The following is a 144,179-nucleotide window of genomic DNA, read 5'->3' on the forward strand; positions in this document are numbered from 1 at the left end:
CGCAGCAGAGGCAGCACGAGCCGGCACATCGAATACCTTCCGAAGAGAAGCAACAAAACCGGAAAACTCGGCAACCACCGGATTGTTGTTCTCCCATAAAGGGCTGGCCCAGGCCAAGGCCTTGTCCGAGAGCAGCGAGATCAAGAAGCCCACCTTTGATCTCTCAGTAGGAAAGGCATGTGGCAGCAACTCGAAATAAATGCCCACCTGGTTAAGGAAACCTCGGCACTGAGTTGGCTCTCCCCCAAAGCGCTGTGGAAGAGGGGCAGAACCGGTCATACCCCGAAACACCGCAGGCGCAACAACAGGTGTCGGGGTAGACTCTGGCGCAACAACCGGAGCGGCAGTAGGAGCGACAACCGACCCATCGGCAACGGGAGCGAAATGAGCCGTGCGTTCAAGCAGGGTTTGCAACGCCACAGCGAACCGACCCAACAGGTGATCCTGCTGATCAAGTCTGGCAACCAGCATGGGTAGCGAGGATGGCCCTGTACCGTCAGAACTCATGGCTTGGTCCTAATGTCACGGAACCATGAACCAGACGTACAACAAGAGATAAGTGAAAATAAGAAGGCTTTATTGAACATAAAGCTGTAAAGCAAAAGTCCAAACGAATGGTGAAACCGAAGCAGAGTCTTTGAGAGGCCAGAGATCAGGAACCAGAAGGGTAGTCAGACGAAGCCAGGATCAGGAACCAGCAGGGTAGTCAGACGAAGCCAGGATCAGGAACCAGAAGCAGCAGCAGTCTTAGAAGCATGTGAACACAGGAGGACCAAGCAAGGAACTGAAGCCACAGACCTCCTATATATATGAGCTAGGCATCCAGCTCCTCCCAGTGGGAAGGAGGAGCCGCAGGGTGGAAGGCTACAAGAAACCCAGAAACCAAGATGGCCACCAGCACATGTCAAACGAAGGAGAACAGCAAGAAGGTAAGACCATGACAGAGTAAAAGGAGTAGTCAAGGGTATTGGGGTGAAGGGAGCGCCACGAGTCGACCAGGTGGAGGTCCCATAGGTTTTTCCTGATGAATTTAAGGGATTTGCCTGAATGGGATGATCTGTGTGTTGATATATCTAGTTGAGGGAATAGGGCCACATTTAAGTCTCCTCCCATTATCACGATCCCTTCTTTGAAAGGGTTGACAATTGGGACAAGATTAGCTATCCACTAAGGTTGGTTGGTGTTAGGACCATATATGTTGATGAAGGTATATATTTGTTGGCCAATGAAGCCCTTAATCAGCACATATCTTCCTTCTGGGTCCAGAACTTGATCTGTGAGTTTAAATGGGATCTTTCTGTGGAAGCCTATGCTAACCCCACATGAAGCAGAGGAATTGCCCCCGCAATGATACCAATCTGAGTAGTAGGAGAACTGCATGTTGGGGTAACGATTGAACCGATAGTGCGTCTCCTGGAGGAACACCACTTCAGCCTTGGCTTTCCTTAAAATGGCAAAAACTTGACTCCTTTTAGAAGGGGAGTGAAAGCCCTTGACATTATAAGAAGCAATGTGTAAGTCAGCCATACTGTGAAATGTAGGTGTGAGTACCTCTATGCTGATGATGTCTCCTCCAAGAGAGCAAAAGGGTGTCAAGCGTTCTCGTCTCTAGATATGCGGCAAGAATACAGCAATGATCGCGTGTAGTGGATAGGAGTGTCTCATACCTTGGGGAAGAAACAGGGTGAGAATATGGAACAGAACAAGAAATAACAAACAATAAGGAACTAAGCATACATATATATGCGACACTCATGGGGGGGAAATGTGGTCTTGTGACCGAGAAAGAGGTCGTATAACACCTCAGCTAGGGCCATTAATTTATCAGAGAAGGAGAGTCTTCCTAAACAGTTAGACAGGAATAAACATTTAGGCAGCTTTGCCTATACTAACAGCTCAGTAGACAAACATTCCGGGACCTACTCAGGGGAGAGAAAAACAAAGGTAGAGTAAAATAAAGTCCCATTCATACTGAGATGGATTCCTGCGTCTTGAGCTAATGATCTTGGGAGACTCTTCTTGGTGTAAACTGTAATCCTCTTTTCCTGGATCTGGAGTTCTTCGGGGTACGTGGGACCTCAAAAGGAACTATTTTGGGCAGTTCTGGAAGATCTCTCAGGTCTTGATAGAGCTCCCAGTTCTCAATTGGTAATAGGTCGATATTTAAGATGTCGTAGGTAGCAAACAGGTCAGTGAAGGAAGTGATGAAAACTTTTTTCCCAGAGAAGGAGAATGAAAGTCCAAATGGATAGGACCAGCGGTAAAGGACTCTATTAGACCGGAGCCAATCTGTCAAGGGCTTTAATGCTCGACGTTTCTTCAAGGTAGAGGGGGCCAAATCTTGGTATATTTCAAGTTTAGAGTCTTCATAAGATAAATCTGTAGCGTTGCGAGCTGCCTCCAAGATGGCGGATTTGACCGGAAAATTCAGAAACTTACAAATGATGTCTCTGGGTGGGTCAGAGGGCTTGGGTTTCGGGCGGAGAGCTCTGTGCGCCCGTTCTATGATCACATCTTGTGGGAAGTCAGGCCTCAGTAGAGAGCTGCATATATTAAGGACAGTTGCCGGGATGTCTCCTGGTAATATCGCTTCTGGTATCCCGCGTATCCTTAAGTTGTTGCGGCGCCCTCTGTTTTCTTGATCTTCGATCATGTTGTGAAGCCCGTTCAGGTAAGTTGAGCACCGGTTTAGGGCATCTGTCGTTGCGGCTTGGTGGTTTAGTGACGCCGATTGGAGTGACTCCACAACTTCAACCCGATCGCCGATGTGCTTTACCTCCTGCCTGAACGCAGAGATTTCCGTGAGGATGGGTTCCATGACCCTGCTCAGGGCTCGATCCAGGTATTTTGTGGTGAGGGGAAGATCGTTACTGGCCTGCGGTTCCTCCGCTTCACTTTCTCCCTCCGAGAGAGCCGGAGCACGCTTCTGGGCTTTTGCTTGTGGTGTCGGCGCCATCTTGGCTTCTCTCTGTGCGACCATTGCGGCAGCTTTTTTAAGGAATTTCTCCATATCTCCAGGAGGAATTTGGTTTTTAGAGGTGGTGGAATGTTCACCTTGCTTTGGGTTACCAATTTTAACCATTCTCGCCCAAAAATGCTGCTGGTAGCTGGTGTTATGAGCAAACCTCTTAGGAGAGCTGTGAACTATGCAGCCATCTCCGTCCGGCGCTAGCTCCGCCCCCAGAAAGTCAATCTTGACACATAGCTTAAATCAAATCTTGACTCGGAGATTCTTTTCTTTGGGAGCTGGCTCAGGAGGTGGTGTTTCGCGCTGGTTGCCGGCTGGTTTGGAATCCTCTGCATCTGGTCCATGGTTTGGTCTTCAGGGCATCTTGTCTGTTCGGGCTTCGGTAACTCGGTCGATTAGACATCAAGAACATCTCACTCCAGCGTATAGAAGGATTGGAAACAAAAAAAAACATAAGTACATGTCCTATTTCCTTTTGCCCGGATCCAATGGAAAACCAGTGAGCCCCAAGACCTCCCAAAGCTTTAAAAAGGATTCCAACCCTCACTAGTCAAAGCTCTGCCTCTGCCCTGCTCCTGTCAGTATGGACCTGACCCTTGTCAATGGTGTCTGCTAGCCAGGCATAACTGTCATCTAATTCACAGAAACCCTTCTTTGGATGTTCTACTGTCGTTTCTCAGTGATCTTTCTCACTGCCTCAACAGTTTCATTGAACATCTCATCCACTATGGACGAGAAATTGTTCAATCGCTTCATAAGTCCAACTCCCCATCCCGTCCAGTCAGAAAACAAATCCCTTCCAGCTCTCCCTGCCCTCTTACCTCCTTCCACACCATCAGTTTCTCCCAATCGGCTGCAACGTAAGTTACAGGGACAAGCTTCACCAGGACACATGAACCTCTGGCATTAGGGGGAATTACCTTATAAGCGGCTAACCCGCATAGGAAATAGTACGGACCCGTCAACTCCACACAAGAACTTCTGACGGTCATGGGCTTCCAGTATTAACTGAATAGACTGAGGGATTGCTCCCTGAGTCTGAACGTCACACCCTTCTTTCCAGCAGATATCATCTGGTCTATGGGTGTTATTAAAGAGATCGGGGGTTTCATTAGTAAGGTTGACTGTTATACCTTCCTCACAACTGGAGGATCCCACAAACTTATGCCCTTTACCACATCTACGGGCCGCCTAGCTGCCTGGATACCCATACAGGATTAACAAACGAGGAGCAGGAGCCAGAGCTATTATTAAACCTATAGCTGATATTACCCTCTAGGAATGTAAAACCAGTGCTATCAACAAATGTCTCCTTGTGGCCCTTGCTAGTTTGATGTGCGTTTCCCTCCCTAAACATTAAACTAAACAAATAAACAAAAGTGATACACTTCATTCTTTGACAGTTGAGCATCTTCTTGCAGTGACCTGTGTGGATCCAGTTGTCTCGTCCCTCGAACTTCACAGAGGTTGGCGTCATCAGCAGCACCTGGAATGGCCCAAGATATCTCGGCTCTAGTCCCATCCTCGGATGTTTCTTTAGCACGACCCAATCACCTGGTTGACTAGAATGAACACTGGTTATTGAGTCTGGGTCCGGGAGAGACTCCCGAACCCGGTGGTGGACATCGGGTGATAACCCGATGGAATAAAGGGTTACAGCGGAACAGCGGAACATTCGGGCCATGGACCGGCCATGATTTTTACCTTCTTTGCAAAAATCTGACCCAAGTACCGTCAAAGAAAAGGCAGTCGTGATGGTTCTCAATGTAATTCATTACTAGGTTAGAAAATTGATTGATAGTTGAGAGGTTAGAATGGTTAGTAAAAAGTTTGAAGATCATTGTTTTCTGCACCACTTTCCCCCTTTCTCATCGTCCTTAAAACCAGGACGAAGAGAAGCTGGATTCAACATGGTGCGTCGTCTCAAGGTTAGATGGAGAGATGAGGGAGGGATGAGAGAGAGAGAGAGAAAGAGAAAGAAAAGCGACCCTGTCAGTAGTGGAGGTGGAAGTGACAGTTGGGGACTCACTTACCTCAGGTACTGGTTGTTTCAGTAGGCCCGGGTTTAGTGGATCCGGCCTGTTTCAACAAAGTCAGCCCAGATAGAGCCTCCTCTGCTTCCTGCATCGGATCCCTAAACTCAGTTTACCCCTCAGGCCAGGCGTACATCACTCGGTTCTTCCGAATTGAAACTGGGTTCTGTACGTCCTGCTTACTTACCATGCAGCTTTTGCAGCCACCATTGCGCTACCTACCTTCCAGAGGGATACTCCAATTAGTTCCCTTGGATCACCTACTCCGTTCTTTAAAGGGGCTTCATGGCCTTCGCCCCAAAAACTAGATTTCATGTACCTTGCAACCATCTGACTGTGGGAAGCCTCGCTTTCCTTCCCTTGCATGGATGGCCCATTGCCCATGGCGATTAATCGACTCTAGTCTTACTCCCGCGCCCAGAGAAAACTCTGCACCAATTTAGGAGAGCACCGCCCGGTGCCTTCTTCTGCGGTGGATTGACGGACTACAACCACTATACCACTATAGTCCCCCCAACTAGAAACCCTAACCGAGGTGATGTGTAACTCTATGGCTTGTTGTTCCAACATTTTTGTTACAGAACTATGCCAAACGATTAGTCAACAACCACAGATCACACCCTCGCGTAATGTCTCTACCCCTCACAGTGTATGCACACAACCCTTACACTGCGTCGCCAGACTAAATTGCACAGCACAATGAATATCCTCTTTCTCTACAGAACAATGTGGCTCCTCCAGTCAATCTCCTGCTGATAAAGTAAAAATAAATACGGGGTTAACATAAAACAAAAATAGACAAAAATAACTGAAAATAAAACCGAAAAGGATGCCAAAATATGAAAAAGGAAAAACTTGATTACAACAATAAAACCTAAAAATAAAAATGGAGTAGTAAAAGAAGACTTGTAAAAAGGAGAGAAAAAAACAACATAGAAAACTTCAGTTACAGAAAGTCTTGCTATATACATTGAGATTCAGTAAAAAGTAAATTTTAACTTAAAAACTGCAACTCAAATACAAAAACAAAAACCTTAGGAACACATACAATTGTATAGGACTGAATTAACAAATCAATGTCTTGGAGGGTTCACCTGAAACCGTAAACACTGGCAGGAGAATTTCTACCCACCGAGTCATTGAAATGTTAATTTGCCCAGCCCCAAACCAAGAAGCAGGATTTAACATTACAAGGTCCCAAAACCGTTTTTTTTTTTTTTTTTTTTTTTTAGGGGAAGGGTTAAAATCTATTTAAATTAGTTAACAGAGTTCCTCCATTTTCTTTAAATACAAACAGTAAGATGGTTTATAAAGACCTTTATTTACCCATCTCTGGCACACAAAAATTAGAAACTCTACTGAATTCCAGGAACCGATCTCTTTCCTCTCTGAGCTTCCCATTTTCCCATTTTAACTGTTCATATTTGGATTTAAAATCTGCTTCATTGATCAATGACCTTGGCTGTCCCTGGGTTCTCTGCCTTTGCAAAGAACCATGTCTGGGACCATTTCCCCACCTTGCTGAATAAACCACTTCACTTCTAGCTGTGGTTCTGGGGTACTTAACATACCTTGCCATTAGCAACGTTACAATATCGTGCAATGTGCCTGTATTCCCTGCATGCAAAACAACGAATAGCTTGCCTCCCTGCACAATACCTTGTCTGGGCACATGGTGATTTGACTTGGTGCACAACATTAATCATCCTAGCATGACTAGATCCCACACTACTATCTGTATTGATACCACTTACCACGGACTCATCTGAGGAATCTTCTGGCATTGTGTTAACACTATAACAAAATAACAAAGATAGGTGCACTCTGCAGTCTCACTAAACCCTCAAACTGATTTTAAAATTGAGAGATTAGTCAACATGTCCTACGGTGTAGAACATGTCTAAGCCCGGGCACCACGCCAAGGTTTCTCAAGTAGCCCGGGACCTAACACTCTCCTACCTGAGCCGTTTGGGCAATACCAGGAGCCAGTGGGCAAATTACAGGAGCATCAGGCCGACTCACAAACAGCTCACCTAGTTACCTCCAGCATGTGGCCATGCTTGCAATGGGAGGAGGGAGGAGTCTGCAAGTCCCACTCAAGACTGGCTGATATGTCCCAGGCTTTACAGGTGCACCTAGATGTGGCCTGTAAATGGAAAACATGCACATTTAAATTGGAGTTTATACACCTCCAGGATTCTATATATACAAACTAAGAAAACAGGTTGGCATTCGCAGGAGGTGCTCAAACCCACATGCAGTCGTGCATATATATAGGGGAGCAAATCCTGCACTTGTGGCCCGTTGCTAATGGCAATCCCCAGCAAAATGCATACAGTGGAGGATGCCCGCGGCGAACCACAAGTACCACAATAGACATCCTACACAAGGTAACAAGTGCGGATGTGATAATTAATATAACAATATAACAAAATAACAAAGATAGGTGCACTCTGCAGTCTCACTAAACCCTCAAACTGATTTTAAAATTAAGAGATTAGTCAACATGTCCTACGGTGTAGAACATGTCTAAGCCCGGGCACCACGCCAAGGTTTCTCAAGTAGCCCGGGACCTAACACTCTCCTACCTGAGCCGTTTGGGCAATACCAGGAGCCTGTGCATGCGTCCGGCTTTCAGATAACCATTCATTCTTGTTTTGGAGCTCAGTATTACACCTCACAGTACATTCATAATTAGCGCTAGCTTCAGCTGCCTGCTGGACAAGAGTTCTCAATTTAACAATTTCCACTTTTAAATTTTCCACTTCTCCTTCCAAACTCAGCTTCAGCCTACAAGACTCCTGATATTTATCCGCTATCCACCCAGCAGCAAAAATCAGAGCATACTTGCCTTTCCATTTGCGCCATTTTTTGGTACCGATCAGGTTTGCTACACAATTCTGAGCCTGCAGCCATGGATCAGTAGATCCCTGCATAGCTTGAAGAATTGCCGCCGTGTCCTTCAACTTTGCAACTTCTTTAAAAATACTTTCCATTGCACAGCAAAACAAACACCAAATGGTTGCTACAAAAAATACACTGCTATCGAGCTCTAGGAGTTGTCCCAATACTTTTGGCACAGAACTACAAGCACCTCCTTTCTACACTGTAGTACCCGTATTAATTATGCCAAACAAGTCTACAATTCAGTGTAACAGCCACAGATATACAAATATTAAGCAGAATCATCAACTATAGGACGATTTCACTGGCATTAAACTGCCACTAATGCTCACACAATGATTCCTGTATCAGACTGGTCACTGCGCTATACCATAACCGAACACTCCACTGATATCCAGCACAAAACTTATCAAAACAAAATCAAACTGTACATAGAAAGGTTACAAAAAGACAAGATAACTATTCTGGACAAAACTGACATTTGAGGCAAAAACAAACAAATTGCTTTCCATAGACACCAAAACTAAAAGTGAACCAGCTCAAACTTAAATTAATTCCTTGTTAAAACCTGCAGCACCAACTCACCAAGATGTCTGCCAAAGCCACATGTTCTTCACACCACACAATGGAAATTAAAGATGGCCGACAAAAGCACATGGCTTGACACACACGAATGAAAAATAAAATGGCCGACAAACCACATGGCCTTCGCAAAGGAAATCAAGATAGTGTCTACAAAATCCAGCAATAGAAAATCCAAATTAAACAAAACAGTTTCTATATTCCCTGTTCCCCACCCCCGAAACCAGAGCAAAACCTCCACTCTGCGGGTGATTTACAGCCTAACAATATAAAAATACTCTTTAAATGGTGTCTCTAATGTACAAACACTAAAACAAATTGCTGCCTCTATAAACCCCTATAAAATTGTCTTTTACAAAATCACAGTAATATAAAAGTTAAGAAGTTACAACAAAAAACACAATACCCTGTACTGCTCAGCACACACATTACAATCTGTATAATTAACTCAGATACACCAAAAACTATACAACGGAAAAGCACTTACCTAATCCTTACACAAATAGAGTGAAAAACTTTCTTTTAACAAGCAGAGATTTTCTCTGACGCAGCAGACAAAACTACAGTTTACTATTCTCTCCCATTTTATCTGCTGTGCAGAGAAAAAAAATCTGTTGAATCCTTCCAAGCTCGCCATCTGTTATAGAAATATTAATAGTTGTAGTGCAAGAAAATTTAGACCAAAACCTTCAGAATCACAGGTGCATATCCATGAAGCAAACATAATTACAAAAAACAAAATGGCTGCACACCATTATATATATAAACAATAGAGCTAAGAAATGGGGGTCATTCTAGATAAAAGTGGTACAAAACCGACTATAAATGAGTATAAATGAGTAATGGAAGCTCTTAGCGAACATACGTGTCGAGCCCATCTACCAGGCGTCAAGGTGGCTTCCGCAGAGGGGTCCCTATCACTAAAGATACTGCCTCAATTTGGACTTTCTTAAGCCTACAATATTCAGGGCAGTGTAGGAACCAGCTACAAGCATACTCTGCACAGAAGTCCCAGGTAGATGGGCGTGTACATAGGCAGTATCTTTAGTGATAGGGACCCATCTGCGGAAGCCTCCTTGACTCATTTATAGAATTCACAGTAATGGTTTGATTAGAAAATGTTGTAGGAGTATATATACTGTTTCACTGATTTATTATCCTACTAAAACTTAGCTTTTATAATTTTCAATTAAAAATAAGTCCCACATATACAATATTGGTAGACTGCGTATGATGCATCAGGCTGTAATAGACTGTATATACAGATATGTATGCAAGGTACTAAATGCTGGATGAGGATACAGTTTGATTACATCTTATATTTGTAACTCACGGTTTGTTGCATAAGAAATAGACGGTCCTTCTTTCCGGATATCCAGGCGAAATAGATGGCTCTATGCGGTCTCCAGAGGCGGCTTGATGTGCTGGAAGGTAACGTCAATTGTTGTTATGTTATTACTCTGGGTCCTGGGACACTAGGACAGGAGGACTATCCCTATACAGCTAGTGTGGCCCTGCCTGAAAGCGGAGAGGTCTCCCGCCTAGATGCGGGAGAATCACCCCAGAAGGAGCGACCCCACTTATCGGTGGCTATCCCTATTTTTCTCACCCTATAGAAGAGTCCTCCAAATATCAGCAGCCAGATGTCGTTTTATCTTTTTAGATCCCGACGCGTTTCCTCTGACAGTAGATACTGTCAGATTCATCAGGGGTATGTAATCTGTTAAGGTAACGGTTAGATAGCCGTCAAGCACAATCGCTTTTCTTTTTCTTTTTGATAAACCCACTGGATAGATGCAGTCCAGGACGAGTGTCTAGGACTGTCCCCTTAAATACCCTTTATATTAACCTTAATTAGATAGCGGTGAGTCGCTTACCGCATGTTGTGGCGTGCGTTCCAGCTGATGTGTCCGGAAGCGGAAATGCCTTAAGCGCGTATGCGCGGCGGCCCGGGAAGTCCGCTGTGGAACGCACGAGATGAAATCGTGCGCTCCACCCGGCGCATTCTCAATGCTGCGTCCGGAGACGGAAGTGTTCAGTTCACGCAGGCGCATATACCAGGAGGGTCCACTGTGGACCGCATAAGGTAAGGTCCTGCGTTTCAGCCAGCGCATGACCGGAAGTACCATAGTAATATCAGATGTAGTAAAGAGCTCCAGCCCGGTATTCAAAGTGGCTTAAGAGGAGCATGCGCAGAATATATGGTACTTTTTAGCCCCAAGGGCGATCAGTCCCCCAGGGTCAAAGTTTGCTGCATACAGTATATTACGAAATACCAATAGGTTTTCTTGGGTATTTATTCAATTGATTAGAGAATACATCCCTTTTGGATTGCTGGTTCTTCCTATTTTAATGGTGCTATCTACAGTGGGATGCGAAAGTTTGGGCAACCTTGTTAATCGTCATGATTTTCCTGTATAAATCGTTGGTTGTTACATAGAAACATAGAATGTGTCGGCAGATAAGAACCATTTGGCCCATCTAGTCTGCCCAATATATCTGAATCCTATGAATAGTCCCTGGCCCTATCTTATATGAAGGATAGCCTTATGCCTATCCCATGCATGCTTAAACCTCTTCACTGTATTTGCAGCTACCACTTCTGCAGGAAGGCTATTCCATGGATCCACTACTCTCTCAGTAAAGTAATACTTCCTTATATTACTTTTAAACCTTTGCCCCTCTAATTTAAAACTGTGTCCTCTTGTGGTACTTTTTCTTCTTTTAAATATGCTCTCCTCCTTTACCGAGTTGATTCCCTTTATGTATTTAAAAGTTTCTATCATATCCCCTCTGTCTCTTCTTTCTTCCAAGCTATACATGTTAAGGTCCTTTAACCTTTCCTGGTAAGTTTTATCCTGCAATCCATGTACTAGTTTAGTAGCTCTTCTCTGAACTCTCTCTAGAGTATCTATATCCTTCTGGAGATATGGCCTCCAGTACTGCGCACAATACTCCAAGTGAGGTCTCACCAGTGTTCTGTACAGCGGCATAAGCACTTCACTCTTTCTACTGCTTATACCTCTCCCTATACATCCAAGCATTCTGCTGGCATTTCGTGCTGCTCTATTACATTGTCTTCCCACCTTTAAGTCTTCTGAAATAATTACTCCTAAATCCCTTTCCTCAGATACTGAGGTCAGGACTGTGTCAAATATTCTATATTCTGCCCTTGGGTTTTTACGCCCCAGGTGCATTATCTTGCACTTATCCACATTAAATTTCAGTTGCCAGAGTTCTGACCATTCTTCTAGTTTTCCTAAATCCTTTTCCATTTGGCGTTTCCCTCCAGGAACATCAACCCTGTTACATATCTTTGTGTCATCAGCAAAAAGACAAACCTTACCATCGAGGCCTTTTGCAATATCACTTATGAAGATATTAAACAAAATTGGTCCCAGTACAGATCCCTGTGGAACCCCACTGGTAACATGACCTTGTTTTGAATGTTCTCCATTGACTACAACCCTCTGCTGTCTGTCACTCAGCCACTGCCTAATCCACTCAACAATATGGGAGTCCATGCTCAATGACTGCAGTTTATTGATAAGTCTTCTATGTGGGACAGTGTCAAAAGCCTTACTAAAATCTAGATATGCGATGTCTACTGCACCTCCACCGTCTATTATTTTAGTCACCCAGTCAAAAAAATCTATAAGATTTGTTTGACATGATCTCCCTGAAGTAAACCCATGTTGTTTTTCATCTTGCAATCCATGGGATTTTAGATGTTCCACAATCCTATCCTTTAATAGGGTTTCCATTAATTTGCCTACTATTGATGTCAGACTCACTGGTCTATAGTTGCTCGATTCCTCCCTACTACCTTTCTTGTGAATGGGCACGACATTTGCCAATTTCCAATCTTCCGGGACGACTCCTGTTACTACTGATTGGTTAAATAAATCTGTTAGCGGTTTTGCCAGCTCACCACTAAGCTCTTTTAATAATTTTGGGTGTATCTCATCAGGCCCCTGTGACTTATTTGTCTTCACCTTAGACAGCAAACTTAGAACATCTTCCTCTGTAAAGATACATGCATCAAATGATTTATTAGTCATTCTTTCTAGTGGAGGTCCTTCTCCTTTTTCTTTTGTAAAAACTGAACAGAAGTATTCATTAAGGCAGTCGGCTAGCCCTTTATTCTCTTGTACATACCTTCCGTCCTTTGTTTTTAATTTAGTTATTCCTTGTTTTAATTTCCTTTTTTCATTTATATATCTGAAGAATGTCTTATCCCCTTTTTTCATAGACTGAGCTAGTTTTTCTTCTGCCTGCGCTTTAGAAGTTCTTATAACTTGCTTGGCCTCTCTCTGCCTAATCTTGTAGATTTCCTTATCTTCATTGCTCTGTTTTTTTTTATAATTACAAAATGCTAGCTTTTTATTTTTAATGATTTGGGCCACTTCTGCTGAGTACCACAGTGGTCTCTTCCTTTTTTTTGCTTTTACTGACAAGTCTAATGCAATTTTCTGTTGCCTTCAATAATGCACCTTTTAAGTAGTCCCATTTCTCCTGGACTCCATGTAATCCGTTCCGGTCTGATAAGAACTCATTTATGACTAATTTCATTTTTGAAAAGTCTGTTTTTCTAAAATCTAAAACTTTTGTTTTTGTGTGGTGGGACTCTTTCACAGTTCTTATATTAAACCACACTGACTGGTGATCACTAGATCCCAAGGTTTCGCCTACAATGACATCATATACCGAATCCCCATTTGTGAATACCAAATCCAAAATGGCCTCCCTCCGGGTTGGCTCCTTAACCACTTGTTGTAGAGATAACCCCAGTAGGGAATTTAGAATATCTGTACTCCTGGTACAACTTGCTATTTTGGTTTTCCAGTTTATATCTGGAAGATTGAAATCTCCCATAATGATAACTTCTCCTTTCATTGTCATTTTAGTTATTTCTTCAACTAGTAGATCATCTAGTTCTTTAACTTGACCAGGTGGTCTATATATCACACCTACACGAGTTACTGCATGGTTAGCAAACTGCAACGTAACCCAAACTGACTCTATGTTGGCCTCACCAACTTGTATTAGGTTAGATTTAATGCTATCTTTCACATACAGGGCCACTCCTCCTCCTTTCTTGCCTTCTCTGTCTCTTCTGTATAAAGAGTACCCTGGTATGGTTATGTCCCAGTCATTTCTTTCATTAAACCATGTCTCCGTAACAGCCACTAAATCTACATTCTCAGATGCCATTATTGACCCAAGTTCATTGATTTTTTTACCTAAACTGCGAGCATTTGTAGACAGGACTCTGAGCTTATCATTTCTTAACCTCTGTGCTTCTGACCTGTTCTGGCATTGTTTCGGGGGGCAATTGGACTCTTTTATTTTCACTCTTTTGCCCCCCTTTCCTAGTTTAAATACTCTTTCGCAAATTCTTGGAGTTGTTCACTAAGTACATTTGTTCCTTTGAGAGAAAGATGCAAACCATCTTTTTTGTACAGTTCCTTTCTATTCCAAGTAGAGCTATCATGAGAAACAAAGCCAAATCCTTGCTCTTGACACCATTTACCAAGCCATATGTTGAACTCCTTTATGCGCCTCTGCCTATCATTCTGAACATTATGCACAGGCAGAACTTCAGAAAATGAAATGGTGGATGCAAAATCCTGTACGTCATTACCAAGTGTGATAAAAAAATTTTTTTCACCTCTGACACTTCATTGCAAGCCAGGTCATTTGTCCCTAGATGGACAAGAACATCCACTTCCCCTTCCTGCTTTGCTTGCTTAACAATATTAATAATACGTCTTCTATCTCTTCTAGCTGCTTCCATTGAGACTTCACTTTATCTTTTTTGTTGCATACATTAGACATAGGAGTCGATGGTTTCTCAGTTAAATATATCATATAGGAGACACACAGTGATATTTGAGAAGTGAAATAAAGTTTATTGGATTTACAGAAAGTGTGCTATAATTGTTTAAACAAAATTAGGCAGGTGCATAAATTTGGGCACCACAAAAAAGAAATGAAATCAATATTTAGTAGATCCTCCTTTTGCAGAAATTACAGCCTCTAAACGCTTCCTGTAGGTTCCAATGAGAGTCTGGATTCTGGTTGAAGGTATTTTGGACCATTCCTCTTTACAAAACATCTTTAGTTCATTCAGGTTTGATGGCTTCCGAGCATGGACAGCTCTCTTTAAGTCACACCACAGATTTTCAATTATATTCAGGTCTGGGGACTGAGATGGCCATTCCAGAACGTTGTACTTGTTCCTCTGCATAAATGCCTTAGTGGATTTTGAGCAGTGTTTAGGGTCGTTGTCTTGTTGAAAGATCCAGCCCCTGCGCAGCTTCAGCTTTGTCACTGATTCCTGGACATTGGTCTCCAGAATCTGCTGATACTGAGTGGAATCCATGCGTCCCTCAACTTTGACAAGATTCCCAGTCCCTGCACTGGCCACACAGTCCCACAGCATGATGGAACCACCACCATATTTTACTGTAGGTAGCAGGTGTTTTTCTTGGAATGCTGTGTTCTTTTTCCTCCATGCATAACGCCCCTTGTTATGGCCAAATAACTCAATTTTAGTTTCATCAGTCCACAGCACCTTATTCCAAAATGAAGCTGGCTTGTCCAAATGTGCTTTAGCCCACCTCAAGCGCCACTTTTTGTGCTGTGGGCGGAGAAAAGGCTTCCTCTGCATCACTCTCGCATACAGCATCTCCTTGTGTAAAGTGCGCCGAATGGTTGAACGATGCACAGTGACTCCATCAGCAGCAAGATGATGTTGTAGGTCTTTGGTGCTGTTCTGTGGGTTGACTCTGACTGTTCTCACCATTCGTCGCTTCTGTCTATCCGAGATTTTTCTTGGTCTGCCACTTCGAGCCTTAACTTGAACTGAGCCTGTGGTCTTCCATTTCCTCAATATGTTCCTAACTGTGGAAACAGACAGCTGAAATCTCTGAGACAGCTTTCTGTATCCTTCCCCTAAACCATGATGGTGAACAATCTTTGTCTTCAGGTCATTTGAGAGTTGTTTTGAGACCCCCATGTTGCTACTCTTCAGAGAAAATTAAAAGAGGAGGGAAACTTACAATTGACCCCTTAAATACTCTTTCTCATAATTGGATTCACCTGTGTATGTAGGTCAGGGGTCACTGAGCTTACCAAGTCAATTTGAGTTCCAATAATTAGTTCTAAAGGTTTTGGAATCAATAAAATGACAACAGTGCCCAAATGTATGCACCTGCCTAATTTTGTTTAAACAATTATAGCACACTTTCTGTAAATCCAATAAACTTCATTTCACTTCTCAAATATCACTGTGTGTGTCTCCTATATGATATATTTAACTGACATTTTTTATCGTCACAACCAACGATTTATACAGGAAAATCATGACGATTAACAAGGTTGCCCAAACTTTCGCATCCCACTGTATAATACGAGCTGATTGGTACCTATATGGAGAAGTTAGGGTACATTATATTTGGGGTACAGTGGTTTATATAGGCAGGACATAGTGAACATACATTATATAGGGTAATTACAGGAATATCTGGATAAACCCTATTATGACATTGTCTTTCACATATTGATATCAAGGAATGTGACCTATCACGGTCAATGTATTATATTCCTGCTTGGCCCATTTTACTGGTATATGTATTAATCAGTGGTTAATGAGTATTTTAGACACAACCAAATTTTAAATGAAGCATGCAAAAGACAACATTTCATTGAGGCCCAGCGGACTCACAGTTTTTAGCCTGTGAGTCCACTCCGCCTCCTTCTGCAGGATTTTTTTATTGAGGTCCCCACCTCTAACGGATGGGCGAATCACCTCAATTACACAGAATTTCAGTGACATGCTATTCCCATCGTGAAAATTCTGTATATGTCTTGCTATGGGGGTGTCACGTTTATGTCTCACGTCACCAAGATGATCCCCAATCCTCCTTCTGAATTCTCTTTTAGTCTTACCCACGTATTGTAGGTTACATGAGCAAGTACACAGATACACAACCCCTGGGGTTTTGCAGTTTGCAAAATTCCTGATGGTGTAGGTTTTCTTGGTGGTATTGCTTGTAAATGTTTTTGTTTGGACAATATGTGGGCAGGCTATACATGAACCACATTTAAAGGGTTTCTATCACTTGGTATGACATAATTAGCTGTCAGACACTAGCGATCTGCTAGTGTCTGCTCTGGCCAACCATCCTACTATAATCACTTGTGGGGCAGCGGTTTTGCTAAAAAACTAACTTTTATAAATATGCTAATGAGCCTCTAGGTGCTATGTGGGCGTCATTAGCACCTAGAGGCTCCGTCTACCTTCATACACAGCCGCCGCCCAGCGCGTTCCTCCAGCCCGCCCATGTCCTCCTCCGTGTGACGCGGCGGCCGAATTCTCGCGCATGCGCCGTGCGCGGCTGTATTCGGCGCATTTGAGATGTCTGAGCTCGGAGCGGTCAGACATTCAATGCGCATGCGCGGATGTATTCGGCGCATGCGCATTGAATGTCTGACCGCTCCGAGCTCACATCTCAAATGCGCCGAATACAGCCGCGCACGGCGCATGCGCGAGAATTCGGCCGCTGCGTCACACGGAGGAGGACATGGGCGGGCTGGAGGGACGCGCTGGGCGGCGGCTGTGTATGAAGGTAGACGGAGCCTCTAGGTGCTAATGACGCCCACATAGCACCTAGAGGCTCATTAGCATATTTATAAAAGTTAGTTTTTTAGCAAAACCGCTGCCCCACAAGTGATTATAGTAGGATGGTTGGCCAGAGCAGACACTAGCGGATCGCTAGTGTCTGACAGCTAATTATGTCATACCAAGTGATAGAAACCCTTTAAAGGTACCAAGAGGCCGTCTGTCCAGCCACGTGCCTGTTTTTTTGACGGGGGTGTAGTGACTGTGAACAAACCTGTCCCCCAATGACCGTCCCCTGTTATTGCTGGATATGTGGGGAGGATATCTTTCACGTCAGCATCCGTCAAGAGCATGTCCCAATATTTTTGAAATATCTCCCTCACTTCTCTGCTCTGATTGTCGTAAGTTCCTATAATACGGAAGATGGGGTCTGTTTCTGATCTTGTCCCTTGTCTTGAGGACAGGAGGACAGTATTTAGGGCAGATTTAAAGGCTTTCTGTAATGGACGGTCGGGATATCCTCTTTCATTGAATTTGTTCTTTAGGTCTCTGGCCTGTTTAGAAAAATCTGAATTGCTGGTACAATTTCTGCGGATCCTAAGGTATTGTCCTTTTGGGATTCCGCATTTGAGGTTCACTGGGTGATGACTCTCCCATCTAAGTAGATTGTTTGCAGCCGTTGGTTTCCTGTACATTTTTGTAGTTATTACACCATTATTCAGGGTAATATGTAGGTCTAGGAAAGCCAGGCTGCACTCATCAATCATTTGAGGCAAAAACAACCAAATTGCTTTCCATAGACACCAAAACTAAAAGTGAACCAGCTCAAACTTAAATTAAATTAAAACCTGCAGCACCAACTCACCAAGATGTCTGCCAAAGCCACATGTTCTTCACACCACACAATGGAAATTAAAGATGGCCGACAAAAGCACATGGCTTGACACACACGATGAAAAATAAAATGGCCGACAAACCACATGGCCTTCACAAAGGAAATCAATATAGTGTCTACAAAATCCAGCAATAGAAAATCCAAATTAAACAAAACAGTTTCTATATTTCCTGTTCCCCACCCCCGAAACCAGAGCAAAACCTCCACTCTGCGGGTGATTTACAGCCTAACAATATAAAAATACTCTTTAAATGGTGTCTCTAATGTACAAACACTAAAACAAATTGCTGCCTCTATAAACCCCCATAAAATCGCCTTTTACAAAATCACAGTAATATAAAAGTTAAGAAGTTACAACAAAAAACACAATACCCTGTACTGCTCAGCACACACATTACAATCTGTATAATTAACTCAGATACACCAAAAACTATAAAACGGAAAAGGACTTACCTAATCCTTACACAAATAGAGTGAAAAACTTTCTTTTAACAAGCACGAGACGCAGCAGACAAAACTACAGTTTACTATCCTCTCCCATTTTATCTGCTGTGCAGAGAAAAAAAATCTGTTGAATCCTTCCAAGCTCGCCATCTGTTATAGAAATATTAATAGTTGTAGTGCAAGAAAATTTAGACTAAAACCTTCAGAATCACAGGTGCATATCCATGAAGCAAACATAATTACAAAAAACAAAATGGCTGCACACCATTATATATATAAACAATAGAGCTAAGAAATGGGGGTCATTCTAGATAAAAGTGGTACAATACCGACTATAAATGAGTATAAATGAGTAATGGAAGCTCTTAGCGAACATACGTGTCGGGCCCATCTACCAGGCGTCAAGGTGGCTTCCGCAGAGGGGTCCCTATCACTAAAGATACTGCCTCACTTTGGACTTTCTTAAGCCTACAATATTCAGGGCAGTGTAGGAACCAGCTACAAGCATACTCTGCACAGAAGTCCCAGGTAGATGGGCGTGTACATAGGCAGTATCTTTAGTGATAGGGACCCATCTGCGGAAGCCATCTTGACGCCAGGTAGTTGGGCCCAACATGTATGTGCGCTAAGAGCTTCCATTACTCATTTATACTCATTTATAGCCGGTATTGTAACACTTTTATCTAGAATGACCCCCATTTCTTAGCTCTATTGTTTATATATATAATGGTGTGCAGCCATTTTGTTTTTTGTATTAATAGTTGTAGAAATATTAATATTAGAAATCCGCTCTCATCAAACTTTGTGTAAGGAAAGGTAAAAATCCCTCAACCGCAGTCAGAGTCAGACACAGGTGTTACTATCTTGAATTCTTGCTGAGCACTCCCCTTCCCCCTGCCCAGTCTGTTTCTTTTATTTACTCACAAAAGGTGTAAAAGGGGCTGGCCCATAACAAGGATGCAGGAAGTGATGACATACAGGAAGTGATGACATAGGAAGACAAGACACCATTATTTAGAATAACCTAGCCAGCTAACAAACACATGTATACAATAATCTACCATTACCACTGGAGTTAATTTTATACAGCCTTGCTCAGTGATCAATGCCAGATAAAATTACTATGATCCTCATGCATGTTTATTTACAGGACAACGTCATTATCTCCAGCGGCTGATCAGGCGCACTAGAGACAACAAACACACGTTCCTTTCATTATATTGTTCTCTTAACAAATGCATCCACGCCAAGCCAATAAATCTGCATCTTGCGCGGGGGCCCTAGCCGGCGTCCATACATCAGCCAACAAAACACTGCTCTGCTGAACACATCAGTCTCCCCCGGCCCACAGCCCAGCGCATAGCACATGGACCATTAGCCGACGGAGACCTCTGCGCCCAGCAGCTATGACAGGACATACACGGGAAGATATCCACTCCAATGGTTTATCCTGACACTGAGGGACATGATGACAATACACAATATATTAAATACACATCCTAATAAAATTTCCTCAACAGCACCGACACTGTCTGCCAGAGATATATTCAATTGCTGCTGAACGTGGCCATATAGCTCTGGGATGCCCTTCTGGGAGAAATATTTCCTTCCGGGGACCTTCCATTGCAGTGTGAAAATGGCCACAAATTTTCTAAAGGCCTTAGAGTCCACCAGTTTATATGGCAGTAGTTGGCGGGCTAGCAGTTCCGACAAGCCAGCGGTCAGCCGTTGGGCAAGAGGGTTATCTGGCCTCATCAACTTTTTACGCTCGAACATTTGGGCCACGGAAGCCTGCCTTTTGCCAGATGAATGCGATGACGGCATGGTGGAAGGTGGAGTGGAGTACAAATGGTAGGAGAGAGGAGAAGGAGAAGAGGCAGGACGTGGAGGGCCGGGAGTGTGACTTTGTGGTGTTGACGGTGTTGCTCCCACTGGGCTCGGTGATGGGAGGCCAGGTGCCTTCTTAAGGCGGTTGTCCCTAGGTGAGTGCTGGACTTACCACGACTTATGCGTTGACAGCACAGGTTGCAGATGGCAACACTATTGTCAGCAGCGGACAGAATAAATAAAGCCCACACTGCACAGCCATGTGCCGGCGTCCTGGGAGAGCAAGATGTGACCGTGCATGGTGGATGGCTCGCTCCAGATACATTTTCAGTCTGCTTTTTGCCTCCTGTGCACTGCAAGTTCTGCCTGCTTCTCCTCCTTCTCCTCCCTATCTGCTGCTCCATCTCTCCCTCTGAACTCCCCTCCTCTTCCTCTCTTTTGGGCAGTGTTCATTTTAGGATATGGTCAGATATCATAGTCAAGTATGAGAATAATGCCAGTGTGACACCTGACCCTGACCCCAACAACTGACTCTGACACCTGACCCCTGACCCTGACTTTGATATTTGACTCTGACATCTTCATAGGTCAGGGTCAAAGTGAGAATGAGTTATAGATATACTGTGTATTTGTATGCTAAATCACATTTCTATGCGAAAATCCTTCAGGCTGCTGTCTGAATCTATAGCTCAGTGGTTTAGATGCTTGCCTCACATAAAGTGTACTTGGGTTCAAAGCTCCTATCAGTTTTAAAAAAAATAGCATTTTATTGAGCCCTAGAAAAGAGACAAATTCAAGTGATGTGTGACTCTTCTCACTAGTCAAGCGTCAGTGGCGCAAGGACTTTTAGCTTCATTGTATTTTTAATATGCTCAATCACATAGATGAAGAAAATCCCTCAGGCTGCTGGCTGAATCTATAGCTCAGTAGTTTCTTGGGTTCAAAACCCCTCTCAGTCTTTAAAACAAATTAACATATTATTGAGCCCTAGAAAAGAGACTTTTAGGTTTACTGTGTATTTGTCTTCTGAATCACATAGCTAGAGAAAATCACTACCTGACAATCAGTGGCGTAGCGTGGTTTGCCAGCACCCGGGGCAAGCCAAGTATTGTGCCCCCCCCCCACATGTGACCACGCCCCTTTTTTCTTTTCTTTAAAAAAAATAATGCAGTGGATGTCACCTTCAGTCCTATGTAACACCACAGATAACACAGTGATAACACTCTGAGTACAGATAATGTAGTAGATGTCACCTGCAGTCGTATGTAACACCACAGATAACAGTGAGAACTCTCTGAGTACAGGTAATGCAGTAGATGTCACCTGCAGTCCTATGTAACACCAGAGATAACACAGTGATAACATTCTGAGCACAGAAAATGCAGTAGATGTCACCCGCAGTCCTATGTAACACCACAGATAACACAGTGATAACTCTCTGAGTACAGATAATGTAGTAGATGTCACCCACAGTCCTATGTAACACTACAGATAACATAGTGATAACTCTCTGAGTAAAGATAATGCAGTAGATGGATGTGAGGCCCCAGAATTCAGAACACGCACAGTGTGACCTGAAGTCTGGGGCCAGGCTTCGGCAGTGCCAAATTCTATCTCAACCCCTCCCCCTCCAAAAAAACAGATATTTGGATGGACGTAGTTGCTATGAAATATACAGGAGAATACAGCACCATAACTGTTACTTCCAATGACATCTCCTGCCATGTAGACTTTCCTCAGCGTCTTCATTTGGAGATAAGACCGCCATGATACCTTCTTTCAGCCGCGTCTCTGAGTTTCACATAACTTTTTTTAGATTCCTCACTTTACTATCATCCTCATATAACAGACCTCCCCTCCCCCCGTAGTGCTCATAAGTATAATGCCCTCTGTATAATTATGATATATAATGGCCCCCTCTGCATAATTATTATTAATAATATTATAATGCCCCCCTCTGTAGTGTTATTGTAATAATTATGGCCCCCTCTGTATTAGGCAACATTCAAACATCCGCAGAATGGGTCCGGATCCGTTCCGCAATTGTGCGGAATGGGTGCAGACCCATTCACTCTCTACGGACAAGAATAGGCATTTCTATAGGGGTGCCAGCTATGTGTGTTGCGGATCCGCAATACACTACGGACTTGTGAATGGACCCTTATAGTAATAATTATGGCCGTCCTTCAGCCCCTCTAGCATACAGTCCCGTGTAAAATACAACCTTCCCCCTGCCTTCAGCTCCTCCAGCATACAGTCCTGTGTAAGATTAATCACTCCCCCTGCCTTCAGCCCCTCCAGCATACAATCCCATGTCAGACATCCCAACCTGCAAAAACCCATCAGGGAGGTGCACTTCTCATTTCAGGGAGGTTTTCATTTTTTTTTTTTCACAAACTTTTTATTACATTTTCCAAACATATGCAGTATCTGCACACTTTGCTCTATGGTGTGGAGGACTGGGCTCATTACCCTGCCCCAAATTTCATATTTATGTATATGATTAAAGGGATTCTGTCACCACCTATAAGTCCTGTGAGCTAAACATATGCTCATGTTCAGGGCAGCATTCTGATTTCTAAGGTGGCCTTATAAAAGCTATTTGTGGCTTTATTCTGCGGAAAAACAGGTTTTACTAACCTTTCAATCACTGAATTAAGGTGCCCAAGCAGGGGAGGTCTGTGGATGCATGGTGTCCGGCCGCACGCATCGCCGTTCGTGCCCAGCGCCGCCTTCTACTCCTCAGTGCCGCCTCTCCCTCCCTCCTCTCGCTTTGAGATCCCGCGCGTGCGCACAGGCTCAGCCTGATGCGCCGTTGCGGACTGCTGGCATCGGCTTCTTCTTGCACTGTGCGCACGCGCCGAGAAGGGGACACTGCTACAGGTTGCCGGAAAGGTTTACTGCGAGTAAACTAGAGATGGGAAGTTCGGATCTTTCACATGAATCGGTTCATTTGAATCAATTCATTCAAATGAACCGATTCATGAATCGAATCTTCGGTTCATTCGCTGAGCTGACAAGAAGCAAGTGAACCCTGTGTGTAATTATCTACCCCACTGTAGGAAAAAAACAAGCATCGGGGGGGGGGGGGGGGGATTTAACACTGGGGTAAATAATATATAATTAAAATGGAGGGTTAAATGTGTAAATGTATTTATAAAAAATACATCTCTCTCAATAGTTATATAGCTACTGAATGAGACAGAAGAAGATGCCTTTAACATATATATCTCCTTGAGAAGCCAATTTGACCCTAAAGGGTTAATTCAACCTGTAATCTAAACTCTGTCCTGTCACTTCTCTTATCTCTCTGCTCTGCTATCAGTACCTTTCCGGGATATATTGTCTCACATGCGGGTGTCAGGGAGCCGCTATCTAATAGAGGGAGACTCCCTGAACTTCAGGGAGACTTGAGATCCCTGCCATGTAAGATACAACCCCCTGCCACCTTCAGCCCCTCCAGCATACAGTCCCATGGAAGATACAACCCCGCTGCCTTCAGCCTCTCAAGCATACAATCCCATGTAAGAAACATAGAATGTGTCGGCAGATAAGAACCATTTGGCCCATCTAGTCTGCCCAATATACTGAATACTATGAATAGCCGCTGGCCCTATCTTATATGAAGGAATGCCTTATGCCTATCCCATGCATGCAAGACAAATTACTTCCCTGCCTTCAGACCCTCCATCATACAGTCCCATGTAAAATACATCACTCCCCACCTTCAGCCCCTCTAACATACAGTCCCATGTAAAATACAAAACTCCACCTGCCTTCAGACCCTACAGCATACAGTCCCAAGTAAGATACATCACTCCTCCTGCTTTCTAGCTAGCCTTTCTTGCAAACAGTCCCATGTAAAATTCATCACTATTCCTGCCTTCAGCCCCACCAGCATACATTCTCATTTAAAATATTATCACCCCCCCTGCCTTTAGCCATTCCAGCATTCAGTCCCATGTAAATAATATCTCCCCCACCCCTCTCTTCAGACCCCGCTAACATGCAGTCTCCAGTACAAGGATTATTCCTCCTCCCTTCAGCCCCTGCAAAAAGCTTGGTACATTTTCTGGTGCTCAAAATTCCGGCATTCCTGAGGAGGAACGATTTTCCTCTTCTTTGTCTTCTATTTGTCGGAAAATCCAAAATAACCTGAAAAAGATGGGCAACAGGTATAAGCGTGCGGCTGACAGGAGACGTATGAGTGGTCCGGACCTGAGAGTGGGTGATTCTGTGTGGTTGTCTACAAGAAACATTAAACTTAAGGTACCTTCTTGGAAGTTGTGCCCAAGATTTATTGGTCCATATAAGATCACTGCCATTGTTAACCCTGTAGCCTTCCGTCTTGAACTTCCTCAGGCATTGAAAATCCATAACGTATTTCATAAATCGTTGCTAAAGAAAAATGTCGAACCTGTTGAGCCGTCCTCCTTGCCCTCCCGCTCCTGTCATGGTGGACGGCAATTTAGAATTTCAGATCAGCAGAATTGTGGACTCCCGAGTTCTCCGGCGATCCCTCCAGTATCTCATTCATTGGAGAGGACCAGAGGAGAGGATGTGGGTTCCAGCGACCGATGTTAATGCTAGTCGTCTGGTGAGAGCATTCCACAGAGCTCATCCTGATAGGGTCGGTCCTGGGTGCCCAGAGGTCACCCGTAGAAAAGGGGGGGGGGGGGTACTGTCACATCTGTGACAGGTCTCAGAAGGTCTGAAAGATTATCTACACATTAGTGATCTGACAGCCTCTTTCGGTTTCACATTGTCTGTGTGTTGTTGGTATGTCCACACCTCCTGTTCAGGTGTGGATCATGTGACCTTTATCTCGCCCTATTTAGTCTGACTTCTCCCATCACTCCTTGCTTGGGATAGCTTCATTTGGTCTTGGAAGAGCTGGAGTGTGGTTCGTGCTGAAGTCCTGTTCATCCATCATCCTCTGAAGTTAAGTGTTCCACTTGTTGTGTTTTGTATTCCCCCACCTGGTTGTTTACTAGGCCTCAGTGAGACGCTAGTTCCTTCACCAGGGAAGGAATGGGTGGTCTCTGCCCTGTCATTATCTTTAGGGCATCTGAGGGTCACCAGGGTTTTCTAGGTTCCTGTGTATGGGTATCTCTACCATCGAGAGGTGTCTTTCCCCTTCCTTCTTGATTGTCTTTTGGTGTTCTCCACTACTACATCCGTGACACCTGCAGCCACTGCTCCTCTCTCCAACAACATGCTCCGTAGAATCTCCCGCACATCTTTAGGCCCTGCCCCCTGTACTGTGAGACTCTGCCTCTTCCCCTGACATCATACCTCCCAGGAGCAACTCGATTCTAGTCACTATGGATGCTCTATTGCCTCATAGGCTTCAGGCCACTATCCTGAAGCTTATGAGGAAGAACGGAGGGGACGGGAGCCATAGGCTCCTGTGGCCCTCATTAAAGTGATTGCTGCCTGGCGCCCCCTGCAATTTTGCGCCCAGGGCAACGGCCCCCATGGCCCCCCCACGCTATGCTACTGCTGACAATAGGTAGACCTGTAGATTACTCGTGGGTTGTCTGACTCTGATGCAGAGAAAAAAAGGGCTTGGAATTTTTTTTTACATAAAACAGATAACAGAATACTGTAAGTAGTCCTTTTTAATTTTATTAAAGAGTTTATGGGCACCACTATAGTAAGGGGGGCACTAATTTACTGTATCTTCATCTATTTCCAGGTGACTGAAGGCTATTTTTTTTCTGTTGTCTTAAAAGAGTCACTGTACAATACAATAATGTATTCTTATTTCTTAGCAAGGGGTCTAATTATAAGATCTGTAAATCACTTTATTGAAATTATTTGTCGGCATCCACCCAAACATAAGCTGCAAAGATATGACCACTAGGGGTCTCACTTGTCCACTGTAGTTAGGCTTGGTCCAGCTCTCCCAGCAAATACAAGCAGGAGGAAGAGTAGGCATGTTCTGGAGTAGCTGATGAGGAGATTTGCCAGATTCACTGCCTCTTCACAGATCTGCAAACCAAATTATCTTACTGTATGGCCCCTTTCACACAAGCGAGTATTCCGCACGGGTGCAATGTGTGATGCGAATGCATTGCGCCCGCACGGAATCCGGACCCATTCATTTCAATGGGGCTGTGTACATGAGCGTTGGTTTTCACGCATCACTTGTGCATTGCGTGAAAATCGCAGAATGTTTTATATTGTGCGAGTTTTGCGCAACGCTGGCCCCATAGAATTGAATGGGGCTGCGTGAAAATCAAGCAAGCAAGCAAGTGCGGATGCAATGCGTTTTTCACAGATGGTTGCCAAGAGTTGTTGTTTGTAAACATTCAGTTTTTTATCATGCGCGTGCAAAACGCATTAAATCGCATTGCACCCGCGCATTAAAAACTGAACAACTGAACGCGATCCAATACAAAACTGAATGAAGTTGCTTGTAAAATTGTGCATTTTTCACTGAAGGCATCCGCAACGCATCCGGACCTATTCTGCACACGCTCGTCTGCAAGGGGCCTAAGTGTGCTCTCCCTCCGCTATCTTACATGGCTTATACATTGATTCACCTCTCTCAAGTGTGTATGCAGTTCCATATTAGCAAGAATCACTATTCTGATAGTTTTGAAAACTGTCTAGTCATGCTGTTTTTACTGTATAGCTTCCTCTGATTTGTTGTGCAGTCTCTACCTAGCATACTCATATGAAGCCCTTTAAGAAAGACCTATGTGTAAAATGGCAGTGAATATCCCTAATGTTTTTTGGATTTATGTTGTACTTGTGAAGCAGCATTGATGTGATGTGTAGCAACACCCTAAGGGTAAATGCACACTATCAAGTTTGTGTGAGAATTTTCTGTGCCGATTTGCATGCGGAAAATCTGCACCTTAGGTCATGTACATTTGTCAAGGCTGATTTCAGTCTGTTATTGTGGGAGGGGCGGAGGCTTTATAAGCTCCTCTCCCACAGGCCTCAGCGCTGGCGTCACTCCGTGCAAGTCAGGGATTACGTCAGTCACGCCTTCATTTAGGCTCCAGCCAGGTAAGTATGGCTGCCGGCGTCCACCTACCTTCCCTTCTCCTCCAGCGACTCTCCTTGTCCTCTCCCCCCGCACCACTACCGGAGCGGCCACCCCCCATCACCAAGGGCTTCTGCTGCGGCGCTCGGTGATTCGCAGGCCGGGTAGACGCTGTTTCTCCTGCAATCACCGGCCGGCGGGTCACGTGCTCCACATGATCCAGGGCGGTGGGGGAGTTCAGGCTCCTCCCCGTCCCTGCCTCTCCTGCGTCACAGCCTACAGCGGGGCCGGAGGCACAGAGCTACACACAAGGCTTTCCGCAATTGTTCAATTCCACATTGTAGTCTGCACATTTACACAATGAGGGTTTTATGTGCCACATTATGCAATCACCAATGAGTGAGGATGGGCTCATATGTTTGGGGGTTTGGCAGCATCATTCATAGGAAGGATTGTTCCCAATGATTACCACAACCTTCGGCTCATGTTAAATGTACTTAGACCAATCTAATCGGCCTTCCAATTGTCTAAACCCATCATTGATTCAGGTCCTGCAATCATTTTCCGGCCCACGGTTTGGGGGGCACTGGGGGGCACCTGCGGCGTGGGCATCTGCGTTCGGGCGCACTTCGGGGTTCTCGCTGTGGCACCGGGGGTCCACTTGGAGCCAAAAAAATAATAAATAAATGTTGCTGGTGCGGGTGTTTTTGTTCATGCATGTGCTTCCGTATGCAGGCACGTATATGGGCATCAGGCTCCACATCACATTGGAATTATCTCAGGCTGCCATACCTTTCCATATTTGATTTATTCATTGAAATAAAGTTTCTGGTTTGCCAGGCCGTGCAATAACGCTTATCCAGGCCAAACGTAACGGAAATTTCCACACCTTCTCATGCTGCGTTCGTCAAAAATTTCATAATACAAGGTTTGTAATCTCGCATTTCAGTCACTCTATTTTCCCAACCAACCTACGCTATCTGTCGCCTCTATCACGCCACACTTTCTTTCTATACGCTGCATTTTACCGTATTTACTCAAAATGTCTTTAAAAAAAAATATATAAAAAAAAATTACAAAAAAAAGGGCAAATCATCTGTGTACTTATTCATGTCACGTGTGTTGTTACTGCCTCGATACGTTATTCATGCCTCCTTTTCTCAATGTCCACAGCCTGTTTTCGTTATTCAGGCTACAGTTTTCGTCACGTCCTCGTTACCACCTGTTTACGTTTTATTTTGGTCGCCTTTTCATTTCATGTGCACAACCTATTTTCTTTAGTCAGGCTACGTTTTGTCCTATCTATGTCTCACGCCTATTTACGTTATTTAGTCCATGTTTCTCTGCTATTTTGTCTACCTCCTGTTCATGTTATTCATGCCACACGTTGTCACGTCCTTGTTTTCCGCCTGTTTACGTTATTCAGGCAGCATCTCTCCATGTACACAGCCTGTTTTCGTTATTCAGGCTACGTCTGTCTTATCCGTGTCTCACGCCTGTTTACATTATTCAGGCCACTTTGCTTTAATCTACACAGCCTGTTTTCGTTATTCAGGCCACGTCTTTGTCATATCCATGTCCCGTGTTTACGTTATTCAGGCCATGTTTCTCTTCTATTATTTTTTTTTACCTCCTGTTCACGTCAGCCATGCTACACGTTGTCATGTCCTGGTTTACTGCCTGGCTCCGCCTTTCAGGCAGCGTTACTCTCAAACGTCCACAGCCTGTTTTCGTTTTCAGGCTCCGTTCCTCGTTATGTTCATGTCTCCCACCTGTTTACGTTACTCAGGCCAGTTCACCCATCTTCGTCTATCATCCATTCACGCCATCCTTGTCACACTTGTCATGTCGTCATTTACTGTCTGTTTCCGTTATTCAGGCCAACTCCTTCACTGGCCATAAGTCTGGTTTTCGTTATGCACACCATGTTCGTCTGTCCTTGTCCACCGCCTGGTTACGTTATTCGGGCCACATGTCCATACGCTCGCACATCTTGCTAGTTGGTCACTTCCGCTATCAGCGCTATTTCATTTAGGCTCCCTACTAAATGTTTCAATATTTGTCTCAGTTAAAGATCCAATTTCGATAGCGCCGCCACGAGTCAACAGGACCAGGGTGCCTTTGTTAAGTCTTGCTCACCAGGTGGGGACATCAGGTATTTGGTCTCTCTTTTCCAGGTTCAACCACACTCACGGAGCCAATGTCATGGTTTATCACGTCATTGGCTCAGTTTCTCTCCAAGCGATTTCAACTTGGTGTAGAAAACGGTAAGCACTAACACGGGTTTAAGGTTCTAAATGTTTCAGGAGGTGACGTTTTAATTTGCAACAAACACTAATAGTTTTCTATTTCACCTTCCAGCATGTCACATCTCTCAGAAATTGACAAGACCTCATCCATTCCGGAATCCCTGGCATCCGAGCATGCTAGCGTTGGGTCGCTTAGGAGCTGGACGGTTCCCAAAATCATAGCGGAGCTGAACAAAAGAGGGATCCGTTACCCAGCTTCGGCTCGGAAGGCAGAGTTAAACAGACTCCTAGTATCCAATTCCTCTTCTTCAAGAGAGCAGGTGTCGATGTCGACAATCCAGTTGTCTTTGACACAGCTCCATGCCACAATCAATAACTTATCCTCATCCATTTCGGATATTCAGAACAGGCTGTCGGCAGTGGAATCCAGAGATCCGCCACCCAGCCTATCAACTCCTCCTCTCCCAGTCGCTTCCATGTCCCAGTCTGCACCCCCAGGTAGGGTTCTCACCTTGCCTGACGTAGCCCCGTCCCATTTCGTGACAGATAGCATCAAAAGGGACATCTTGGAAGGGAAAGACGTTAATCTGGCCGCCATTCTCATAGCCACCCATGACATGGTAGAGAATAGAACCATAGCGTGCGAAAATGTTTAGATAGTTCTCAGGTCCAGGGATGCCCGATTGAACAAACAATTGTCAATCCCAGAGTTCGTCCTGGCATTTAGCCTGTTCAGGGAAATAATCTGTTCTGCCTACCCAGAGAGAGGTGAAGAACTAGATTTATACCTGTACAGGGTCACGGACCTGGGACACAAGTATGGAGGGTACGCATTCTATGACTACCACCGCTGCTTTTCTGCCAACGCTGCAGCTGCCCTCGCCCAGTTCCAAAGGGTCACCAATTGGGCATCCCTGGATATGGAACTCTTCTGCCGGCATTTCGCCGGGCTCAAAGCCCCTGCCTGCACTTCATGCCAGTCGATCCTTCATTCCTCCGACTGGTGTCCGAATTCTATCCTTCCAGTAACTCAACCTAGACCTTCGGCAGGTACTTCAGGGTCCCAGCCAAGACAAAACACGGGTATAGATAAACTGGGTCGTCCCATAGTCTTTTTAAGTAACAGCCAAATTTGCAGTAATTATAATCTGGCAACCTGCAATTATAACTAGTGCAGAACGCTCCACGTCTGTTCCACCTGCTTCAGAGCTCACCCCCTATCGGTTTGCCCGAATAGAACAGCCAGGAATAAGTGACTAGACGGAGTCAACGTGGACCTGTTAGCAATACTCCTCAGCGACCATCACAACCCCCACCAGGTACAATTCCTAATCGATGGTTTCACTGAGGTTTTCATACTGGTCTCGTTGCCCTGCCTCAGTCTTCCCAGGAAGGGCCTAACCTTAGGTCAGCTGTCACCGATACCGCTGCAGTGGGTCCCCTGATACAGGCAGAAGTAGAGAAGGGTTTCCTCATTGGACCTTTCTCTAGAATTCCTTTTGATTATTGGAGAATAAACCCCATCGGCATCATCTGGAAAAAATTCACAAATAAAAAACTATTGATCTATGATCTCTCAGCGCCTCATGGCTTAGACATCCCTGGCCTCAACTCTTTAGTTCCTTCAGAGGAATTCTCTATGAAATACTCCTCACTCAACAAAGCCATATCACTCATTCTTTTGGCAGGCTCAGGGGCATGGCTGTCCAAAGCAGACCTGGCGGACGCTTTCAAGTTGTTGCCTATTAACCCACTACTTTGTAAATTTTACGGCTTAAAGTGGGACGGTCTGTATTACTTCGCCAACCGCCTCACCTTCGGCTCCAAAAGCAGTCCGTGGCTATTTGATCAGTTTGCCCAGGGCTCTGCACTGGGTCCTGGTGAACCACTGCGATTGCCCAATGGTCATTCACTACCTAGACGATTTTCTATTGATAGAGCAACCTGGCATCAAACCCTGCAAACTCGATAGTCTCCGCCAGGTTTTTGCAAGTCTCAACATCCCGGTTGCCCCAACTAAAATAGAAGGGCCCTCAACTACAATAACCTTCCTTGGTATAGTCTTAGACACCCAAAAAATGGAAGCAAGACTGCCAGAGAAGAAACTGTCTAAAATCAAGGAGCTTATTTCCAAATTTGTGGGTTGCAGAGTTCTGTTGAAGCAGGAGTTACAGTCCCTGCTGGGTATGCTGAATTTCGCCACTAGAATTATGCCCCAAGGCAAGGCCTTTTTGTCCAGATTATTGGACCTGCTCCCAGCGGCCGACTTGGCCATGTGGATACCTTCCTGACCAGCTGGAATGGAATCTCTTTATTTGTTCCCCAATGGAGTCCCTCTTCTTCTACAATTTTTTCAGATGCAGCCGCCTCCAGAGGTTTCGCAGCCATATACAAAAACCAGTGGTTAGCAGGCCATTGGCCACCAGAGATCTCGTCACTCAACGAGTACCTCAGATCCTTCCCACTATTAGAAATCTACCCGATCGTAATGGACGCCCAAGTCTGGGGTAGCAATGGGCCAATTCCCCGGTGACTTTCATCACGAACAATCAGACAGTAGTTGACATCATCATCAAAATCATCTCATATCATGCCGTTTGTTCGCAACTTAGTTTGGCTCTCTTTACAGTACAATTTCCAAGTATCATGCAGACATATCCAGGGCATTTAGAATTTAGCTGCTGACGCACTATCACGCTTCAATTTCCAACACTTCTTTTAGGTCATGCCAGAGGCGGAGCCAACAGAATTATCCCCTCCAGAGTTCAATACCCTACGCATGGATTAGCACACTTCATTTCGTCAGCCAAATCCCTCATACAAAGATCACTGTCTGCCAACACAGCCAGAAATTACAAGACCGGTTGGAACAGCTTCAAAAAAAATTCTCTTCTCCACCCAAGGAGCGGCACAGATAAGACGACTTATTTAATGACATTTTTGGCTTACTGTCATAAACACCTTAAACTCGGTTATAATTCCATAAGATTATATCTGGCAGGGGTGCAATACTACTCTACTTTAAAAAGTCCAGATAGTAGGGTAATCTTCACTTCCCCCGCAATCAAGGCGATTCTTAGGGGTATTCAAAAAAGTAGCCAACTAAGCACTCCAAGCAGACAACCAGTTTCAGGGGAACTGTTTAGGAAGCTCTTAAATTCCCTAGACAGCAACCCTTTTGGGCTCCAACCCAGCAGAGTTATCCAGGCGGCCATGTATTTAGGCTTCTATGGTTTCCTGCGACCAGGGGAATTCAAAGGTTTCTCTCCCAAATCCAAAGGCTTAACTAAGAGCCAGCTAGCATGGAATCACAACCATTTCATCTTACAACTACCATCAACCAAAACATCACAAACAGGGCCTCCAGTCCAAGTCAAATATTTCAATACCTTTAATAAGTGGTGCCCCGTCCAGGTTTAAAATTAATTAATAAAATCCTTGGATAATTCCTCCCCTGACAGCCCGCTATTGCCTTTCAAAACCAAGTCCCTCACGACAGTACAGTTTGTATCCCACATCCGCCTATTAGTTTCCGGCTTAGGTTTTGATCCCAAAACCATATCAGGACACTCCTTTCGGATCGGGGCCACCTCCGCGGCTTCCAAGCGCAATGTACCCAGCCATATCATTTGTAAAATGGGTTGTTGGGAATCATCTTGCTTTACCAGGTACATTCCTAATCCACACCAGGAAATTTCAGAAGCTTTTCGTAACTTAGTTTTGTAAACCATGTACCTATTTAATTAAATCCTAAAATCTACCCTGCTTGACTTCTTGGCCCCTTATAGGCTACCCACGTTCGTGGCTATTGGCACAATCCAGGCTTTTTAGTTAGTCAGCAGAACCGTCACGCCAGCTCCAGTATCCATAGCCACGACCATAATTGTCAAGGCTGATTTCAGCCTGTTATTGTGGGAGGGGCGGAGGCTTTATAAGCTCCTCTCCCACAGGCCTCAGCGCTGGCGTCACTCCGTGCCCCACCCTCCCTCCCCTTTTTTACTGGCTTCCTTAGGGTATGCCCCCTTATAGGCTACCCACGTTCGTGGCTATGGGCACAATCCAGGCCTTTTATTTAGTCAGCAGAACACGGATAGGTCAATCCTTGGCACCGTCACGCCAGCTCCAGTATCCGTAGCCACGACCATAATGTATTCTATGAGAATTTGAAATTCTCATGCACACGATGAGGATTTTTTTCCGTGCCGATTTTGACCTGCGGTGCGGCTTTTAAAATCCTCAGCATGTCAATTTATTTTATTTTTCCTGACCGGATTTTCTCCATTCACTTCAACGGGGAGAATAAAATCCGCATCAAACCTGCTGTAAATCCACGCCAATTGATGAGCTTGGATTTCCCTGGGAACATCTGCGGATTTCAGTGCAGATTGTCCGCACATAAATCCTGACTGTGTGCATTTAAGCTGGGTTTACTCATAGTATTTAAAGAGCTTTTGGAGTTCTTTTTCTACTGATGATCTATTCTCTGGATAGATCATATGTTTGAGAAGGCAGCGGTGCTCCAGGAGCGCTGCAGCCTCCTCTTTTTTTCCCTCAGGCCCATTAACGTCACAACTAGTAACGCTGGCCTGGGCGCCCAGGCCAGTGATACTAGGTATGGGCCTGCAGTAAATAGTGAGAAGGCCGCAGCGCTCCTGGAGCATTTCCTTGCTTCAATGCTCCCCTTTGTCATGCTGTATTACACTGAGCTAGCCTGTGTTTGTATTTGAGCTGGTGATGCACTGAGCTTCACATCACTATGCTAGTCGGAGAGACTGAGTGATTTTCTTTATCTATGTGACTGAGCATATTAAAGAAGCTAAAAGTCCTTGCGACGCTGATGCTTGACTAGTGAGAAGAACCACACATCACTTGAATTTGTCTCTTTTCTAGGGCTCAATAAAATGTTAATTTTTTTAAAGACTGAAAGGAGTTTTGAACCCAAGAACACTGCATGTGAATCAAGCATCTAAACCACTGAGCTATAGGTTCAGGCAGCAGACTGAAGGATTTTCGCATAGAAATGTTATTTAGCATAAACATACACAGTATATCTATAATTCATTCTCACTTTGACCCTGACCTATGAAGATGTCAGAGTCAAATATCAAAGTCAGGGTCAGGTGTCAGGGACAGTTGTCAGAGTCAGGTGTCAGTGTCATGTGTCAGTGTCAGTTGTCAGAATTAGTTGTCGGGGTCAGTGTCAGGTATCAGGGTCGGGTGTCAGGGTCACGTGTCAGGGTCAGGTGTAACACTGGCATTATTCTGACACTTGACTATGATATCTGACCATGTCCTAAAATGAACACTATACATGTGGCGTCCATCGACACATCATCGTCACCTTCACCACCACTGACATTTGAGATCTCGGAGTAGGCAGCAACAGCGGGGACCACCCTCCTTGAGCTGATATGGGTATTGTCGTCAGACCGCTGGGTGGCGGCCGTTGCTACCTCCTCTTCCTCATCCGATGCCAAGAATGGCTGCGCATTGGTAAGGTCTGGGAATGGATGGGAAAATAATTCCTCTGACTTGAGTGGAGGGGCTATGGTGGTGGTGGTGTATTTGGGGGTGCACACAGCAGAGAGTGAGGAGGGTGCCGATACAGAGGACGAGGAGGGTGTAGAAGCGGAAGGCTGAGTGAACCACTCAACCAACTCTGGTGCATCCTTTGACGTAATCGCACGCACTTTTTCCAATTTCCCACTTAGGCTCCGAGCTGGTGCACCTGCCCGACCCTTACCACCCCTGCGGAACGACCTGCCTCTTCCTCTGCCTGCCTGTCATTTTAAAAATGACCCTGTGCCAAAGTCCCTAGAGAAGAGCAGTATTTGTGGAAGCAGGTATATTGCACCCCTCAATCAGTATTTTGCGGAAGCCGTTATATCGCACCCCTCAATCAGTATTTTGTGGAAGCAGGTATATAGAACCCCTTAATCAGTATTTTGTAGGAGCAGGTATATCGCCCCCCTCAATCAGTATTTTGTGGATGCAGGTATATCGCATCCCTCAATCAGTATTTTGTGGATACCGGTTTATCGCAGGCCTCAATCAATATTTGGTGGAAGCAGGTGTGAGGAATATGGATTAATATTTACTGTCTTTTCTCTGAAAGGGGGTCACATCGTGCAATGTGTTTGGAGGGACCTGCAACCGGCTGACATCACTGCCTCCGACGTGAATACAGCTAAGAACTCATCACTACCCAAAGGACTCATTTATCTGGTAAACTGACTTATTGCTCTGCTTAACCCTGTTGTACCTATATCACCTGTATTTGTAACCTCAGACCACTGTGTATATTCTCTGTGTATATTGTGTTATATCTAGTGTGCTCTTAAGGCGATTAAATACAGTATATAATTTAATTTTGTGCTATCTTGTATCTCGATCACGAATCCCCACGTCCGTGTTTCGGCCTAGTTATAAGCTACCCCAGGTTGGTTTCTCAACCTATATAATCCTGTTAGCGGACCAGGCTTATATCAAACGAGAAGCTGGAGGCAGATACCCGGGCTGAGACAGCGCTGTTTTCACTGCGGCAGTGAAAAGGCTCTCTCAGCTTGTTGCCTCTCTGTACCCTCATGGACAAGAGGTGTCTGTGTAAACTGCACCAAGCTGACCTTACCTGCTCCTCTGGAGGGCGTAACGTCACACTTTGGTAACAAATGACCATACTGCGTCTCGTAGGTGACGTCAGGCAGCACGATGGGTGGTATTTCTCACATATTGGTGGCAGCAAAGTGGGATCGAGATACTAGTGTGTGTGAGTGTGAGACCCATACTCCCAGACACTAAAGGCGACCAGCAGTAGCTTTTGCCACTGGAGTCTTAAGATCAGCTCAATACTAGACAGTCTGAGTACAAATACAATAAGGTGTGTGTGCATCAGGTTGCAGTTACACAAGAAGCAAGGATAAGGAGATGGCTGAGGCTATGAATGATGGCGGGGAGGACGCAGTCCAGATGGGGGCCGAGAGGAGGTGGAAGGCGACTTTGTTCCAGGCGAGGGGGAGCACAGCCAAAGCTCCCTAAGGAGCCAGTTGCTGGAGGTGAGGTCCTCGGTGGGCCTCACTCCAACTGCCCATCCCCACAGCCAGGCAGGCTCAGCTGCTCTCCTACAGGCTGCCCTAGACCGTCTCCAGGCCGGAGACCAGGCTTCCAACGAGGTCCTCATGGCAAGCAAGCAGAGGCTGCAGAGCGTCGTGAGAAAGCTGCAGAACAATGCGAGCAAGCAGAGGCCGAGCGTGAGCACTAGCTACAAGTGCTCCATCTCCAACTCTAACCGCCCTCTCCAGCCCAATGTGAGTCTCTAGAGATCCGGATTCCCAAACTGCGGGCAGAACACTTTCTGTGTGAAAGAGGCAGATCTGGGCATAACTTGTGAACGAGGCATATCTGGGCATAACTACTGTGAGGCTGTATAATGTGAGCATGCTACTCTGAGGGGCACAATGTGAGCATGCTACTCTGAGGGGCACAATGTGAGCATGCTACTCTGTGGGGCACAATGTGAGCATGCTACTCTGAGGGGCACAATGTGAGCATGCTACTCTGAGGGGCACAATGTGAGCATGCTACCCTGAGGGGCACAATGTGAGCATGCTACTCTGAGGGGCACAATGTGAGCATGCTACTCTGAGGGGCACAATGTGAGCATGCTACTCTGAGGGGCACAATGTGGGCATTGCTACTCTGAGGGGCACAATGTAGGCATTGCTACTCTGAGGGGCACAATGTGGGCATTGCTACTCTGAGGGGCGCAATGTGGGCATTGCTACTCTGATGGGCACAATGTGGGCATTACTACTATGAGGGGGCACAGTGTGGCCACAACTACTGTGAGGGGCAGAGTGTGGGCATTGCTACTATGAGGGGCACAATATTGGCATTACTACTGTGAGGGGGCACAGTGTGATCACAACTACTGTGATAGGGCATAATATGGGCATTACTACTGTGAGGGGTACAGTGGGGCACTACTACTGTGATGGGGCACAATGTGTGCATAACTACAGGGTGGTGGCATAAGGGGGAATAATTACTGTGTGAGGGCATTAAGTGGACTCGGTGGGATTGGGTGTGTTTGTTTTGGGCAGAGTTAGAGACGTGGTGTAGTATGAAAAAAATTGCTATGCATATCGCACATATTATCCCTCTTTTTAAAAAATTGGGAGGTATGACATACCTGATATCATTCTGTTTTGGTAAGTTAAATTTTTCCATAATTCTATTCTCTTAGTGCTGTTTGCACTTTTTTATGCTTATTTTTCTATAACCTCTGTCACGGAAACAATTAGGTCGCTAGCTTGTCTTATTCCTCTGAACATATCCTCTTCATTCTGAGAAATCGATCCACTGATATAGATCTATTTACTTGTGGCAGTTCTGATGAGCAGTACATTCATCGAGGTCTCCTCATGAAACACATCAATCTGAATGCACCCTCTTAAATCCTTCGCAATCAGGATATCTAAAAGAAAAATCTATAGAAGTGTCACTTGACTATGTTTGATAGTAGACTCATTCTCATTCAATCCTTAAATAAATGTAAATTATTGATCCTGAGATCTCTGCCAGATCAGGAAAATGTTATCAATGAACCATGCCTAAAATATGACAGTCCACTAATGACAATAGGTCCCTCTACATGCAAAAATCTAACTGGCCAGCAATGTGAGCAAGACCATCCTCCTCCCCGTAATTATTCTAGTGGGCAGGACACATCCACAAGTAGTGCATGGTCATTATCACTGTCAACATCCTTCTCCTGCTCCAACTACTCCTTCTGCTCCTTCCCTCCATTGTTGGTCATTAATAACAGAATGTGCCAGTTTTGATCTAAATAGAGGTACTCGTCAGGGTTGCCCATTAACCACACTTCTATTCGATATCTATATCGAGCCCCTGGCCTTGGCTATTAGGCAGGATGTCCAAATTAAAGCATTTGGAACTTTGGGAGAGGAAGATCGTATTTCTTTATACGCGGATGATGTCCTTTTTTTTGCAGATAATACAGAGATAACTGTCCCAAGAATTATCCGGATGGTTAAACTATTTGGTGAGGTATCAGGCCTGGATATAAACTGGTCAAAGACTATTCTGATGCAAATAGACCTGGTGTCTCAAGATGAGTCCTTGATAACCCAGTTAGATGTTGTTGATACTTTTCAATACTTGGGTATGACGATATCTCCCAAGGTTGAAAACTCTGTACATCTTAATCTGACCCCATTGATAACAAAAACTAGGGCAAAAATAGGGATTTGGCTGAGACTCCCCTTATCCAGAGCTGACCGAGTTTCACTGGTTAAAATGGTAATTGTACCCCAATTCCTCTATGTCCTTAGGAATGTACCTATTTGGATGCATATAAATATTTCAAATTAATGGAAAGAGTAATTAAAGATTTGATCTGGGGAAGAAAACGAGTGAGACTCGAACTAGAATATTTATATAAGCCGCAGGAGCAGGGGGTTTGAATCTCCCATGCTTTAAAGGCTATTTCATCGCTTCTCAGCTATGGATGTGTAATGAATGGCCAAATAGTACTTCTTTAAGCGGCCTAGTAAGAAGCTCTCCACATAATAATATATTTACGTTTTTGGAATCTGGGCTATTGAATAATAGGGACTGGGGTCATAAAGGGACTACAAAATTACTATTGAAAATGTGGGCTATTACTAGAGGATGGTTGAGGGTAAAGGGATCACTTATATTCACGCCTCTTTGGCACAATATCCACTTACAGACATTAGATGGTATAGCAAGGGATCAATTCTGGCAAAAGAATGGGATTCTCTATACGGCACAGGTTGTTAAGAACGGAGAAATTAAGTCGTTCGTGGCATTATCACATAGTGTAGAGAATCTATCTTGGTTCAGGTACTTTCAGCTTCGTTCGTCACTTTTTAGTTTGGATGATAAATCACTGTTAGAAATAGATAATTCTTCTCCGTTAAATGAGAGGTTTGGGAAGATACCACTAAGAATGAAGATTTCAAATATATATAAATTATTAATTAAGTCACGGTTTTCTGAGACACAATCACCAGGGCAGAAGGCCTGGGAGAGAGACTGCCCAAATATACAAATGGTAGGGTGGGGGAGCATTTTCACTAATCCAGATGTACTTTCTTATAACTTTAATCACGTTCTAAGGCTACTTTCACACTAGCGTTGTTTTAATCCGGCGTTCAATTCCGACACCGGAACTGCCCGCCGGATCCGGAAAAACGTGTGAAAACGGATTACATTTGAATCCTGATCAGGATTTTGATCACAATGAAAAAATGCATTGGAAAAAACGGATCCGCCATTTATGGACTTTAACTTTTTTTTCACATTTTTCGGGTTTAACATGCAAAAGCCGGATCCGTTTTGACTGAACACACAGTGCCAGATCCGGCGTTAATGCAAGTCAATGGGAAAAAGGCCTGATCCGGCGTTCAGTCAAAGTGTTCAGGCTTTTTGGCCGGAGGTAAAAATACTGCATGCTACGTTTTTCTGAAAAGCCTGATCAGTCAAAAAGACTGAACTGAAGACATCCTGATGCATCCTGAAGGACTGACTCTCCATTCAGAATGTATGGGGATAAAACTGATCAGTTCTTTTCCGGATTTGAGCCCCTAGGACGGAACTCAGCGCCGGAAAAGAAAAACGCTAGTGTGAAAGTACCCTAATTCAGTTTAATATTTATCACAGATTATATGTTACCCCTATTTGGTTAAACTAGTGTGGAATAAGAGATACCTCCAAGTGTCCTCGATGTGATACTGATGGTGCGGATTATCTACATATGATCTGGGCATGCCTAGAACTCGGGGCATACTGGAGTGGCATTAACAATTTCCTCACCCACAAATTAAAATTACGGATTCCTCTTCGATATTAAGTAGCCATAAACCCCAAAAGATCCTACTAGGCAGAACATTACTATTGGCCAGGCTCCTGATTAGTCGGAACTGGTTTGCACGTCATGCCCCAGAGGTAAACAATTGGATAAACCTGGTTAAGTGAAAAACTACGAACGGATTCTTTATAAGCAGAGAGGTGGTTTAGAGAAATGGGTTAAGATATGGGACGGCTGGTAGTTCTGATAGGACCGTATCTGGAATATATTTATATTCATTTAATAAAAAAAAATATTTTTTTGGGAATGTGTGATCAGGAAACAACAATATGCTACCACTACTACTACCTCTACATAGCCGCATATCTCCTGCCATGTTCATCATGTTCCATACCGTGGTGCTGCTGCCAGTATTACTACATCTACACAGATGCACATCTCCTGCCTTGTCCTTGGTGTTCCATACTGTGCTGCTGCGTGGAACCCTGCTCTACACAGCATAACAAAGCTGAAACCGCTCCTAAAGGGGATCATTTTTTTATGTCTTTTGTAAGTAGCCATGGCTTCTTCACTTTCCACCAAACTGTTGCTACTTCCCAAAAAGGAGTCATTTTGGACTGCTTCTGTCTTCTCTTACGTCTTCCAATGCCAATGTGAGTATATAAACACCAGCAGGCATCTTGCCTCCCAAAAAGGGATAATTTTTGGACCATTTTCTTTTTATTTAAAAACCATTACAAATCCAACAGTTCAATTATTTGTTATTAAACAGACTGTATATATGAGACAAAAGGATAGGAGGCGATTCCTCATGTGTTGTATTGCTACTTAGAATTTAAAATAAGCTGAGCTAATGTGCGTACCTATTGCTGTTGTGAGAAGTGACATCAGCTATTGTCACTATGCTGTTTTAATTGTGTCCCAAACAGCAAATGGGGAGTCCTGGACTGCAGTTGGATTCCTGCTCAGAACCGCTGGAGCACACGCCGGTATAGACAAGTGAAGTTAAAAAAACGGACTGAAGAACCGCCCTTTAGGCGCTAGAGCCAGGTAGGTATAATAAAAGTATCTCTTTATTACTTGTCTACATGTTTCAAGGGTGGACAGCCCTCTTTGTCAGGACAGTCCATTAAACAGGCCGTTTGATCCTATCGGCTACCATCTGTTTACCAGGGGCGTTGCTAGGGTCTCAAAAGATCCGGGGCCCAATCCCCAATGAATATGGCCCAGTTCTCTAAATCAACCCTCCCCCCACACACCGCATTTTTCTGTACTTGCTATACAGCAGCACATTCCTGTCACATCTAGGGCCTCCAGGTGACGTCTCCAATGTAGATCTTCTCTGTCATCATCTTCTCCATTTGGTCCGTACAACTTCTTTCTGCCGCCTCGTCTCTACAGAGTGTGACACACACACACCTTACCTTCCTCACATTTCTATCATCATCCCCCAACCTGGAGTCCCCACAGTGTTATCCTGCTGCTCGCTGTGACCCCCAATACCCCCAAATACTATCCTGAAGAAGGAGTGCCCCCATAGTAATAGTGCTCCTCATAGTCCCACCAATAGTAATTCCCTTCTAGAATGCCCTCATTAGTAATACTGCCCCCTACAGTGCCCCCAACCATGATAACGCTCCCCAAAAATGCCCCCATTAGTAATATTGCCCGCTACAATGCCCCCAACCACGATAGCGCTCCCCAAGAGTGCCCCCATTAGTAGAAGATCCCTCTAGTATTAATAATACCCTCACAGAGATCCCAGTAGAAATAGGGCAGATCTATAAGACACTTCTATAGAGCCCCCAGTAGTAATAAGAACATCTATAATGTCCCCTGGATTTATAACACCCCTACAGTGCCCCCAGTATTTGTATTTCCTCCTACTGTTAAAATGCTCACCGTAAAGTGCCTCTAGTATTTATAATGCCTCCATTATGCCTCTCATTAGCCTCCATTATGCCTCTCATTAGCCCCTATTATGCCCCCAGTAGCCTCATTTTTTATAAAATAAAAAAACACTTACCTCTCTGCTACTGCTGCCGCTCCCCGCCGACCGCGACTTTCTTCCTCCTGATGTCAGCTCTCAGCTGTGCGCTCTGAACTGGCACGCACAGCGTGACGTCACAAAGCTGTGAGCAGCTGTGAGCAGCCCTGCACAGCCGACAGCCGAGGACCAGGAAGCGGTAAGTACAGAGCGTCCACCGCTTCCTGGTCCTCCAGTACTAATGAGCGTTTTCAAAATGGAAGCGCTTCATTAGTATTTGCTGGCCAGAGGGGCTCAAGAGGCAGCTGCCGGAGGTGACAGAACCTCAATTTTGAGGCTTGATTAGGGTGTGCCCAGGCACAGCCGGCACACCCCATGCACACGCCTGGGTAAATAACATCCCTCCCTTCGGCCCTAACATACAGTCCCAGTTATATAACCACAACTCCCAGCATTGCTCTGCCTTTCCCTTCACTTACCTCTCCTCATGTAGCAGACCTCACCACAGCTTCTTCCCCAGGACTTCTCTTCACTGCCGTCCTCTTCTGCACTAGTCACATGATGGTGACATCATCGCAGGTCCTACTCAACCACTGCCTGTTTTACTGGTCACATGACCTGTGATATCACCACACTCCTTCAGCTCTTCCTGTGCATTAGATTCAATTGTATTGCCATCCTGAGGACAGCAATACAGTTGTATTTAGCTGGCAGGCAGGACATTTGGGGCCTGGGACAAAACATCAGGGGCCCAGGCCCCGAATTTTTTAATCTAGCAATGCCCCTGCTGTTTACCCATATCCATATAAGTAGCAGTCACTTTGTCTGTAATGCTGTCTTGGCATTAAAGAGCTTGAAAGGGGTTGGATACAGTCCTAGGAGACCACAGAGTGTCATTCACAACTTTTCAGGGCAGTTGGGCAACTATTGATTTGGGTTGAATTTATTTGGACTAAATTGAGTCTGACCGCCTAATCGATAGAATCTGAACTGAAACTAATTTCAGGAAATTCACTTATCTCTAGTCCTGTTAATTGGCCTGATCATCTGCATGTGTAAAAGTATTAAAGTGCAGTGAAGCTGTGACAGCTTAGTGAGCTTTCAGTTTCTTTTGCCTCTATAAGTTTTTGCACTTAATTTTAATGTAACACTTCGCTTTCTAAATATTCTTGTGCCCTCGGTCCTAAAAGGTTGTTCTTGTATTAACTTCTATTTACTTTCATATTTTTTTGTTTCTAATCAGGTTTTTGCATATAAAATTCAGTTTTGCCATAGATGTTTACCTTCATGTAAATTTATACACACCTTTTCGAAGTGCACAGTAGTTTATGATGATGACCAAAAATTTATGCATGATATTATCTTACAGAAACCTTGGATTGATGATATTTATGTATCTGGGGTGGAAGTATAGAGGATCTACATAATTGTATTACCTACTTGGACAGTAATATGTGGAATATCCAGCTATCCTGCCACAGTGATAAATTTTCAATCACATCTCTCGATGTGTTGTTTTGCATAGAGAGTGATACACAATATTTAGGTAAAACACAAGGAGACTGTTGGTAATTTATTGGAATACCTTTCTTGTGAATGACTACTCTTCTGAGTCAAGAAATCTTATATTTTTCATTCTACAGATACGTTTTTAAAGGGGACATCTAAAGAAGTAAAACTATGCTCCATATGTAGCTAAAAGATGTATTTTTATTTGAAGTATCAATACAATGTATACAAAATATATAATATAGCTATTGAATGATTATTGTGCATAAAGTAACATGATATATATATATATATATATATATATATATATATATATACCAGAAGAAAATCCACAGCACTCCTTGAAGTAAAAAATGTGCAATTTATTCACACATGTCAGCAAAGACAACGTTTCGGTCCTCTCACAGGGCCTTTCTCAAGTCAAGTGAATATAAAAGTGCATAGTGCAACAATAAATACATCTCTACATCATGACCCTTTACATTGTTAACCAATTGGGTACTAGTGCACTCCCATTCGTGGGTGTGTTACAATTCATATAATTAACTCCACATGTTAACATATACACTAACGAAAGTCAAAGCGTACCAGTGATACATTTGATAGTGTTCAATCTTCATGAGTGTATACAAGTGCATACAGTAAAGTGAACAGTGCAATTTAAAAAAGCATAGACTATAATACCTTGCCAATCGCCTGACCGTGGATCAAAGAGCACGAGGAGAAGGCGTCTTTACTTGTCTTGGGAGCGCGCCACTCATCCGCGTCCACTGCTCCTTACTGCGCATGTATCTCTCCCACTTCCTCTATGACGCAGCATAAAACCATCATGCGTCGCCTCTGGGGTGGACGCCAGCGTGGTGACGCCAGATCGACCGCGTCCGAGCGCAGCACACACTGAAAGTGTGCGTCAGCACGCAGCTCAATCGTCCGCGCCTCACCACGAATCCTCGTCCACCATCTTAAATCAGGGCACCCGTTTGGGCAATATCATTACGTCTCCATACCACCTCGTGTCTCCTTGTCCCCATCTAGTACCCGGCACAGGCAATAGTCAATGCATACAAATATATATGTTAATATAGACATATCACTCTAGCTTCTAATCAATTCACCTTATACAGCGAGCAGACAACATCAGGTCATAGGTCATGTAGACTGGGTAATTAGCTAACCATTCCTCCTGTCACCCTAAATTCCACATTTAACCCTTTCGGTTTCAGGGTATCCAGCCTAAAAATCCACCTTAGTTCTGTTTTCTTTAATTTACTCAATCGGTCACCTCCTCTCTCCAGTGGTTTCACATGGTCTATAATCATAAATTTTAAATCACTTTCTTTATGATTTTTTTCCGCAAAATGCTTTGATACGGGCAAATCTCTTCTTTTATTCCTAATTGATTGTCTATGGTTATTCAACCTAGTTTTAAGATCACAAGTGGTTTCACCAACATATAATTTTTTACAAGGGCACCATAGTACATATATCACCCATGACGAGTCACAGGTGAGATAATGCCTTTTTCCAAAGGTCTCACCCGTGTCTGGATGCGTGAACACAGATCCCTTGGCCATCTGTTTACAGTTCACGCATCCCAGACACGGGAAAGAGCCCGTGCGCCTTGTTTTGAAAAACGTCTGTCTCAATTGTCCTTTGACTGGTACTTTAGAGTGTACTACCTTATCCCTGATGTTCCCAGCTCTTCTGTATGCCATCATAGGTGAATTTTTAAAGGCAGCAACATTGGGGTGCCCACTACTTAGTAAGCCCCAATGTCGCCTCACTATCTTTTCAATGTCGGGACTTAACTCATTATATGATGATACAAACGGCAATCTATCACTAGTTTGTCTTAGTTTGGGGGTCAACAACTCATCTCTAGGGATCTTTTTGGCTCTTTCCGCATGTTTCTTTACTAGCCTTTTAGGGTACCCCCTATCTATAAAGGACTGTTCCATATTTTTCATCGCTGAATTCATATTCTCATCTTTATCAACTATTCTCCGTACTCGTAGCATTTGACTGAACGGCAGAGAATCCACCATCCTTCTTGGATGCCCACTGGTGAAGTGCAACAATGTATTCTTATCTGTGGCCTTAATATTCAAATCCATATGCAGCTGTTCATCCTCAATATATACTTGTGTATCCAAGTATTGCACCCGGTCAGTCGATGCCGTTAACGTAAACTGGATCTCCCGGTCAAGAGAGTTCAAGTATACGCGAAAGTCCATCAACTGCTCCATAGTGCCACCCCAAATGAGGAAGATATCGTCTATGTATCTCCACCACGTCAAAACCTGGTTGAAGTGGGGAGATACATAGACAAGACGCTCCTCAAATGACCGTACAAAGATATTTGCATAAGTGGGCGCGGCATTAGAGCCCATCGCCACGCCCATCTTCTGCAAAAAAAATTGTCCCTGGAACACAAAATAATTGTTCCTCAGGGACAGTTCCAACAGTGTCAATATAAACTGTCGGACTGGAGCGGAATACTCAGAGTGTTGTAACATTTCCGCTACAGCCGACACGCCTTTTCCATGATCAATCGAGGTATATAATGACACTATGTCAAAGGAGGCCACAATCGCCCCCTTAGGGACCCGCATCCCTTTGATTTTGGTGATGAAGTCTCCGGTATCCCTAACATACGATTTTGCTCCCATGGCATATTCTCTGAGTATCTTATCCAAGAACACATTTATGTTCGATAAAATCGAACCCCTACCAGAAATTATAGGCTGACCCGGAGGGTCTGTCAACCTTTTGTGTATCTTTGGTAATACGTATATCGTGGGAGTAACCGGAGACTTCACCACCAAAAACTCTTTAAGTTGTCTATCAATAATGCCATTCTGTACCGCAGCAGACAAATGTACATCTATTTTCCTTGCGATATCGAATCTGGGGTCCCTGACCAATGGTTCATAGACACCAGGTTCGTTCAATTGTCTATTAATCTCATTAACACCCTTGTCGATCCCACCACCCTTGTCGGCAGGCTTGATGGTGAGATCGGGGTTACTGGACTGAACTGAATTGATTAGAAGCTAGAGTGATATGTCTATATTAACATATATATTTGTATGCATTGACTATTGCCTGTGCCGGGTACTAGATGGGGACAAGGAGACACGAGGTGGTATGGAGACGTAATTATATTGCCCAAACGGGTGCCCTGATTTAAGATGGTGGACGAGGATTCGTGGTGAGGCGCGGACGATTGAGCTGCGTGCTGACGCACACTTTCAGTGTGTGCTGCGCTCGGACGCGGTCGATCTGGCGTCACCACGCTGGCGTCCACCCCAGAGGCGACGCATGATGGTTATATGCTGCGTCATAGAGGAAGTGGGAGAGATACATGCGCAGTAAGGAGCAGTGGACGCGGATGAGTGGCGCGCTCCCAAGACAAGTAAAGACGCCTTCTCTTCGTGCTCTTTGATCCACGGTCAGGCGATTGGCAAGGTATTATAGTCTATGCTTTTTTAAATTGCACTGTTCACTTTACTGTATGCACTTGTATACACTCATGAAGATTGAACACTATCAAATGTATCACTGGTACGCTTTGACTTTCGTTGGTGTATATGTTAACATGTGGAGTTAATTATATGAATTGTAACACACCCACGAATGGGAGTGCACTAGTACCCTATTGGTTAACAATGTAAAGGGTCATGATGTAGAGATGTATTTATTGTTGCACTATGCACTTTTATATTCACTTGACTTGAGAAAGGCCCTGTGAGAGGACCGAAACGTTGTCTTTGCTGACATGTGTGAATAAATTGCAAATTTTTTACTTCAAGGAGTGCTGTGGATTTTCTTCTGGTATTGATCCCGTCCCATATCGAGGGACCACCGCGGGCACCCATACCATTACAGCAGTAGCTGAAGGACTGCTGCCTGACCTTTTTCCATGTATATATATATATATATATATATACAGTACAGACCAAAAGTTTGGACACACCTCATTCAAAGAGTTTTCTTTATTTTCTTGACTATGAAAATTGTAGATTCACACTGAAGGCATCAAAACTATGAATTAACACATGTGGAATGATATACATAACAAACAAGTGTGAAACAACTGAAAATATGTCATATTCTAGGTTCTTCAAAGTAGCCACTTTTTGCTTTGATTACTGCTTTGCACACTCTTGGCATTCTCTTGATGAGCTTCAAGAGGTAGTCCCCTGAAATGGTTTTCACTTCACAGGTGTGCCCTGTCAGGTTTAATAAGTGGGATTTCTTGCCTTATAAATGGGGTTGGGACCATCAGTTGCGTTGAGGAGAAGTCAAGTGGATACACAGCTGATAGTCCTACTGAATAGACTGTTAGAATTAGTATTATGGCAAGAAAAAAGCAGCTAAGTAAAGAAAAACGAGTGGCCATCATTACTTTAAGAAATGAAGGTCAGTCAGTCAGCCGAAAAATTGGGAAAACTTTGAAAGTAAGTGCTATTTGACCATGAAGGAGAGTGATGGGGTGCTGCGCCAGATGACCTGGCCTCCACAGTCACCGGACCTGAACCCAATCGAGATGGTTTGGGGTGAGCTGGACCGCAGAGTGAAGGCAAAAGGGCCAACAAGTGCTAAGCATCTCTGGGAACTCCTTCAAGACGGTTGGAAGACCATTTCAGGGGACTACCTCTTGAAGCTCATCAAGAGAATGCCAAGAGTGTGCAAAGCAGTAATCAAAGTAAAAGGTGGCTACTTTGAAGAACCTAGAATATGACATATTTTCAGTTGTTTCACACTTGTTTGTTATGTATATAATTCAACATGTGTTAATTCATAGTTTTGATGCCTTCATAGTCATGAAAATAAAGAAAACTCTTTGAATGAGAAGGTGTGTCCAAACTTTTGGTCTGTACTGTATATATATATATATATATATATATATATATATCCAAAAGTAAACTGAGGCAGCACTCAGTGAAGATGGTGGACCGCTTTATTCACCCAATTTGCAACGTTTCAGCCCAACACAATGAGGCTTTCTACGCTTGAGTGCTGCCTCAGTTGTTTACTTTTGGATATACATAGGCTCAACAACCTACAGCCTGGAGGGATTGCACTCGTGTGATCAATTTGACTAGTGCTGCTGTTTCTTTATTCTCTCTCTCTCTCTCTCTCTCTCTCTATATATATATATATATATATAGATATAGATATAGATATATATATACTGTAGTATGAGGTTAGATGCAATGTTAATAAATTCAATGTTAGGGCTCCATCAGATGGCCGTATGTTTTTTGGGGTCCGCAAAAATGTGGATCCGTTTTTTTCCCATCAGTTCAGCATGTCTGCAAAAAAGCAGATTGCATTCCGCATTTTTGCAGACGCAGAGACTTCAATGGGGCCATTTCATGATTTTCACTGACAGGTATAGGACATGTTTTATTTGTTTTGCTGGATCGTGGAATGGAAGAAAAGATGTAGACAGCACATGCTGTCCCCATCTTTTGGGGCCCCATAGAAGTGAATGGGTTTGCATCTAATCTGCAAAATTGCAGATTAAATGCAGAAAGCAACACACGTCTGAATGAGCCATTATACTGTAACTTATGAGGAAGGATGATGTGTTTCATCCAAAAAGCGTAGCTTTTTAATGTTTTTTTTTTTATTGCATGATGATGTTTTTATGCACTTGAAATAAAGATTTGGAGTTTTTAACCACAGGTGCCAGAAGATTTGTCCAGGATTCACAGCATAAAGGGTGGACTGAACTGACACAGCAAAGCCTGGGTTCCTCTAGAGCAGTGGTCCCCAACCTTTTTTGCACCAAGGACCGGTTTCATGCAAGACAATTTTCCCAGGGAACGGGTGGGGGGGTAAGGGGGCGGGGGTTCTGGGGCGGGGCTTAGGGGGTGGGCGGGGCTGACTGATTCACGCGCATAACAAAACACAAGGTGCATATTAAAATATATAACACTATATAATGACTATATAAACTGACTATGGTCTCTGCTGCACTGGTCTCTGCTGCACTGGTCTCTGCTGCACTGTACCGTATTTTTCGCCCTATAAGATGCACCTAGTTTTAGAGGAGAACAATAAGAAAAAAATATTTTTCATTACACCTCAGGTCAGACCAGCAATCAGACCCCCAATGTTAATCAGACCTCAGATCAGACCCCCAATGGCTCAGATCAACCCCCAAACCTTTAGCCATCTATCAGCCCCCAATGTCAGCCATAAACCCCCCCCCCAATGTCAGCCATAACCCCCCCCCAATGTCAGCCATAAACCCCCCCAATGTCAGCCATAAACCCCCCCAATGTCAGCCATAAACCCCCCAATGTCAGCCATAAACCCCCCAATGTCAGCCATAAACCCCCCCAATGTCAGCCATAAGCCCCCCAATGTCAGCCATAAGCCCCCCAATGTCAGCCATAAGCCCCCCATTAGCACCTCATGTCAGCCATAAGCCCCCCATTAGCCCCTCATGTCAGCCATAAGCCCCCCATTAGCCCCTCATGTCAGCCATAAGCCCCCCCATTAGCCCTTCATGTCAGCCATAAGCCCCCCATTAGCCCCTCATGTCAGCCATAAGCCCCCATTAGCCCCTCATGTCAGCCATAGGCCCCCCATTAGCCCCTCATGTCAGCCATAAGCCCCCATTAGCCCCTCATGTCAGCCATAAGCCCCCATTAGCCCCTCATGTCAGCCATAAGCCCCCCATTAGCCCCTCATGTCAGCCATAAGCCCCCCATTAGCCCCTCATGTCAGCCATTATCCCCTCATGTCAGCCATAAGCCCCCATTAGCCCCTCATGTCAGCCCCATGTCCCTCATGTCAGCCCCATGTCCCTCATGTCAGCCCCATGTCCCCCAGGTCAGCCATCAGCCCCCAGTGCAAATAAAAATAAAATAAAAAAAACACTTACCTCTCCTGCTCCTGGTCACCATCGCGATCCTCTTCATTCTGCTGTCCGCTGGCTGTGTATAGCGGCGCACAGCGTGAGGTCACAGAGAGACCTCACGCTGTGTGCAGCCCTGCACAGCCGATAGCCGAGCCGAGGACCAGGAAGCGGTGAGTACAGATCCTTCACCGCTCCCTGGTCCTTCTGTACTAATGAAGCGCTTCCATAATGGAAGCGCTTCATTAGTACAGAGTTAAAGACTGCCCTGATAGCCGTGGCCCGCTAACAATCCTCCACGACCCGGTCCTGGGCCGCGGCCCGGCGGTTGGGGACCGCTGCTCTAGAGCACTGTGGAGATCCAAGAGGTGTGGTACTGCTGTAAAAGAGTGAGCAAATTAATGCCTATTTACCTTTTTTACTTTAACTGTAACTTATGTACAGGTATACATACATAAAAATTGCAAAGTGTATTAATTATTTTAACTTACATCACAAATTGATGTGTACTACCATAAAACTCACCATGTCCTGTACAGTCGTGGCCAAAAGTTTTGAGAATGACACAAATATTAGTTTTCACAAAGTTTGCTGCTAAACTGCTTTTAGATCTTTGTTTCAGTTGTTTCTGTGATGTAGTGAAATATAATTACACGCACTTCATACGTTTCAAAGGCTTTTATCGACAATTACATGACATTTATGCAAAGAGTCAGTATTTGCAGTGTTGGCCCTTTTTTTTTCAGGACCTCTGCAATTCGACTGGGCATGCTCTCAATCAACTTCTGGGCAAATTCCTGACTGATAGCAACCCATTCTTTCATAATCACTTCTTGGAGTTTGTCAGAATTAGTGGGTTTTTGTTTGTCCACCAGTCTCTCTCTTGAGGATTGACCACAAGTTCTCAATGGGATTAAGATCTGGGGAGTTTCCAGGCCATGGACCCAAAATGTCAACGTTTTGGTCCCTGAGCCACTTAGTTATCACTTTTGCCTTATGGCATGGTGCTCTATCGTGCTGGAAAATGCATTGTTCTTCACCAAACTGTTGTTGGGTTGTTGGAAGAAGTTGCTGTTGGAGGGTGTTTTGGTACCATTCTTTATTCATGGCTGTGTTTTTGGGCAAAATTGTGAGTGAGCCCACTCCCTTGGATAAGAAGCAACCCCACACATGAATGGTCTCAGGATGCTTTACTGTTGGCATGACACAGGACTGATGGTAGCGCTCACCTTTTCTTCTCCGGACAAGCCTCTTTCCAGATGCACCAAACAATCGGAAAGAGGCTTCATCGGAGAATATGACTTTGCCCCAGTCCTCAGCAATCCATTCACCATACTTTCTGCAGAAGATCAATCTGTCCCTGATGTTTTTTTTGGAGAGAAGTGGCTTCTTTGTTGCCCTTCTTGACACCAGGCCATCTTCCAAAAGTCTTCGCCTCACTGTGCGTGCAGATGCGCTCACACCTGCCTGCTGCCATTCCTGAGCAAGCTCTGCACTGGTGGCACTCCGATCCCGCAGCTGAATCCTCTTTAGGAGACGATCCTGGCGCTTGCTTGACTTTCTTGGACGCCCTGAAGCCTTCTTAACAAGAAATGAACCTCTTTCCTTGAAGTTCTTGATGATCTTATAAATTGTTGATTGAGGTGCAATCTTAGTAGCCACAATATCCTTGCCTGTGAAGCCATTTTTATGCAACGCAATGATGGCTGCACGCGTTTCTTTGCAGGTCACCATGGTTAACAATGGAAGAACAATGATTTCAAGCATCACCCTCCTTTTAACCTGTCAAGTCTGCCATTTTAACCCAATCAGCCTGACATAATGATCTCCAGCCTTGTGCTCGTCAACATTCTCACCTGAGTTAACAAGACGATTACTGAAATGATCTCAGCAGGTCCTTTAATGACAGCGATGAAATGCAGTGGAAAGGTTTTTTTGGGATTAAGTAAATTTTCATGGCAAAGAAGGACTATGAAATTCATCTGATCACTCTTCATAACATTCTGGAGTATATGCAAATTGCTATTATAAAAACTTAAAGGGAACCTGTCACCGGGATTTTGGGTATAGAGCTGAGGACATGGGTTGCTAGATGGCCGCTAGCACATCCGTAATATCCAGTCCCCATAGCTCTGTGTGCTGTTATTGTGTAAAAAAAAAACGGTTTGATACATATGCAAATTACCCTGAGATGAGTCCTGTACATGAGATAAGTCAGCACACAGAGCTATGGGGACTGGGTATTGCGGATGTTCTAGCCGCCATCTAGCAACCCATGTCCTCAGCTCTATACACAAAATCCAGATGACAGGTTCCCTTTAAGCAGCAACTTTTCCAATTTCCAATATTTATGTAATTCTCAAAACTTTTGGCCACGACTGTACAGTATGAAGTCACTAGATGCCACCAGAACTCCAGTGTGTAAGGGAAATGTGCAGTAGAACTAATGTGTTGCTTGCACACTACTGCACTACTACACTTTTTCGGAGTGCCATACAGGTATCAAGAGATCTCAATTCTGGCAACACTGTATATGGGGATTCTAGACACAGCCAAGCATCTAAATGGGTCATTTCTTACGGATAGGATCTTTTTGGTCATGAGTGGTTGCATGACTCCAGTTCTAGGATGTTGGAGGGAAACAGTCTGATACAGATGTAAATTAAACAAAGTAGTTTTCTGGTCTCATGTGGGACAACAAGCTTAGTGTTTTAAAGTCTTTTGATAGGAATCAGTCTTATTGCTTACAGTATAGAGGCAACAGGTTTAATGGTTACAGTATTACAACAGGTAACAAGCTTAGTAGTTTCAGAGTCTCTCAATAAAGGCAGTCTTAGGCTGGCCAGACACCTTATACTTTTGTTGGCTATCCTTGCCAAGAACAGCGTGTTTCACCAACACATTAATGTGTGTGGGGAGATCCTGACTCTCCCCGACAGATAATGTTGGGGTAGATAAGCCTGGGATATAAGTCACCTCTTGAACTGTCTGGCAGCTGATACACTCTCTCCATAGCATATACAGAACGTGTATGTGTATGGGGAAGCCGGAAGGGAGACGGTGGAGATATCTATCAGCCGAATTATTGTTTTCCCATCAGCTATTGAATGGTTATGGGGAGCTTTAGTCAGTAGCAATAGTTAAATATAATACATTCGCTTTAAGAGGCTACAACCTTTTGCTTGTGCTGCTCTCAATCCCTGGGCATTGGGACTCTGGCTGTGGTCTCCTTATGGTGGCAGCAATGAAGAAGGTTGCATCTGAATTCTTCACCACCGCTATGACTCCACATGAAGCAGGACCGCTCACCCTGCACAGGCACTTCCTGTCACGCTTTAGTGTGGGAGGGAAACACCACACCGAGCATAGGAAGAAAGAGGGGAACAGGAAAGTAGGACTGAGAACTAGGGAAAGAAAATGGACACCTCCTAGTGAAAACCCTAACCAAAATCCTGACTGACTACCAGTATGAACAGACTCCAAAGGTAGGTGAGTTCATATGCAGGAATACCTAGAGTCCTATCAAGCCCTATGGGACCCTGTTACTAATGGCAGGAACGAGACTACCTGTTCCTCCAAAAGAAAGGATGAACAGGAGTCTCCTTCAGACCTAATACAAACAGTAAGAAAATGCAACACACAGAACCTAAACAAAATACAAAAGGGAAATGAAAGACTTAAAGGGAATCTGTCACCGGGATTTTGGGTATAGAGCTGAGGACATGGGTTGCTAGATGGCCGCTAGCACATCCGCAATACCCAGTCCCCATAGCGCTGTGTGCTTTTATTGTGTCCAAAAAACCCGATTTGATACATATGCAAATTAACCTGAGATGAGTCCTGTCCCTGACTCATCTCATGTACAGGACTCATCTCAGGTTAATTTGCATATGTATCAAATCGGGTTTTTTTACACAATAAAAGCACACAGAGCTATGGGGACTGGGTATTGCGGATGTGCTAGCGGCGATCTAGCAACCCATGTCCTCAGCTCTATACACAGGTTCCAGGTTCCCTTTAAATTCAAAGGAACAATGGAAGCACCAGGAAATCAGCCGAGATCCAACCACAGCATTGTGGGCGAAGCAACTATAAATAGAGAATGTTAAATGACCACCTGGGGAAAGATGGTGTGGCAAGCACCAGAAACAACACAGACATCATTTGATCCAAACGGAAAACATGTGTCACTTCCATGTTATGGCATCTCCTTCCTCATAACTTGCTGTGAACACTTTACACTGTCTTTCACAGATCACAGTGTCGTTCCTTGTGACACACACAATTGGGACTTACACTTCACCAGCCTGGTTGGTCTTTTAGCATCCAGACTTACTTCCTCCACAGGTCTATAGCTGCTTCAGGGTGAGGCAGGGGAGTAGCTATAGGGGAAGCAGGGGAAGTGGCTGCTTTGGGGCTAGAACTCAGAAAGAACTCACTTAAAAGGAGGACTGACAGATTTTACTGTCAGAGCTCCCTCTACAATATTATGAAATGACATTATATACACAGACACTATAGGAAGATAGTAGAGCGGCTGCCGGGATTCATCTGAGGGAGCGATCTTGACTAGCCACAGGAGTGGGAGTTGGACAGGAGGTGGGGGTTACAAAGAAGTTGCTAGGGGGGCCCCATTCACAAATGTGTAGTGGGGCCCATTCATTTCTAGTTACTCCTCTGCCTAAAAGAACAGGGAAAGAAGAAGCCTACAGGTGTGCTTACCTGCTACATGTGACTTTGTACATAGGCTACCTGCATCCCCTTATGCTCACTCAGGGGTGAACTGACCATATACCCTACAGGGAAATTTTCAGGTGGGCCAATGCACAGGAGACTGCCGAGCCTTCCTCACAGCCATTGGCTGGGTACATAACGATCTGATGCTCTCAGAATTGATTATTGCTAGGGGCATCCGGTACTTATGTACATGACACGCTCTTAAATTCAACTGTATAGCCTTCCTCAGGAGGCTACAGTTTTTTGTGCTGCACTGTGGTATTTGGTTATGCTAGGGCAGTATTTTGTGCTGCCCTCAGGCGTGTACTTAGCCTTTCTGCTGCCTGAGATGAAAACTGAAACGGTGCCCCTCCATGCCAATTTCTTAACCTAACCCCTTTGCCAAAATTAAAGCGTTTCATTTCCCATGGCCCTTCCGCTGCCCCTCTCTTGTCCCTACCTGGTGCTGCCTGAGGCGATTGCCTCACCTTGTCTCATTGGTGGTGCCCCCTGGCTGCACTATGGTACTTGCTTCATATAAATCCAGGTGAACTCCTTTTCGCTATCTTCTCTCCCTCTTGCCTTCTTTGTAGTCATTGGACACCCCTCCAGGTCCTCTACTTGTCTGATGAAGAGAGGCATCTCTATATCATTATACTGCAGTCAACAAGCTTGACATTTGAAGGAGTGTTTTCAGTGGTGTATGGGATTTGAATAACATCAAATCAGCATGCTCTCATTAATGGCCAAAAGTCCCCTGCATTCCTTATGGAAAAATGTAACCAAATTGTCATATATATCTCACAACTTTTAAAAAATGTAAAAAGCGACAACACAAGTGGCCAGCGTCAATGGTGTGCCTTCAGTGTATACAGACCACCTGTTATGGGGCCTGGGGGGAAGGAATTCCCTGGGTAAGTTCAATGCAAACTGATTATTATAACTTTCATTACAATCAATGGTAACAACATACATTCGTATGCACTGAGCTCCTCCTAGTGGTGGCTGCAGGCAGTCAGTTTAGTAAGATACTATCTGAAGAGAAGCAGTGATTTACAGCTGTATGGGGAGACTTACTGAAGTTATGTCGCTTTTCTGGTGTAAATACATTGAGAAATATGCATCATATTTTTGAAGCATTTGTTCTACCAAGTGGGTGAGGTCAAGGGCAAGTTTTTTGATACAATATTTTTGTTTTATTAAAATGTCTTATGCTTAATACTCAATAAATAAGTCAGTTAATACGGTACAGTATGCATACTGGGAAACTAGGTGGGGCATGTAAGCTCATCGTAAGTTTTGCTATGGTGCCCTATGTATGATCTTGGCCAAGTATGGTGTGACAATATTTTCTTACATTAAGCCGAGACTCTAACCCCACCCAATCCCTATCCATATAACCCAATCCTGCCCAGGCCCTTGGTGCGCCCCCTCACATAGTAGTAGTGATAATTTGTGCCCTCTTAGTTTCTAAATCCTGAGGACGCAGATACAATTGATATTTGAACTTTCAGACACCATTCTGGGACAATAGGACAGATGGCAGAATTTGTGACTTTCCCATTTGAACCAGGGATTTTATAAATAGTGTCTCTATCTTTCATATGATCTAACTAAGCTACAGCAATATAGTTAGCTGATACCACTGATGCTTCTAGAGCTAATCCTAGTGACAGATATAGACAGTATAATTTTATCATATAACAAGGACCCCCATAGGTACCCTCTAAAATAATTTAAAAAAAAAGAGGTCTGTAATGGAGAATTTGGACTAATGTATGTTCCCTGTTATTGGAGCAGGATATATAAAGTAACTAATGATTTTTAAGATCCAGAAAGTCACTTTAAAGCACTGGAACAATAAAAAATGACATGTTCTTCTAATTTCACTCTACATACTAAACTAGATGCACATTTAGATGAATGTAAATATTCCCAGAAAACGACAATTCTGAGTGAAAATATAGAACTTTTTGTTATTTAAAATGATTTTTGTGACATGACAATGTCATTTGCTCTGCACTCAGTCCATAAATGACTCATAATACGGAGAGAATCCATTTTGTCTAAGTGGACTAGTTAAAAATAGGTTTTATTATGCAGACAGTAATCATTACTCAGTGTGAATTCTGTCCAGTATTTACTGTGTAAAAATGGAAAAGCTATTCCCAGCCTGTTTTGTTTTCCTATAACTAGGACATCTAATAACCACTCAAAAGGCCTATCTAATTTTTGTTTCGGAGAATTATCATGGTATATGTTTATCAGAGAGTGTTTAACGGAGTGCAGAGAGCCGTAAAATTCTGATAATGGGTAATTTGTGCAAAACCGTTGATTTCAAAAATGATTTAGCAGCTGTAATATTAAATCTGAACTCAATCTGAGCTAAAATTAAGACAGACCACAGTACAACAAAGGCTAATAAAATGTTACATATACTGAAGAGCAGTGGCAGAGTAATAAATATAGCAGTGCTGGCAGAGGTAATACAGCTCTGGGAATCTTGGGAGGGCAGATGTTGCCTTACTTGCTTACTGAATTCAGAACAGCTTGTTTCCTCTCTACCTTAATTTTAGGAGTTAGACAAAGAGAAGCGCAGATAGGTAGGACCTGTAGGACGGAGAAACTGCTGTATAGTAGATGAAAGGCTTACCTTTCGGTGTTGCGCTAGGAGCACAACATCCAGAAGAGCAGTACCAACACCATGGAATGCCACGCTGGAGGATTGGTGACCTAGGATGGGACGTTGCTTCTTCTGTTAGTTTTAGGAGTAGTATTTATTATACTGTAAAGGTGGATTTAGAGGAGCATATAAACGTTACGATTATAACATAAGAGATGGAAGATTAACTAGAATCTTGGCCTGTAAATGTTTCTAACAAATGAGCGATCTGACCAAAAACGTTCGTTCAATGTATGTGAATAAGCACAATCATTGTTTGTCATTAATGAATTGCATTATGCATTATGTAAATGTGCATCATGTACATTCTTGACGATAGAGAGCCCTTTGTAGGCAAAAAAAAAAACTGTGAGGTAGAAACCAAAAATTCCTTCTCGACTTCAATCAGGCAATCAGAATATCTCCCTGGATCAACGACCCCTCTCTAGTAACTATAGCCTGTAATATTATTACACTCCAGAAATACATCCAGGCCTTTCTTGAATTATTTTATTGTACTCACCATCACCACCTCCTCAGGCAGAGAGTTTCATAGTCTCACTGCTTTTACCGTAAAGAATCCTTTTCTATGTTTGTGTACAAACCTTCTTTCCTCCAGACGCAGAGGATGTCCCCTTGTCACAGTCCTGGGGATAAATAGATGATGGGAGAGATCTCTGTACTGACCCTTGATATATTTATACATAGTTATTAGATCTCCCCCGAGTCATCTTTTTTCTAAAGTGAATAACTCTAATTTTGATAATCTTTCAGGTTACTGTAGTCCACCCATTCCAGTTATTACTTTAGTTGCCCTCCTCTGAACCCTCTCCAGCTCTGCTATGTCTGCCTTGTTCACAGGATCCCAGAACTGTACACAGTACTCCATGTATGGTCTGACTAGTGATTTGTAAAGTGGCAGAACTATGTACTCATCACTGGCATTTATGCCCCTTTTGATTGAACCCCATTATCTTATTGGCCTTGGCAGCAGCTGCCTGACACTGGTTTTTGCAGCTTACTTTTCTGTTCACTAAAATTCCTAGGTACTTTTCCATGTCAGTGTTACCCAGTGTTTACCATTTAGTATGTACTGGTGACTTACAGTATTCCTTCCCATGTGCATAACCTTACATTTGTCAGTGTTAAACCTCATCTGCCACTTCTCTGCCCAAGCCTCCAATCTATCCAGATCCATCTGTAGCAGTAAACTGTCCTCTTTTATGTTATTACTTTTCACAGTTTAGTGTCATCTGCAAAAATTTATATTTTACTGTGCAAGCCTTCTACAAGACCATTAATAAATATATTGAAGAGAATAGGGCCCAATACTGACCACTGAGGTACCCCACCAGTGACAGTGACCCAATCTAAATGTGTACCATTAATAACCACTCTCTGTTTTCTATCACTGAGCCAGTTACTTACCCACATACAGAAATTTTCCCCCAGTCCAGGCATTCTCATTTTATATACTAACCTTTTATGTGGTACAGTGTCAAATGCTTTGGAGAAGTTCAGCTATATAACATCTAATGATTAGCCACAGTCAAGTCTAGAACTTACCTCCTCATAGAAACTGATTAAATTAGTTTGACATGACCGATCCCTCATGAAGCCATGCTGATTTGGCGTTATTTGATTATTTTCATTGAGGTACTCCAAGATAGCATCTCTTAGAAAACCTTCAAACAGTTTACCCATGACAGATGTTAAACTTACCGGCCTATAGTTTCTGGGCTCTGATTTTGGACTCTTTGAATATTGGCACCACATTTGCTATGCGCCAATCCAGTGGAACACTCCCTGTCATAATAGAGTCCTTAAATATCAGAAATAAGGGTCTGGCTATGACATTACTTAATTCTCTTAGGATACGGGGCTGTATGCCATCTGGGTCCGGCGATTTGTCTATTTTAATCTTTTTAAGACGCCGCTGTACTTCTTTCTGGGTCAGACAGGACACTTTTAATGGGGAATTTACTTTTACATTCTGCATTTCATCTGACAATTTATTTTCTTCAGTGAATACAGTGTAGAAAAAAATATTTAATAGCTTTGATTTCTCCTCATCGCTCTCTGTAACTCCCTCTTCATCACTCTGTAAAGGGCCAACACTTTCAGATTTATACTTTTTACCATTTATATAATTGAAGAACATTTTAGGGTTAGTTTTACTCTTTGGCAATTAATCTCTCGGTCTCCAGTTTGACAACTTTTATTTGTCTTTTACATATTCTACTTTTTTCTTAGTTTTTCATTGCTTCCTTGCTACCCTCCTGCTTTAGTGATTTTAATGCTTTCTTTTTGTCATTTATAGCTTTTTTTTTACATTTCTATTTATCCACATTGCTTTTTTCTTGTTCCTTAACCTTTTATTCCCATAATGTATGTACCTCTCACTATTATATTTTATGCTTTAAAAAATATCCCATTTTGTGACAGTATTTTGTCCCGGTTAGTTAGGCCTATGGCCTCTCTTCATTGGCTAAATTTTGCTGTTTTAAAGTTTGGTATTTTTGTTCCTCCCTGAAGAAACACTCTTTTGAATGACAATTGGAAGGTTATTCATTTATGGTCACTATTTCCCAGGTGCCCCCCAACCTGCACATCTGTTGTTCTGTCAGATCTATTGGTTAAGTCCTGTGTGTCCATCCCTCTAGTCGGGTCCTGAACCAGTTGGGAAAGGTAATTGTCTTTTGGTTATTGCCAAGAACCTGTTTCCTTTATTAGATGTACAGGTTTTAGTTTCCCAGTCTATATCTGGGTAGTTGAAGTCCCCCATAATAATGACCTCATTATGATTTGCCACCTCGTCTATTTTGTTTAGAAGTAGATTTTCTGTGGACTCTGGTATATTAGGTGGCTTATAATAAACTCCTATTAGTATTTTATTATTGTTTTTTCCTCCATGTATTTCTACTCACAGTGACTCCACATGTTCATGTCCCTCACTTATATCTTCCCGGAGTGTGGGCTTTAGACAGGACTTTACATAAAGGCAAACCCCTCCCCCTCTCCGGTTTTGATGATCTTTTCTAAACAGACTGTAACCCTGTACGTTAACTACCCAGTCATAGCTATAATCCAGCCATGTCTCAGTTATTCCCACTATGTCATAGTCCTCCTCACACATCACTAATTTCAGTTCACCAGTTTTATTGATCAAACTTCTGGCATTAGTATACATACATTTAAGAGGGTTATGTATATTTTTTACCTTACCTTTCATTCTGAACTGTTCTAGTCCTTCCTTCCATTCCTCCCTCAGTTCCATTACCTCGCCCCCAGGTCTCTATCTGTCTTCCCCTCCTATAAAGTAAAGTAACTACCCTCCCCCCAGTCTCTAGTTTAAACACTCCTCCAACCTTTTAGCCCCCCCCAAAAACAGCTGCTCCTTCCCCATTGAGGTGCAGTCCATCCCTACGATAGAGCCTGTAACCGACCGAGAAATCAGCCCAGTTCTTCAAGAACCAAATTTAAATGCTAGTTGTCTGCTAGAACGTTCGGTTGGTAGTCGCTCGTGTCGTTGAACGCTTAAACGACTATCTGCTCATCTAAATCCAACTTAACACTTGATGGAGGAGAGATAATGTTATTGTGTTGTTTTTCAGGGGTTTGCCTAGGGCCTTTATTTCCAATGAAGGGATATCTTACTTCTTCAGCAGTTTGTGGAAGACCCTTTTCCCTTCCAATATGAAGGTTCCCCAGTGCACAAAGCAAGGTCTATAAAGGCATGGTTGGGTGAGTTTGGTATGAAAGAACTCGATTGGCCACACAATTCCCTGACTTCAAGCCTCATTAAACTCCTTTGGTAAGTACTAGTATCGCGATCAGCACCTCTCATTCAATATCAGTCTCTGGCTTCACAAGTACTCTTCTGGATGAATGGCCATAAATTCCCTCAGACACACTCCAAAATCTTGTAGAAAGCTTTCCCAGAAGAGTGGAAGCTGTTTTAGCTGCAAAGGGTGGATCAACTCCAAATGTGGCACTCAAACTGGCACCATCAATTAAAAGTCCAACACCTAAAGCTACCACTACATCATAGATGCTAGTGAAAGTATTTCATAGACGTGGGGTATATTCTAACTGTATGTGTTTTTCTGAAGAAAACTCAAGTAGTGGAAATGTAAAGCAAGGTTTTTAATTGGTTCTTCCATTTTAATTTCAATAAGTTATTTAGTGATATCTATAGCTGTACATGCATACTAACCTTTAGGTAGGGCTAGGAGAGGCAAGGAGAGTAGAAAGCACTTAATTTTGGAACAGAGAGCTCAGCTCCATTGAAGACATCATCAGGGTAAGATGTCTTGCTAGCATCACCTCTCCTTCTATAATATTGTAGTCGGTCGAGTGCCATGTTGGGCACTTGTCGATAGAGACCCCCATTTGTCCACACCACTCTCGATGACTGTTACTTTACTTAATAACTCTTTATGCAACTAAGTCATGCTAAGTCTATTTTTTCATGAACTTCCGATCTCACGATAATACATTTGGTACCAGAAGTTGGGTTTGGGCAAAAACTACACTTATTGTTTATGAAATGATACAAAGAGTTGGTATGGTTTGGTCGTCTATGGATGGGACCCCAGACATCCATTCGACAAGGGAAGGGTGATGGTTTAAGCTACCAGTTAGGATCCCTACAAGTGGCTAAATATACATATGTAGAGATCATTGACGTAGTCTGATAGTCTGCAGAAACTTGGGTAGTTGAGAATCTGCTCATTGTAGATATTGGAGTTCATCCAGTACTTAATAAGGAAGAGTGGCCAGATGTTTACGAAACATCATGACAAAACGCATCTGTGTATCTAAGTTTTTATTGCCCTGGTTTAGTAGATAAAATAAGGGTCAAGGGAAAAGTGTATAGATCCCTTTAACTGTGGGTCCCTTTAAGCCAGGTTTTGACTGTTCATACAGGTAAGCTGCCAGCCTCTTCCAGATTCTCTGCTTGGGATGACTGGATACAGTATGAGTACAAACATATTTTGGTTTTGAGTCTGCACAGTTCAAAAAATGAGGGGAGAGAGCAGGGAAAACTTAAAGGGGTTATCCCATAAATAAAGTAAAAAATGAAAATCATACATCATAAAGTACATGATAGTCTCTTTCTAACAAAGCTCCAGAACCAGCCCTGTACATCACATGGATCCAGAGATATCCCCATTAATTTCTCTGCTAGATTTCTATTAAGCTGTCAGCTCAAGGGGAGTGTCTTTTGTGCTGCAGCCAAGGGGGCGTGTCCATGCTCTCCCTTTCACAACTCAGGAGGCAGTTGAAGGATGAAACTGAACATGTGCGGCCATCATAGTGAGCAGGACAAAGAAACGAGAAAAAATAAAAAACAGCAGGTGTTGCTATACAGATACAGTTTATTGAATAACTCAGTGGCTATGCAAAATTTTTTATTACATGCAATTACAAAAGAAATTAGATCCAGATGCTGGTTTGAAAAATGAAGAATATTTCTTGTGGGACAACCCCTTTAAAGTATGCTGATATAAGAGAAAATGTAGTAATGAGTTAAATAAGTGATTCTTAAAAGGTTGCATTGTTAATTGTTTTTATTGCTTTAATACCGATTATACACAAGAAGACACAGAGTGAAGATTAATTTAGTTTTCTTTCAAATACAAGGCTGAAGTTATGTGAGGAAAGAAAAGGAGCAAACTGTACTTTTATATGTGTAGTTAAATAATAAGTGATTCTAACGATTGTTGCTTGTATATACAGGGGGAGACTGAGCATAGACCCTATAGGGAAATTTCCAGGTGGGCTGATGCCCAGGAAGCCACAGGAGCCCTCTTCACGGCTGCTATCCAGGTACATAATGATCTGAAGCTCTCAGAATAAATTAATGCTAGGAGTATCAGGTATGTATTCTCTCCTGAATTCAACTGTATCACTGTCCTCAGTATGGTGATAGACATAGAGCAGTATTGTATGCTGCACTGTGGTATTTGGTTCTTCTGGGGTGATATTTTGTGGTTCACTACTGTATTGCTGGACCGCCACTTCTGTTGTCCCTGCCTACTTGTGGCTTGTGTTGGCCCTGCCTACTTGTGGCTTGTGTTGTCCCTGCCTACTTGTGGCTTGTGTTGGCCCTGCCTACTTGTGGCTTGTGTTGTCCCTGCCTACTTGTGGCTTGTGTTGGCCCTGCCTACTTGTGGCTTGTGTTGGCCCTGCCTACTTGTTTTGATCTGCCTTCTGTCAATTTGGACTCACCTACAGCATGGGGAATGTGGTAATTGAATGTGAAAGTGAAGTGTGTTCAATACTAAGAGATAACAATAAGGCATGTTAACAGCAAGGAAAAGTAAATGTGTAAATTGAGGTGATTAATGTGTGGAGAGGAACTTCTTACATTTTTATAATGTTGTATGTGTGTTATGGAATGCGCATGGGTGTTTTGTTTTATTGGAGCTCCAAGGGATTTTTATGAGTTCAAATAACTCATGTCACAAACTTACCTGTCCGGTCTCCAGCGGTGAGATCTGCAGCTTCAGCGTCACCACGCTGGAAGGGATAAGCTGCTAATCCATGCTCCCTGATTATGTGACAGCATCCTTAGGAACAGGATGCAATAATCTATTTCTCCCCACAGTGGGTGTGAGCCTGAGGAGCTGGGTTGGTTACTCAGCTGCTGTATTCCTATGTGCTAATGTTCTGACTAATGGAGCGCTGAGTCATAACTTATCAGGTTCTGATCCTGGGACTCGGTGCTCTATTTGAGCCCCTTCTGGACCATATTCCAGTGACAGTGATAGTCTTGTTTGGGCTCCCTAGCTAGGTTCCTGGTTCTTGGATTCATTTGGATTTGTTTGTGCTTTTTGACTTCGGCTTGTCTTTTGACCATTCTCTGTCTCTTATGATTTGTTCTCTTCATCCCGTCTGGTATTTGATCTTGGCTTGTCTTTTGACTACTTTCTGACTTTGATTTTTGTACTGAGTTGTCTGCCTGGTTCTGACCCATTCACGTACGACTATTCCTTTGTGTTTTATTCTGTTGGTGTTTGTCTGTCTCTGCACCTTCGTAGTGTAGGGACCGTCAACTATTTGTGGTCTTGCAACCTAGGGCTTGAACTGCATGTAGGTAGGGAAAGTGGGCTGGGTTCCAGGTCAGGGCTCACTGTCTGTGTCTGTCCCTATTTACAAGTGTTAAAACTCAGATGTTTGTGTGAAATGGGCCATTTATGTTTGTCTGTTCCTATGTATGTTTAATCATATGTTAAATGTCATGTTTATTACTCAATATATGTGGATTGTTGATCTGACCTCATAAAGTGCTAAGGAGACAATGACTGATAGAAGGAGGATCACACAGCCCAACCTGGAGGAGTCGACTTAGATGACATAGAGTAGAGGGAGGAGAAAAGGTGGACAACACAGGACCCAAGGACCACCCTTTTTGCTCATCCTTTAACTACCAGTCACCCACATGGACAAAGTTTTTTTTTTGTCTTTTAGGATGTATACACCTGATATGCCATATGTACTCATTATATGTGTGTCAAGTGTATCTGCAAACAAAATTCCAAGGATATGAAGTATGAACCAATATACAACATTGGGTATATTAGAAGATTCCTAAATAAATGTGTAATAATAATGATGTTAATTGCTTTTATCAATAATCAAGGGTATAATATAGTTAAACTGATAATCCTGGTTAAAAGGTATAGACCAGGAATGCCCAACTTGCAGCCCTCCAGCTGTTGTAAAAACTACAACTCCCACCATGACCTTCTGTAGGATGATAGCTGTAGGCTGTCTGGGTATGCTGGGAGTTGTAGTTTTGCAACAACTGGAGGGCCGCAGGTTGAGCATCCCTGGTTTAGTCTGAAGATATCAAAAGTAGAGTAGAGTTTGCAAATGGCAGCAAAATGTGGTTAAGAGCATGGCAAATGTGGATAAGGAAATGACTTAAAATAACATAAAATACATAAAAATGAAAACTAATAATATTGATCTTGGAGGACGAGGTCCATATGGAGTAGGGGGTTGAGGAGGCGGTGGATGTGGCGGTGTAGGTGGAAGCAGCGGTGGAGGATGATGAGGTAGCCTACACTGCTTTTTATTTTTATTTATTGTTTGTTTAAATTAGGGTACACCCCAAAACATTGGGAAATATAACCTGTGATAACCCCCTCCAGCCGAGCTAAACAAACCTTCAGACAATACACTGGCTGCAGGGCAGGCCAGCACCTCCAAGGCGCATGTCCCCGTGATGTCCACGATCCAATTGGATATCTGCTCTATCAACTTTCGATGTTCTCTTCTGCGCCTACCATGTTAATCACGGTTAGCGGCGAATCAGGGTTCTACGCCGGAGAGGGAGCATGAGAAAGGGATACCACATCCAAGGGAGGTCAATGTATGAAATTAAATGTGATCGAGCGGAAATGTGGGAGAAGTTATCAAAGCGGAAGGATCGAATGAAAGGAGGGGGCGCACGGCAATTGCCCACTCCCGACTCGGGGAGGTAGTGACGATAAATAACAATACAGGACTCTTTTGATGTTCTTTTCTGTGCTTACCATGTTGATCATGGTTAGCGTGAGAAAGGGAGACCACATCCAAGGGAGGTCAATGGCTGCAATGTGATCGAGCGAAAATGTGGGACAAGTTATTAAAGCAGAAGGATTGAATGAAAGGGCCAATTAAAGATGAATTTTAGAAATTTAAGTCCCTGTCACCTATGCAGAGCAGGGGTTTATGGTAAAAAAGAAGGCAAAATGTCACCCAAGAATGTAACAGAAAAATTTGTGAAAATTATTAACCTGTTTACTAGGTAGAGTAGGGGTATATCACAGCCAAAAATTGGTGAATTTCAAGCAAAAATGTAACAGACAAATTAGTGAAATGACATAAAATAAAATATGTACAAATTTTTTAAAAATAATCTTGATGTATGAGGTGGAGGTCCATATAGAGTAGGAGGTTGAGGAGGCGGTGGACGTAGCGGCGTAGGTGGAAGCGGCGGTGGAGGAGGACGAGGTAGCCAACACTGGTTTTTGGTTTTAATTTTTATTTTATTTTTTAAATTAGGGTACACCCCAAGAGAGTGGTAAATATCAAAAATATAACAATGAGCAATTGTGCTGTAGTATAACAATGGCTGGGTAAGGCCGGTATACATGTCTATTCTGCACAAGGTATGGACAAGTCCTGTGGGATCCATGCCTGGTTCATTTTAATGAACGTGAGCTTGTCCACATTGGCTGTGGACAGGCGCCTGCGCTTGTCTGTGATAACAACCCCTGCCGTGCTAAACACACGTTCAGATAATACACTGGCTGCAAGGCAGGCCAGCACCTCCAAGGCGTAAAGGGCAAGCTCAGGCCATGTGCCCAATTTGGAGACCCAGAAGTTGAAAGGGGCATACCCGTCATTCAGTACGAGTAGGCGTGTGCACACATACTTTTCCACTATGTTGCTGAAATGCTGCCTCCTGCTAAGACGTTCCATATCAGCTGGTGGTGCTGGTTGTTGTGGCGTGCTGACAAAGCTTTTCCTCATTTCGGCCATGCTAACCCCGCCTTCTCAGGTGCTGGCGGTGCCCCAGCTGCATTGGCGACCTCTTCCTCCTCTTCTGCCTTCGCCTTGTGCTTCCACTGTGCCCCCGCTGTAAGGTGGGAATGCCACCAGCAGCGCGTCTACTAGCGTGCGCTTATACTCGCGCATCTTATGATCACGCTCCAGTGACGGAATTAAGGACGGTACGTTGTCCACCCAGTGATCAGCACAAGTTAGAATGTGGGCAACTCGGCGGTCGTTACGGAGACACTGCAGCATGTAATCGCTCATGTGTGCCAGGCTGCCCAGAGGCAATGACAAGCTGTCCTCTGTGGGAGGTGTATCCTCTGTGTCCTCTGTATCCCCCCAGCCACGCACCAGTGATGGCCATGAGCTGGTTTGGGTGCCACCCTGCTGTGAACACGGTTCCTCCTCCTCCATCTCCTCCTCCTCATCCTCCACCTCCTCATCCTCCAGAACTGTCCCCTGGCTGGACAATTGTGTACCTGGCGTTTGTGGGTGCAGGAATCCACCCTCGGAGCCACTTGTGAATGACTGGCCGGAAACCCTATAAAATGATCCCTCTTCCTCCTCCTCCTGTGCTACATCCTCTTCCAACATCGCCAGCAGCGTTTTTTCAAGGAGGCATAGAAGTGGGAAAGTAACGCTAAGAACGGCGTTATCGGCACTGGCCATGTTGGTGGAGTACTCGAAACAGCGCAACAAGGAACACAGGTCTGGCATGGAGGCCCAGTCATTGCTGGTGAAGTAGTGCTGTTCCGCAGAGTGACTCATCCGTGCGTGCTGTAGCTGAAACTCTACTATCGCTTGCTGCTGCTCGCACAGTCTGGCCAGCATGTGCAAGGTGGAGTTTCACCTTGTGGGGACGTCGCATATGAGGCGGTGAGCGGGAAGGCCCGAAGTTACGCTGCACTGCTGACAGGCGAGCAGCAGCAGGGTGAGAACTCTGAAAGCACGCACAGACGGCCCGCACTTTCTGCAGCAGCTCTGACATATCAGGGTAATTTTTAAGGAACCTCTGCACCACCAAATTCAGCACATGCGCCAGGCAAGGGATGTGCGTCAAACCGGCTAGTCCCAGAGCTGCTACGAGATTTCGCCCATTATTGCACACCACCCGGCCGGGTTTGAGGCTGACTGGCACCAACCACTCATCGGTCTGTTGTTCAAGGCCCATCCACAGCTCCTGCGCGGTGTGGGGTTTGTCCCCCAAACAGATAAGTTTTAAAACTGCCTGCTGTCGTTTACCCCTGGCTGTGCTGAAGTTGGTGGTAAAGGTGTTACGCTGACCGGATGAGGAGGCGGTAAAGGATGAGGAAGCTGAGTAGAAGGAGGAAGCAATAGAAGGCAATAGAAGTGCCCTGCAATCCTCGGTGGAAAAAGGACATGTGCTAAACTGCTATCCGCCTCAGGCCCAGCCGCCACTGCATTTACCCAGTGTGCTGTTGGGGAGATATAACGTCCCTGTCTGTGCTTACTGGTCCACGTATCCGTAGTTAGGTGGACCTTGCCACAGATGGCATTGCGCAGTGCACACCTGATTTCAGACATCCCAACCTGCAAAAACTAATTTCAGGGAGGTGCACTTCTCATTTCAGGGAGGTTTTCTTTTTTTTTTCTTTCACAAACTTTTTATTACATTATGTAATAAACATACCCCACAGTATGCAGTATAGCACCCTATAGTATACAGCACCCCACAGTATGCAGTATAGCACCCTATAGTGTACAGCACCCCAAAGTATGCAGTATAGCACCCTATAGTGAACAGCAGCATGGGGTGCTCCAGGGGGCAAAAAAGATAAGGCCTTATCCTTATCTTTTTTGCCCCCTGGAGCACCCCATGCTGCTGTTCACTGCCTGCTGAGATCTACAGGAACGGATAAGTACTTTATCATTGTCAGTATTTTCCATTTAGCTATGCTAGCTTTATTGCCTTGAATCCAAGCAGCACAGTGCTGCATGGTGGTGCTCCAGTTACCTTGTTTTTTTAGTTTTTTCATATTATGTATGTGGACTGTGATCGCGTACTTATCATTTTTATCATTGTGACACAGTCGCTGTACTGATAAACCATTAGTATGCATTTGCCGTTTTTTTGCCGCACCTTGTTCGTCTATACACTATGTGTCTATTGATGAAAAAAATTCTTAATGGTCTCCTGATGAACCACATCTTTGAGGGGAAACGCGTCGAGACTGAGATTTAGAGCACTGATTTGAGATCATTCATGCAAATTGTGACTCCGCCATTGATTGATCCAGATATCTCCCTGGATCTCCTTATAGGACGCTATTTATGTATAGTAGCCTTTTCAGGACCCAGACATCCATATGGGTCCATTTGAGATAAGGGCAATTTAAGGACAGGCAGGTTAGGCACGGGGACGGAGTGTTCCCACCATCAGGGTGCATCTCTGGGCTGAGACAAGCACAGGGATATACCGAGTGACCCATGTGATTCTGGCCCTGCTATACTATCACACCTAGCCCCCCTGACCTGTTCCTTTCATTGGCTCTTTCTGTCTGTGTGTGTTTTCTGTATGTTTATCAGTCACCACGTGAGGGACATATGTGTGTGTATTTTTTTTGCCATTTTTGATTAAAAGTTATATTTTAGGTAGTTGGCCCCTGTGACAGTAATGCTGCATAGGCCCCAGATGGAGGGTATTGCCAAAAATGCGTGCTTTTTCAAACCCAGAAAATTATTGCTGTATTTCAAGCTTGTATTTAACAATGACAGATGCAGCAAACGCCGCAAAATTAGGATTTTGCCCTTAATGGGTGTTTTTTTAATAACAGAATATGACAGCAGTATGTAACGCTTGTATTTCACACTGACAGATGCAGCAAGGGCTGTAAAATTTTGTATTTTGCCCAAAAAGGGTATTTTCTAAAACACAGAAAATTATATCAGTATTTTAAGTTTAAATTGCAGACTGACAAATACGGCATAGGCCCCAGATGGAGGGTATTGCCAAAAATTGGTGTTTTTTAAAACCCGGAAAATTATTGCAGTATTTCAAGCTTAAATTGCACACTGACAATTGCTGTAAAGGCCACAGATGTAGGGTCTTGCCAAAAATGGGCGATTTTTTTAAACCCAGAATATAATTGCAGTAGTTCAAGCTCCTATTTGACTGTCACAAATGCACATATGATGTGCTGTTGCACAGAACTTGCATAAAATGGCCGCCGCCGCCCACCTAACTAACAGATGGATAAAAGTTATTTTTCTGGGTCACTGGGCTCAGGGCAGGGTAAAAAGATTGTGTCGGTTCCGGATTTAAAGCTTTATTTTTTGGCAGGCCAAATTAAGAAGATTCAGATGTGGAGCGCTCTCCAGATCTATAGATCCAATATGGTAATTATTAATAAAAAAAACTAATAAAATGTAATATTTTCTCTTTATTGGAGGCAGAAGTGCATTTAAAATATCAGTTCTCAAAATCCCCGGCAATAAAACTAATGGCCAAAAGCTGGCAGGAGATAAAATACCTATGGCCAGAGAACTCGTTACATGAAGTTTCCATGATATGGTATAATTCAAGGTTGGAAGAACTTGAAACTATAGACAGGGAAATATGGATGAAACATGGAGTCTTTGGCTTAGGACAGGTATAAAAATAAGGATATGATAGGATTCCAAGAAGTTAAAGAAAGGTATGGATTTTTGGATAGGGAAATTATTTACTATTTCAAGTTGAGACACGCACTAAGAGAGAAAATATGAAAAGGGCATAAAATCAATAGACTCCCTCAACCACTAATAAAGATATTAAATTTATCAACAGAGGGAAAGCAGATATCAATCGTTTATAATATACCAATATCCCAAAGATCAAAGAAAATAGGGATCTTAAATGTAAAGCGAAAATGGGAGGGAATAGTGGCACAAATAAGTGAAGAGAGCTGGCCATATTATGGGGCAGAAGGAGAACCACAGGAAACCCTTCCCATAGAACGACTCAGTTTTTTGTGATGCATTGCCTACAGTATTTGCCGAAAGTTTTGAGAATGACCCAAATATTAGTTTTCACAAAGTTTGCTGCTAAACTGCTTTTAGATCTTTGTTTCAGTTGTTTCTGTGATGTAGTGAAATACAATTACACGCACTTCATACGTTTCAAAGGCTTTTATCGACAATTACATGACATTTATGCAAAGAGTCAGTATTTGCAGTGTTGGCCCTTCTTTTTCAGGACCTCTGCAATTCGACTGGGCATGCTCTCAATCAACGTCTGGGCCAATTCCTGACTGATAGCAACCCATTCTTTCATAATCACTTCTTGGAGTTTGTCAGAATTAGTGGGTTTTTGTTTGTCCACCCGCCTCTTGAGGATTGACCACAAGTTCTCATTGGGATTAAGATCTGGGGAGTTTCCAGGCCATGGACCCAAAATGTCAACGTTTTGGTCCCCGAGCCACTAAGTTATCACTTTTGCCTTATGGCACGGTGCTCCATCGTGCTGGAAAATGCATTGTTCTTCACCAAACTGTTGTTGGATTGTTGGAAGAAGTTGCTGTTGGAGGGTGTTTTGGTACCATTCTTTATTCATGGCTGTGTTTTTGGGCAAAATTGTGAGTGAGCCCACTCCCTTGGATGAGAAGCAACCCCACACATGAATGGTCTCAGGATGCTTTACTGTTGGCATGACACAGGACTGATGGTAGCGCTCACCTTTTCTTCTCTGGACAAGCCTTTTTCCAGATGCCCTAAACAATCGGAAAGAGGCTTCATTGGAGAATATGACTTTGCCCCAGTCCTCAGCAGTCCATTCACCATACTTTCTGCAGAAGATCAATCTGTCCCTGGTGTTTTTTTTGGAGAGAAGTGGCTTCTTTGCTGGCCTTCTTGACACCAGGCCATCTTCCAAAAGTCTTTGCCTCACTGTGCGTGCAGATGCGCTCACACCTGCCTTCTGCCATTCCTGAGCAAGCTCTGCAATGGTGGCACTCCGATCCCGCAGCTGAATCCTCTTTAGGAGACGATCCTGGCGCTTGCTGGACTTTCTTGGACGCCCTGAAGCCTTCTTAATAAGAATTGAACCTCTTTCCTTGAAGTTCTTGATGATCCTATAAATTGTTGATTGAGGTGCAATCTTAGTAGCCACAATATCCTTGCCTGTGAAGCCATTTTTATGCAACGCAATGATGGCTGCACGCCTTTCTTTGCAGGTCACCATGGTTAACAATGGAAGAACAATGATTTCAAGCATCACCCTCCTTTTAACATGTCAAGTCTGCCATTTTAACCCAATCAGCCTGACATAATGATCTCCAGCCTTGTGCTCGTCAACATTCTCACCTGAGTTAAAAAGACGATTACTGAAATGATCTCAGCAGGTCCTTTAATGACAGCAATGAAATGCAGTGGAAAGGTTTTTTGGGATTAAGTTAATTTTCATGGCAAAGAAGTACTATGCAATTCATCTGATCACTCTTCTTAACATTCTGGAGTATATGCAAATTGCTATTATAAAAACTTAAGCAGCAACTTTTCCAATTTCCAATATTTATGTAATTCTCAAAACTTTTGGCCACGACTGTATATTATTCCCAAAAAAAGCTTATGAGGTTTTATAAAAACAAAGAATTTAAATGTCAGAAATGGTGTGTTTTTTAGTCCACATGATTTATTGTGTCTGTTCCAGGCTGGGTATTATGCTGCAGTTTCTTTGATGAGTATTTTTAAATATATGTTCCTCTGCAAACATTCCATCTGTGTTATACAGACACATATGGCTTGTGAGTGAGGTTGTTTTTTTTTGTGTTCAAACTTTCTTACTTTTCTATGACAGGTAAAGGTGTTTAAGTGTGAGCCTCCAGGAGGGGTGGAACCTCTATACCCTATCCACCCAATGAGGGGGAGGGGCGGGGAGATATATACTCCTGTGGACACTCACTCTGAACAGGTTATGATTAAGGACCATGTAAGGTCCGAAACATGTTAACCGTCCACGGTGGTGGGTGTAGATACATGCTGTACGTGATTTTATTTTGAAGACCAATAAAGATGAACAACAGTGTGGATTTCCCTGTGTGCTGGAACGTTTCCTTTTCACTGCATCTATCAAGACTAGTCTGGTCGAGTTCCGTGCACCTCAGCTGGTATGGTGAGCTAAAAAAGCAATTTCTCTACATTGTGCACTGCACCCACCAAAAAAATCTAGGTAGATCGCTGAGTTATTAAGCACTTCTGATTAAAGATTCTGTCCTATTCTCTCCCTCACAGCAGCAGCATCCTATCCCTACACTAATCAGAGCAGAGTGACGTGTAGCGCTACGTAACTCCAGCTTATATAGAGACTGGGTCACATGCTGCACTGGCCAATCACAGCCATGCCATTAGTAGGCATGGCTGTGATGGCTTCTAAGGGCACATGAGTTAAACGCTTGTTGATTGGCTGCTCTGCAGCCTTTCAAAAAGCGCCATAAAATAGCCGAACACCAAACCCGAACCCGAACTTTTACTGAAATGTTCGGGTTCGGGGTCTAAAAATCCTAAAGTTCGGTATGAACCTGAACTTTACAGTTCGCTCAACCCTAGCTGCTGCCGATCTACGCCATCGTCCATCCTCTCGCAGGTCTGAATGGTGGGGGCCCTCTGCGCTCACTTTTTTCTGCCCTGGCTGCTGTGGCAGGGTGGGGGGGGGGGGGGGTAGGAGCAGTTCCAGTTCTATCGCAGCAACTTGAGTTTAGAGTCGCTGATAAGCAGCTTTCTTCACCTGCCTAGTGAAGAAACTATTCACCAGCAGCAGCAGCAGCATCTAGACCCGGAGCAGGACCTGAACCAACAGGTGGTGGAATACTTGGACAGCACCCTGCCACCCCACATTGAAGATCCGCTGGACTACTGGGAAGCCAAACTGGATTTGTGGCCGCAAGTGGCAGAGTTTGCCCTGGAAAAGCTGTCCTGCCCGGCCAGTAGTGTGGCATCAGAGCGGGTGTTTAGTGCAGCAGGGGCCATAGTTTCCCCAAGAAGAACTTGCCTGTCGACCCAAAATGTGGAGAGACTGACCTTTGTCAAGATGAATCAGGCATGGATCAGCCAGGATTTTCACCCACCAATGCATGATGCATCAGACTAGATCACCCATGGTGTCACACCAACGCTTTGGCAAAAGAGACCGGTTTCTTTTGGCTACCTGCCCCAGCTACTATTCTGATGCCGCCTGATGCCACACATTTGATGCCAAGCGCTCCTTCTTTTACCCACTATGTTCAGCTGGTACTGGTATTGCCACCCACCTCCCCACTTTGTCACTGGGTCACTCTGTGGCCTCCTGATGCTGCTGCTGCCTCCTCCACACTGTCATTGTGCCACCCTGTGTCCTCCTTTTGATGCTGCTGCTGCCGCCACCTCCACGCTCTGTCATTGTGCCACCCTGTGGCCTCCTCCTGATGCTGCTGCTGCCATATCCACACTGTAATTGTGCCACCCTGTGGCCTCCTCCTGATGCTGCTGCTGCCGTCACCTCCACACTCTGTCATGCTGACACTCTGTGGCCTCCTAATGCTTCTTCTGCCACCTCCACACTGTCATTGTGCCACCCTGTGGCCTCCTCCTGATGCTGCTGCTGCCACCTCCACACTATGTCACCTTGCCACTCTGTGGTCTCCTGATGCTGCTGCCGCCTCCACACTATGTCACCTTGCCACTCTGTGGTCTCCAGATGCTGCTGCCACCTCCACACTATGTCACATTGCCACTCTGTGGCCTCCTGATGCTGCTGCTGCAACCTCCACACTGTTATTGTGGCACCCTGTGGTCTCCTCCTGAAGCTGCTGCCACCTCCGCCCTCTTTCATTGTGCCACTCTGTTGGCTCCTGATGCTGCTGCTGCCACCTCCTGTCACGGCACCGTCTAGGAGGCGGGCACGTCCAGAGCGCGCGCGCATCATCAGTGCGTCCAGCGTCACCCGCGCTCCTGATAATACTATGCGTGCATCTATCTGCATTCATGCTAATGGTTTTAGGGCTGAGCACCGAGCTGATCACTCGGTGCTCGGCTGTGTAGTCTGTGTGAAGTCATGTGACTTATTTAAACAGGCAATCTGATGGCCACAGATTGCCTGTTATTTAGGTTCCACCTGCGATTTTGTCTTTCCTGGCGTACTGACCCCCTGCTGAACTCCTGACGATCCTCTGCTGACTCCTTTGGTACTTCACGACTCTCCCGGTATTTATGACCCCGGCTTCTCCTGACTATTCTCTGCTTGCTCCATTTGTACTTTGTAGATTTCCTGGTATTGACTCGGTCCGTTCACGTTCTGTTGTTTGTCTGTCTGTCATCCCTGCACTTATTCCAAGCTAGGGATTGCCGTCCAGTTGTCCCCTGTCATTAGGACTCGCGAGGCAAGTAGGCAGGGCCAGGGGTGAGGGTGGAGCGCAGTGGTCACTTCCCTCCCCCCTGTGTGTGTGCGTACGTGACCGCTGATGCCACCACCTCCACACTCTGTCATGCTGCCACTCTGTGGCCTCCTGATGCTGCTGTTGCCACCTCCACACTGTAATTGTGCCACCCTGTGGCCACTTTATGATGCTGCTGCTGCTGCCACCTCCACACTGTCATTGGGCCGCTCTGTGGTCTCCTCATGCTGCTTCCACATCTCCACTATGTCATAGGGCCACTCTGTGGACTTCTCATGCTGTTTCCACCCTCTCCACTTCATGACTGGTCCACTATTTTGCCTTTCGGCCTAGGTGACCTCATCATTTATTTGACCGTTCTTCTGATCTGTCAGAAGGAAGAAAAAATGAGACGCACAATGGATCCTGTCTATGTGACAGCTGTAAGGCCTGCATGACATGGTCCCTATTTTGCATCAGAATTGACTTATGATTTGGTAGCCAAAAGCAGGAGTGGGTACAAAACACAGAAGACATGCAAATATTCCATTCATGTGTCATCTCTGTTTTAGATCCACTCCTGTATTTTTTGGCTTTAGCAATACTGATGGATTACTGACCAAATGCTGACCGAGTGAAGGCGGATGCTCCACAGACTGGATCAGTTTTTTTTTTATAGACTTTATTTTCTTTTTCAAGGTTAAAACAATAAAATTGCAGCAAAACAAAAGAAAAAGCAATACCGCAATTACGTTCAGTTATTTATAAATGACAGTCAAAGAAAAGTTACGCAGCATTGACATATCATTTCGGATCAATACATTTCTAATGTCATCCCACAAGGCTCCATTCACACATCCGCAATTCCATTCCGCATTTTGCGGAACGAAATTGCAGACCCATACATTTCTATGGGGGTCCGCAATTCCGATCCTGAAAAAAAAAAGAACATGTCCTATTCTTGTCCGCAATAGCGGAAAAGAATAGGCATATTCTCTTAGTGCTGGCAATGTGCGGTCCACAAAATGCGGAACGCACATTGCCGCTGTCCGTGTTTTGCGGATCCGCGGATCCGTGGATCCGCAAAACACACACGGATGTGTGAATGGACCCTAATTATATCATTACTGCATACAAATGGTCTTCATCTGGGACTGTCCAACATTCACACACAGCACTCACACGGGCAGCGACCCACAGAGTCATTGCTATGGATTATCCTAAGCTGTCGCTCAACCAGAGACCCAAAATGTTTTCAAACCTATCCAGGTCAATTTGTACATAGGTAATGCTGCAAGTTGAATCCAGTGTGGTAAGGACGGACTCTTCGGAGGCTTCCAGTTTAGGGCTCTTTCACACTTGCGTTGTTGGGTTCTGGCATAGAGTTCCGTCGTCGGGGCTCTATGCCGGAAGAATCCTGATCAGGATTATCCCAATGCATTCTGAATGGAGAGAAATCCGTTCAGGATGCATCAGGATGCGTTCAGTTCCGGAACGTAAAGTTTTTTGGCCGGAGAAAATACCGCAGCATGCTGCGCTTTTTGCTCCGGCCAAAAATCGTGAACACTTGCCGCAAGGCCGGATCCGGAATTAATGCCCATTGAAAGGCATTAATCCGGATCCGGCCTTAAGCTAAACGTCATTTCGAAGCTTTACCGGATCCGACGTTTAGCTTTTTCTGAATGGTTACCATGGCTTCCAGGATGCTAAAGTCCTGTTTGCCATGGTAAAGTGTAGTGGGGAGCATGGATGACGTGTCGCATGGATCACGTCATCCATGCGCATGGGGTGCTCTGACGTCATTCTGGAGCGCCCCGAGAGCTGCACGGACGGTAAGTATACTGCTCCCCCGCTCCCCACTACTACTATGGCAGCCAGGACTTTAAAAGCGTCCTGGGTGCCATAGTAACACTGAACGCATTTTGAAGACGGATCCGTCTTCAAATGCTTTTAGTTCACTTGCGTTGTTACGGATCCGGCGGGCACCTCCGGCAAATGGAGTGCACGACGGATCCGGACAACGCAAGTGTGAAAGAGGCCTTAGCAGGATGGACTTCCTAGCGTAAAACAGTAATAACTTATAGAGGATCCTATTATATTTGGTAGGAATAATTTCATTGACAAGACCCAATAGACTAACTTCCGGGGATATGACTGCCGGAAGGCCCAGTCTAGAATAAAGATATCTGTGCACTTCTTCCCAGAAATCTGCAATAACCGGACATTCCCAAATCATGTGTATCAACGTCCCTCCACCTCCACCACACCTGGTACAGATATCTGATGAGAGTTTATGCATATGTACCAGACGTACAGGAGTCAAATACACTCTGTTTATCCACTTAGCCTGAATCAGCTGACCCCTTGCACAAATCACCGTTGACATCCATGAGGAAGCCTCTTTCTCATGTTGCGAGTCTAAAGTCATAATATCATCTTTCCATTTAGTAAAAGCCTTGAATATAGGTGAAGATTGGTAGGATATTAATGTCCCATAAAAGAAGGAAGCCATGTTACCGGGGTCTGCGCGTCTGGCAATTTTTCCCACCTCCCCATATTCTAGCCGCAGAGGGCCTGCCCCGAATTGTGATACACATGCATGCCTCAATTGGAAAAACCTAAAGAGGGATGAGCGTGGAATGTTGTATTCAGCCTGCAGAGCAGAGAAGGTCTTAAAAACCCCCTCTTCATACAATTGTGTAAGGTATTTATTGCCCCTCTGCGGCCAGAACTCAAAGTCAAGAAAAGAATTCTGGGAGTTTAGGGAAGTAAGATGTTTGCCTGCCCTATACCATGGCCTCGTATGAGCCTATCAGAGCCGCCTCCAGCACCACAGCAGGGTTGTTTGAATCTGCTCTAATCCACCAAGATGCGTAATTCAATTGTGTGGCTATATAGTATAGTTACATGTCGGCGAGAGCCAAGCCACCCATCCCGTAAGGGGCTCAAAGAGTCTCCCTGGCAGTGCAGGGCACCGACCCACACCACAAGATGGGGCTCAATAGGCGGTCAAGTGCTTGAAAATGAGACTTTGGCAGTACCACGGGGGCCGACCCAATACACTGTGTGCAGAATTATTAGGCAAATGAGTATTTTGACCACATCATCCTCTTTATGCATGTTGTCTTACTCCAAGCTGTATAGGCTCGAAAGCCTACTACCAATTAAGCATATTAGGTGATGTGCATCTCTGTAATGAGAAGGGGTGTGGTCTAATGACATCAACACCCTATATTAGGTGTGCATAATTATTAGGCAACTTCCTTTCCTTTGGCAAAATGGGTCAAAAGAAGGACTTGACAGGCTCAGAAAAGTCAAAAATAGTGAGATATCTTGCAGAGGGATGCAGCACTCTTAAAATTGCAAAGCTTCTGAAGCGTGATCATCGAACAATCAAGCGTTTCATTCAAAATAGTCGACAGGGTCGCAAGAAGCGTGTGGAAAAACCAAGGCGCAAAATAACTGCCCATGAACTGAGAAAAGTCAAGCGTGCAGCTGCCAAGATGCCACTTGCCACCAGTTTGGCCATATTTCAGAGCTGCAACATCACTGGAGTGCCCAAAAGCACAAGGTGTGCAATACTCAGAGACATGGCCAAGGTAAGAAAGGCTGAAAGACGACCACCACTGAACAAGACACACAAGCTGAAACGTCAAGACTGGGCCAAGAAATATCTCAAGACTGATTTTTCTAAGGTTTTATGGACTGATGAAATGAGAGTGATTCTTGATGGGCCAGAGGGATGGGCCCGTGGCTGGATTGGTAAAGGGCAGAGAGCTCCAGTCCGACTCAGACGCCAGCAAGGTGGAGGTGGAGTACTGGTTTGGGCTGGTATCATCAAAGATGAGCTTGTGGGGCCTTTTCAGGTTGAGGATGGAGTCAAGCTCAACCGCCAGTCCTACTGCCAGTTTCTGGAAGACACCTTCTTCAAGCAGTGGTACAGGAAGAAGTCTGCATCCTTCAAGAAAAACATGATTTTCATGCAGGACAATGCTCCATCACACGCGTCCAAGTACTCCACAGCGTGGCTGGCAAGAAAGGGTATAAAAGAAGAAAATCTAATGACATGGCCTCCTTGTTCACCTGATCTGAACCCCATTGACAACCTGTGGTCCATCATCAAATGTGGGATTTACAAGGAGGGAAAACAGTACACCTCTCTGAACAGTGTCTGGGAGGCTGTGGTTGCTGCTGCACGCAATGTTGATGGTGAACAGATCAAAACACTGACAGAATCCATGGATGGCAGGCTTTTGAGTGTCCTTGCAAAGAAAGGTGGCTATATTGGTCACTGATTTGTTTTTGTTTTGTTTTTGAATGTCAGAAATGTATATTTGTGAATGTTGAGATGTTATATTGGTTTCACTGGTAAAAATAAATAATTGAAATGGGTATATATTTGTTTTTTGTTAAGTTGCCTAATAATTATGCACAGTAATAGTCACCTGCACACACAGATATCCCCCTAAAATAGCTAAAACTAAAAACAAACTAAAAACTACTTCCAAAAATATTCAGCTTTGATATTAATGAGTTTTTTGGGTTCATTGAGAACATGGTTGTTGTTCAATAATAAAATTAATCCTCAAAAATACAACTTGCCTAATAATTCTGCACTCCCTGTAGAGATAAAGGAGCTTAGGAGGGATAACCATTTTTAAAACATTGATTTGTCCTATGAGGGACAAGGGTAAGTTTTCCCAGGCTTTAAGCTTTTGTGAGACACAGATCATCACTGGACCCATATTGAGTGCAAAGAACTGGACAACATCCTTATGAATAACTATTCCCAGGTATGTAAACTTATCTACGATTTGCAGTGATGAGTATGAGGATATAGATCGTGCATCGACATCATCCATCAGTATAGTACCCCAATTGACCCTCAGCCCCGAGTATGAACCATACTCGTTGACCACCTCAAGTGAAGCCTCGAGTGAAAGGCCCACATCTCCCAGGTAAATTAACATGTCGTCCACACATAGCGATATTTTCCAATAAAGGCCAGCGATATCCCAACCTTGAATTCTCGCACTTCCCGTTATATGCGCAGATAATGGCTCCATTAACAAAGCAAACAGGAGGGGTGATAATGGGAACCCCTGTCTAATACCCCTTCCCAATGAGAATGATTTGGACAAATGCCCATTAACTCTTACCCGGGCCGGGCTGCAGATAGAGCAAATTTAGCCATTTGAGGAAGTTCTGGGGAACCCCCACTTTCTTTAATACTTCCCACATGAAACTCCACTCGACTGAGTCGAATGCCTTCTCATTATCTAGTGAGGCAATCGCCCTGCTACCCGTGTTGTCATGGGAGACCTGTAGATTAGTGAATTTGCTCAAATATAGCCTCTGGGGTGGTAACCATCTCACCCAAGTCATTCCTGATTGCTGCCATCACAGTCTACGGGGTTTCTGTCCTTGCCAAATACCCCAAAGCTTTACCTCTCCGGTCACCCTCGGAAAAAATAGACTGCTTCTGTGCTAACAGACGTTTCGGTCAAATGTAAGGTGTATAACCTCTGAGCTGAGTGCCATGCTACCTCATGTTCCGTTGTGGGATTTTCAATGAATGCCTCTTCTGCAATTACCAACTTCTCCTCCAGTTTTTTACGTGTGGAGAGTAGTTCAGCCGTATGCGTTGCTATCGCTGCTATCAGTACCCCACTCATAACTAGCTTGCATGTGTCCCATTCTATCAACGGGTTGGAGGAGCCTGTGTTATTTCCCCAAACTCTGATAGCCCTTCCCTACATTTCTGCTCCACTAGCAACACCATCAACCAAGTAGGGTTCAGGTGCCAATTAGTGAGTGGATGGGCTAGTGGCTGTGTAAGGATAATCTGGAGTGGAGCATGGTCAGAAATACCACGAGGCAGATATTCAGCTGCCTTTACCCATGCAAGTCCTACCTGATTGGCAAATGCCAGGTCTATACGTGATAGTGAATTAATGGAGGCTGAGTGGTATGAGAATTGTCTATTATCAGGGTAAAGCCTCCTCCATATCTCAGTGAGATGATGTGCCTGTGCCCAATGAAGTAATGCTAGGTTATGCCTAGATGACGGATGCAGTCTGTCCAGTTCTTTGTCCAATATAGCATTAAAATCACCCAGCAGAAATAGTGGAGCCGGTGGGAGTCCAGCTACCCGGGCCATAATCTGGACTAAAACCTCCCTATCAAAAAGTGGGGGGACATATATACCTGCAACCAAAACAGTGCAATATCTAATAGGCCTGCAGCAGTACGTACTTCCCAGACGGATCAATGTGCACGGAAATCAACTGAAACGGCAATGCTTTACTAACCAGTATGGATACACCTCTATAGTTAGAATAGGTTGCATGGTACACGTATCCTACCCATGGTCTTTTAAGTGCCAATACTTTTTGACCATGGAGGTGAGTTTCCTGGAAGATAAGAACATCTGGGTTATATTTCTTTATATAATTGAATACTAAGGACCTCTTTACCTTATCATTTAACCCTCGGACATTCCAGGAGATCAGCTTACATGTTGCCATGGGTATTCGGAAGGGGGGTGCCACCACACCCGGAGTTTGTCAGAGTCGCTGCCCCATTCACACACACATAGACACCATATTATGAAAAAACTGAAACACCCTACCACAACCCCACCCCGCCCAAACATCCCCAACTCGTCTGAGCCTATCTGTCCCTAACCTTTGTAGTAAGAACTTATGGAGACTAAGAAGCAATCTGCCTATCTAAATGGAACATGGAGGGATATTTAACATAACCCTCAGAGATAGATGAAGTTAGGAACTGACTAAAGACGGAGCCTAGGCCCTATCAATATTTATATTGCAAATTAGAAAGAAGTTATCCTACTTTCAACAGTAGGGCGCCACAACTAGCTAATAAGCCAAGAACACCCCGAAGGTCAGCGGCATTCCCTCAAACCCCAGAAAAGGAGATAAAAGAAATGCGCAGCATAAGTTCACTTGAGCGGGTTTTATGCAGAACTGTAAGTCGCTCTTCATCTCGAAAGTGTTGCTCAATCCAGTCTGATGCGGCTTAGACTGGTACATAATCGCATACTTGATCCCTAACTCACGAGCTCGGACATTCGTATATTGCCTACGTTGTTTTTGCACTTCAGTTGTGAAGTCTGGATAAAAGGAGAACTTTACATTTTCATATTGAAGGTCCTTCTTTTTCCTGGCTGCTGTTAGAATGGCATCCCGGTCTCTATAGTTCAAAATTTCCATAAAGGAGGGCCTTGGTGCGGAACCTGGAGGAAGAGGTCTTGTAGGAATCCTATGGGCTCTCTCCACTACAAAGCTTGGCAATAGCTCTATAGGTCCAAGGATGGTTCGAATCAGTTGTTCCGCATAGATCTCAGAGGTGGAGCCCTCCACTCTTTCAGGTAGTCCCAGAATTCTAACATTATTTCTTCTATTGCGGTTTTCCGCATCCTCCATTCTGGCCTGCAGGGTTTTCACCTGATTTTGCAAAGTTCTGGTAATTTCAGTAGTAGCAGATGCTGAATCTTCCACATCACTCAGGTGACTCTCAACCTCCTTTGTATGGTCTCTCATTTTGTCTATGTCACGGCGTAGACAGTTAATGTCAATTTGTAGATGATCGATTTTTGCGGTTAGAGCTGCCTGACGCGCTGATATAGCAAACATTATTTTCTTAGCTTGTTAATGGATGCACCTTGTTCAGGATCAAAGTCAGTCGGACTCATATTATCCACCAGGGCTTTCGGTGATCCCATATTTATGTTTCAGATAATGTGTGTTGCAGGTTCTTCTTAAAAGGAATATGTTTAGTAGCAACGATGCCCCCTGGGGAGGAAAAGCATGAGAACCACAGACAGTTCAAATTGTGCTATGTTAGGTTGCCCACCATGCGGGTTTGATATTTTAGTGATCCCACTCAGTAATTGGACTCAGCAGCTTGAGGATAGTGTGTCCTCAGAGATAAAGAGCACATATCTCCAGTGTCCAGCAATAATGAAAAAACAGGGGTTCCCAAGATGGCGGCACAGATTCCAGTGGGAGAGGGGGCTGCAGACTGTAACCCCACAAAAATGAGACCAGGGTCACTCAGCCAGGCTCTGGCCCCCACCTCACCTATATTAGGACTTGAGCAAGAAAGGGGGTCGCCAACCTCCTCCACAGCACATCACTGAAAGCTCTCCCCTATCTGTTGCACGTGGCTGCAAGTCACATGTGGGCAAAATGGCCGCCCGCTGTCTCTGGCAACTGCAACAAAAGTTCTTCTGCCCTTTAGTCAGGATACTTCTGCAGTGGTGTCCCTTCCAGGCTTCAGGCGGCGCAACGGGGGAGACCGAAGCAGTAGTGGGGAGCGCTCTGCAATGTTTGCAGTGTTCGCGATATCCCGCCGACTCACCTGCTCCCGGCAGGGAAGATGGCCACCCGCTCAGATGGATGGAGGAGCGCAGCTCACCGGAGCCGCTGGTGAAGAAGAGAAGCCACTGACCGCTTTTCACAGGTCTGCGGCGAGGGCAGGGGTCTTCCTACTGATAGTGTGGCTCTCGGTTGGGGCTGTCCTGTCTAGAAATGAGGATAACTGCAGGATGTCAGGGGAGCTCAGACTTGAGATGTCTTCACTCCATGCACGGCAGGCCACACCCCCCAACAGTATCTGTTTTTTGGGGGTCATTGTTCTGACGGATCAGAGGAAGGGCAAAATAATCAGTGACGTCAACACAAGCTTACTGCTGACACCCTCTCCACTCTGTCAGGGGGGCTGTACTTGTATAAGCGTTTAATAGAACAGGTTCTGTAGAAGCCTATGTGGAATCAGCTGCCGACAGTGTAAAAGTAGAGTTGAGCGAACCCGAACTGTAAAGTTCGGGTTCGTACCGAACTTTAGGTTTTTCGGCACCCGAACCCGAACATTTACGTAAAAGTTCGGGTTCAGGTTCGGTGTTCGGCGCTTTCTTATTGCTTTTTGAAAGGCTGCACAGCAGCCAATCAACAAGCGTCATACTACTTGCCCCAAAAGGCCATCAAAGCCATGCCTACTATTGGCATGGCTGTGATTGGCCAACTGCAGCATGTGACCCAGCCTCTATTTAAGCTGGAGTCACGTAGCACCGCCTGTCACTCTGCTCGGATTAGTGTAGGGAGAGGCTGCAGCTGCTGTGAGGGAGAGCTCAGGGAGAAATCTTATGAAGAACTGCTTTTTTACTCAGCGATCTACAGCAAATGTGTTTTGTGGGTGCAGTGCACAATTTTTTTAAGCCTGCCCTGAGCCAATTACTGCTGAAAACAAACTTATTTTACTTCAGTTTGTCAATATCAATACATAATCGGAAGCCATTTTATGCAACGACAGTGCACCAGCACAGGATATCTGCATGTCTGCAAGTCCAGAAATACAGCTTTTTGCTTACTGGGGTTAAAAAAAAACTTTTTTTCATATAGTGCACATCTAGGATTAGACGTGCATAAGTGAGTGTCACATTTAGGCCAGAAATACAGCTTTTTGCTTACTGGGGTGAAAAGAACCATCTGTTTCATATAGTGCACATCTGGGATTAGACGTGCATAAATGAGTGTCACATTTAGGCCAGAAATACAGCTTTTTGCTTACTGGGGTGAAAAAAAACCATTTGTTTCATATAGTGCACATCTAGGATTAGACGTGCATAAGTAAGTGTCACATTTAGACCAGAAATACAGCTTTTTGCTTACTGGGGTGAAAAAAACCCATCTGTTTCATATAGTGCACATCTAGGATTAGACGTGCATAAGTGAGTGTCACATTTAGGCCAGAAATACAGCTTTTTGCTTACTGGGGTGAAAAAACCCTCTGATATACTGCACATCTGGGATTAGACGTGCATAAGTGACTGTGAAATTTAGGCCAAAAATACAGCTTTCTCATACTGGGGCATACTGGGGTGAAAAAAAAACATCTGTTTCATATAGTACACATGTAGGATTAGACGTGCATAAGTGAGTGTCACATTTAGGACAGAAATACAGCTTTTTGCCTACTGGGGTGGAAAAAACCCATCTGTTTCATATAGTGCACATCTAGGATTAGACGTGCATAAGTGAGTGTCACATTTAGGCCAGAAATACAGCTTTTTGCTTACTGGGGTGAAAAAACCCTCTGATATACTGCACATCTGGGATTAGATGTGCATAAGTGACGGTGAAATTTAGGCCACAAATACGGCTTTTTGCTTACTGGGGTGAAAAAAAACCTCTGATATACTGCACATCTGGGATTAGACGTGCATAAGTAAGTGTCACATTTAGGCCAGAAATATGTCTTTTTGCTTACTGGGGTTATAAAAACCCTCTGATATAGTGCACATCTGGGATTAGACTTGCATAAGTTACTGTGAAATTTAGGCCACAAATACCGCTGTCATATAAAGTTTAAAAAAAAAAATGCAATACCCTACATGAGTGCAATACCCTACATCAGGGTTTTTATTGGCGGTTAATTATTTTTAACAGAATTAACCACTTTTTACTTTGCTTTGTGAACGCTAACTATGAGGCAAACATCTAATAAGGGACTTGGTCATGGTCGTGGTGGTGGTGTTGGTGGAGCCTCTGGTGCAGGGAGAGGACATGGCCGTTCTGCCACAGCTACACGTCCCACTGAACCTACTACCTCAGGTCCCAGTAGCCGCCAGGCTCGACAGCGATTTTTGGTCGGGCCTAATGCCGTTCTAAGGATGGTAAGGCCTGAGCAAGTACAGACGCTAGTCAATTGGGTGGCCGACAGTGGATCCAGCACGTTTACATTATCTCCCACCCAGTCTTCTGCAGAAAGCGCACAGGTGGCGCCTGAAACCCATGCCCATCAGTCTGTCACATCACCACCGTGCATATCGGGAAACCTGTCTGAGCCTCAAGTCATGCAGCAGTCTCTTATGCTGTTTGAAGACTCTGCTGGCAGGGTTTCCTAAGGGCATCCACCTAGCCCTTCCCCAGGGGTGGAAGACATAGAATGCACTGACGCACAACCACTTATGTTTCCTGATGAGGACATGGGAATACCACCTCAGCACGTCTCTGATGATGACGAAACACAGGTGCCAACTGCTGCGTCTTTCTGCAGTGTGCAGACCAAAAAGGAGGTCAGGGAGGAAGACTGGGTGGAAGACGATGCAGGGGACGATGAGGTCCTAGACCCCACATGGAATGAGGGTCGTTCCACTGACTTTCAGAGTTCAGAGGAAGAGGCAGTGGTGAGACCGAGCCAACAGCGTAGCAAAAGAGGGAGCAGGGTGCAAAAGCAGAGCAGCCGTCGCCAAAACAGTTCGCCTGCTACTGGCCACCGTCACCAGGGACCGAGCACACCAAAGGCAGCTTCAAGGAGTTCCCTGGCATGGCACTTCTTCACACAATGTGCTGACGACAAGACCCGAGTGGTTTGCACGCTGTGCCATCAGAGCCTGAAGCGAGGCATTAACGTTCTGAACCTTAGCACAACCTGCATGATCAGGCATCTACATGCGAGACACGGGCTGCAGTGGAGTAAGCACCTTCAAAACCAAAAAAGGGCTCAGGCCCCTCCTGCTCCCTCTTCTGCTGCTGCCTCGGCCTCTTCCTCTGCCTCTGGAGGAACGTTGGCACCTGCCGCCCAGCAAACCGAGGATGTGCCACCAACAATACCACCTCCGTCACCAAGCATCTCCACCATGTCACACGGAAGCGTTCAGCTCTCCATCTCACAAACCTTTCAGAGAAAGCGTAAATTCCCACCTAGCCACCCTCGATCCCTGGCCCTGAATGCCAGCATTTTTAAACTACTGGCCTTTGAAATGCTGTCATTCAGGCTGGTAGAGACGGACAGCTTCAAACAGCTCATGTCGCTTGCTGTCCCACAGTACGTCGTTCCCAGCCACCACTACTTCTCCAGGAGAGCCGTGCCCTCCCTGCACAATCAAGTAAAATGAAGTGTGCACTGCGCAACGCCATCTGTGGCAAGGTCCACCTAACCACAGATACGTGGACCAGTAAGCACTGCCAGGGACACTATATCTCCCTAACTGCACACTGGGCAAATGTAGTGGCGGCTGGGCCCCAGGCGGAGAGCTGTTTGGCGTACGTCCTTCCGCCGCCAAGGATCGCAGGGCATCATTCTTTGCCTCCTCTTCCTATTCGGCTTCCTCCTCCTCTTCTACCACCTCCTCATCTGGTCAGCGACAGACCTTCACCACCAACTTCAGCACAGCCCGGGGTAAACGACAGCAGGCCGTTCTGAAACTGATGTGTTTGGGGGACAGGCCCCACAACGCTCAGGAGTTGTGGCGGGGTATAGAACAACAGACCGACGAGTGGTTGCTGCCAGTGAGCCTCAAGCCCGGCCTGGTGGTGTGCGATAATGGACGAAATCTCGTTGCAGCTTTGGGACTAGCCGGTTGCCTGGCGCATGTGCTGAATTTGGTGGTGCAGAAATTGATTCACAACTACCCCGACATGTCAGAGCTGCTGCATAAAGTGCGGGCCGTCTGTGCGCGCTTCCGGCGTTCTCATTATGCCACCGCTCGGCTGTCTGCTCTTCAGCGTAACTACGGCCTTCCCACTCACCGACTCATATGCGATGTGCCCACCAGGTGGAACTCCACCTTGCACATGCTGGAGAGACTGTGCGAGCAGCAGCAGGCCATAGTGGAGTTTCAGCTGCAGCACGCACGGGTGAGTCGCACTGCGGAACAGCACCACTTCACCACCAATGACTGGTCCTCCATGCGAGACCTGTGTGCCCTATTGCGCTATTTCGAGTACTCCACCAACATGGCCAGTGGCGATGACGCTGTTATCAGCATTACAATACCACTTCTATGTCTCCTTGAGGCCCAGGACGAGGAGGAGGAAGAGGGGTCATCTCTAAGACTTTCAGGCCAGTCTTTTAGAAGTGGCTCAGAAAGAGGATTTTTGCAACAGCAGAGGCCAGGTACAAATTTGGCCAGCCAGGGCCCACTTCTAAAGGACGAGGAGGAGGAGGATGAGGAGGAGGATGGGGATGAAGCATGTTCACAGCGAGGTGGCATCCAACGCAGCTCGGGCCCATCACTGGTGTGTGGCTGGGGGGATACGGAGGACGCAGACGATACGCCTCCCACAGAGGACAGCTTGTCCTTACCTCTGGGCAGCCTGGCACACATGAGCGACTACATGCTGCAGTGCCTGCGCAACGACAGCAGAGTTGCCCACATTTTAACGTTTGCTGACTACTGGGTGGCCACCCTGCTGGATCCCCCTTACAAAGACAATGAGCCGTCCTTAATTCCCTCACTGAAGTGTGATCGGAAGATGCGCGACTACAGGCGCATGCTGGTAGACGCGCTACTGAGAGCATTCCCGACTGACGCCGGGGGACAAGTGGAAACACAAGGCGGAGGCAGGGGAGGAGGAAGAGGTCGCCAACGCAGCTGTGTCAGCGCCAGCACCTCAGAAGGCAGGGTTAGCATGGCCGACATGTGGAAAAGCTTTGTCACCTCGCCGCAACAACTGGCCCCAACTGCTGATTTGGAGCGTGTTAGCAGGAGGCAGCATTTGAACAACATGGTGGAACAGTACCTGTGCACAAGACTACACGTACTGACTGATGGTTCTGCCCAATTCAACTTCTGGGTCTCCAAATTGTCCACATGGCCAGAGCTTGCCCTGTATGCCTTGGAGGTGCTGGCCTGCCCTGCAGCCAGTGTACTCTCTGAACGTGTATTTAGCACGGCAGGAGGCGTCATTACAGACAGACGCAGCCACCTGTCCACAGCCAACGTGGACAAGCTCACGTTCATTAAAATGAACCAGGCCTAGATCCCACAAGACTTGTCTGCACCTTGTGCAGAATAGACAGTTCTAGCAGCCTCAACCATCCATCCTTGTACTCAAGTGCACTTATTCCTTTTTTTATTTATTTTTTATGTCCCAATATTTTGGGGGATACCCCTATGTAAAAATGCAAAATAACACACATCTGTGTTGGCTACCTATTCCTACTTCGCCGCCGCTTCCACCTAGACCGCCACGTGAGCCTACACGGCCACATCCACCCATTCACCGCCTCCTCAAACTCTTCCTCCTTCATCATTCCTAATTTTTATTTTTTTTAAGGTATTTTATGTTTTTTTTATTCATTTCCCTATCCACATTTGTTTGCAGAGCATTTTTCATGCTCTTAAGTACATTTTGCTGCCTTTTGCAGCCCTCTAGCTCTTTCCATGACATTTGTGCAGCCATTTTAGTGCTCAAAAGTTCGGGTCCCCATTGACTTCAATGGGGTTCGGGGTCAAGTTCGGGTCTCGAACCCGAATTTTTTTTTCAAGTTCGGCCGAACCTGCCGAACCCGAACATCCAGGTGTCCGCTCAACTCTATGCAAAAGGAGTGCGCTTCTTCTTGACTCTAACATTGACCTGTAAGGCTGAGTTCACACTTGAGTTATTTGGTCAGTTTTGGGCCCCGTGACTGCTCAAATAAGTGAAGCGTGCAGTGACATGTGGAGAGACATGTGGCACCAAGGTGGTTTCCCATTAAACAATTAAGGGCAGTATTTTTTAATGCATAGCGTTGATAGAATATGTAGAATCGGTGACTTATTCTGTAGATCTCTTTATAGAATTTGCATTAAAACTAAGGCGTACCATGGTGTAATAGCCGTTGCATACATTTATATTGAAATTGATTGAAGTTGAAATTAATTAAAGTGGAAGAAAAAGGGGTGGAATGTAAAGCAAGGTTTTTAATTGGTTCTTCCCCTTTAACATCATGAAGTTATTTTGTGATGTCTATACCTGGCCACATTTCTGCAGTATGAGGTAACTGTACATGCGTACTAACCTTTAGGTGAGGCTAAAAGGAGCCAGGAGTGTACAAAAAACTTAAGGGGTAATTTACTATCAGATACAGTATATCCCATATACCATATATCTGACTTTTTCCCCGTTCATGCAAGGTCTATAAAAAGGGGCGGGAAAGGGGGCGGTCTTAATAAATTACCCCCTTAGTTTTGAACAGCGAGCTCAGCTCCATTGAACACATCATCACGGGTAAGAGCTACCATCACCTCTCTTTGTTTCATATGGGCGTTGGTCGAGTGCCATGTTGGGCACTGGTCGATAGAGCCCCCCCATTTATCCGCACAACTCTTGGTGATGTTACTTTACTTAATAACTCTTTATGCACCTTTGTTGTGTTAAGTTTTTCCTGAACTTCCAATCCCAAAATAATACAGGAAATAACTGGGTGCTTGCTTGTGAAAGGGAAGGGGTGATTTATTTAATTCAATGTCCATGTAACAAACAATACATTGGGAAAACATTTAGAACCCCTAATAATGCATAATGAGCATATATAAATTATAAAAATCGATTTCGGCAAGCATACACACACCTGAACATTTTAAAGAGGCTCATAGCAGTAATCCAATATGACTTATTTTTATAGCATTTCAAACGGCTAAATGTAATTTGAGAGGGTGGATTATATAACCTGAATGTCTAGAGTGGAGTCAAGGATTATATGGATTTTAATGGTTATTACTTGAGGAGTCAATACAGAAATGGTTTTGTTTAGGAGTTATCTGTGGTGGCCTCCCTACAACATATCTGGATCAGCGCCCTGACATGTTATAGACTTGATTCCACTGCACCAACTAAGTGTACTTTCACACTAGCGTTGTTAGCAATGGAGCTGCCTGCCAGATCCGGCTATCCGTATACAAACGGAAAGCTTTTTTTTCCGGATCTGTCTCATCTGGAATAATGGATCCGGTATTAAAATTTTATTCAAAGATCAAAAGATAAACCCGCTCCTCCTATATCCCGACGCATGCGCAGACTGGAGAACCGGATCCGGCGATGCGGCAATATCCAGAAAACTTGGTACTAGATCCGGCATTAATACATCTCTATGGAAATTAATGAAGAATCCAGCAAGTGTGGTATTGTTCTGGGATTTTGGCCAGAAAAAATACCGCAGCATGCTGCGGTATTTTGTCCGGTCAAATACTGTACAAGAGACGGAACGCAAGACATCCTGATGCATGCTGAACGGATTGCTTTCCATTCAGAATGCATTTACAGTGATACCCAACCTACGGCCCGCGGGCCAAATGAGGCCCGCGAAGCTGTGTCATGCGGCCCGCGCAGTGACCGGACTTTATCAGCGCAGGGCGCGCTGCAAACGGCACAGGCAGCAAAGCGATGCTGCCTGTGCCTGCAATCTCCCCGCCCAGCCCTACCTCCTAGCTAATCTATTCACTGCACTTGCCTCTGTGAAATTGAAGAGAAGCGCCGTAATCTCACACAGGCGCACTGGCAGAGGCATCGAAGTGCGCATGCACTGTCTTCCTGGCCTCTGCCAGTGCACCTGTGCGAGATTATGGCGCTTCTCTTCTATTTCACAGAGGCAAGTGCAGTGAATAAATTAGCTAGGAAGCGGCTCTGGGTGGGGGGGGATATATGTGGAGGACACTGAAGGGGGGGATCTGTGGAGGACACTAAAGGGGGGGAATCTGTGGAGGACACTGAAGGGGGGATCTGTGGAGGACACTGAAGGAGGGATCTGTGGAGGACACTGAAGGGGGGATCTGTGGAGGACACTGAAGGGGGATCTGTGGAGGACACTGAAGGGGGTATCTGTGGAGGACACTGAAGGGGGGGATCTGTGGAGGATGTTAGAGATGTGTGAATTTTATTCTATATTTTTTGTATCTCTAGGACTGTAACTGGTTAATCTTAAGTTGTTAAGAAGAAGTTTGTATCTCAGGAACCTCCCCCCTCCCCTTTCTGTTGTTAGTTCGAGCTCTGTCTATGCAATGCTATGAGGAGAAGAAGGGGGGGGGGGGACAGAGAACTGTGTTGTGGGCAGCGTGAAAGGAAGCTAAATCCAATCCCTTGGCTGGATGAATATGAAACATACATATTACTCACTGCCTATAGAAGAACGCCTCTTTGAAGTGTCATATATGACGTGTGCAGTATTATTGTTAGGATAGACGCCATTACAACATGGCGACGATAACCAGATGTTTACATTAGTTCACATTCCAAAGTAGTGCACAGTGCGCAGATGCTAGAGTGTTATCTCTTCTTCTCTTATCTCTTCTTCCTTTTGAGCCAATGAAATAATACCTAGGCCTCAGAAAGTACTGCCCTTTTCTGAAGATGTATATACCGCTTACTTTCTGTAAAAAAGTAGAGATTGCATTGACCATCTATGTGTCAGCGTCTAGTCTCTCAGCCACGCGTGGATATTAACCCCTGGGGGGTACTTTTATTTGGAGCACCAGAGTGTATCTTAAAGGCTTTAATTAAAAGCCGCTTTGACAATTGGCACCCAACGTGGGGCCCCAAGGCGAAGAGAGCATCAACTGCCGACACACAAGAGGCCCCAGGACTTGACGAATGGCAGAGAGGAGATGGCCAGCTTTAATAGAACGGTAAGAAATCTCTTACCCGCCTTTCTGCTATTTAGTTCGTCACTTCATGTTGGCTTAGTCTGCTGTGAGGTGGTACCCATGTAAGTATAGTAGTCGGCTAATATGCTGAAAGCCTGGGGTCCATAGAACCATAATCTGAATTGATAGATCACTCTGGTGTGTATATGTGTTTATGTGTGTCAGTATGGTCCAAGGAGTGAATTGAGCATGGACAGTAAGACCACAGACAAAGGGAGCGGACAGTAACCTCCTGGTTTGGAAGGGGGCGCTGTAGCACCGAGGTGTGGGACAAAGTAAACTCCGGTTGACCTGGCAGGAAGACGCGTGGAGCCGCCTGACCCCCAAAGGGGAAGACTGCAGAGATATTCTCCACCTGACCTGACCCCAGGAAGATGCATGCGAAGCCGCCTGACCCCTGGAGAGGGGAAGACGTGCGGTGAGTCCCAGCTGACTAGTCAGACGTGATAGTCAGATTTGAGCCAACCAGATGGGAGGGTGAATCCTTTGTCTGTGGAGGAAAGGGTTAAAGGTGCCTCTTTACTCCTCTGTTTTGTGTGCGTCAGTCTGTAATACTGCTGTTGAAATGGGCCAGTCCCAGTATTATGAAGAAGGGGAAAATACAGCCCCTAGCTACTAGCGAGGGAAGAGGGAGATTATAGGATGTGATATTAATGGAGAATTGAAAGTTAAAATGTGAAAAAGAATGTTACAGAGAAAGTGTGGCCCCGGACAGCAGGTCGCCCGGCTGGCAACAGGGATGAAAATCTGTAAGAATCTGTGAAGTTAGAGCTTACAGACTGTGGACATCAGAACTCATGTGATGTTGAAGGGGGGGTTCTAATGAGTGAGAAAACAGAGCAGTGTCAGGAAGTTAATTGATGGAACTAGCAAGAAAGAAAGTGCCCCAGTGTCTGCAATCAGAAAGGCGCTTGTGTTAAATGTTCAGGAATGAACTGGTTAAGTTTTGTTACCCTAATGATATGTGTGTGTTTAAATAGGGAAGATCCATAGCCCTAGCATTAGAGATTAGAGCAGTAAAAGATGGTCAGTTAATGGATAATATTGTACCTAGTGTGAGCCACAGAACACGAAGGTGTTAGGAAGACGCAGTATTGTCTGGTGCAGTATCTGTAAACGTTTGAGGAATATTTAAGAAGGTTGAACGTCCTGTGATGGACTGATTCACTTCCCTTGCCTTAACAGAGAAACATTCCTGAGGTAAGAGAAGCAGGCAAAGAAAAAAGGGGGGAGGGAATCATGCAGAATAAGTGATGTTATATGTCTAATAATATTATTCAAGACGAAGAATTGTTTAATAATTTTCTTTCCCAACCAGTCTAATGTGGGAATCCTGCTTTTAACAAAAATTATTATACAGTATATGTGCAACACTAACTAAGACCACCTGGCATATAAGATGATTTGGGTTTAACAAAATGACTGAATGATTATAACATGTATATTGTCTTGTTCTAAGATTTGATTAATCACAGAGTGAAGACCAGAAGACATTGGAAAACACAGCACAACAGCGACATAGACCATCAGCAATTCTGGGTGTGGTGTGGCTATCTGTTTCCAGGAAAGCTGTGTTTGTCTGTGCTGCAAGTTTTGGGATGAAACAAAGAAAACTATGTGGCTGGGTTGGAAGACAAATGATTCAGTGGAATGTGAATGGGTGTGGCTTTGAGTTGTAGTTGAGGCGAATATGTGTAAAGACTGATGGATGTTTTTAGCAGAGCTGTGTATGCAATTCATATTTTATGTATAAGGGCGTGGTTATGAGCTGTTTGTGAAAATGAGTACATGAAAATGTGAATGTGTATGGAGTACGATATTTGTTTTTAAATAATATGCGCATTGAGAATTTTATTTTATTTTTCTTGGAAGATTTTTTGTTTTTATTGGTGCCAACAGTGTTGATTGAACTGTACATTTTTTTTTTTTTATTGAAGTCAATGAAAAGTTTCTTATGGGCCCTTTGTGTGTTCATGTCTGTATTGTCAGATCTGTTTGTTTCAATGTTTGAAGTTACGTGTTACATGTTAAGTGTTGTGCTAAACATCAGAGCTCTTTTCTCATGGACAGCTGGGACACTACTGATAGACAAAAGGAGGACCACAGCGTCCAACTGAAAGGGGTGGACGTTACAGACAACGACAGCCCTTGTGCCAATCCCCTAGTTATAAGACACTCCCATGGAAGATGAGAAGTCCTGTTTTCCAGTCTATTAATTCCGCGATAGGAAAAGGTGAATACTTCTGTAAGCCAAAATGCAGAGTAACATCAAGCAGCATTGGTGGTTCAGTGGTGCCAACCATAGGTAGTGTTCCTTTGGCATTGCTTCAGCCCTGATGTCAAACGCCTCATTGAAGTGAGGAAAAAGTAAGTCTGCCACCCTATAATGGTCCTGGGAGATGGGCCTGCAGAGTCTGTGGGACCCAGATCCCAGAAGAGAGAGTGTTGTGCTGTGTGTGGTACTCCTCGTCCACACCACACAAGAGGATTGTATTCTATGTTGACCATGCCCAGATCACTGTCCGTCCCCACAGACACCCATGTTTTTGTCATAAGGAGAACACAAAGACAGGGAGGGGGGGGGGGAGTTAGATCAAGATTAGGAAACAGGAAATCCAGTATCGGCTCTATTTTTAAACATTTTTAGCAGATTGAGTCTGGCCCAATGATATCCCTCACTCTGGGTGATAAAGAAGTACTCCCGTTTTTGATTGATACTGGAGCAGCCAAGACAGTTGTGCACAGCAAACATGGCCTCCCCTGATTTACTCTCCAAGGACACCAGTCTTTGGGTAGAAGTGGATGGGAAAGTAGTACACTCCCCTTTCAACAGAAACCCTCCATATTAGATTTGCCCCTAACCAAGATGCGCTTCCCCGTTTGCTGGTCAGTGGTAACGCCCCTTGTTGCCTCCTGGGTGCAGATTTGCTTGCAAAAGTACATGCTAGTATCTCATATCAGGAGGACGGCACTGTGAAGCTTACAGGTGCCCTCAATGACCAGGAACTTTGTTTGTTGGCCATTAGTGATAAAATTCCCTGGTCCATGTCTGTATCAGTACTCCCAGAAGCTGAGAAAAGCAAACCCACTCACCATTGGATGGTACATGACCTACATGCCGTTAATGAAGCCACAGTTTTTAACACCCACATTGTGCCCAATACACACACCTTGTTGGCTCAGGTTCCCATTACCTCTACTCACTCCACTGTGATTGATTTGTCCTTTAGTCCCGACCGCCTCACAGATGAGGTGGTAGATGCTTTTTATGCCTAGAGCTGGCAATTTTGTGTTCCCCCACACTGGGCCTATCAGATTATTACATTTAGATTGTATTGTTATGAAGTGAGTGGCCACGACTCAGCTGTCCTCACCCAACTGCATGGCCAGCAATAACGCCCTGTAGCATATTATTCAGCCAGACTTGATCCCGTGGCCAGAGGTGCCCCTTTCTGCATCAGAGCTGTAGTAGTTGTACTAGCTATGCTTGATGAAAGCTCTGAGATAGTTCTGAACCTCAAAGTGATGGTGATATTACATCTATCCTCATGAACGTACAATCCAAATGATTGTTTTGCTGCCCGTTATTTGAGAATGCAGTGTTCCATTTTGTTGCCTGACAATGTTGCTCTCCAAAGGTGTAATACTTTGGACCCAGCCACCCTGTTGCCTCTGGATCAAGGGGGGAGGGAAGAGTAAGGGCACCGCACTTTAAACTTTTCTTCCAGATTTCTTCCAGATGCAAAGGAAGAGGCTCCTGACTGTTTGCAGATGATATCACAAGAGGTAGTGGGATTTGGTAAATGAGCCATTAGGTAATCTAGATCATGTGCTCTTTGTGGATGGATCAAGGTATGGCCACGATGACAGGTACTACACAGGTTGGGCAGTGGTGAGTAAACGTGAACTACCACACATGTCTGCTCAAGAAGTGGAGCTAAAAGACTCTGAAGATGGCTTGCAGATATGCAGATGGAAAAACAGCCAACATTTACACTGATTCCAGGTGTGCTTTTGGGATAGCCCATGACTATGGGCCCATATGGAAAGCCAGAGACTCCTTGATCGCTTCAGGTAAACCCATTGAAAATGGGGAAGCAGTGAGGTCTCTGATGGAAGCCCTCTTGTCACTAAGATGAGGGGTGATAATAGCAACGAAAGGCCACTGTAAACAGATGCAGAGGAGGCAAAGGGGAAAGCCACGGCAGATCAGGCGGCAAAAATGGCTGCCAAATTACCTAAGCAGACCCCTGTCTTAAGTGGCCACAGTTCAGGTCCCTGAAATAACTCCTCCTGTCTCCCGAAAGTTCTTAAGACCTTACAGAACCAGATGGGGAAGGAGGAAAGGGACTGGTGGATGGAAAAGGGGGGACTACAAATAAGAAGGGCCTAAAACGGTTCCAAGGGAAACTTTGCCTTCCCAGGTCCCTCTACTCCACGACGGTCTGCAATCAGAAAGGCGCTTGTGTTAAATGTTCAGGAATGAACTGGTTAAGTTTTGTTACCCTAATGATATGTGTGTGTTTAAATAGGGAAGATCCATAGCCCTAGCATTAGAGATTAGAGCAGTAAAAGATGGTCAGTTAATGGATAATATTGTACCTAGTGTGAGCCACAGAACACGAAGGTGTTAGGAAGACGCAGTATTGTCTGGTGCAGTATCTGTAAACGTTTGAGGAATATTTAAGAAGGTTGAACGTCCTGTGATGGACTGATTCACTTCCCTTGCCTTAACAGAGAAACATTCCTGAGGTAAGAGAAGCAGGCAAAGAAAAAAGGGGGGAGGGAATCATGCAGAATAAGTGATGTTATATGTCTAATAATATTATTCAAGACGAAGAATTGTTTAATAATTTTCTTTCCCAACCAGTCTAATGTGGGAATCCTGCTTTTAACAAAAATTATTATACAGTATATGTGCAACACTAACTAAGACCACCTGGCATATAAGATGATTTGGGTTTAACAAAATGACTGAATGATTATAACATGTATATTGTCTTGTTCTAAGATTTGATTAATCACAGAGTGAAGACCAGAAGACATTGGAAAACACAGCACAACAGCGACATAGACCATCAGCAATTCTGGGTGTGGTGTGGCTATCTGTTTCCAGGAAAGCTGTGTTTGTCTGTGCTGCAAGTTTTGGGATGAAACAAAGAAAACTATGTGGCTGGGTTGGAAGACAAATGATTCAGTGGAATGTGAATGGGTGTGGCTTTGAGTTGTAGTTGAGGCGAATATGTGTAAAGACTGATGGATGTTTTTAGCAGAGCTGTGTATGCAATTCATATTTTATGTATAAGGGCGTGGTTATGAGCTGTTTGTGAAAATGAGTACATGAAAATGTGAATGTGTATGGAGTACGATATTTGTTTTTAAATAATATGCGCATTGAGAATTTTATTTTATTTTTCTTGGAAGATTTTTTGTTTTTATTGGTGCCAACAGTGTTGATTGAACTGTACATTTTTTTTTTTTTATTGAAGTCAATGAAAAGTTTCTTATGGGCCCTTTGTGTGTTCATGTCTGTATTGTCAGATCTGTTTGTTTCAATGTTTGAAGTTACGTGTTACATGTTAAGTGTTGTGCTAAACATCAGAGCTCTTTTCTCATGGACAGCTGGGACACTACTGATAGACAAAAGGAGGACCACAGCGTCCAACTGAAAGGGGTGGACGTTACAGACAACGACAGCCCTTGTGCCAATCCCCTAGTTATAAGACACTCCCATGGAAGATGAGAAGTCCTGTTTTCCAGTCTATTAATTCCGCGATAGGAAAAGGTGAATACTTCTGTAAGCCAAAATGCAGAGTAACATCAAGCAGCATTGGTGGTTCAGTGGTGCCAACCATAGGTAGTGTTCCTTTGGCATTGCTTCAGCCCTGATGTCAAACGCCTCATTGAAGTGAGGAAAAAGTAAGTCTGCCACCCTATAATGGTCCTGGGAGATGGGCCTGCAGAGTCTGTGGGACCCAGATCCCAGAAGAGAGAGTGTTGTGCTGTGTGTGGTACTCCTCGTCCACACCACACAAGAGGATTGTATTCTATGTTGACCATGCCCAGATCACTGTCCGTCCCCACAGACACCCATGTTTTTGTCATAAGGAGAACACAAAGACAGGGAGGGGGGGGGGGAGTTAGATCAAGATTAGGAAACAGGAAATCCAGTATCGGCTCTATTTTTAAACATTTTTAGCAGATTGAGTCTGGCCCAATGATATCCCTCACTCTGGGTGATAAAGAAGTACTCCCGTTTTTGATTGATACTGGAGCAGCCAAGACAGTTGTGCACAGCAAACATGGCCTCCCCTGATTTACTCTCCAAGGACACCAGTCTTTGGGTAGAAGTGGATGGGAAAGTAGTACACTCCCCTTTCAACAGAAACCATCCATATTAGATTTGCCCCTAACCAAGATGCGCTTCCCCGTTTGCTGGTCAGTGGTAACGCCCCTTGTTGCCTCCTGGGTGCAGATTTGCTTGCAAAAGTACATGCTAGTATCTCATATCAGGAGGACGGCACTGTGAAGCTTACAGGTGCCCTCAATGACCAGGAACTTTGTTTGTTGGCCATTAGTGATAAAATTCCCTGGTCCATGTCTGTATCAGTACTCCCAGAAGCTGAGAAAAGCAAACCAACTCACCATTGGATGGTACATGACCTACATGCCGTTAATGAAGCCACAGTTTTTAACACCCACATTGTGCCCAATACACACACCTTGTTGGCTCAGGTTCCCATTACCTCTACTCACTCCACTGTGATTGATTTGTCCTTTAGTCCCGACCGCCTCACAGATGAGGTGGTAGATGCTTTTTATGCCTAGAGCTGGCAATTTTGTGTTCCCCCACACTGGGCCTATCAGATTATTACATTTAGATTGTATTGTTATGAAGTGAGTGGCCACGACTCAGCTGTCCTCACCCAACTGCATGGCCAGCAATAACGCCCTGTAGCATATTATTCAGCCAGACTTGATCCCGTGGCCAGAGGTGCCCCTTTCTGCATCAGAGCTGTAGTAGTTGTACTAGCTATGCTTGATGAAAGCTCTGAGATAGTTCTGAACCTCAAAGTGATGGTGATATTACATCTATCCTCATGAACGTACAATCCAAATGATTGTTTTGCTGCCCGTTATTTGAGAATGCAGTGTTCCATTTTGTTGCCTGACAATGTTGCTCTCCAAAGGTGTAATACTTTGGACCCAGCCACCCTGTTGCCTCTGGATCAAGGGGGGAGGGAAGAGTAAGGGCACCGCACTTTAAACTTTTCTTCCAGATTTCTTCCAGATGCAAAGGAAGAGGCTCCTGACTGTTTGCAGATGATATCACAAGAGGTAGTGGGATTTGGTAAATGAGCCATTAGGTAATCTAGATCATGTGCTCTTTGTGGATGGATCAAGGTATGGCCACGATGACAGGTACTACACAGGTTGGGCAGTGGTGAGTAAACGTGAACTACCACACATGTCTGCTCAAGAAGTGGAGCTAAAAGACTCTGAAGATGGCTTGCAGATATGCAGATGGAAAAACAGCCAACATTTACACTGATTCCAGGTGTGCTTTTGGGATAGCCCATGACTATGGGCCCATATGGAAAGCCAGAGACTCCTTGATCGCTTCAGGTAAACCCATTGAAAATGGGGAAGCAGTGAGGTCTCTGATGGAAGCCCTCTTGTCACTAAGATGAGGGGTGATAATAGCAACGAAAGGCCACTGTAAACAGATGCAGAGGAGGCAAAGGGGAAAGCCACGGCAGATCAGGCGGCAAAAATGGCTGCCAAATTACCTAAGCAGACCCCTGTCTTAAGTGGCCACAGTTCAGGTCCCTGAAATAACTCCTCCTGTCTCCCGAAAGTTCTTAAGACCTTACAGAACCAGATAGGGAAGGAGGAAAGGGACTGGTGGATGGAAAAGGGGGGACTACAAATAAGAAGGGCCTAAAACGGTTCCAAGGGAAACTTTGCCTTCCCAGGTCCCTCTACTCCACGATGGCACAGGCAACCCATGGAGTGATTCACCAGACAAAAACTGCTATGTGTGATTTAGTACGTAGCATATGGTACGCCCCAGGGTTGAGCACTGTAACAGTCAGATATACTCAAGGATAAATGATTTGTGCCCAGAATAACGTGGGCAATGTGGTTAAGGTACCCAAGAAACACGTCTTGCTTTTTGTATCTGTTTCAACGTTAGCAGACTACCTTCAACTACCCAAGGTGGGCATGAATGAGTATGTATTGATATGTGATGATTTGTTTTCAGGATGGCCAAAACCGTACTGTAACGGGGTTCCGAGGGTGCACTCGGTCCCCCATTGCTCGCAGAACTGTTGCTTGGCTTTGGAAGTGAGGATCTGTGTTTGGCCTCATTCCCAGGGCGGCTTTACTGCTGGGTGGCTTCCTGCTCCTAAGTCTGCCTTGAGCGCCGAGCTGATCACTCGGTGCTCAACTGGTTGGTCTGTCGGTCATGTGACGCTGGCCACGTCACATGACCCTCACTCCCCACTATAAATACAGGCAGCCTGCTAGTTACAGGTTGCCTGTTAATTTCTAGGTTCCTGGCTATTTGTTGGACTACTGAATACTCACCTGATTCCGTTCCCTGACGATCCTTTGCCTGCTCCTCCTGTACTGCGCATCCGTCCTGGTATTGTGACCTCGGCTCCCACCTGACTACTCTCTTAGGACTCCTCTTGTACTTCTCTACTCTCCTGGTATTTGACCCCGGCTTCTCCTAACCATTCTTTGCTTAACCCTTTGTACTGCGTAGCTCTCTTGGTTCTGACCCGGTCCGTTCATGTTCCGTATTTTGTCTTGTCTGTCTTCCCTGCACGTATCCTAAGTTAGGGACTGTCGTCCAGTTGTCCCCTGTCATCAGGACTCGTGAGGCAAGTAGGCAGGGCCAGGTGTGAGGGTGGAGCGCAGTGGTCACTATCCTTCCCCCTTTGTGTGTGTGTGTGTGTGTGTGGACGTGACCGTTACACGTACCCAAAGAAGTAAAGAAGATTATGGCTGAAGTTGTGTGCAGGTATGGGGTACCTTAGATAATTGAAAGTGACAGAGGTGTTCACTTCACAGGTGAAGTGATGCAGGAGATGATGAAGGTTTTTGGTGTAGGACAGGCCTTACATGCTTCGTACCATCCACAAAGAAGCAGTAGAGTAGGAAAAGGGAACTGAACGGGACACTAAAGTTAAAGATTCAAAAAGCCTTAACAGAGTGCCTGCTGGTTAGCCCTCTTTTAGTAAGGTATACGCCTAACCGTGAGACAGGCCTTTGTCCCTATAAGGTCCTTTTTGGGTCAGCCCCTAGGATAGGATTTTACTTCCCACAGCAGCTCCAGATGCAACATGGTTGTCTGACAGATTATGTGATCAGTTTTGTACAAGCATTTGACTAAAGTACATTTTCGAGTTTTTGCTTTACTTCCAGGTTTTGATAAAGTACCAGGAACCCACCCACTTGTGTCCGGAGATTAGAAAAGGCCTAACAAACTGGTTTGATGGTCCATTCCGACTGTTGTTGACCACAAGCACAGTGAAGCTCAAAGAAAAGCATAATTGGATTCCTTTCAAGGAAGTGTTGAGACTGGTTTTCCCTTGTGTGACTGTTGATCATGACTCAAAAGAATATGGAAAAATTGTATGAAAACTTCGGTCCAGTCAAATCAGAAGCACTGATGACCTCCAGTCTCCCCCATATGATGTCAACGCAAATTAGGGAAAGATCATCTGACTTCCCCGTGCTCAAATCCAGTGTCATGGGAGGCTGTTCACTAGGAATGGTTGTCGTGGAGCTGGTGAAGAGGAGGCGGAGCATTGGAACAGATGTTTAGGTTTAGGGAGAGAATTAAAATTCAAGGGGGGACTGTTAGAGATGTGTGAATTTTATTCTATATTTTTTGTATCTCTAGGACTGTAACAGGTTAATCTTAAGTTGTTAAGAAGTTTGTATCTTAGGAGCCTCCCCCCTCCCCTTTCTGCTGTTAGTCGAGCTCTGTCTATGCAATGCTATGAGGAGAAGAAGGAGGGGGGGGCAGAGAACTGTGCTGTGGGCAGTGTGAAAGGAAGCTAAATCCAATCCCTTGGCTGGATGAATATGATACATACATATTACTCACTGCCTATAGAAGAACGCCTCTTTGAAGTGTCATATATGACGTGTGCAGTATTATTGTTAGGATAGACGCCATTACAACATGGCGACGATAACCAGATGTTTACATTACAAACTACAAATTGGCGTGGTATTAAAAAGCAGGAAGTGCTCAACCCCATATGCAGTGGTGCATCTATACCGGGGGGCAGATCCTGCACTTGTGGCCCGTTGCTAATGGCAATCCCCAGCAAAAATGCATACAATGGAGGATGCCTGCAGCGGACCACAAGTACCACAATGGATATCCTACACAGGAAAGCAATTGTGTGGATGTGATAGAATTAACCAACATATCCTGCTTGGAGGACATGTCTGAGCCCGAGCACCGCGCCAAGGTTTCTCAAGTAGCTCGGGAACCTAACGCTAAACCTACCTGGGCCGTATGAGCAATACCAGGAGCCAGTGGGCGAATTACAGGTGCGCAAGGTCCATTACATTAGTTCACATTCCAAAGTAGTGCACAGTGCACAGATGCTAGAGTGTTATCTCTTCTTCTCTTATCTCTTCTTCCTTTTGAGCCAATGAAATAATGCCTGGGCCTCAGAAAGTACTGCCCTTTTCTGAAGATGTATATACCGCTTACTTTCTGTAATAAAGTAGAGATTGCATTGACCATCTATGTGTCAGCGTCTAGTCTCTCAGCCATGCGTGGATATTAACCCCTGGGGGGTACTTTGATTCGGAGTACCAGAGTGTATCTTAAAGGCTTTAATTAAAAGCCGCTTTGACAAGGACACTGAAAGGGGGGGGGGGGGATCTGTGAAGGACACTGAAGGGGGGGATCTGTGGAGGACACTGAAGGGGGGGATCTGTGGAGGACACTGAAGGGGTGGGATATGTGGAGGACACTTAGGGGGATGTTGGGGTGGGAGGTCCTGGAGGGGTGTTTGGGTGGGAGCTCTGGAAGTGGTGGGAGGTCCGTTAGGTATGTGGGGGTAGGAGATCCGGGAGGGGGGGCCCATCATTTTTTTTGCTATGGGGCCCAGTCATTTCTAGCTACGCCCCTGATTGTTAAGATTGGGCGGGCACTGGAGCGATAGAGCGCCCTGCTGTAGGAGAAGCCGGTGGGAGATGAAAGGAGGAGGGGCCAGCTCCTGGTGGTGTCGGGCACATGGCGCAAGCATGGCGGTGGAGGATCTGACTGAAGCCTAAAGACCAGACATCAAGGTAGACCTGCAGAAGAAGGTGACAGCGCAGTATGTGATGTATACATGTGTGTAATGTATGTAGTGCAGTGTGTGATCATCACATACTGCACTACATACATTACACACATGTATACATCACATGCCCCCTCACAGTAATAATGCCAAGATATGTGCCCTCTTCACAGACTTAATGCTCACACATGCCCCCTCACAGTAGTTATGCCCAGATATGTGCTCCCTCACAGTAATAATGCCAAGATATGTGCCCTCTTCACAGATGTAATGCTCAAACATGCCCCCTCACAGTAGTTATGCCCAGATATGTGCCCCCTCACAGTAGTTATGCCCAGATTTGTGCCCCCTCACAGTAGTTATGCCCTGATATGTGCCCTCCTCACAGTAGTTATGCCCTGATATGTGCCCTCCTCACAGTAGTTATGCCCAGATATGTGCCCCCTCACAGTAGTTATGCCAGATATGTGCCCTCTTCACAGTAGTAATGCTCACTTGTGCCCCCTCACAGTAGTTATGCCCTGATATGTACCCTCCTCACAGCTCACAGTAGTTATACCCTGATATGTGCCCTCCTCACAGTAGTTATACCCTGATATGCGCCCTCCTCACATTAGTTATGCCCAGATATGTGCCCCTTCACAGTAGTTATGCCCAGATATGTGCCCCCTCACAGTAGTTATGCCAGATATGTGCCCTCTTCACAGTAGTAATGCTCACACGTGCCCCCTCACAGCGTTTCTTTCTAGCAAAGCTACCGGTTCTAGGTGAAATGGGGCCCTGGGGCGGAAAACAATAAGGGCCCCCCCCCCCCCCCCCCCACATGACACTTGCTGACTTTAACGTCCCTTATTGTAAACAAATGCAAGTGGCAAAGCAAGATGTACAAGTAAAAATCCCCCCAAATGCACATTTCTCCAGTCCAACTGACTCCAAACAGAACCAGGGCGGGCTAGTACACTGGCACGGGTGAGATGGTGCCTGGGATGGATCCGACCCAGTTTAATCAACCAACCTACCAGACTGGGATGGATCCCGATCCATTTTAATCAACCAGTTACTGGGTCGGATCCATCCATCCCAGGCACCATCTCACCCGTCCCAGTGCCAGTATGCCCCGCCCACCCTGGCTCCCGGCGGTGTTCAGCATGTATTGACAAGAATCTGGGGCATTACATGATGTAATACCACCCAACTTTCCTGCTGTCCAGCATTGCACATGCGCAGAGACATGAGAAAAGTGTGAGGAAGTGAGTGCCCCCCTTCCCCCCATCCTCTGTGTCATGCAGGACAGCTAGGAGACACTGACATTACTCGCTATCCTGCATGACACATGTGCAGAGACATGAGTCTCTGGGAAAGCTGAGTGAACCCCTCTCCCTGCCTTTCCATGTTCTTATTATCTGCATTTATGGCTTGCAGGATAGCAGGAAATCTGAGTGATATTACATGATGTAATAGCACCCATCTTTTCTGCTGTCCTGCATGGCACATGTGGAGAGACATGAGAATAGTCTGAGAAAGCTGAGTATAAAGGCTACTTTCACACTTGCGTTCAGAGCGGGTCCGTCTGATGTCTGCACAGATGGATCCGCTCCTATAATGCAGACGATGGGATCCGTTCAGAACGGATCCGTCTGCATTGTATTTCAGAAAAAAATCTAAGTGTGAAAGTTAGTCAGACGGATCCGTCCAGACTTTACATTGAAAGTCAATGGGGGACGGATCCGTTTGAAATTGCACCATATTGTGTCATCTTCAAACGGATCCGTCCCCATTGACTTACATTGTAAGTCTGGACGGATCCGTTTGCCTCCGCACGGCCAGGCGGACACCAGAACGCTGCAAGCAGCGTTCAGGTGTCCGCTTGCTGAGCGGAGCGAAGGCTGAACGCTGCCAGACTGATGCATTCTGAGCGGATCCGCGTCCACTCAGAATGCATTAGGGCAGTACGGATGCTTTCGGGGCCGCTTGTGAGCCCCTTCAAACGGAGCTCACAAGCGGAGCCCCGAACGCAGGTGTGAAAGTAGCCTAACACAACTCCCACCTCCCCTTATATCTTCTCCTACCTCTGCACTTGTGCCATACAGGACATCAGGAAAGCTGAGTCACATTAGATAATAGCACCCAGCTTTCCTCCTGTTCTGAATGGCATATGTGCAGAGGAATAGCCTGGGAAAGCTGAGTGACCCCTCCCTCCACACATACACCTCTGCACAGTCCTCACCTACAAGTCGTCACTTCATTACTGGTGGGGTTGTGGCAATCCAGAGGAATCAGGCGGGAGGCGGAGCTAGGAGGCGGGGCTAGCAGACGGGAGAAAGTTAGGAAGATAGATGGGGGGGGGGGACTCTCCTCCACTGGGGGCCCCCCTTCCTCACGGGCCCCATAGCAGCTGCGTGGTCTGCCTATGGTAGGTACGCCACTGCTTTGCTTCTCCTTCAATCCAAGTTCTCTGCTCTGGGCGGGGGGGGCGGAGCCTGTGGCAACATAACATACGTCAGCCAGACGCTAGTGTGCCTGCCTTGCCTGTGCTGTGCATGCCGCTGCTCCAGTCTCTGATTTCTTAAAGAGACAAGCAGTGCAGCGCAGCCACAGCAGCCGCCGGCGTCCGGCGGGGGGCCCCTCCACTCCAGACTCCAGCCCAGTTTTAATTACATTACAGTTGCGGCCGGGCCGGCGCTGGGGGCCCCTAAGGAGTCGGGGGCCCGGGGGCAATTGCACCCCTTGCCTCTATGGTAGCGCCGGCCCTGCCGGCCCGCGGGATTTATACCAAGTCTAGTGCGGCCCTCAGACGAAAAATGGTTGGGCACCACTGCATTAGGACAAAACTGATGCGTTGTTTTTCGGTATTGAGACTCTTTACTGGATTTCAATACCGAAAAAAAATAACGCTAATAACGCTTTTTGCACACAAGTTATGGTGAGCATTTGTTATTTTTCCAGTTTGTTTTCCACTTTTATTTCAATTTACCTTTAGTACAGTATTCCATGTAATAGGTAGTATACACGTGCAAAATGCAATGTAATCTCATTAGATGTATGGTTCACTGTATACATTTCATTCGTTTTATACAGTATATTCTAATTTCATTTAGAAAAGATTGTATTTAATGTATATTTAGTGTATATACTAGGGTTGAGCAAACCTGAACTGTAAAGTTCAGGTTCATACTGAACTTTAGGATTTTTTGACCCCGGACCCGAACCCGAGCATTTCAGTAAAATTTCGGGTTCGAGTTCCGTGTTCAGCGATTTAATGGCGCTTTTTTAAAGAGCAGCCAATCAACAAGCATTTAACTCGTGTGCCCTTAGAAGCCATCACAGGCATACCTACTAATGACATGGCTGTCATTGGCCAGTGTAGCATGTGACCCAGCCTCTATATTAGCTGGAGTCACGTAGCGCTGCACGTCACTCTGCTCTTACTAGTTTAGGGATAGGATGCTGCTGTTGTGAGGGAGAGAATAGGAAAGAATCTATCTATCAGAACTTGTTGTTAACTCTGCGATCTACAGCAATTTTTTTGTGTGGGTGCAATGCAACATTTTTGTACCCTGAACTGAGCCCAGTGACACAGAAAAAGAGGTTTTATCCGTCTGTTAGTTAGGTGGGCGTTGGCAGCCATTTTATGCAAGTTCACTGCACCAGCATTGCATATGTGCCAGGGACAATAATTAAATCCTGTTCTTTTAGTTCAGTGGGCAACATATACCCATTTTTTAAGTGCACCTGCACTGCATATGTGCCAGGGGAAGGGAAAATAATATAGGTAATCCATCTGTGAGTTCAGGGACCCAGGGGGTGACATATTCACATTTTTTTCTGTAAAGTGCAATCCAAGTAAATCCATCTGTTAGATTCTGGGGGGACAAATTATAATTTTTTTGCAAAAAAGTACATTTGTGCCCTGCACTGCATTTGTGAAAGAAAATTAGTTAAATCCCTCTGTTTAATTGTGGGTGAAAAAATTACATTTACATTTTTTTCCATAAAGTACCTTTGCGGCCTGCACTGCAAATCTGATAGTGAAATAGAATCAGTAAATCCATCTGTTTCACTGTGGGTGAAATTTTTGTAATTTTTTTTCCATAAAGTACCTTTGCGGCCTGCGCTGCATTCTGACAGTCCAATACAACCGTTAAATACTGCTGTTATATTTTTGTTTTAAAAAAAACACCCTTTTTGTGCTAGATACTACATTTGCGGCCTTTGCTGCATTTCTGACAGTCCAATACAAGCGTTAAATACTGCTGTTATATTGTGGTTTTAAAAAAACTCCCATTTTGTGCTAGATACTACATTTGCGGCCTTTGGTGCATTTCGGGCAGTCCAATACAACCGTTAAATACTGCTGTTATATTGTGGTTTTAAAAAAACTCCCTTTTTGTGCTAGATACTACATTTGCGGCCTTTGCTTCATTTCGGGCAGTCCAATACAACCGTTAAATACTGCTGTTATATTGTGGTTTTAAAAAAACAACCATTTTGTGCTAGATACTACATTTGTGGCCTTTGCTGCATTTCTGACAGTCCAAGACAAGCGTTAAATACTGCTGTTAAATATTTGTTTGGAAAAAAACACCCATTTTGTGCTAGATACTACATTTACGGCCTTTTCTGCATTTCTGACAGTCTAATACAACCAGTCAATACTGCTGTTACATTGTTGGTTGAGAAATTAAAAAAATTTGTGACCGTGAAGTAATTGTATAAAATTTGCCTGTCACACTGTTGTGTGACCTCAAGAAGTGTTTTCTCTTTATGACACTGGCACAGCCTTACTGTCAGTGAACTTAATTGTTGACTATTGGTGGTTACAATGTCGCGTGACATAAACTATCTGTTAGTTTGGTGGGTGAACGCAAAGAATGAGGAGGGCATGAAATATGCCCTGGTCGTGGTGCTGCTGGTGTCGGTGGAGCTCCTGTTGCAGGGAGAGGACGTGGTCGATCTGTGCCAGCTACACGCACAAGTGAAACACCTTCCTCAGGTGTGAGTAGGCGACAGAACCTTCAGCGTTATTTGGTAGGGCCGAATGCTGCTCTACGAATGGTGAGGCCTGAACAAGTACAGGCGATAGAGATTGGATGGCTGACAGTTCCACCAGTTCCTTCACATTGTCTCCCACCCAGTCCCTTGCTAAAAGATCAGAGTTGGCACCTGCAGCCCATGGCCATCAGTCTTTCACCTCACCCCCTTGCAAATCAGCCAAGCAGTCTGAGCCCCAAGTCATGCAGCAGTCTCTTCTGCTTTTTGATGACTCTGCTAGCAGGGTTTCCCAGGGCCTGTCCACAGCCAATGTGGACAAGCTCACGTTCATTAAAATGAACTAGGCATGGATCCCACAGGACTTGTCCGTACCTTTTACAGAATAGACATGTATACGGGTCTCACCCAGCCATTGTTATACTCCAGCACACTTTCTCATTGTTTTATATTGTTTTTATATTTAATAATAGCCTACAATGAGACCTAATCGGATCACACCTCCATCATGAAACAAAACCTAAAAAAAATTGGTGTGCATGTCCAACAAATTAGCACATGAGTCCAACAACGTAGTAAAATGTAATTTATTAGATATCACTTAAAAAAAATACATATAGCAAGGGGAGTAAACATGAACCAGTGTGGTAGCAAGAATATGAGGAGAGCACATGGGAAGGGGATAGTAATAATCATATACAAGTGCAGAGAGTCATATGTGATAATACTGAATGGAGGCTGGAACATTCCAGCTATATGGAACGTCCCCTTGCTATATGTATTTTTTTTAAGTGATATCTAATAAATTACATTTTGCTACGTTGCTGGACTCATGTGCTAATTTGTTGGGTATGCACACCAATTTTTTTAGGTTTTGTTTTTATATTTCCCAATGTTTTGGGGTGTACCCTAATTTAAACAAAAAAAATAAATATATATATATATACCAGTGTTGGCTACCTCCTCCTCCTCCACCGACTCTTCCACCTACACCACCACGTCCACTGCCTCCTACTCTATATTGACCTCCAACTCCTAGATCAAGATTATTTTATTTTTATTTTTACGTATTTTCTGTTATTTTAAGTCATTTCACTAATTCGTGATACATTGTTGGGTGGCATAACCAAATTTTTGGCTGTGATATACCCCTGCTCTACCTAGTGGACAGGGAAATACATTTCACAAATTCGTCTGTTACATTGTTGTGTGACATTCACCAATTTTTGGCTGTGATATACCCCTGCTCTACATTGTGGACAGGAAAATACATTTCACTAATTCGTCTGTTACATTGTTCGGTGACATTCACCAAATTTTGGCTGTAAAATCCCCTTGCTCTACATAGTGGACAGGGAAATACATTTCACTAATTCGTCTGTTACATTGTAGGGTGACATTCACCAATTTTTGGCTGTGATATACCCCTGCTCTACCTAGTGGACAGGAAAATACATTTCACTAATGCGTCTGTTGCATTGTTAGGTGAAAAATGCTCATCTTTTTCGCTAGAAAGTACATTTGCGGCCTACACTGCATTTAGGACAGTACGAATGGTGAGGCCAGAACAAGTACAGACGATAGTAGATTGGGTGGCTGACAGTGCCTCAAGTTCCTTCACATTGTCTCCCACCCAGTCCCTGCTGAAAGATCAGAGTTGGCACCTACAGCCCATGGCCATCTGTCTTTCAACTCACCCGTTTGCAAATCAGGCAAGCATTCTAAGCCCCAAGTCATGCAGCAGTCTCTTATGCTTTTTGATGACTCTGCTGGCAGGGTTTCCGTGGGCCATCCACATAGCTCTGCCCCAGAAGTGGAAGAGATTGAGTGCACTGATGCCCAACCACTTATGTTTCAGGATGAGGACATGGGAAGACCACCGCAGCACGTCTCTGATGATGACGAAACATAGGTTCCAACTGCTGTGGCTTTCTGCAGTCTGCAGACTGACAAGGAGGGCAGGGGTAAAGATTGGGCAGAAGATGATGTGGAGGATGATGAGGTCCTCGACCCCACATGAAATCAAGGTCATGTGAGTGACGTGTGCAGTTTGGAGGAAGAGGCGGTGGTCGCACAGAGGCACCAGCACAGCAAAAGAGGGAGCAGGGTGCAAAAGCGTCTGTTACATTCTTGGGTGAAATTTTACAATTTTTGCCATGAATAAACCCCTGCTCTGCATAGCTGACAGAGACCTAAATTTCTAAAATCGTCTGTTACATTCTTAGGTGACTGTTTACCATTTTTGCCGTATACAAACCCCTGCTCTGCATAGGTGACAGGGACCTAATTTTTGTAAAATCATCCGTTCAATTAGTGGGTGACATAAACCCAGTTTTGCCATGAATAAACCCCTGCTCTGCATAGTTGACAGGCACCAAAATGTTTTAAAATGGTCTGTTCCATTGGTGGGTGACATTAACCCATTTTTGCCGTTGAAAAACCCCTGCTCTGCATAGGTGACGGGAACTTAAATTTCTTAAATTTGTCTTTAATTGACGCTCGCCCCCTCCTTTTATTCGATCCTTCCTCTTTAATAACTTGTCCCACATTTCCGCCATTGACCTCCCTTGGATGTGTTATCCCTTTCTCATGCTCCCTCTCTGTCATGGAATCCTGATTCCCCATTACCCATGATCACCATGGTAGGCGCATAAAAGAACATCGAAATTTGATAGAGAAGATATCCAATTGGATCGTGGACGTCACGGGGACGTGCGATCAGGCAAAAGTTATCTAGAGTCAACAAAGCGACAGCAGGGCCTCTCCTGTCTAACGTTTCCTAATCCAAAATACTTCAGTGACATTCCCTGTAATTTTTTATTAATCATTCCAATAACAGGGCATCTTAAGAGTCCTGTATTGTTATTTATCGTCACTACCTCCCCGAGTCGGGCGCCCCCAAATTTACTTGGATGCTTCCGCTTTAACAACTTATTCCACATTTCCGCTCGATCACATTTCAGCCACTGACCTCCCTTGGATGTGGTATCCCCTTCTCACGCCCCCTCTCCCGCATGGAAACCTAATTCCCCGTTACCCGTGATCACCATGGTAGGCGCATAAAAGAACATCGAAAGTTGATAGGGAAGATATCCAATTGGATCGTGGATGTCATGGCGACGTGCGACATGGTGGAGCAGTATGTGTGCACACGCCTACACGTGCCCCATTTAACTTTTGGGTCTCCAAATTGGGCACATGGCCTGAGCTTGTGCAGAATACCTTGTGCAGAATAGACATGTATACCGGCCTCACCCAGCCATTGTTGTAATCCAGCGCACTTTCTCTTTGTTTTATTTTTTATATTTCCCATTGTTTTGGGGTCTACCCAAATGTGAACAAAACCAAAAAACAAAAAACAAAACCAAAAACCAGTGTTGGCTACCTCCTCCACCGCCGCTTCCACCTTCACCGCCACATCCACCGCCTCCTCAACCTCCTACTCCATATAGACCTCCTCCTCCTAGATCAAGATTATAATTATTATTTTTTACGTATTTTATGTTATTTAAAGTCATTTCTCTATCCACATTTGTTTGCAGAGCACTTGTCATGCTCTTAACCACATTTTGCTGCCTTTTCCAGCCCTCTAGCCCTTTCCATGACTTTTTTAGAGCCATTTTAGTGCAGCAAAGTTCGGATCCCCATTCACTTCAATGGGGTTCGGGGTCAAGTTCGGGTCCCGAACTCTAACTTTTTTGTGAAGTTCGGCCGAACCCGTCGAACCCAAACATTCAGGTGTCTGCTCAACTTTAGTATATACCTGTCTAATTGTGTCTATTGGCTTACAGTGGTTAGGTTGTAGAGTCTAATATACGTAGGCACTAAGTTATGGAGATAAATCCACAAACCATCTGGTCCAGGTTTAATTAGAAACACTAGGATCAATAAATGATGAACTGCAAGGAAGGAAACCTTTGAGAAACTGCAGGGCACTGAGGAAGAAGCCTAGGCAGCTTCAAAACGCACCTGGCTTATTGTAGCCTCCTCTTAACTGCAACCTATATTTGGATACAAGTGATGAGTACAACTTCACTATCTTTTAACCAGCTTGCAGAGGTATTAACTCCAACCTATACTGCCTATGCAGTGATTGAGCTGAAGACAGTTAAATGATCCTCACTGTGCAGCCGCCACAGGACTTCTATAGTTTACATTGTAACCTAGACTACTAGCTAGCTGAGTAGGAGGTTTGGTGCTCCCTCACCAATAGCGTGCAGCCACAGTTAAGCTTCATTGCAATCTGGACTACGTAAAGGAAATTTGTCAGGTCTAAAACACATCCCAAACTAGAGTAAGCTGTGCGTAGTATAGGCAGTGATAAATCCAATTATGTAATTTTTATCTTCATACTTACTTGCATTCTAACGCTGTGCTCCAAGAAACCAGCAGTAAAATGCACTGAGAGGACTCCTCTTTGAGTCCTCTCCATTATGTGCGTAAGCTCAGGAGTCCTCTCAATGCATTTTACTGCCGGATTGTCGGAGCACCTCATGAGAATGCAAGTGAGTATAAAGATAAAAATGACATAACTTGACTCAGTATCACTTACACTATAAACCGCTTACTCTCGTTTGGGGGGGTGTTTCCCAGCTGACAGATTTCCTTTAATATACACTGAGCTAAATTTGATTTGAGCTTCTACAGTTCCATAGCAATCCAATAAATCCCCCAAAATTGCGGTCTCTACAACAGCAGTGAGCAATACCTAAAATGAGTGACAAACAAACAACTATATGATCAAGCTACCTGCTAAGTATTCAATTCAGAGAAATAGCAATGGCTCTGGGCCCACTCACATGGTAGGGCCTACCTAGGGAGAAATGGTGATCCACGAGTGAGTACCACTCACAACTGTATCAGCATCATGAGGATGCTGATACAGCTATGTGCTCCCTGCCTTACCATTTGTCATCTTGTAGGCTACAGGCATTTTTAGGTGTTATGTCTACAGTACATCAGGACCAAGCAGATGTAGGCTTCCCGGAAAAGATGGTGTGATGACATCACTGCATCCAGGGGTGTACTGGGATCTCAAAGGAGTGGCACAATGACAGAGTCTTGAGGTGGCAGCAGTATGAGGAGGCCACCGAGTGGCACAATGACAGAGTCTGGAGATGGCTACAGCAGCAGCATCAGGAGGATACCACAGAGTGGCAAGGTGACATAGTGTGGAGATGGCAGCAGCAGCAGCATCATGATAATACAGAGTGGCAAGGTGACAAAGTGTGGACATGGCAGCAGCAGCATCAGAATACCACAGAGTGTCAAGGTGACATAGTATAAAGATGGCAGCAGCATCAGGATACCACAGAGTGCCAAGGTGACATAGTGGCTTCAGAGGCTTTATTTTCTGAGGAGTCTGAAGAAAGCACAACTCCCAAAACAGCTGCTAGTCAATTTTTACAGGTGCACCATAGAATCTGTTATCACATACTGCATAACAGTGTGGTACTCCGGCTGCTCTTCTGAGGACAAGAAGACCCTCAAGCGCATCATCAGAATGGCTGGCAGAATCACTGGTACTCAGTTACCATCACTGGATGACATCTTCACTGCTCGCTGCAGCAACAGGGCAAAAATTATCTGCGGGGATCCAACTCACCCCAGCCACAGCCTTTTCATTCCCCTACCCTCTGGTAGGCGTCTTAGAGCCCTACATGCCCGCACCACTAGGCTGAAGAACAGCTTTTACCCCAAAACAATCAGTCTCCTAAATGCTCGGAGATTATTGCCCCTTCCTAGGATAGAAACTACCACAGACTGAAAGTGACTGTGCATTCATGAACCCATGATGATCTCTTGTCTGCAGTGGTGTCTGATCAGTGTGTATATATACTCATAAGCACTTCCTACTTTGCTCTTGCTATATTCAGTATATGCTGTGAACTGTGAATAGTAATGCTTTCTAGTGCAATGTTTTTTTTTTTTTTCCTAGTGTAATTCTTTAGTTTAAATGTCAGTTCTTGTTCCTCTGTCCATGGCATCTAGGATTGCTCCAAACAACATTTCATTGTATTGTACATTGTATTACATTGTATTGTACAGTGACAATACAGGCATCTTATCTTAGTGTGGATATGGTAGCAGCAGCATCAGGATACCACAGAGTGGCAAGGTGACATAGTGTGGAGATGGCAGCAGCTGCTGGTGAGTGGTTTCGGGTGAAGAAAGCTACTCATCAGCGACTGTAGACTCAGGCTGCTGCTGATAGAGCTGGTACTGCTCCTGCCACCCACCCCTCCCCAGCAGCCATGGCAGTGGAACGTGAGCACAGAGGGCCCCCGGGTCAGACCTGCGATGGGATGGACAATGGTGCAGATAGGCAGTGGCCAGCTGACTACATAGGATGTCTCTGTAGTAGTTCAGTTTGTCCTTCCTCTTAGTGGCTGTAAAAAAGACCCCCATTTTGGACCGGTAGAGAGGGTCCAACAAGGTGGAGAGCCAAAAGTCATCCCTCTGCCGAATGGTGACAATTCGGCTGTCACTATGCAAGCAAGTGAACATGCATCGGGCCATTTGTGCAAGTAACTCTGAGGGACTCCCTGCCTCCATCTCCACTGCATACTGCCACGGTGTGTCTGGGTCCTCTGTCTCGTCTTCCTCATTGCCTTGTAGCTCCTCTGGCTGCTCCTGCTCCTCCTCTCCTGTCACCTGAGTAGAAAAACCACCCATTTCGCTACACATTGCCTGTGCTCCAATGTCCTCCTCCCACTTCTCCTCCTCTTCCAGTTCAGCCCCCACAGGGCTCATGTGGCCGTGAGATCTAGGCGCCACGTCTCCTGTCCCCTGACCAGCCATTGTTACCAAGATCTGTTCCAGGACATGAAGCAGTGGAATGATGTTGTTCATCCTGTAGTCCTGGTGACTGACAAATAATGTGGCATCCTCAAAGAGCCTGAGCAAATGGCAGGTGTCACGCATGAGCTGCCACTGGCTGACATTGAAGTTACACAGGGGAGTACTCCTATCCGCTTGGATCATCAAGAAATCGTTAATGGCCTTTCTCTGTTCGTATAGTTGGTCCAACATATGGAGGGTGGAATTCCAATGGGTGGAAACGTCACATATCAGTCTATGTTGGGGAATGCTGTTCTGCCACTGCAGCTCAAGGAGGGTGTGATTTGCGGTGTACGAGTGGCTGAAGTGCATGCAAAGTTTCCTGGCCATTTTTAGGATGTCTTGCAGCTGGGTGGAAGACTTCAGGAACCGCTTGACAACCATATTGAACACGTGTGCCATGCAGGGTGCATGGCTTAGCCCTCCTTGATGCAGCGCACAATGTTCTTCGCTTTGTCGGTCAACATGGTTCCGATTTTGAAATGTCAGGGAGAAATCCAGGATTCGATTTCTTGACAAAGGACACAGAGCTGGTGGTATGCTGGAGAGGCACTATGAATTGTCCCTGCAATGGAGGTTGAGGACATGGTGGAGGATGAGGAGGCAGAGGCATACATTGTCGCAGGACCAACGGCTTGACAATGTGAGGCGGAAGCAGCGTGACCTGGCCAAGTTGCTGGTGTGGCTGTGCAGGAACCACTTTCACCCAGTAGGCCATAAAGGACATGTATTGTCCCTGACCATAGTTACAGCTGCACACGTCGATGCTGCCGTGCACTTTGGCAGACACAGACAAGTTCAAGGACTGGCCCACCTTCTGTTCTACATATTTGTGCAGGGCTGGTACTGCTTTTATCGCAAAGAAATGATGGCTTGGGACTCTCCACCTCGGCTCGGCACAAGTCATCAGTTCTCTGAAAGGTGCAGAGTCCACCACTTGGAAAGGGTGGGACTGCAGCACCAGCAACTTGGCCAGGAGCACATTCAGCTTCTGCATCCTTAGATGAGTGCACGCATACTGCTGTCTCTTGGCAATCGCTTCGGTGATCGATTGCTGACAGAATGACTGAGGAGGAGTAGGAGGAGGATGAGCAGGAGCTTCTCGACAAGCAGAAGATGGGAATGACAGACAGCTTCCTTCGGCTGAGGTGTTGGAGCCTTTACTGGCTGAAACCGGGTGCGTGCCACTGGATGATGCAGCTGTTGCTGCAGCAGGCTGGACCACTACATCGGAGACACGGTTCTCCCAGGCCACTTTATGGTAATGCTGCATATGTTGACGCAGGGCCGTGGTGACAACATTGGCACCCTGGCCACGCTTCACTTTCTGCCCACATATTCTACATATGGCCATGTTAACCTCCTCCGGCGGCTTAACAAAAAACTGCCACACCGCCGAGTAAGTGATTTTCCCCCAACAGTCCGCACTGACTGACTGCTACCACCGCTGCCTCCGTGAACCTCTGCACCACTACTTCCCGGGCAGGTAGGCTGCTGCGAAGCAGGTGGTCTACCCCAGGCACGTTTGGCTCCCGACCTCCCACTGTTGCCACCCTGCTTACTCCCAGCCATGCTACCACCTTGCTGAGTCAGCCGCTGCTTCATGGGAAAGCTGCCACCCTCTTCTCCTGATGATGATGAAGCCCCTTCTGCACCCGGCTCCCAAGTGCGATTGGCTTCATCATCATCAAGTAGTGTCTGCACGTCACTGATGTCCTCCTCAACGGTCTCTGAGTCAGGAGCCGGACCGCTCCAACACTACCTCCCACGCTATTCTCCTCATCACTACTTGCCCACCTAGCGGAGAAAGCGGCGGATGTCTCATCCAGATCTTGGCTGGGCAGTAGCTGCTGACTGTATAGTAGAGCTGAGCCCACAGCATACAATACTTCTGGGGCTGAGGGAACAGCAAAGGACAGAGGTAGGTTGAGGACAGGTAAGGGCACAGGGCCTGCTCCCAGGCCATGGCAACTAAAGGTTGTGTCTCATGAACCCACGACTGTTGGCTGGGGATGTCTGATATCACTTGGGATGAAGTGGATGACCGAGTTAACCAATCAAGAACCGCTGGGTGGCTGGTCAAGACACGACCACTAGATGACACCGGGAGCTCAGGCCTCTCGCTTCAACACCTGCTGCCAAGCCCCCTTATTCTGCTGCAAATTATGCCTGCGCCAGAAACATTTAGGCCTCTGCCACTCTTCTGTGCATGGCCTGGCACTTCTCTGTCTACTCTTAGCTGAACTAAATAAATTAAACACCCCTAAAAGCTATGAATATATTTTTCTTTTTTTACTGAAATAGGCCACTGAACGCTTTCACCACAAATAAATGTAACAGTGAAGTGCGTATAATATTTTTCTTTCTGTACTGAATAGGCCACTAAACGCTCTCACCACAAATAACTGCAACAGTAAAATGCATATATATTTTTCTTTTTGTACTGAAATCGGCCACTAAACGCTTTCACCACAATTAACTGCAACAGTAAAATGCATATATATTTTTCTTTTTGTACTGAAATCGGCCACTAAACGCTTTCACCACAAATAACTGCAACAGTGAAGTGCGTATATATTTTTCTTTCTGTACTGAAATAGGCCACTAAACGCTTTCACCACGAATAACTGCAACAGTGAAATGTATATATATTTTTCTTTTTGTACTGAAATAGACCACTAAACGCTTTCAGCACAAATAACTGCAACAGTGAAGTGCGGATATACACTCACCTAAAGAATTATTAGGAACACCATACTAATACAGTGTTGGACCCCCTTTTGCCTTCAGAACTGCCTTAATTCTACGTGGCATTGATTCCACAAGGTGCTGATAGCATTCTTTAGAAATGTTGGCTCATATTGATAGGATAGCATCTTGCAGTTGATGGAGATTTGAGGGATGCACATCCAGGGCACGAAGCTCCCGTTCCACCACATCCCAAAGATGCTCTATCGGGTTGAGATCTGGTGACTGTGGGGGCCATTTTAGTACGGTGAACTCATTGTCATGTTCAAGAAACCAATTTGAAATAATTCGAGCTTTGTGACATGGTGCATTATCCTACTGGAAGTAGCCATCAGAGGATGGGTACATGGTGGTCATGAAGGGATGGACATGGTCATAAACAATGCTCAGGTAGCCCGTGGTATTTAAACGATGCCCAATTGGCACTAAGGGGTCTAAAGTGTGCCCAGAAAACATCCCCCACACCATTACACCACCACCACCAGCCTGCACAGTAGTAACAAGGCATGATGGATACATGTTCTCATTCTGTTTACGCCAAATTTGGACTCTACCATTTGAATGTCTCAACAGAAATCGAGACTCATCAGACCAGGCAACATTTTTCCAGTCTTCAACAGTCCAATTTTGGTGAGCTCGTGCAAATTCCTATTTGTAGTGGAGATGAGTGGTACCCGGTGGGGTCTTCTGCTGTTGTAGCCCATCCGCCTCAAGGTTGTGCGTGTTGTGGCTTCACAAATGCTTTGCTGCATACCTCGGTTGCAACGAGTGGTTATTTCAGTCATCGTTGCTCTTCTATCAGCTTGAATCAGTCGGCCCATTCTCCTCTGACCTCTAGCATCCACAAGGCATTTTCGCCCACAGGACTGCCGCATACTGTATGTTTTTCCCTTTTCACACAATTCTTTGTAAACCCTAGAAATGGTTGTGCGTGAAAATCCCAGTAACTGAGCAGATTGTGAAATAATCAGACCGGCCCGTCTGACACTAACAACCATGCCACGCTCAAAATTGCTTAAATCACCTTTCTTTCCCATTCTGACATTCAGTTTGGAGTTCAGGAGATTGTCTTGACCAGGACCACACCCCTAAATGCATTGAAGCAACTGCCATGTGATTGGTTGACTAGATAATTGCATTAATGAGAAATAGAACAGGTGTTCCTAATAATCCTTTAGGTGAGTGTATATTTTTCTTTCTGTACTGAAATGGGCCACTAAAAGCTTAACCACAAATAACTGCAACAGTGAAGTGCGTATATATTTTTCTTTCTGTACTGAAATAGGCCACTAAACGCTTTCACCACAAATAACTGCAACAGTGAAGTGCGGATATATATTTTACTTTCTGTACTGAAATAGGCCACTGAAAGCTTTCACCACAAATAACTGCAACAGTAACGTCTGTATATATTTTTCTTTCTGTACTGAAATAGGTCACTAAACGCTTTCACCACAAATAACTGCAACAGTGAAGTGTGTATATATTTTTCTTTCTGTACTAAAATAGGCCACTAAACGCTTTCACCACAAATAACTGCAACAGTGAAATGCATATACAGGGTGGGCCATTTATATGGATACACCTTAATAAAATGGGAATGGTTGGTGATATTAACTTCCTGTTTGTGGCACATTAGTATATGTGAGGGGGGAAACTTTTCAAGATGGGTGGTGACCATGGAGGCCATTTTGAAGTTGGCCATTTTGAATCCAACTTTTGTTTTTTCAATAGGAAGAGGGTCATGTGACACATCAAACTTATTGAGAATTTCACAAGAAAAACAATGGTGTGCTTGGTTTTTAACTTAACTTTATTCTTTCATGAGTTATTTACAAGTTTCTGACCACTTATAAAATGTGTTCAATGTGCTGCCCATTGTGTTGGATTGTCAATGCAACCCTCTTCTCCCACTCTTCACAAACTGATAGCAACACCGCAGGAGAAATGCTAGCACAGGCTTCCATTATCCGTAGTTTCAGGTGCTGCACATCTCGTATCTTCACAGCATAGACAATTGCCTTCAGATGACCCCAAAGATAAAAGTCTAAGGGGGTCACTGGATATGCGAAATTGCTACATGATGATGTGTTTCCCTCTTTATGCACTGAAGCTGGCACGTTCCCTGAGTTTTTCCAGCAAGATGGTGCACCCACCACCACATTATGGGTGTCAGGTCCGAGCATTCCTAGTTGAACAGTTTCCTGGAAAGTGGATTGTCGTCGTGGGCCAGTTGAATGGCCCCCAAGGTCTCCCGATCTGACCCCCTTAGACTTTTATCTTTGGGGTCATCTGAAGGCAATTGTCTATGCTGTGAAGATACGAGATGTGCAGCACCTGAAACTACGGATACTGGAAGCCTGTGCTAGCATTTCTCCTGCGGTGTTGCTATCAGTGTGTGAAGAGTGGGAGAAGAGGGTTGCATTGACAATCCAACACAATGGGCAGCACATTGAACACATTTTATAAGTGGTCAGGAACTTGTAAATAACTCATGAAAGAATAAAGTTACGTTAAAACCAACGTTTTCTTGTGAAATTCCCAATAAGTTTGATGTGTCACATGACCCTCTTCCTATTGAAAAAACAAATGTTGGATTCAAAATGGCCGACTTCAAAATGGCCGCCATGGTCACCACCCATCTTGAAAAGTTTCCCCCCTCACATATACTAATGTGCCACAAACAGGAAGTTAATATCACCAACCATTCCCATTTTATTAAGGTGTATCCATATAAATGGCCCACCCTGTATATTTTTCTTTTTGAAATAACTGCAACAGTAAAGTCTGTATATATTTTTCTTTCTGTACTAAAATAGGCCACTAAACTCTTTCACCACAAATAACTGCAACTGTGAAATGTGTATTTTTCTTTCTATACTGAAATAGGCTACTAAATGTTTATAAGAGATTAAAGGGACACTGACAGGCCCAATAAGCATAATTATGTATAACCCCTGTCTACCTTATAAATACAGCAAACTCATGTTTTATAACCTGATGTAATCGCTCTTCTTTCTGCCCAAGGGGCGGCGTTTCAGCTTCACTTCTGCCCAGCCAGCCGCGCCCCAACCGCCGTTTTGAAGCGCCACCCAGCTCATCAATATTCACTTCGCTGGGCATCGGACTCACTTTCAGCTTCTGCGCATGCGCCCGGCACCCTCACTCGCTGGGATGACATCGCGCCTGCGTCCCCTCTGCTTCTTTGAGGCCTCTTCAGCCTCTCCGTTCTGTGCCTGCGCCGGGCCCAATTGGCCAGCACACAGAAGCCGCCCAGCTCATCAATATTCACTTCGCTGGGCGGCATCTGTGTGCTGGCCAATTGGGCCCAGCACAGGTGCAGAACGGAGAGGCTGAAGCGGCCTCAAAGAAGCAGAGGGGACGCTTCAAAACGGTTGTTGGGGCGCGGCTGGCTGGCCAGAAGTGAAGCTGAAACGCCGCCCCTTGGGCAGAAAGAAGAACGATTACATCAGGTTATAAAACATGAGTTTGCTGTATTTATAAGGTGGACAGGGGTTATACTTATATGTTTTTAATACACATTAGAAGACCTGTGCATGCATATATATAGATAATTATGCTTATTGGGCCTGTCAGTGTCCCTTTAAAATATGAAAAAATAAATAAACTACACATATTAGGTATCACCGCATCCGTAACGACCGGCTGTATAAATATATCACATGATCGACCCCGTCCGATAAACATCATAAAAATAAAAAATAAAAACTGTGTAAACAAAAGCCATTTTTGTCACCCTACATAACAAAAAGTGCAACATTAAGCGATCAAAAAGGCGTATGTACTACAAAATGGTACCAATAAAACTGTCACCTCATCCCGCAAAAAATGAGCCCCTGGCCCCCTACATAAGAAAATCTCTTAAAAAATAAAAAAAAATATAGCTCTTAGAACGTGGAGACACTAAAACATCATTTTTTTGTTTCAAATATGGTATTATTGTGTTAAAGTGAAATCAATTTTAAAAAGTATACATATTAGGTATCGCCACGTCCGTAACAACCAGCTCTATAAAAATATCACATGACCTAACCCCTCAGCTGAACACAGCAAAAAATAAAAATAAAATCAGTGCCAAAAAAAACAATTTTTTGTCACCTTACTTCACAAAAATTGCAACACCAAGTGATCAAAAAGGTGTATGCCCCCCAAAATAGTACCAATCTAACCGTCACCTCATCCTGCAAAAAATTAGATCCTAACTAAGACAATTGGTCAAAAAATAAAAAAGCTATGGCTCTCAGATTATGGAGACACTAACTAACATCATTTTTTGGGTTTCAAAAATGGTATTATTGTGTAAAACTTAAATAAATAAGAAAAAGTATACATATAAGGTATTGCCACGTCCGTAATGATCTTCTCTATAAAAATATCACATGAACTAACCGCTCAGGTGAACGCTGTAAAAATAAATGTTCCAAAACAACCAATTTTTTGGTCACCTTGCCCCATAAAGTGTAATAATGAATGATCAAAAAATCATATGTATCCAAAAATGGTACCAATAAAAACATCAACTCTTTCTGCAAAAAACGAGCCCCTGCACAAGACGATCAGCATAAAAAAAAATATAAGGTGTTCAGAAAATGGAGACACAAAAACATAATTTTTTTCCCCAAAATGCTTTATTATGTAAAACTGAAACAAACAAACAAAGTAGACATATTTGATATCACTGCATCCATAACAACCTGCTCAATAAAAATAGCACATGATTTACCATGTCAGATGAATGTTGTAAAAAAATAAAAAATAAAACGGTGCCAAAACAGCCATTTTTTGGTTACCTCGCCTAACAAAAAACGTAATATAGAGCAATTAAAAATCATATGTACCCTAAAATAGTACCAATAAAACTTCCACCTTATTCCCTAGTCTCCAAAATGAGGTCATTTTTTGGGAGTTTCTACTGTAAGGGTGCATCAGGGGGGCTTCAAATGGACATGGCATCTAAAAACCAGTCCAGCAAATCTGACCTCCAAAAACTATATGTGCCCGTACAGCAGTTTACGACCACATGTGGGGTGTTTCTGTAAACCGCAGAATCAGGTTAATAAATATTGAATTTTGTTTGGCTGTTAGCCCTCAATGTGTTAAAGAAAAAATATTATTAAAATTGAAAATCTGCCAAAAAAGTGAAATTTAGAAATTTCATCTCCATTTTCCTTTAAATTCTTGTAAGCCCCACTGACTTCAGACCTGAACTGGTCCTTAAAAAGTGGGTTTTGGAAATTTTCTTAAAAATTGTAAGAATTTCTTCTAAACTTCTAAGCCTTCTAACGTCCTAAAAAAATAAAATGACATTTATAAAATGATGCCAACATAAAGTAGACATATGGGGAATTTTAATAAATATTTTATGAGGTATCACTTTCTGTTTTAAAAGCAGAGAATTTAGAAAATTGCAAATTTTTAAAAATTTGGGGTAAATTTGGGATTTTTTCATAAATAAAAGGTGAAATATATTGACTCAAATTTATGACTATCATGAAGTACAACGTGTCACGAGAAAACAAACTCAGAATGGTTTGGATAAGTAAAAGTTATTACCACATAAAGTGACACATGTCAGATTTGCTAAATTAGACGTGGTCACAGGGGTATCAATGACCCATGGTCATGAAAGGGTAGGTACAGTAATATTGGCAGATGGGGCAGCAACAGACACCAATCAGATGCTACCTTTTATTTTGAACAGCTCCTTTGGAAAATGAAAGTTGGATTCGGATTGGTTGCTATGGGCAACTAAGCCAGTTCTACTTTACATCAGTTTGATAAATGACCCCTATAGAGTTTGTGTAGTTTGGGGAAAGCTAGTTTGGATGCTGGAAAAGCGAGGACCCAAAAATAACTCTGTTGCAAACTCTGCAGACAAAAGTCATGGCTGGAAGATGTTGTCAGGGTGGTCCTGTCCACATGGAAAAGACTGGAAAAGTGAAAACCTCATTCGGAGAACATGTGTCAGCTGTAAGTCACTGAATATAACTCTAATCATTTATATGGTCTTCATACCTGAGTATGATGTGGTTTTTCAGTAACACTATGGTAATGTTATTGAGTTCCTATTTTGTGGTATTTGTCCTGGTGTTGTGTTACCTGGATTGGGCGCCTACTCAGATGTGTTTTCCACCCCCCTTCCCATGCTTAAAGGATAACTGTCACATTTAGACCTTAATTTCAATTTTCATATATGTAGTTACTAATAACATGATATTCCAGAATCAGTTACTATTAGACTGACTTACCCCATACTTAATAAGATTTAGGCCTTAGCAACCAGTCTGCATAAAACTGCAATTTCACTATTCAGTTAAGATGGCCGCCACTGCCCTCACCCTGAGGCTAATCCCGCCTGCCCTCACTACCCACAATGCATTGAGCTCCTCACATGCACTAGCCAGTAAAAATAGCCCCCAAAAGTGTGAGTAACCAGAGCTCTCCCCCCTAAAGGGTTAATCTCCTGCAGCACAAAGGGGTCCTCTTACCACATGTTGCTTTCATTTATACACTGAGCAGACGGCAGATCTCCCTTCCCTGTTGCGCGCTGCTCCAACTCTGCATTCTCCAGCTCTGCTGAGTGAGGGAGCGTCTGCCAAGCACAGGGACAGGGAGAAGTGCACACAGCCCAGGCACTGTTATCAGCTGCTGGGGAGGACCTGGCTTTAATCATTTACTTACAGTCCCTGGCTGTCAGTAATGTGACCCTGCACGCTGCGTCCTCCGTCCTTCAACAGATAGACGGACCATGCCTAGCAACCCTATTTTAAGCACAGGTAAAAATAGGCAGTACAGGGAACAAAAATGTGGAATTAAGGGGTAATTGAATACACAGTGAAAAGTTGAAATAGGGCCACCAAGGTGATGATAATCACCACAATCCAATACTCCAAAAAAAATTAATAAATAAATACGACAGTTATCCTTTAACACCTATCTACCCCTCTGATTCAATTTATTACAGTTTTAAGTTGCATAAGCAGCTTTTGCATTTAATAAGATACTGGTGATGCCATAAAGAATATTTATAACTAACAATGTATGGTTTTACTAATCTCCTGGACCTGAACTAAGTGGTTAATACTCTAGTGCTGAATAGGATTTTTTTGTTTTTAGTTTGTTTTCATATTCTTCTCTATATTGTTTTTGTATAATTTTATGGTTTTTATTGTATGTATTATTGATATTATGCTCAACCTGCGGCCCTCCAGCTGTTGCAAACTACAACTCCCAGCATGCCTGACCAGCCTACAGCTATCTGCCTACAGCAGGGCATGGTGGGAGTTGTAGTTTTACAACAGCTGGAGGGGCGCAGGATGAGCATCCCTGGTGTGCGACAACACAATGCAGTTGTGTTGCGTAAACTAATGAGACTGCATTGTATAGTCAGTCTGCATTGTTAATAGCCACACAGCATCTGCAATACCGCCTGGCCATTAACAATGCAGACTGACTAAACAGTGCAGTCTCATTAGTTAAATTAATCCCCACAGTCGCTTGTTCTCTATTTCAGTGCAGTCATGTTGCAACCGCTTCACGACTATGCCATGTCGTTGTACCCTCAGAATTGCATGTAGTGGCTAAATAGTGTAAATCTTAGATTAATTGTATAGCATGGTATTTTAGTGAGTCTTTCCCCTTTAATTCCTTGTAATGTAGTTGGTTAGTGGTGCCTGGTACCTGGAGTTCATGAAGTATGAAGTAACTGTACATGTGTTCTGCACACTGAATACTTTTGGGAGCAGCCAGGAGGCTAGAAAACATCTAGCTATGTAAGAAAGAGCTTAGCTCCATTGAAGACATTATCAGGGTCCTGCTACTATCACCTCTCTTTGTATCATATGGTCATCGTCGAGGTGCCATGTTGGGAACTGGTAGATGGGATGTTCGCTCATTTGTTCATGGTTTTAGTGACTGGTGACTTTTGTTTATATCTTTTATCATACTTCAGTAAACTTTTTATGCACCTATTATTTTGGATGCACACCAGCTGTGCTATCTTATCAACTGTCTGCACCAAATTGCAAGTTGTTAGTGAGTCGTGCATGATGATCACACTGACACCTTTCCAGGATCAAAGCAGAATTCTCTTGTTTATTAGAGGAAATTAAGCAGTATATATGTACTGTGGCATTGTTCCATTGGTCATTATACAAAAATAAACGTTCACTTCTACGCAATTAGCATAGCTAAGGAATGTAAACTATAGATAAGTGTGGAGTGATCCTGGATGCCAGTGCCATCTTGTAATGGCTTCAGATCTTTCAGTCTCATATCCACAACACTATGTCGTGGTAAATCTATTTTTTCCCGAATCTCAGATCTCATGGAAATGCATTTATAAATACCCAATTAGAAATCACCCTAATTATTGTGGAGTCCCGAGTGGCAGTGTGCATACTTATAACTTGTAATTATTGAAGGAAATCCCTGCTCATTGTGGGCTTAGTCCAGTGGGTGGTCCTGCTAAGTGATAGAGAGCCTCCTCTGCATTCTTTGACTTCTAGGTCCAAGTTCCACTGTCCAGTTGTGTTTTGTTTTTCATTTATATGTTCTTGTGCTGGAAAAAGTAAACTGTAAGGCAACAAACACTGAAGAATATTTTGCAATTATCGTTTGTTAAATCAGAGTAAACTACAGTATAGTAACAAATAACAGAAGCATATGGAGAAGTAAGCACACGTAAGCCTCACCTAGAGAGACGAAGAAGATTAAAACAGTTTAAAATAAGAACATAAGCATCATGCAGCTGCATATGTCTCCATGGATGGAAATTTAGCCCTAGGAATATCCTTCTCTTCAGCACTGATTCCCTGTGGCAACCTGAGAAAACACCTGCCGTAATGCACTAAATCCTTGCTGGTAATTCATTGTATAGCTACAGTGATCATCCAACACAAGGCATGAAAACACAGACACTCTATTTTCTTCTCTGAGCACTCTCTAGACCACAGACAGCACCATAACTTTATCCCTATATCGGCCACACTCTGTTAACATAAGGCCTCTTTCACAAGAGCGAGTTTTCCGTCCGGGTGCAATGTGTGAATTGAACGCAATGCATGCACACTGAATTTTGGGTTGTTGTACATGAGTATTGTTTTTCACACATAATCTCTGCATTCCATAAAAATCGCAGCATGTTCTATATTATGCATTTTTCAGCCTTGGCTTTTAGAAGTGAATGGAGCTGCGTGAAACACGCAATGGATCCGGTTGTAATGTGTTGATTTCAGTTTTTTTCCGGTTGTTACATAGCAACAATGAAGGCTGATGCAATTAGGAAGTTCAGCCTGAGCATAGGGAAAGGTGTGTTCGAACATCAGAATTCCAAAAATTCCGAAAGCCATGGACGTTGAAAAGCTGATAGTCCAGGTCCAGGATAGGCCAGCACTTTGGGATACACGTAGTGGTTCATATCATGATCGTTACAAAACAAATGCTGCATGGGAGGAGATCACCCACCAGCTTTTTTTTACCAGTTTGGCAAGTAACATCTGAACATAATCGTTAGAATTTGGGTAAGCACAAAATTTAAAACACTATCATCGTTAAGATTTTAGAATTTACATAGCACAGGACACATGTTGCTGTAACTTTGTATGCCTGTGTATATGAATGAATCTTTAAATCATCTTTTTTTTTTTTTTCAATTGGAAGATGTTGAAAACTGCTGGCAAAGTTGCCGGGACCAATTCTGCAAGGATGTTACCCATCACAGCTGTAGTGGATCAGGTCTCCCGAAAAAAATACCAAATATTTATAAGGAGCAACTTATGTTCCTACCATATGGCCTTGATTTAAGACTGTAAGTTATATGGTAATTATGTGCACACAATATGTTTGGGCATTATTTTTATATTGTAGTTATTATCATGTTAAATCTGATTACGAAATTTCTTTGTTTAATGCTCTATTTATACACCAACGTCTGCCATAAAACTGGCATAGTTGCCCCTAGCAACCTAGTTTATTCCACATTACATTTACAAATGGTGTTCAAAATAAAACTAAAGGTCGATTCCGATTGGTTGCTAAGGGCTACAAGGCCAGTTTTACTGCACACCACTTTTTTTTTTTTTCAATTCTCTTTTTATTAGTTTTTTTTAATAAAATAAGAGACTGTTTACATTGTATCGATGTAGAAGAAATCAAGAACAATTATGACAAGTTGATATGCAACAGTGCTCGTTCTATAACATAATGATGAACATGGAGTAATGAGTAGATGGGAAAGGGGAGTGAGGGAGGGGGGTGAGGGAGAGGGAGGGGGGAGAGTTGAGGGTTGGGTACGAGGGGTGTGTTGTATCCAGGATCAAGGACGGACAGATTTTGTGAAGATCAGTTCGGTGTTTCAGATATGTTAGAAAGCATGTTAAGTGTTGGTGTAGTATTTCGGAAGGATAACCAATCTTCCCATATTTTTTGAAATGTCGTGTGGGATCTTTTCTCCCAGGCTGACAGTTCCTCCATGTGGTAAATATGGTTGACCTTATTTAGCCACTGTGAAACGGTCGGTGGTGTTTTTTGATTCCAATATTGTGGTATAAGGGATTTTGCAGCAGCCATGAGGTAAAGGAAAAGTCTGCGTTTCCTAAAGGGAATGTTTTCCAGTCTGACATGTAGTAGGACTGAGAGGGGGGATGGGGTCTCTGGTAAAGAACACATTTGTTTAGCCAGTTTAAGTATCTAAGTCCAGAAAGGCTGAATCACAGGGCAGTGCCACCACATGTTTAGGTATGTGCCTTTGGTTTGGGAGCACCTCCAACATATGTCTGTGCTGAGGCAGTGCATCTGTTTGAGTCGAACTGGGGTGAGATACCACCTGGTTATTAGTTTGAAGGAGTTCTCTTGGAGACGTGTGCATCTAGTGATCCCATGCAAGCTTAAGTAGATTTGTTTGGATTCTCTGTCTGTGAATGTAGTTTCAAAGTCTCTGCTCCATTCTGTGATGTATGTCATATTATTAGGGTTTCTAATGGATTGGAGCATTTTGTAGACTTGTGACAAAACATGGCGAGGGGAATGGTGTGAAGCAATGAGTTTCTCAAAATGGGTCAGCTCTCTATATGTGTTAGATGTAGTCAGGATAGGGGTGATTACTGATTTGATGTGGGCCTTCTGTATCAGTGTCACGGCTGAGGATGGGGGAAACCCTCAGCCGTGTGCCGAAGGATGATGGTCGCTGCTTGACCAGGACAAACAGGATTAGGGAGCAGGTTACCTCCTACAGCGTCCCTAACCTGACCCTAACTCCTACCTGCATGGGCCGACCTTGAAGGTAGGAGGACCCATGCGCAGGAACCTCGGATCCCTACTCGCCCTCCGCCGGTCCCTAGGCTAGGAGTCAGAGTAAGACATCCTGTTCCTTCTGGATCCGGAGGAACAGGAGTCTCACTGGCCAAGCTGCAAGCAAGGGAGAACAAGTGCAACCTATGGCAGTGGCAGGTACTTGCCACAAACATCACACTGACCTGCCACAGACAACCAAGCCTGGAACCCATGTGGATGTACTGCCCACAGACAGCAGGACTCAGCACACAAACACACAACACACAGGAACCCAGGACCACAGGTGCAATAAAGAAACATAAAACCAAACACATCTTCCAGACACCAAAGGACATATATTTAGCTTATGACCAGAAGGTTGGCCCCCACTGGCAGTTGGTAAGTAACCAGGAGGATGTCTGCAGCCAGCATAGCTGAAACACCCTCTCTGGCTACTGCCTACAACTGAGGCTATATAGGGCCAAGAGGCCACACCCAACAATCAGACACACCCCGTGACTCACTCATACTAGGAAGGAAGTTAACCCTTCCAAAACCATAGAAGGGAAAACATAACTTAAAGGGGAAGTGTCCAAACAACAAACACACTGTGGCTGTTGCTGCAGGCAACGACATGGGTGGCAAGCGTGTCCTGGGAGTCAGCCCAAAGGCCGGGACACTGCCACCACATGTACAACATACCACCAAACGTTGCCACGGACAGCCACAGTGCAGGGAAAATGTCAGTGCACACCAAACAGAAACAAAGTGCACACAGACATACAAAAGTGCTTACAAACGCGCACACAACTCCGAGGGAACCGCACACATAGCTGCTGTCCGCGGCAACCGCACTTGAAGCTAACAACCTTATGCCTCAAGCTGCGGTTGACACTACAACCCAAAACCGCGGGCAACAGTATGCGGCTCCCAAGGAGTCACGGCCAAAACCGTGGCCGTGACAATCAGGTGTGACTGGGTATAGGAAAGTGGGTCGTCAGGGCTATCTTGGTCTTGAAAAGATTGAATCTTGATAGATTTCAGGTCTGAGGGGTTAATTCCTATATCTCTATATTTGGCTGAGTATAAATCTGTTATGTCTGCTATGGACATAAGGGGGGAGAGAATGGGACTAAGATCTTCCTTGTAGGACCGCCAAATTTTAAGTGTTTCTCGGGTAATGAGGTTGAGTGTGAGTTGGGCTGGGGTAATGTCTTCCTTAACCCATAGGTGTGACTTTAATGGACATTGTGCGAGGCATTCTTCTACAGGTACCCAGAGTTTCTCAGCCTTTTCTCTCTGTAATAATCTCGAGATATGTACCGCTTCATAATATAGTCTCCAATCAGGCAGCGCCATTCCCCCTCTTGTTTTGTGTTGCGTGAGTAATACATAATTTAGGCAAGGTCTTTTACCTTGCCAGAGAAAGCAGTTAGTAGTTCTTTTGATCTCAGTAAAGAAGGAGATTGGTAAGGGGACTAGCAGTGCCTGAAAGAGATACAATAGTTTTGGAAGAAGTATAGCCTTAATAAGATTTTTACGTCCCATCCATGAAAGGTATGGGAGTGACCAAGAGTCAAAAGTCGATTGAAATGTCTGGGGTAAATGAGCATAATTCAGTTTGTAGAGGTCCTTCCAGGTTTTGCTAATTTTGAGGCCTAGGTATGTAATGTGTGATTGTTACTCCACACCACTTTAGCTGTTTTTAAAGCAAGGAAATGAGTGGAGGATGGGATTAGTATAGTTTCTCTATGTAAAATAAATTAAGCAAGATGGGGGGCGCTTACTATCCAGTAATATATGGGCTAAAACAAATGTATGGTAAAAAAGTATTTAATCCCAATATAAGTAAATAGTAATATGGATATATAACAAACAATAGTATATAAAAGGATATTAAAAAAGAAACCGCTTGATGTAAATCTGAATAGCGACGTGTGAGTCCATGCGGTACGTAATAGATTTATATGTACAGCGGAGGTGCAAAACGAGGCAGTCCGCTTGGATATACCTCTATATCTCAGGCAGAGCCCTAACAAATATACAGTCCGTCCCACTGTTCCGGTAATAATGTCGGTTATAATATCATCTGCTTGCACATACAGATATTGACTGTTTGCATATCCAAAAGACGTCCACCAAAAGAGCATGTAGTTATACCAGTCGATTCTCTCGCCAGTTTTAGCATAAAACACCCATATACAGGTGAAACTCGAAAAACCATTTATTTCAGTAATGCAAATTAAAAGGAATTGCATACCTGCAGCTCAATTTTGTGAAAAGGTTCAATATTCTAGGCTCAAAGTGTCACATTCTAGTAGCTAATTATTCCACACACCCTGAGCAAGGGGTACCTCAAAATTGCGACTTTGGGGTTTCATAAGCTGTAAGCCATAATCATCCAAATTATAACAAATAAAGGCTTGAAATATCTCGCTTTGCATGTAATGAGTCTACCTCATATATTAGTTTCACCTTTTAAGTTGCATTACTGAAATAAATGAACTTTGCACGATATTCTAATATTTCAAGTTTCACCTGTATAGTAAAAAGATAAACTGTGCACAGTACTTTACCGGTCCTTATTGGTGGAAGTGGAAAGTTCTTTCCGCTAGGGCCGCCCGTATGTTGGTAGCGTTATTCTGTGTTGCTGGGACCTCCGCGGCATCCCATGTGGTCAGCAGAGTTATCCCATGGTGTCCCATGTGACTCTGAGGCTGGGAGGGCTCTGGGTCCTAAGTGCCGACTGCTATAGTTCAGCAGATGTATACACCGATGTCTGCTTAGGTTGATACAGGTGCCCGCATACAGGTTGTATAAAACGGGACTGTAGTCTGTTATTGTTGAGATTGTAGTCTATTATTGTTGAGATCTCTCACTGCTCGTTACAAATGCGAACACTGGCGCCTGTATGGGAATACCACTGGTCCTGCCCATCATTCTGCCCAGCGGCCTGTGGGGTATCACTCACAAAGGTGCTTAGTTATGGGCCACCTCACCAACCTTCTGCCCAACCAGGCCCCTCACATTATCAGATGTCATCAGGACATGGCCCATATCATGGGCAACCATATGAACATCCAGAGACACCTCTGGTGTTATTGTAAAGTTATTAAGGATCAATAATCAGAGTCCTGTAATGTAGTAAAGATAAGTACGTTCTGAGGTATTTTTGACCATTTGGCATTTGCAAAAGTTGCATAAATCACCAGTTTTAAACCATAATACGACCAATAATTGATGGTGATGTTCTAATTCACATATTGTTTTTAGGTGACATACATGTATCACACATGCTGAAGTACTGTATTGTACAAAGGTTAAACACATATTGAATTTTTGGCTTTACAGACGCACTGGACTATAAGATACACCCCAGGTTTAGACAACAGAAAATTAGAAAAAATATTTTCCAGGTCCTCTTTGAAGGGAATATGGTTTACTGGTGTTTTACTGAAGTGGAGGGGTCAATAACTCTAGGTGTAACAACCAGCAATGATGCATGTGGTCACCTCATTAAATGTACCTGTCCAAACAAATGTGTCTCCTGCCTTTGCTCTGTTGTGTCCTGCCATGCTTCTTCTTCTGCTAGATTATTTTTAAGTATTTGTATGCTATACACACACACACACACACACAGTTCTGGTACATACACAACCCTGCTATACACACACACAGCACAGCCACACACACATCACCTCTGCTACATCCATACAGCTCTGCTACATACATATAGCTCTGTTACACCCATTCAGCTCTGCTGTACACACATAGCACTGTCATACACACATACAGTTATGCTACACCCATACGGGCAATGATAAATTATCTCCACTGTCTTGCCTAGACTCTGGACTCCTGTTTGCCAACCAAATATCAACCTTGGAACACATTTTTAAGAATTTCCCTTCCTCCCTTTTTTGAGTCGGTCTGTGAACTAAAAATTGATTTCTCTAAAATTATACCTGTACTGTGCTCATCACTTACTGCTTGCAGACATGTTCGATCTGCTTCAAGATCAGCTTCTTGGATTTTGCACTATTTCATTTTTTAAGTGCGCTAAAGATTGTGTATACTTCTGCTATACAACATCTCAGGATTTCGCCCATTCCAGCATTAATCTGCAGTCTGCCAAGGTAAAGATTAGCACAGGTACTAACCTTTCCACAAATTCACTGGATTTTCCTATAATACCGGCTGCGAACATGGATTACCTATGCAGCTCCTGGTAGGCTTTTTTTTTATTGTTCTCTTATGCTATTTTTACTGTTTGAGATTCTTTCTGGATTAACCCCTGAACTTCACATGGAACTGTCACAGTTTTGTGAAACAGGGCTGAATTCTATTTCTATTCTGCCAGACTATACTGAAAACTTTACAAAGATATCATATCTCTTGGTAGGATAACTTTTTAAAGTCTATTTGTTTGTTTCTAAAAAGTTTTATGCCGCTGGTTTCATGGTTTAGTATAGCAAGAGTGGATTTGGAGATTTTAAAATTCTCAAATGTATTTAATAGAGAAGAGTGAATTGATTTTAAATTAATTGGATTCTTCAGAATTTCCCAAAAATTCTAAAGTTTCACTTTTTCAATTGAATTTCTGAAATAAATTAACTTTGCACCTGTATATTTGGGTCTCAGAGGTTGTCCAGCTGTCTGGCCAATAGTAGTAGTGGCAGGTCACAGTTCTCCATTGGTAAGTGAAAGATAATTTTTTTAGGATAAAGAGGATGACATTGTGAAATGGATGGCTTGCTCATCATCTCAGTCACAGTATATGATGATGTTAACTCGGAGTGTTACACCATGGCTTTGAGCCAGGGTTCAGCACACTCTTTCTGCTCCTCCACCTTGTGACCCCAGAGAAGCCTTACATTTGCATATCTCTCTTCACTGGCCCGTCCTAGTGGGGCACCTTATTTTTTTCCTATGAAGAGCCAACAATATCCCATGTGCTATAGAAGATATTCAAGATAGTCTTCCTGAATCATGACTTATTTGAGAACAGTCAGCGTTTGGACTGGCATGAGGAGGAGGTTCAGCTGCAGGTGTAGGACCTGATGACTGAAATACATAGCTAGGTGAAGTTGGTAGTAGTAACGGCACTTGTAGGTGCACTGGTGGTGGTGTGGTGGTGGTGGTGTAGTGGCACTCATGGCAAATTCAGAGGAGGGAATTGTGAGGGCCAAGGAGCTCATGACATATCATAGACTGAGAAAATGAAGATATGGTGACAATAGATGAGGAGGGTGTTGGAGGTGGCAATGAAGAGCAGAGTCAATATACAGCCAGAACATTAAAACAAAACTGGGAGCTATGTGCAGGTATCTCCTGTATGGCAATTTTTCTTCACAGTGCCTGCTGACAAAACCATTGCCATGTGCAAAATCTGCAGGATAAAAATCAACAGGTAATGCATATTACTGGTTTATTCACAGGCACAATATATAAATATAAAAACACCAGTAATATGTATTGCCTTTCTAATCATAGAAAACCTCTATTCCCAGTATAGTAAGGAGATAGAAGATCAACTGTATGTGCAAATGAAGCGAGCAGTGCAGGCTGGCAGAGTGGTGATAATGGGAGATTTTAACTATCCAAAAATAGATTGGGAACATGGTTCTGCCTCTGCTGCAAAAGGGAGAAAATTCCTCAGCTTTTTCCAGGATCATTTTATGGGCCAGTTTGCAGAATATCCTACTAGAGGCTATGCTCTGCTGGATCTGGTAATTTCTAACAATGCAGAGCTTGTGGGAAATGTCACTGTCCATGAAAACCTTGATAACAGTGACCACAATAGAATTATATTCCTACTAAGATGAACTGCAAAAAACAAACTCAGGCTACTTTCACACTAGCGTTTTCGCTTTCCGTTTGTGAGATCCGTTCAGGGCTCTCAAAGGCGGTACAAAACTGATCAGTTTTGCCCTAATGAATTCTGAATGAAAAGGATCCGCTCAGAATGCATCAGTTTGCCTCCTTTCAGTCACCATTCTGCTCTGGAGGCGGACACCAAAACGCTGCCTGCAGCGTTTTGCTGTCCGCTTGACGAAGCAGAGCCAAACGTCCCCATTGACTTACATAGTGTGCCAGGATGGATCCGTTGTCTGACACAATCTGGCACAATAGAAAATGGATCCGTCCCCCACTGACTTTCAATGGTGTTCAAGACGGATCCGTCATGGCTATAGAAGACATAATACAACCGGATCTGTTCATGACGGATGCATGCGGTTGTATTATTGTGACAAAAGCGTTTTTGCAGATCCATGACGGATCCGCAAAAAACGCTAATTTGAAAGTAACCTTAGTTTGGTAGGGCAAAAACTCTTAATTTTAAAAAAGTGAATTCTCAGGGTTAAGCTCTGCACTTCAGCACATAGCCTGTAAGAAATTATTGTCACATAATGACACTATTGCTATATGGGAGTTCTTTAAATCTACTTTGGATACGTATATTGTTAAATACATAACTAGAGGTAACAAGTATAAGTGATTCAATTTAACCTCAAATAGCTAACAAATAGTGTAAAAAGGGCAATAAATGCCAAAAAGAGGGCCTTTAAGAAATACAAATCTGAGAGGTCAGCTGTAGCCTTTAAAAAGCAAAAGTTATAATAAGGGGTATGTAAAAGGGTAATAAAATCTGCTAAAATACAAAATGAAATACATCTAAATAGCAGGGGTGTAATATTACCACTATACAAAGCATTGGTTCGACCTCACCTGGAATATGTAGTTCAGTTCTGTGTACCAGTCCATAAAAAGGTTGTCCTGGAGTGAGAAAAAGTGCAAAGGAGGGCAACTAAACTTATAAACAGGCTGGCTATGAGCAAAGATTAAAAGAGCTGAATTTGTTTAGTCTTGAAAAAAGATGTCTAATGGGGGGACATGATTAACCTGTATAAATATATAAATGGATCATACAAAAAATATCGAGATAAGCTATTCTTGTAAGACTCGACATGAGCTCATGTTAAACCCCCTCAAAAAACAATGTTCAGTTATGAGGCGACAAGAATTCTTTACAGTAAGGGCTGTGAACCTCTAGAATAGCCTGCCACAGTTTTTCGGGTTAAATAGATTCGCTACCACTAAGCACGAGGAAATTTGGCTTCGGAGCAAATTGAATTTATCTTGAATTTATCCATAGTGCACTTCGATTTGCTCAACACTAGTTATTTTAACTTATTCTGCCTTTTTAACAAGTATTATTGGAAAACCCCTTTCAGAATAACTACTATAAGCTATTGCAACTTATGCCAGACTTTGAATTAAACTTTTCAATTAAACATTGAAATTATGTTGTTTGTGGAAAGCTTTAGGCTTGCATCTTTTGGGTTTCACTACTGCTTTGCTCTGAACATATAAAAATGCTTTGTGAAGACATAATATAAAACTTCAGACCACAAAATATTTGCTTTGGCATTTACCATGCAGAATGCATCAATATCCCAAAACGTACATTATTTAAGCATAGCTCTGGTACCATAAAATTTTACAGCGCTGCACAGGAAGATTCATAACCACAATATAACAGAAGGCTGTGTTTTCATTCTGCTAAAGGAATAATTTAAATTAAAAATTTTGCATAATGTTTGTTTATTCCAGCAGTCATCATTGGATATCACATCTATTATTGCTTGGTGAAAGCTAAAAAATATATATTTGGTGAAAGATGTAAATCTAGTTTTATGTTTAGGTTGCACACGGTGCAATGTGGTGTAAGGAGTCCTATATATTTATGATGCTTTAATAGCCTTCTCTGTTTCCCACTGTACAGAACTTGGAACACAAAGAATTTAGGCTGCAAAAGATTCAGTGTGCCAACCTCTCTAGAGAGAAATATGTATTCTCTATACTGTAATGTGCATTATTCTATTTTATTTTTAAACTTCTTGTACTGTATATTGCAGGCACAATCCTTTCAGCAGCAATGGACACACATGTCTTTACAATGTAATATATATTTTTAATATATATTTTTATGTGTCAAAAACAGTAAACACATCATTAAAGTGTCAGAACATGTCAGGTTATATCTGTAATATAGGGTATTTGGCAGATATATGGCAGACGGAATTGTCACCAAGCTCTCCTGAGCCCTTGAATGGAAAATCTTATTTTAGGCAGCAAGTGCCTATCTGGTATATAGGATCATCTGCAAAGAGTTCTACAGTCATTTAATCATATAGAAACATCAATTGGAACTCTTAAAGTGAATCTGTCATCAGGCTGACTTTTTTAATAAAGTGTATCTATCAAAAAAATAAAGTGATGAGGTGGGTGTTATTGCACCCAATAAATGGCACATTAAACTCCTGATAAAACTTTATAAAGTGCTAACATCACTTGACCAGCAACATAGTTCAGCAGTTATGATATGTTCTTCTAACAATCTCACCTTATGATGCATGAATAATGTCAGACTTGTGCCAAGAGGTTGTCAATGAACCACACCAAATTTACTATTACATCTCAGTATATTACAATATCATTTGAAAAGTTAATTTAGTAATTCAATTCAAAGAGTGATCTATTTCAACCATTTATTTATTTTAATGTTGATGATTATGGCTTATAGCTAATGAAAACCCCAAAGTTAGTATCTCAGAAAATTTGAATATTATATAAAACTAATTGATTTGTATTACAGAAACTTTGGCCTACTGAAAAGTATGTACAGTATATGCACTCAATACTTCATCAAGGCTCCTTTTGCATGAATTACTGCATCAATTCGGTGTGGCATTGAGGTGATCAGCCTGTGGAACTGCTGAGGTGTTATAGATTCTCAGGTTGCTTTGATATTGGATTTGACACAACACAGTGAACCAACACCAGCAGATAATTCCCAATATTTATACTGGAGTCCAAGCAGTTTGGATTGTGTGCTTCTCCCCTCTTCCTCCAGAGTCTGGGACCTTGATTTCCCATGAAATGCTAAATTTAGTTTCAACTGAAGACAAGACTTTGGACCACTGAGCAACAGCCCTACAGTTTTTCTCATAAGCCCAGGTAAGTCACTTCTGATGTTGTCTCTGAGTCATGAGTGGCTGGAAACATCTGTGGGTGGTGGCTCTTGAAGCATTGACTCCAGCCACAGTCCACTCCTTGTCAATCTCCCCCAAAGTCTTGAATGGCCTTGTCTTGACAATTTTTTCAAGACTGCGGTTATCCCTGCTGCTTGTGCACCTCTTTGTACCACGCTTTTTCCTTCCACTCAACTGTTCATTAATATGCTTGGATACAGCTTAATTAGCAATGACTTTTTTGTGGCTTGCCTTCCTTTAGGAGGGTGTCAATGCCTGTCTTTTGGACAACTGTCAAGTCAACAGTCTTTCCCATGATTGGCTAGCCTACTGAACCAGACTGAGGGATCATTTAAAGACTTAAAACTTTGTTTTGATTAGCTGATTAGAGTGTGACCCCATGAGGCTACAATAATGAACTTTTTCACAATATCCAGATTTTCTCAGATACTAACTTTCGGGTTTTCATTAGCTGTAAGCCATAATCATCAACATTAAAAGAAATAAATTCTTGAAATAGATTACTCTGTGTGTAATGCATCTATGTAATATATAAGTTTCACTTCTTTTTTTAATTGAATTACTGAAATCTATGTAACAATGACATTCTATCTATTTATTTTATTGAGATGCACCTGTACTGTCTAAAAGTAAGAGAGTTTAAACAGCACCACATTTATCACAGTGGCAAATGCTGGATGGAGCACCTTTAGCCTATGTAGTCTAAATTTACACTACCAATTTGCTGGCTCAATTTACCTCAAGAAAGGCACTTTTTTTTTACATATGATGTTGTATCTAAGCTACACCCCTTTTCTGCTAAGCTATGCCCCTTGTGGTCGACTCACAGAAAGTGTAGAAAAGTGTCTAAACATTTGATAAATGTGGTGCATGCACCAGAATTCTAAGGTATTTTGGGGGGAATTTATCGAATCGCAAGAGGAATTTGCTAATTTTTGTGCTTACTTGCTTCAAAACATTGTGACTTTTTGCATTTTTACACCACCCACTCCAGATTTGAAAAGTTTTCGGGAAAATGGGTATGGTTAGCTGTGTTATTTTGATTCCAGATTTATCACTGCAAATTATCAGAAAGTTGCAAAAAAAAAAAAAAGTCATAAACTCACTCCAGTATAGAGTAGTAGAGTACAAAAACTGAAGTAGCATTTCTAGACAAAAGTGTTAGGTTTAGCAATGTGCAGTGTAAGGGGGAGCTGTTGCAGTGCTAGTACATAGAGACTTGCTGTTATGATTGCAGTCCAGCACAGGGAGACAGTTCTCAGCTACAGATAACAGGAGAAGATACAGCCTGCTGCCCAGGAAAATAAGTTTATCCAGGGCCTGAGGAAGGAGAGGAGTACAGTGCAGGATATCCAAAGCAGGGTCCGTTACCACAGATCAAGTGTGGTGTGATGTAGCCACCAAAATGAAGCAGTGGAGCCTAGACAGGTACAAAAAGTTTGAGGCAGAGCATTGTGTGGCAGTGAAGGAAAGGTGCAACACAGACCAGTACATGGAGCAGAGTGTGAAGCACATGTGCCAGGCAAGCAAGGCCTCTGAAGTGCCCAGCCAGATCCTCGACTGCAGCAAAGAGAAAGACCCTGCCTTGGAGAGATAGAGATCAAGCACCAGGAAGGTCCCTCGCCTGATAGCATCAACAGTAAGTGTGGCCCCTGATGTGAGACTGTATAAAGTTAAACCAATTCTACAGAGACTATAGTTACACCCTTTCTGCTATCAACTCAGTTTCTTAAAGTGTCCCTATTGAAAATAAATTACCTGTTTCACAAGTACAATAGTTTGTTGCTGTACTGCAACATCACCTTTAGTGAAGCTGTTCCAGTGTTCCTCTGTTGTCAGAGTGAGTTTGTCAAACAACATGCAACATTTGTGAAATTTGGTGCAAAGTACTCCAATGCAGACTCCTGTAAGCTGAATTGAAATATAACCCTCATAATAAATTTCCCCCTTTTAATAGTAAATCCCCCCTCTGTAATTTCCCCTAATGATAGAAAGTCTAGCTATACTTCTGCTTGAACCTTCAGAATAAACATTCCTGATAGTCTGATCGAATCTATACCAAATACAGTATTGATATATGCAATTTGAATTACAACCTGACTAATGCAGTTGTAACTGTGTGTACAAGACATATCATTAATACAGTCCTGATCAAAAGTTTAAGACCACTTGAAAAATGGCAAAAAATCATATTTAGCATGGCTGGATCTTAACAAGGTTCCAAGTAGAGCTTTAACATGCAACAAGAAGAAATGGGAGTGAGACAAAACATTTTTTGAGTATTCAATTTAAAGAAAACAACGAATAAACTGAAACAGGCTGTTTTTCAGCTGATCAAAATTTTATGACCACATGCCTTTAAAAGGCCAAATCTGTGCAAAGATGTGAATTCATTGTCATTTTCTGTCAGGTAGTCACACGTTGTGATGGCAAAGGCAAAAAAACTCTCCCCTTTTTGAACGTGGTCGGGTTGTTGAACTGCATAAGCAGGGTCTCTCACAGCGCCCCATTGCTGCTGAGGTGGGACGCAGTAAGACAGTCATTTGGAATTTCTTAAATGATCCTGAGGGTTATGGAACAAAAAAGTCAAGTGGAAGACCCCAAAAAATGTCATCAGCACTGAGCTGAAGGATCCAATTGGCTGTCCGTCAAGAAGCTGGACGATACTCGACCCAAATTAAGGTCCTTACTGGTGCTGACTGCAGCCCCATAACCATCAGACGGCATCTGAGACTGAAGGGCTTCAAAGACCTCATCTCCTTGAACGCCACAGAACTGCTTGTTTGGACTTTGCAAGAGAGCACCAAACATGGGGCATTCAAAGGTAGAAGAAAGTTTTATTCTCTGATGAGAAAAAAATTAACCTTGATGGTCCTGATGGTTTCCAACATTACTGGCATGACAAGCAGATCTCACCTGAGATGTTTTCTACAAGCCACAGTGGAGGGGGCGCCATAATGGTCTGGGGTGCTTTTTCCTTCAGTGGAACAATGGAGCTTCAGGAAGTGCAGGGGTGTCAAACGGCCGCTGGCTATGTCCAGATGTTGCAGAGAGCATTCCTCATGACTGAGGGCCCTCGTCTGTGTGGTAACGACTGGGTTTTTCAACAGGACAACGCTACAGTACACAATGCCCGCAGGACAAGAGACTTCTTCCAGGAGAATAACATCACTCTTTTGGCCCATGCCGCGTGTTCCCCTGATCTAAATCCAATTGAGAACCTTTGGGGATGGATGGCAAGGGAAGTTTACAAAAATGGACAACAGTTCCAGACAGTAGATGGCCTTCGTGCGGCCGTCTTCACCACTTGGAGAAATGTTCCCACGCACCTCATGGTAACGCTTGCATCAAGCATGCCGAAACAATTTTTTTAAGTGATAAAAAATAACGGCGGAGCTACTTATTCATGTTTGGAAGTTGGATTTCTGTTTTGGGGGGGGGGGGGGTTTATTTTTTTTTTGGAGGTGGGGTCCTAAACTTTTGATCAGCTGAAAAACAGCCTGTTTCAGTTTATTCGTTGTTTTCATTAAATTGAATGCTCAAATTTTTTTTTGTCTCACTCCCATTTCTTCTTGTTGCATGTTGAAGCTCTACTTGGAACCTTGTTAAGATCCAGCCATGCTAAATATGATTTTTTTGCCATTTTTCAAGTGGTCTTAAACTTTTTATCAGGACAGGGCCGGACTGGGGAGAAAAAGTTGCACACCAGCACCACAGCATTGCGTCATTATTTACTTGTTTATAATAGGAGAAAGCATTCATTTTAAAACACGTGTGTAAACACGAATATGAACTTTGCCCCACGATAGCTCTTTTGTAGAACCCCCATAAAAACTTACAATTACTTGACTTGGCCCTTGGGGATCTCGGACGCCACTTCAACACTTGGCCGGGGGCTCGGCGGAGCTGATGTTGTGTTTTATCCTAATGAGAAAGATTTCATAATAAGGATTTGGAGAAGGGGCAGAGGGATAGCAGAGCACATATCATGTGCCAGTAGCCCCCCATATCATGTGCCAGTAGCCCCCCATATCATGTGCCAATAGCCCCCCTTATGTGCCAATAGCCCCCTTATGTGCCAGTAGTCCCCCTTATGTGCCAGTAGCCCCCCTTATCATGTGCCAGTAGCCCGCCTTATGGGCCAGTAGCCCCCCTTATCATGTGCCAGTAGCCCCCCTTATCATGTGCCAGTAATCCCCCCTTATCATGTGCCAGCCCAGTAGTCCCACCTTATCATGTGCCAGCCCAGTAGTCCCCACTTATCATGTGCCAGCCCAGTAGTCCCCCCTTATCATGTGCCAGCCCAGTAGTCCCCCCTTATCATGTGCCAGCCCAGTAGACCCCCCTTATCATGTGCCAGCCCAGTAGTCACCCCTTATCATGTGCCAGCCCAGTAGCCCCCCTTATCATGTGCCAGCCCAGCTCAGTAGTCCCCCCTTATCATGCGCCAGCCCAGTAGCCCCCCTTATCATGTGCCAGC

Source organism: Bufo bufo, chromosome 3 (assembly GCF_905171765.1).
Source record: "Bufo bufo chromosome 3, aBufBuf1.1, whole genome shotgun sequence".
NCBI classification, from domain to species: domain Eukaryota; kingdom Metazoa; phylum Chordata; class Amphibia; order Anura; family Bufonidae; genus Bufo; species Bufo bufo.